The following is a 128,255-nucleotide window of genomic DNA, read 5'->3' as shown; positions in this document are numbered from 1 at the left end:
GCAACCTTTCTGCCTTGCCTTGGGTATCTTTTAATCTAGAGTGAATATTAACTTATGATAAGGTCATTATAGGGGCAAACGCACTAAAACACAGCTAGTAGAAACAAGAAGAAATATTTTTGCCCACAGGCTGTAAAAATACATGTGGATGACTCAGTCATTAATTTTCTGAACCTTAGTATCTTTACTGACAATAGATTCTAGTTGCTTACAATGGTATAGTTCTGAAATGCTTACAATTCCTGGAATAGCAAGCTTACAATTGCCTTTTAGCCTGTGCAAGGAGAAAAACCATGGGTTTACCGAAAAAATCAATATTTGTCACAGCAAAAGCCCAAATTCTAAGCATAAATCTAACAACCTAAAAAGCAGGAGCCTAAGTATGGGGAAAGCTTTCAGTATTAACCTCAAGGGAAAATAAAGTGAAAAAGAAACATACAAATTTCATAAAGGGCAGTAAATGTCAACTTTTCTGTCCCTCAGCAGAGCCTAGTGACTGCCAGAGCTCCAGTTCACATGGGGTTTCAGTGAATTTAAAGGGGCTATACTCTGGCTTGATAGTACCTCATACTGTGACGCTGTTAACATTGTAGAGCTATGAGGGGCAACTCAGTCCTAAGCTGTGCACAGCAAATCAGCATGACCCACACGACAGCCAAAGCAGCTCAGGAGGCAGCTGGAATGTCTCCTTGGGGCAAAAGGATATATTTCCCCTTATCCCAATTAAAGCCCCAGCTGTCCCTATACGGTTTCTCAGATATGTGCCTGCTATATCAATAGAACAAATCTGGGAAGGCCAGTAAAACACTGAGCCGACTGGGAAGGCGGTTAGGATATGGTGGAGGCCTGCTCTGCAAATCCTGTCCCCTCCTGGACCTGATCTGTCCCCTGTGCCACCTTCTCCCACCCACAAACGACCCCTCCCCACCTCCAACATGTCCTCCTACCAACCTCTCCCACCCACTCCCACACCGCCTGGTGAACCTTATGTGTGCTGGGATGGGATGCGGCTTGTTTGTGACACTCTAGTTGGTGCAGGTATGAATTGCACCATGAGACTGACAAACTGTACATTATTTCAATAAGATGTAGCTGTTGATACTAGCAAAAAGAAGAAAATGTGAGAGGCAAGGTACCCTATTCTTGGTGGTTGATTCCAATGCTAAAATCACTGGCACATCTCTAGTTGGCCACCATGGCTCTTTTAGCTGCTAGTTGATAAAATGTCACATTGATAATTCCTGTTTCCTGTCCACATCTCTGGTCTCAAGCAAAACCTGCCTGAACTGATGAACTATGATGTAGCATATTGTTAGACTAGTGATTGGGATAAAGAAATGCACCTTAACTAAAGGCCTGTGAGGCAACTGGTTGCCTATTACCCACCCTCCACAGACTTTTCTGCATCTGATTACAGCCAGAGTTGAATACATGCGTTGCCCTGCAGGAACACCACAATCATTCACTACTGGGAACATGTTGTACTAACTGGGATATGCTCCCTTCTTGAAAGTTTTAAGTTTCAATGAGAAAGGAAGTCAAACAAATTGTCTGGCCATCCAACAATATTTGTGTTTTGATGAAGTGCCAACACTGGGAATATCCTTGTTATTCTTCTGTTGTACCAAGGGGTAATTCACACAAACCAATTTGGGTTTGTTAGCTTGGCAGTATGGGAGCTCTGGCAGTGCTCCTTCCTTCAGTACTAGAGAACATGAGAAATCCCAGAACACATGACTGAAGCCCTTGCTGTAATTTCATCCCATGTCATGTTCAACCCTTGAGGAAGTTGGACTAACACTGGGAGTTGCAGTATGACAACCTTCTGCATGGTATGGGACACATAGAAGGTTCAAGCTGCCTCTAAAAGACTTAGATGTGCGGTAAAGTCCTTTTTAAGAAAAAAATGTGGAATAGAACTCAAACATCAGGCCACCTCATGATAGGTGGGTATGTCAGAGTTTCCATGAACAGGAGTTACTGGGATGGTTGCACCCCATGGAGTCCTTCAGAGTCTTCAGTCACCCTTCCTCCCTTAATGCTAGATGGGCTTAGAATTTGTTGGATATTGTGGTGATGTAGCAGCAGCTCCAGCAATACTTGGCTATTGTGCCATACAGTAAGTCATCCTTTCTGTGTAAGAAGCATCAATAGATCATAGTCTGATTCTTTGAAAGATAGCTACTAATGACATAATTAACTGGGAATCTCTTATCGCATAAAATTATATAGAAAACCTGCATGATTCCTTTTCAACCTGTTGGCTTTTGAAGATGGTTTTTTAAATCCTGAGACTTGCTCACTCATAGCTGGACAAGTAGAGGTGAATTTTTTGCACTTTGCTGGATTCCTACAGCTAAAAGCCAGACTTCAAGAACATCTTGAAACTTTCCTGCTGCAAGGGGAAGACCTGGCTCTCACCAGGGAACTTGCCTTGAGTTGAAATCAAGTGAACTATTCAATTTTTAAAAATTGATGTGATTCATGAGAAGGCTTTTGTTCCAGTTTCTGTTGCTCTGACCCGGAATTGAGTTCCGGAAACCATTATACTGTCATCTTTTCTTTTATTTTTACAAAAAAACCAAGGGAGAAAAATGGGAGAACAGAAACTCACAATGGTCACCCTAGGCAAGACGTAATTTATAAACTAGCTTTGGTGAAAAACTAATGAAAGCTGTCAGCTGAACTTTTGCACAGACAGAGCCAAAATGAGGCTGGGGCTTTGTTAAACAAGACATACCGTATATTACAGCATTTGGGAACTAGATTCTCTAACTGCTTTGCATCTGCAATTCTTTCTAACTGTTTTTTGGAACTCTGTTGTGGCTAAATGCCTAATGAGACTTGCAAATCATAGGGGTTGAGGTTGGATCACATTTTCAATCCTGAATTTTTTTTGACAGCTTAAAGTCTAACAAATTTACAATGATAAAAGTCTTCATAGACTAGAGCCCACTTTGTCATAGACATGATGCATCTAATACAAAGGCATTATTGTAGATATACATATATATCCATTTTTAAAACGGTAACATTTGGCATCCATAAATTAACATACCTGTCAATTTCATGAATATTTCATGCTTCTGGCAAGGTGAACTTTAGTCCATGAGACAGGCTTTGAATATAGCAGTATATGATTGAGCTTAAAGACAGTAAAATAAGACTGATTTTGTATACATACTTAAACGGAATGAAGAGAGTAAAGTGGGTCGCCAGTGCACCACTGCTTGGCAGTCATGCGGGCTGCTGGGCAGAACAGAGGTGAGTGGAGGGCATGGGAGAAGGCGAGGAGGCGGCATTCCAGGGGAGGGAGCTGGGTAGGTGGGAGGCATTACCTGCAAAGCTGAGCTCTGCCACATCCAGAGCCTCTGTGTTGGGCTAGCGCTAGTGCTGTGAGCTAGAGGCTCACAGAGGCTCTCAATTCTACGGCAGCCCAAGAGTTGCTGCAGAATCAAGTAGCCCCATTGTGGGGCTACTTGCCTTACCTGGGGGAAGGGGTTGAATGCTGCCAGTGCTGCCTAGTCAGTGTTTAGGATGCCATGGCAGCCATTTTTTGTGCCGCAGCAGTCCTGCGCTTCGGGCAGCATAGGATTGGGCTGCGAGTCATCCCTTGAGTGTGAACCAAGGCAATGAGTTACAGGATTGAAATGCACTGGGCCAAATGTAGAGTTCTCAATGCATCTCTGATGTCTCCTCTCTTAGTCTTTCTATGGGTGCCTTCCTTCTTTCCTGAAAAACATTTATAACCCTTCTCCAGCCGGCCAGTGACAGTAGGCTTGAGCTGGCTTCCCTTGAGGTCCATTGAACTCAGTGGAACTTACTTCAAAGTAAACACAGGTTTCAGGGCCAGTCCTCCAATGAGGCATGGCAAGGTAGTTACCTCAGGCAGCTGGCACTGAGGAACAGCAGATCCCACCTGTAAGATGACAAGCTGCACTTGCTGAAATTTCCTCTTCTACACAGTTAAAGGTCCAGGAGCCCTAAAGTTCAAAGTCTGGCCACCTCTGATTGAGACCTTTTCCTTCTGCCCCCTGGCTTCCTTTGGCTGGTGCTGCCCTTACCTGGCACTGTGCCAGTCAGGACCAGCCCTGTAAGTGCTTGTAAGTGCCTGGTGTTAGTTTTCATTGTTCAATGCCTCTATCCAGTTTGGCAAACAAACTAAGTCAGATATGTTACTGTATTAGCCAGGCACTTCTGCCACATATTGTGCATGATTTTTGTTGCAAGGGGGTGGGACCTGATATAAAACATTGTTGGTAAAAAAAAAAATCCTCCCTACTTGGAAAGTGAAGTCAGTATAACATATACTTTAATTTTGTGTGTGTGTGTTCTGTCTTATGTTCGGACACATACATATACATTTTCATTTAATGAAATACTTCTCCTGCTGGGAATATTGACTAAAAGCCCCCAAGTTGCACAAGGCGACAGGGTACCTTCTCCCATGATTTGGTGTTTTTCCCCTTTCATAAGCACCAGCCATATAATTAGTGTGTTTTATTATAAAGACACAGTAATTAAATCTATTCAGCAGGACAGCTTTTGTTCCCAGTGTGCTGCAGAAATCATTAATCTTGCTGAGCTGGTAACAGTGAGCAAGCTGTGTTAATATGGTGTAACCTGGCTTTGCCGTGGCAGACATAGAATTATTATGTTTCCAGCAAAAAGATTGTGTACATTTTGACAATGAGCAGTCCTACCTCCATTCATGTTCTCTGAGCTCAAAAAGATTCAACTCCCACAGAAGCAACTTGATTACATGTGAATTTTCTAGTTTTCTTACTAAGGTCTATAAAAACTTGTTCCTGTTATTGGAATACAAGGTTAATCCATTTCTGCCACCTTGTGGCAAAGCTATGGATAATACTTTAAGACTAAACCTTCCTTTATCTCTCTACCATGTCACTACTATGGTTCATTAAACATATGTTATGTTGGTTTAAGCCAGGGTGTCAAACTTGTTTCACATAGCAGGCCAAATAGCATTCGTGGAGCCTGCTAAAGGCTGGAAGTGATGTCATTAAGCAGGAACTGACATCATTAAGCTGATGGCCAGGAATAAGCACTTTTTTCTCAGGAACAGTGGCGTAGCTGGGGCTTGCCCTGCCCCAGGTCACAGCCCCAGGTGCCTTCCCCCCCCAGCTTCCCCAGAAGTAATTGCGGTGACATGATGATGTCACTGCAATTACTTCCACTCCCCCCCCCCCCAAGCTGAATGAAACTTTCATTCTACTTTTTTAAAAAGTGGACGCATGCCTGGAGCAGCACATGGCCGCTCCAGCCGCCTGGCTCACTTCTCCCCGCCCCCTTTTTAAAGAGGTCTATGAAGGCTGTGGGGGTGGGCAGAGCCCATCCACAGGGCCAATGGGCTGCACTAAGGAAGGCTCTGGGGCAGGCAGAAGCCAACCATGGAGCCTCTCTCAGCCATATAGTGCTGAAGGGCAGCAGCTTCTGCCTGCTCCTGGAGCCTTTTTCGGCGCAGTCTGAGCAGACCATGCTGGGAAGCATTGAGGGGGCAGTGGGCAGCCCCCAGGGAAGACCTGAGCCAGTACCATGTGGTACAGTGTGGACTGTAGGAGCTACACCACTGCTTAACTCATTAACTACAAATAAACAAACCTTGCCTTTCTGGCAAGAAACAAAATAAACAAACCTTGATTGTATTATCAAGGGTCAGGAGAGCCCAATTATTATGCAGGCTGCTCTTTTAGCAGTGCCACTTCTGCTGAGGCATCAGTTTACAATTCAACAGCTGTGAGGTGCTCTGCAAAGTGACACCTCAGCAGAAGCAGCACTGCTGAAAGGGCAGCCTGCATGATTAATAGGCTCTCTTAGCACATCCACAGCTTCTCCCTTTCTTGCTCCTCTTGGTCTGTCTCTTTCTCCATACCATTCCTTGCCTTCTGAGAGTTCCATCTTTCCCTTCAGGCACCTTGGCTAAAGCAGTGCTGCTGAAAGGGCAGAGAGCTAGGAGAGCCCAATTATCATATAGGCTACCCTTTCAGCAGTGATACCTCAGCATTGTTAAAAGGACGGCCCTCACATGATAATTGGGCTCTCACAGCAGCAGTACTGTGTCTGCCAATGCGTCACTTCACAGCCGCTGATAGTAATGCTGAGAGAGTCCAACTATTCAGAGGGTATTATTCAAATAAAGAGCTTCTGGGGGGCTGCATGCTACCCACAGGCCTTATGTTTGATACGCCTGGTTTAAGTTATCTTTTAGGGTTGAACAAGACATCGACCTAAACTGGTGTTGCATTTCTGTGTTTTTCTTAGGAATTTGCATGTGTGGATGGCAACAAAACAGTCTAAAAATATGATGGAGGTAGCGGGACTTTAGCACATTGCCTCTACTGTGGTTCTTCCCCAATTCTGCCCCCCCCCCATGTTTTTAATTTATTTATCTGATTTATATCCCACCTTTCATCCCACAAGAGGGCCCCTCAGGCTGCTCACAGCAATAAATACCTCACAAAAACTATAAATTTATAAAAGATAAACAGTACCATAAAATTATTAAACTATAAAATAGGTAGACTATGAAATGATAAAAGGTAAACCTTATTAAATTATACAATCTAAAATTAACCAGATTAAAAGAAGATTTAAAATACCAGATTAAAAATACACAGAACCAAAAAACACTCCCTGGCACACAGAAAATCAAGCATAAAATCAAACAACAAAAGGAGCAGCAGAAAAAAACATTGGTGAATACAGTGAAAGACACTGGTAAGAGACAGCAGCATAAAGCCATCATTACAGCACAATGTGTAGCATGCAGCAGAAGTAAAAATTTAAACCTCAACAATACGCCACCACCCACCTTAACTACAATAAAAAAGTTATGAAGAAAAGTTTTCACCCCATGCTGGTAAAACCTCTGGGGAGGGGACAGACTGGTGATCTCTTGTCAGCACCCACCAGACAGCACACATAGGAGGCCCTCTCAGAGGGTCTCACAGAATGGGCCAGAATACGTAGAAGGAGGTTGTCCTTCAGATGCCCTGATCCTAAGCCATAAAGGGCTTGAAGGGTTAAAACCCGCACCTTGCATTGTCCTCAGAAATACACCAGCAGCTGGAGCAGTAGCCTGATAAAAGTTGAACCGCTGAAATCCCTGTGATCGAAAATGGGAAAAAACGGAGGGAAGCCAATAGGAACCTTTTCACATTAAAAATAACTCAAGGTACTTCAGAACTGTGGTGGGGGCAACGTACTAAAGCCTCACTACTCTCACCTTGGTGTTGGGTTTTGGGCAGCTGAGCCTAATGTGCTGCATCCAATGCAGTTTAGGCTGTGGCTGAAGGTCTCCCCGGGGTAAGGGTATATTTTTCCCCCTTCCCCTGAGTAAAGCCCTGCCACCCCATGGGGTTTCTCTGATATGCCCCATCTGTATAGTTGGTTATATACTCCCCCATGCAGCCTGCTGTGAACTTAACTTGTGCTGACTGGCTGGCGCAGGGTCAGGATCTGGCATTGCCAAACCAGCATGGGCACCCACACCAGCCCAGCCAGCTCTTGAGCAGGCACTCTGGGCTAGTGTGGCACAGCCGCACTGGCCCAGTGTTAAGGTAGGATTGCTCCCCACACACGACAGCATAGCTTATGCATTTAGGATCCAATCTAGTTTAAGCGTTAGACTGGCATAAAGTAATTTGGGTGGGTGGTGGTTGGGGATTTTATATTTTGGCGGTTAAAGTTTCTGAGGTTTGACTCCAGGTTGGATGCCATAATCCCAGCTTGGGCCACTAGGAGATGGGGAAGAAGAAGCCCAAACAAATTATTTTTTTGTTTATTCCTATAGGCCAATTTGTTTATTCCATTTATATATTATTTCACATGAATACTTTAAATGTGCTGAAGTGCATAAGGCCTCATTAACAAATGATACTGAAAATAGTTTTGGTGGTACTCAAGAATAACCTCCCATTGAATGAAGGGAGCCAGCTTATCTATTCCTGGAGGGACATGCGAAAATCATTCATTGGACATGCAAGGATTGCTGCCCGTCACAGGGCAGAGTACCTGCTCCTTCATCTCGCGCTGCCCCTTCAGTGATATCCACAGCCACTCTTCCAGGACTTTTGCTCAATTTACAAATACACTTAATGTGGCTTGCAAGGGTAAAATTGAACTGAAACTCAGAGAAACCCATAGAAACCGGGCTTTTTTCCTCTGCGTTTCCTGCCATTGGGATGTGGTGTACTATCTTAAAAGATGTGGGTTAGCAATGGATGATGATCACATAGAGAGACACAGGAGTAAGCCATATCTGTAGGGCTATCTTATCTCTGCAACAGAAATTGGAAGTTGTAATACTGCATGTGGTGGCATGCTTCAGCTTATTTCAAGCTATAAGTCCTAGGTTTTCTGTACAAAAATAAAAGACCTGTATTCCTGCCCAGATAGTCATACACACGGTGTGTGACACCGTGAATATGCTGAGCATGTGGAAGGGAAGCACCTGCTGACCACACACTGGATACTCACTTGCTTTGCTGGCTCAAGCACCTGCTTGTAGATGTAGGCTCCTCCACACAACTGGAAGGGTTGACTATATGGGTGGGAACAAATGAACAGGTCTTTTTCTTACTGTTTAGAGAAGAGCCAACAGCCAGCCTGCACCTCTTCAGAATGCAACTTGTTTTGTTGTTGGCTCCTGACTGGCTGTTTTACCAGATTCCAAGGCCAAGCACCACCTAGAAAGAACCTATGCCCACCTTAAGCTAATTAGCTTCCCTGTGTTGCCTAACAATGGCCCTAGTTCTGCCCTGCAGCACTGCTGGAGCCCACCACCAGGGTAGCTCACCACCTGCATCAACCTACAGAGATCCTCCTTCCTCCCCTCTCCTGCCAGCAGCTCCTCCCACCACTACAGCAGCACCTTGGTCCTCAGCAGCTACACACCAATCTCCAGTGTCTCCATCCATCTGTCCTTTAGTCAGTTAGTCCATCAGCAGTTCCAGTAGTCCATCAGCCATTAGTTTCTCAGTCCATTAATCATTCAGTTCCCTTCCTCAAGCTTTCCTCCTTCTACCACCCACCAAACTCTCCCTTTATCAGGTGCTACTTTTATCCCTTAATAACCTGGTTGCCTCTAGTGGCTGCAGCTGTGCAGCATACCCACTGCTACTTAGAACCCTGGGATTAACCCTATGCTTGCCTGCCAGAGCAAGGGGTCACTGCTGACACGACACCCTATCTCCTTGAGAGATCTTGCGCATTTCCATTACACTGGCTCCAGTAAATCTTACAAGAGCTGGACAGCCCACATAGATATAGGGAAGTACATTTGCATAAACATGACAATCAACAATTTAGCCTGACAGCCCAATCCTGAGCTGCCCAGGGCACCCAGGCTTGGCGGCACCAAGAAGCACTGTCGCTGGATCCTGTGCTTCCCAAGCTTCCGGGGGGAGGGGGACCTCCAGAGAAGGGGACTTTTGTCCCCTTCCTCTGAGTAAGGTAAGCAGCCCTGCAATGGGGCTACTCACTTTACCACCAACCAAAGGGTTGATGGTAAGGTAAAGGCACTTGTGTAGGGCACGCAGCCCTACATGAGCGCCTTGGATCCTGTGGCAGAGCTCCGCAGACCCGCCTCCCTCCCTTCCCTAGCACACCTCCAGCCCACCCCCTGGCACGCCTTCCCCACCCTCTCTCCGCACCCCGCCCAGAACGCCTCCTCACCACCCTACCCCGCCCCCGCCTACTGTGTCGTAGCTCAGCGGTCCGGGAGATCACCGAGCCGCGGAAGCTGGGCAACCGCCCTGCGCTAGCCCACCACCGGCCAACGCTGGGCTAGCACCGGCGGGAGCCCGGTGATGCGGCTGGCAAACATGCCTTATGGCACATTTGTGACAGTGCTCGGCAGCACAGAGCCATGCCGCCAAGTACAGGATTGGGCTCTGAGTGTTCTCTTCATGATAAATGGGTTTTCAGGCTGGGCTTCTTGGACCTCCAGGTGCAGGTAGGGTGTCCTTTTCCCTATTATTGGGCACTGATTGTGTCTCCCCCCTGCCTGCAAGTTGTCTTTCTTTTCTAGCTAGAAAAGTTGGCATTGTGTCACCATCACAACCTCCCTGCAAAGAGCTGTCTGACAGAAAAGCCTTCTATCCTGAAGAATCAGCTCTCCAGCACTTTTATGGTCACAGTGCCCTCTGCTGCAAAAGGAAGGTCTGAGCAAAGAAGAGGGAGCATGATTCTGTGTTCCTGTGGTTTCTGTTTCACGCACAAATCGTTGCAAACAGTCTGCAGCTTAGCTGACTGCCTCCTTCAAACACTGCAGCCCACCTATTGCAGATTAAGAAACCTCACCATACTTGCATTTCTGAACTGTCCTCATAAACACCAGAGCAACCCCTTCACCATCATAACAAAGACCATTCCAGTTGGTCAACATTTACTCCCTTCCATCTTTTCCTCTCAGCTTCTGACCCATTTTTCTTCTACTTCCTGTAGTGTTTTGTCTTGTGAGGGTTCTCGTGTGTGTGTGTGTGTGTGTGTGTGTGTGTGTGTGTGTGTGTGTGTGTGTGTGTGTGTGTGTTTTGTCACCCTGCACATGCCTGATCTCGTCTGATCTCGGAAGCTAAGCACGGTCAGGCCTGGTTAGTACTTGGATGGGAGACTGCGTGGGAATACCGGGTGCTGTAGGCTTATACCATAGTCTTTAGAGACTGAAGGTTGCCAACCAGAGAGAAACTTATCAGTCAAAAGGTAATGCGTATCCTTGGACCTATGCTATTTAGCTGGCATAAGTCCAGGGAGACTTCTAGGAATGGGCCCAGGCGAGGGGGGGAAAGGTTCTTGGCATATACATCTGCCCTGAGATCCTCCCCGTCCCACCCCCTCCCGTCCCTAGCCCGGCCTGCTCCCCACTCAGATCCACCCACAATGCTCCCCAGATTGTTACTACCACTGACCAGTGATGACAGGAGACAGAGGAGGTTCAGTGGGCTGCCGCCAGCCAAACATGGCCTCCCACAATTTGCCCTGGTGGCCACAGGCTGCTAAGCAACAGAGTGGCTTTCCCAGTTGGTCTGGGACTTACAATGATGGAACAAAAGATCCATCACCATAAGCCTTGGATAGAACTGGGTTGTTAATTTCTAAGTGTCTGGAGGAACTGGGTGAATAATAAAAAGTCCTACAAATTCCAAAACAGTCCCACTCCCTCCCATCAGCAATGTGATCTCCTGAGATAGTGATATTCTAAGCAGGGCCCTACCTGCTGATTTTAACCTCTGTGGTGGAGTTCATATAGGGAGATGTGCTTTGTGAAATCACTGCCCATGATCTGACCCGATTGTCAAGACCGAGACCAACAATCAACAGGCAAAAGCTATTCAGAATGCTCTGGACACTCATTTAGCCTCATGAGCATTAGGTTAAATTCCAAAGTTTGCACCACTTTAAACTTCCTGTTGGTTCAGTAAAAATATTAACTCACCAATTCTTCAATTCTAGTCTAAAGACTGAAGTCATCAAACTTTCAGATATGAAAGCCAATGCCTGATTGCTAGAAAGCAGGTGTGCTTCTAAGCGCAAGACTCCTAACCCTTCAATTTCATTCGGGTCACCTAAGATCACTCACTGTCATAATTTTTTTCTAAGTAGCACCCCTGAATGATTATGCTGTGATGAATGAGACTAAGCATTTATTAAATCTCTGAGTGCATACGTTTCCCTTTGATGGGGCGCATCTGTGGAAGATTTCCCATAATGAATATCTGGAAATTAATTCTCCAGAGTGAAAGCCACAGAAATGGAAAATCTCTGCTTATTCAAAGTCATTTGTGGTGCCTGTTTTAATCCACCTCCAACCCCACATCTTTTCACTGGTAACCATAGCAACCGCTCTTTGTATTTCTTTACCACTGAACTTCTGCAAATAGTGTTAATTCAGTTCAACCAGAGGTGACTTCAAGACCCTCTTTCATTATAGTTTCAAATTAGTGGCATATATTAACTTTAATGATTAAAATGACCTTTTAGGAGAAAGGCTTCACCTTAATCAGTTAGACTGATGGGTGGCTCTTTTGTCTCGTTCTCTTTGTTCTCTGGAGATTTGCTGTTTAGACAGCAGCCTCTGTTGGGCGAGAGCCAAGATCCACAACAAGCAGTCCTTGTAGCCAGTACATGTTCTGTGCCTAGGATCAAGCCCTCTGTTTCTGAGTCCTCCCGGGATTTTAAGTGGAAGGGTTGTCAGTAAGGATTCTGCCATCCAGCTGACGGAAGAGGCAAGCAGTTCCTTCCGCCAAGCAGTTAGGTCAGCTAAAACTCATCAATAGGTTGATTATATAACACATTCAGTAAAAGTGACACCCCCCCCAAAAAAAACAGATGCCTCTCCTGTGTGCTCCAAACAATATTCACTGTGTAGGAGGGGGAGGGGAAAGAATGCATGCATGAATAAATAAAGGAAATATTTGTATGGTATGAAGTACTGCAACTGTGGGCTGCTGGTCGTGGTGGCACATAGCCCTGTGAACAATGCAGAATTGTGGATGGAAATCGAAACAGTATTATTGATAGGGCAGTCCGAGGCACTCCTGTGTTTTAACTATCAGACCTGTGACAGAGTTGGGGTTACCCTCTGTGCCCACTTGCTACCACAAGTGCATGAGGGTCTCTCGAGCTATTCCACTCCCACCCTGAGCACACACAACTCCAAGGTCAGAGTAAAGTCTTCATTAATAAACTGAAGTAAGTACATCAGAAGCTGCCACCCACACCATCGTGGGCTTCTCAAGGGCAACGTGAGGAAAAGTCAGTACACAACAAGCTATACAGAAAACAAGAAAGCTAGTCTAAGGGCCCTATCCTATCCAATTCTCTAGTGCCAGTGCTGCTGTGCCAATGGGGGTATGCACTGCTTCCTGTGGTGGGGAGGCAGTCACACAGGCCTTCTCAAGGGATGGGATTATTTGTTCCCTTACCTCAGGGCTGCATTAAGATTGCACCAGTGCTGGAAAGTTGGACAGGATTGGGCCCTCAGTCTACGCTACTCACAAAAGTATCTACATTCTAAAGTGGTTCCATTTTCGATGTCAGAGTGACAAAGCCTTTGGTGGCTACTGCCAACCCAAGATGGAACACTGCTCAAAGTCTGAGCTCATTTTTATAGAAAACTCTCCTGACCCCGTGAGGGTCTCATACCAATCATATTTCCCAAATTATGTTCAATCAGGCTTGGTCAACTCATCTTGATCAATCAGAAACCCTGCACATACCCCTCCTACTGGCAGTTTGGCACCTGTATGTTATCTCCTATCTCCCTTGTTCCCAAGGTCATTTGCTCTTCTCAGGCTCTTCTCAAATTCCATTTCAAAGTTAACCAGCTACTTGCCTTCCTGTTAGTTAACACTTCTAACACACCAGCATTCTGCATAGCTAGGTAGTTGGTACATCAAAGGGCATTCAAAAGCCTTTCACATCACTTACATGCTGATATCCATATAAAAGTACTCATCCCTCAGTTATATTGTCAGCTTGTACATTATTACATATTAACCTCTACATAGCTCCTTATAATTCTGTTACCCTCTAAAATATAGTTCACCCCCGTCACAAGCCCAGTCCTAATCTGCCCTGGAGCAGGCAGGCCACCAGGCCTGCCCTGCGTCCAGAGCAGGATTGGGGCCAGTTGCAGCTCAGCCCAGGGCAAAGGGAATACTTTCCCCTTACCCCGGGTAACATCGCAGCAGCCCCAATGGGGCTAGTCAGATCTGTGCCACCTAAAGAGGTGAAAAAGGAGAAGCCCTCAGAACAGCCAGGTAGCCAGCCAGAAGTGGTGCTCTCCTCCTGATTTCAGAGGAGGCGGGTGCCACTTCCAGCTGTGATGGAGCCTTTCGTGCTAGTGGTGCAAAAGGCTCCATAGGAGGTTTTACGTGCTGCCTGCCGTTTTATGTGCAGTGCCTGCCTCCTCCAATTTTGGAGAAGGTGAATGTTGCCGCTTCAAGCAGCACAAAACCAGCTTTTTCTCAGTGCTGGGAGCAGTACTCACTTCCTATGCACTGGGCCACCTCCTTTGTTTTAAAAGGGAGAAAAGAGGAGGTAGTGTGGAAGTAATTGCAGTGATGTGATGAAGTTGGGGTTGGGGATGGCAGACGGGGGGCAGTCCCTGGCGGTCATTGAGGTGGCAGGTAAAACTCTTTTTTATTTGCTTTCTTGTAGACTACATGGCCTCCAGTGGGTGCCCTCGAACCTACACCAGCTCTTGTGCTGGCATAAGTCCAAAGAGGTTCCTGTGGCAGGTTCAGCCCAGAAAGGGAGGATAGAATCTTGGTCACTGCCACCAAGATCCTCCTCAGTACTGGCCCAGAACTGACCCTGCCTAGTCCCACTCCCAGACAGAATCGAGCCATTTGAGATGCACACATGTACTGACACATTTGGTCTTCCTTTAGCAGGCACTGTTTGATAACACTTGTTCATTCCAATCCTTCCCCGCCTGCCCCGAAACAAAACCCCATCCTGTTTCTCAGCAGCCCATGTTGAAAGATTTATGGTCTGCTTCACAACAGCTTTGCAGCAAGTCTCACAGTGGCAAAACAGAGGAAGGAAATCAGTAGCTGCTTGCGTATGTTTCTGCTTTCACAGTTGCTGCTACATCATGATACATTTTGCGCTTTGCACTTGTTTACAGAAGATCTTTTTCCTTTACAAGAATCTATTTCTGTTTGTGACATGCTCCCCCTGGGAAAAGGAGCCCTCACATTTTCACCACTCTCCATGCACATTCTTTGGAAGCCTGGTGGCTGCTATCCAGTCACCATCATAGTGATTAGTGAACTCCTCAGAGATCTCATCATTCTCTAGTATTACTCCTTCCTTTTCTCCCCTTTTGGCTGTCAAGTAAAACATGAATTCCCAAGAGGGCCTTTAACCCAATGAAACTCATTAATTAATCTTGGCAGTTTAATTTGGCGGTGACAAGCTCATCAAGGTACTGTTGGGGATGCAGTGATTTAGGATGCCTGGTGTCAGGTCCACAGCAAGTGTGCTGTTTCTTCGCTTTGGTGGGCTTGTAAATAAAATGATATCTGGAATATTTTATATATTATTTTAACGAAAAAAAGATAAATTAATGTCTTGGATACCATCCTGAACACAGACAAAAACATGAGTAAGGAGCCAGGATGTATTAACAGTTCGTTATCTGTGATTCCAGCTCTGGCTCCCAAGCCTCCCCATTAGCCAGGTCTTCCTACAGGATGCTCAACTCAGTGGGGCATGGCGAGGGGGTGGGTGTCATGGTGAGCTCCTGCACTTTAAAATTTGCTATTACAGAAACTGCAGTCAGCTTGGCCTGCAGAGATGAGCAGTAACCCTGTCAAGCTCCAAGCTGCAGACCCTGCTCTTTCTCAGAATTGTCTCCCTTCTGCAGCTATCTGGGCTGACCCAATAATTTGCTCCTTGCAATGGATTATTTGGAAGCAGATTTTCCCGCTGCACTTATTCATAACCTCCTTGCTCTCTGCACCCAGAACGCCTGGGCCACTCCCCAGAACACCAACTCCTCTCATAAAAATAAACCTGTAGTCAACTATCTTAAAGGAATATACGTACAAATGAGCTTCATGTTCACAATTTGGCACTCTGCTACAGGCCAACATTCCATTTTTCAGCATCTCTGGGATGTGGGTGCTGCATAGCCCATTTTAAATTAGTTTGATTTATTTTTACTTCCATCTGTTTTATTTAACCTTAGTCACATCATAGAGAATTTATGTGCTTGCATTTAAATAGGATACCATCTGACTGGGGCACAGTTAATAGTGACCTCCCAGGAGGAGTCAGAATCTCCATCAGAAGCAGACAGGGGGATTCTTGCCTTTTGGGGTTTAGGTAACCTTTCCTGACAACAGTCTCAGTTCCATGAGCAATGTGGGTGTCTGTGTGTAAGAAACATTCAAGGAATTTCATTGTGCTTGTTAGGAGTCCTCTAACAACATGATGCAGTGCCACAGATATTCAGTAGGTTGAAGCACAAGATGTGCAACTCAACATGACAAATTGTTTGCTATTAAAATACGGATTTGTGACACAACAGCTTGAATCGCGCAAAACTGCTCAGATAGTGGGCTTGCGAAAGAGAGGCAAATAAAGGCACACCATCCAGTTAAGAATTCACACTTTTTCTTTTTTAACTTAAAATTGCTCTATGCTTCACTGGAACTCAAGCCCCACGTTTCAGGAGATCTATTCATGAAGAATACTCTCCCCAGTGCTACGAAACGAGTGGTTCTTTTACTCCTGAATTGTTGCCAGCTAGCTCCTCAATGCTACAGAGCACTAAGAAGAAGCAACTTTCACTTTTGATTGTGGGCAAGGGCTGCACAATTTCTGTTGCAATCCAATGCTACTTTGTGTCTGCAGCTGTTGCCTGTGCCGTGGCGTGCTGAAAAAAGAAGGCTTGCTGTTCTTTGTCATACTATTTTTGCAAATTCAGAAGTGTGAGAGTTCTAGTTTAAAGGGACTGCCCAAACAAAGAAGATCCACTTCATTTGCACAGTCCTTTTAAATCAAACTGGGAGTCTTGCACTTCTGGGTTTCCAAAAACCGAACAATGGAGCACAGTAAGGAAATGAATGGTCCCTACTTCCTGCTCAAGGGAGCAGAAAGCGGATCAATGTGGTTTGCGTCCATGGTGGGCTGGAGGAAGGTGGCAATGGACTTGGGGTGAAAGGCCTCTGCCTCTGCCATCTGCCCTCTTTCTCCCCCTGCCATCTGGTTCTGATGCAAGTCCAGCTCACCTCAGGTTACCTCATGACAGTGCCAGCCATGATTGCGGGACTAGATGAAGCACATCCCAATGCGACTTTCACCTTTGAGCTGGCAGTCCCTGCTCCTTTCTGTAGTTCCTGAGGGACCCTAAATAGAACATCTGTTTAACATGACTTGGATGGGAGACCGCCTGGGAATACCAGGTGCTGTAGGCTTATACCATAGTCTTTCGAGACTGAAGGTTGCCAACCATTAACATGACAAAATGATGTGGAGTGTGGGGTTGGAGCACTCTCTGTGATGATTTCTGAAAGATTAAAAAATGAAACTGACTTGCCAAAACACCTCTTAAGACGACTTCTCTGAGCAGTGCAGATACCCCACCCAACCTCCAAACACTGTGAGACATTTCTAGGCTAAGGAGTGGCCCAGGGTGGCCATGGCTACTGTACCATCACCAACAGGTAGCGACAACAGTGGCTGAGTTCCTGCTCTCGTTCATGACTGAAGTCTCACCCCCCCTCCCTGGGCAGTGCTGCTTTGATGGCCACATTGCCCATTTGGAAACAGAACTAGAATCTTAACAGGTGAACTGGGAGTGCCACTTACTGGTACACACCTGAAAGGTTATTCTGACCTGGCCTTCTCCCTGTGGCCCACAATGGGCAGAAACTGCAGGAACTGAGCCACTAACATAAGCCATTTCATGTTGCACACTTAAAACAACAATCACCACCAATTGCAACCCTTTCCCCTGGATTTGAAATACTATGTTGTCAATAAATGACAGATGAAACTATTTGAAAATCAGTACTCTCCTTGCAGACCTGAAAAATTCCTTTTAGTCTGGCTGTACCAGACTGTGTGGCAGGCTTCCAAGAAGAAGCCTAGATAAAACTCAGTCTTTTGTGGTGCTTAAAAGGAGAAGTGTTTGTATTTTAGAAGAAAGGCAGAATTTAGTTTTAAAAATTGGTTGATCATTCATAGTGTCATCATATCAGGCGTAAGTCAATCTTGTTTTACTAATTAAAAGCAGCAGACGGCAGAAGCAGAAACCTTCATCACAGCCACCTATAGCTGACAGTTACTGTTTCTGCTCAAAAACAAACAAACCTGCATTGTAAGAACATACGGCGCAGAATCATGCAGACACTTGAATACTTTGTTCTGCTCTGGGTTTTATTGCACCCCATAAACAGCATCTGTTAGCACATACTTATTAATGTTTGTTTAACTTACTAACCTCAGTTTTGAAGCAGGCTCACGTGTGACTTTTAACAACAGTGTCATGAAATCTCTTGTGCTTCTCTTTAAATGGCTCACATTAATTACTTTAGGTCTGGCAGACAAATGTGTACCATACCAGAAGACTATTGAAACAGAGAGAGAGACCAAGGAATCAATGTTTTCTAAAACCAACAAGACTGTGTTCTTATTGCCTAATGCTTGTAGAAACAGCCTTAATAAGACACTGAACAAAACGCCCCATTCAAGACACAAAATGCAAACAGGTCTAGTGGCTGTGACAGGAAGCTCCAAGTCTGCAATATTTGATTTCCTTAACAACTCAATTGGCTCTGGAGAGACTGTGCAATACATTTTTGGCCTCTAATGGTCACACTTTCCACTACAGCCATGAGGAAAGAGGCTCTGATCCCACAGGTGTGATACTCTATGAGACACAATTGGAATTGGGGGTTGGGGATGAGAAAGGGCAACTAGAATTGTTTTAGCTGGAGAAGCTGAGGGGGGCTTACCTAAGGCCACCTGCTAAGTTAATGGAAGAGGTGAGATTCAAGCTGGGGATTCAAACCATATTCCATTCAACCATGTAAGAGGTGAGATTCAAACTGATTCACTGCTCAATTCCTTTGCCACTAAGCTGAACCACATTAAAGTCTACACAGGGAGCTGGTTCAGATGACCCAGTAAGCCACGGCTTGTTGGGTTATGTATGTGATCGAAAGCCCAGGAATTTCCTTCTCCCTTAGCCCTGCACGTTGTCCAAACCTAAAGGTTCCTTAATGAACTCACCCCATAAAAATCCTGTGGGATCTTATGGGAGAAAAACATATCAAATGCTGGGTCACCAGATCCTCATGTCTTTCTTCCCAGGAAAGCAGATCCACTCTCTTCCCCACTTCCTTTCACCAACTAAGGCTACCACCTGGCTTGTGGGGTTGCTGCAGAGCCCCTTCCCATCTTTCAAGCCCTACTTGGAAACAGAAGAACTGCCCAGTCTTGGCACTTCACTTCATCACTCCTGCAACTCACTACAACCCATCCAGCAGAAATGGGTTAGTAACCTGGTCTTTGGCCCAGCCTTCTCACTGAGCCCCAAACTCCCCTATTTCTCCTTGCTCATTCATGTGCAGTGAAATTGATGACACGCTAAGCACGCAATCCTAATACTGCACCGGGCCTGTGCAAGTCCCTTGTGCTGGCCTGGGAGGGTTGCAAACTTGCCTTAAAGCAAATCTGCGCCTCCTTGAGTGTCAGCTGGGCTGGCACAAGGATGATGTGGGCCCGCGGAGGCTGCACCCAGTCTCTGCAATGATGGATGGAGGTAGGTCTTTACTGGTTGAGCTTGGCTGGTATGGGGGTCTGGGGATGCGTGGAGAGGGCAGGATGAGTGTTCCAGAGCAGGGGGACAGCTGGTGGCAGCAGAGTGGGGAGGTGGGGCCAGGACCTGACATTTATGCTGTATCCTGACCCCATTCCCGGGCAGCTCGGGGTTACTTGGATGACCGAGTAGACCCATTGGGGTTGCTGAGGCTCTTACCGGGGTAAGGGAAAGCAATTCCCCTTGCCCCTGGCTGAGCCACTTTCAGCCCCAATCTTGGGCTGGATACAGGGCACGCCTACCAGCCTCCCTGTTCCAACGCAAGTTAGGATTGCACTGTTAGTGTATCTGTTGTATTCCTCCTTTGTGTGAGTATATGGCAGGGGTGTCCAAAGTTTTTGGCAGGAGGGCCACATCATCTCTCTGACACTGTGTCAGGGGCCGGAGGAAAAAAGAATTAATTTACATTTAAAATTTGAATAAATTTACATAAATGAATTTATTAGAGATGGAACTTATATGAATGAATGAAGGTCTTGCAATAGCTCAAGGCCTATAAAAGGCCTTGCACAAAGCAAGGCTGGCCTTTCCTTTGCCGCTGCTACTGCATCACAGATGTGAAACAGCAAGCAGTGGAGGAAGCTCTCATCCCACAGCTCACGTGTGAGGTCAAACAGTCGCCCTCACACTGAAAGCAGCTGCGTCTGGCCAGTGCAGGCTCCAGCAAGTCTCCAGAGGGCCAGAGGCTCATTGGAGACTGGGGGCTCCCTGAGGGCCACATGTGGCCCCAGGGCCGGGGTTTGGGCACCCCTGGTATATGGTGTGTGTGTTTTTATTTTCAATCTATTTTTAAAATACTTCAGGTGGCTGAACCCTGAGATCCCCAGGACTGCATTAGGGACCTCTTTGACCACCGCAACAGTTGCTTGAATCCAGGTTGTTCCTTTGAGCGGAATGAGCCCTTTGAGCAACAGTGGTGCCAGTTCTGTGCCAGCCCCCTTCTTTCCCCCCTCCATGTTTGCACCATTACATGCCCCTTTCCCTTTTAAGGAGTTCTTCTTCCCACATTTGCCTTTCTTCCTGTGCACAGCAGCTGCTTATGTTAGCTGCAAACAAACACTGGATTGCTTTAGTTTGATTCGCCTTGTCTGTTATTTTTAGATTACCCCCACAATAAAAGTTGTTTATTGCCTCTTTGACCCTCACCTTCATTATCTTTCCCCACCAAACCATTGAGCGCTATGCCATTTATCATACAGGGCCCTGGCACATGAGATGGGGTTCCCCTGCATGCATGTGCTTAAAAGCGCATCCAGTCACATTTGCCACATGGCGGTAGTGGTCGCTTACACACATAAGGGAAAAGTTATACTCATCCAAATATGACTCATTTTCTCCCTTTGCTCAGCCCTGTCCCGTCCCTGCAATGGCTGTGACTAGAGGGGGAGGGGAGCAAGGTGCGGTCCTCAATATTTCCCTCCCTTTCCTCCACCATGTTGCTGTCCCCATTGCTTCTTGAATCTGGCTCCTTGTCTGGTGTCAGCAACCTCTTCCTCCTCTCTCTCATTCCTGCAGATGGGACCAGTGACCCAGTGAACAAGGGCGGTGAAGAGGCTTGATCAGTTTAAGGGCCCACGCACCTCCTTCCTCATTCTTGTCTCTGTCCCCACTCTTTGCTTCTGCAGCAGAGCAGGACAAAGGGGAACAGAATCTGCCTGGCAACAGCTCCTTCTACTGCAAGTGGGCAAGTGTGAGTTGGCACAAGCGTGCGCTACCTCCACCATCTGCCACCTAAGAAAATCACTTTACTGGGGCAAACTGGTGGGCCAGCCCTGTGCAAGCTGTGGGGCTGGCAGCCCTTCTTCAGACTGAAACACCAGACTCATGTTCACTCTTGTTCAATTTGTGAAGAAAATTACAATTAATCAATACTGCAGACTCTGTGGAAATAAAGGAGAACACTTCAAGGTTAGAAATGGACAAGAAGCCAAACCTTGGATGCAAAAGCCCTAGTGAGCAGCAAGAGACAGCTTCTCATTTTATTTACAATTCTGTGTGCAATTTAACTTCAGACAGTTGCTAGAATCCAAATCCCTATGCAGCAAGCTTTCTTCCAGCTTTATCCCCCTGAGCAGGAAGAGGAGTGAACAGGAACAAGAAGCAGCATGGTCTCATGAAGGAAAGTTACCACAAGGAAGTTTTTGCAAGACAGGTAATTAGATCAGGATTCTCTAGGTTTTGGCCAAAGGGCTGCATCAAATAGCAGGTACATTGTCGAGGGCCGGAAAAAAACAATTAAATAATAAAATTTAAATAAATACATTAGAGGTGGAACTAAGATGAATTAATAAATGAATGGGCCCAAATGCCCAGGATTTCTCCAAGCACCAACACAGCCCAAGAAATAAAGCACACACTTAAATGGCCCCCATTTCCCCACCGAGAAGCACAACTCCAGTTGTGTTTGGTCAACTAGGCCAGAGGTTCTCAGGGGATCAGAGGCTGGCCGCAGGCTGTATCTGGCCCCCGAGGCCAGGGTTTGGAGACCCCTGAACTAGATGATCTCTTACTGACTGTAAAATAGCAAGGCTAAGAGGAATGTATGTCATATACAAAATGAGAATTGCAGGTATGCCTCTTCCTACTACATTTGCATCTTCATTTCAAGCCAGGACACTCATCAGCATAGACAGAAGCCTAGATGGGAGGCTTGCATATTTACAAGGGTCAGAATATTTGAAAAGTGCATGTGAAGCTACAAGGATTTGTGTAGCATTTTGGTGCTACCTGAGGAGCAGCCTGAAATGCTGCTTTGATGTTGCAGAGAAGCCATAGCAAGAATTAGACAACAGACACAGGTTTCAGAGAGGTTGAAAGTGCTGGAAGCAGGAGTAAGAATGAAATCAAGGGAGAAGCGAAGTCTCCCAGCTCCTGACCCAGCTTTTTATTAAGTCTCAAAACACGTGATATAAGGTTACGTAGTAGGGAAATTTCCACAAGGATGCTACCTTGCTTCATACCAGCTGCCTACTAGCTAGTTCTAGCTTAACCACAAACACATTCCTAGATAAGATTCTCCTTCATAGCATTCTGCTGCTCACAGGCACAGAGTTATTATTATTATTATTATTAACAGTATTTATATACCGCTTTACAACAAAAAGTTCACAAAGCGGTTTACAGAGAAAAATCAAATAACTAATGTTCAATGACCCAACATACTTTCAAGGTTGGTTGAGTGTGCTCAACTGCGCAGGCGTGCCTGACTGTCCTTGATGCCAAATATGCTAAGACATCCTTAGTGCCTGTGCATATAAATACTACAGATACTACAGATTTGTATCTCCACAGCTGAGAAAGGGCAAGAGAAAAATAAATCAGAGCTTGATAGTTGATTCCTCCATTTCTTAACTTCTAGTGTACTGGTCTTCTCTTGCCCTGTTGCCGTGCTGGGGATTGGGAACAGGCACCAATACAGATTTGAGAATAGGACAAGAAATGGCAGATAGCGAAAGGCTCTTGTGGCCAGATGGAAGTCAACAGATTGCAGGCTTGAGGCATATTTGAGGAACCCAACTCTCACAAACATGCCAAGGCTTTCACAGCTGGAATCCATATTGAACTTAACAGTTTTTTAGGCTAGGTGCTGTGGTCTAGCTTTTTTGTCTAATGAGCCTAAACCAATCCTAAAAAGGGGGGGGGCTAACTATCACCAACACTAAAACTAAGTTAAAAACTGAAAACTAAAAACAACTAAAATTCAATCTAAAAAGCTAAAACTAAAACCAAGCTAAATCTCTGAAAACTAAAAACCAAAGGCACTTGAAGCTCAAATAACTAAGGATTAAAACTAAAAATCTAATAAAACTAGATACTAAAAACTAAAAAGACTAGAATAAGAAGCTAAAAGACCTAAAAACTGAAACCTGACATTTTGCCCACAGCTTTGGTGAGCTTCCTCAGAGGCCAGTTTTCCTCAGGCACTGGAACTTGGTGCTGTTCTTATACAGGTTGTAACTGCCTATTGAATTAGGGAACATTGTTGTCAGCTCTTAGCCCCACCTGGCTCCTTACTTTCTGAGTAACATTTTTCAGGGCTGGTAGCCATGCATTATTAACTTGCATTGTTTCTTCTTCCCTATTCCTTTCCCAACTATCACACCTTTGATTCTGTTTGAGACCTTACTGTACGCCCCATAGAAAGGATCACCTTGGCACCAATGCTGAAGTTAGCCAGAAGGGATACAGTTTCACCTAACTCCATTTGCGGAGAAAAAGGGAACTGATGCCTTGTCCTCCAGGGCTGCCCATTATCTTCTCATTGCAAGGTGTTTTCCATGTTAACAACCTCAAGAGAGATAGCTGTGTCTATCATTTTTGCAGCAAAAAAGTCAAGGATCTTGTAGCACCTAAAAGCCCTTGACCTACTGGGCCATTGGTTGTAGTTCCCCACTAGGGCTACAATCTTATACACATTGTATGGGGCGGTATTTTGTGAGGATTCCACAGCTCCTCTGGCTTGTTTCCATGGCACCTGGGGGGGCACTGCTCATAGTTTGGGATCCACTACCTTAGCACCTAACCAACATATTTCAGCATAAGCTTTCATGGACTAAAGTCCGTTTCATCAGATGTATGAAATGAAATCCTCATATAGCAGATACTGTTTTTACATGACAAGGGATTCTCTCTCCTCCAGAAGACAGATGTCATGCTTGAATGGCAGGGGGCCCAGACTCAATTTGTGATGGCCCCTTAGTTTTAGGATACAGGAATGGTTTTGACTAAAATTGGGGAGAGGAAAGATAGAGCTTATAGATTTCAACAATGGCTTTTCCTTCTCCCCCTCCCCCAGATTTTGAGTACCAAACTTGACACATGGTGTTTGTTGAAACTATACTGGAAACCAGTGAAGAAGGAATCTTGAAGCAGAGCCCAGTACTCATCAGTTATTTTGCCCCTCCCCCTTTTTGGTGAGTGAGCAAATTGTTGAGTTATACTCCAATTATACAGGCAACTGCTTAAAATTATGTGGCTATCACACACATCTGCACATTAAAGAAAAGAGAGTTTACACTACAAGGGAAATTATACACCAAAAATGATTTATTTTTGCAATGAGGTAGCATATTATTCTGTAAGGTAGCATGTGAAGGACGTAGCTCTTCCACATTTCCTGCATAGAACGCATGTTTGGAGGAAAACATACATATTTTATGAGCCAGTATCTGCAAAAGAATTATTTTATACTTTGTATTAAAATATGACTACCTGTAAAGAGATAGGTATCTTCTGAGTTAAAAAAAACTAAATGAATGGTTATATGCAAAAGTGATAACCAGTGTGGGAAACTGAGTGGAAGAATAACCTTTTTCATTTCTAAGATTTCTTGCTGTTCTTTAGTGTTCTTCTTGCCAATCCTTATATTATGCTCAGCTGTGGGTCTTCCACAGCAATAAAATATTAATAGCGCAGAATGATCAATATGGATAGTCTAATCTTGTTTCTCTTGCAGGTGTTCAGAATAACAGTTTGAGCTGGTTAGAACAATCTGAGGATAGGATGCTTGTGACAAAAATGACCCTCAGAAGAATAACCAGTTCTTGCAGACCCTTCTGTCCAAAGGCTGTGTTGGCTAAGAGCATCTGTTTGTGGTGCCTGGTAATGAAACTGCTGATGCTGGACTTGCAAATCACCTCTAGACATCTTCACTGAGGTTGCAGGTGTCATAATTCCCATTACTCCCTAGTCATAAGCTCCTGAGCAAGAAACTCCTCTGTTGCTCTGAACACATCAGTCACCTTTCTTTTCAAGGAAGACTCTGAGAGGCCACTGAAGTGTCTCTTTTTTGATATCTGGCCAAAATTCCAAGATAGGCAACAGGACTACTGTGAATATATATATATATATTAGGATGAGTCTCAGAGCCCAGGCCTATCTAACTTTCCAGTGCTGATGCAGCAAGGGTTTCACTGCATCCAGCAGTAAGGAGGCAGTCACAGAGGCTTCCTCAAGTAAGGGAACATTTGTCCCCTTATCTTGAGCCTGCAGTGTAGCTGCATTGGCACTGGAAACTTGGAGAGGATTGGGCCCTTAGATGCAGACAAGCTAGGATCATTTCTATGACCTTCACTGCAGTTGTGAGAAGGAATCTTTAACTTAGGTCATGGGTCCAGAACCTTATTCACATTAAGCCATTTTTTCCTTCCACTGTCAATATTTTCAGAGCTCCCTTGGAGGCTTTCCCTGTCATGAAGGAAGAAAGGAAGTCCTGCAGACCTGAAGAACTTAGAGCAGTGGTTCCCAAACTTTTCAGCACTGGGACCCACTTTTAAAAATGACACTCTATCAGGACCCACCTAGCTTAAGCTTAATAAGCCTAAAAAAAAGTTTTACCTTGTCAGCTGCTTAAGGCTCTGTTTTTATCCTTTTTACTATGGTTGGGGGCTGACCTTCTGGATTGTTTGTTGAGCTCCATGTTCATTCAAGTGGGACCATGCTGGTGGCCTTGTGTTTCCCTTGCCTTCAATAAGAGCCAAGGCATGCTTTCCTACTCATGAGTAAATGCACAGATATGGCTCAGTTTTGTTTTCCATATGGCTTAATACATTTTCCTTGTCAGTTTCACAACCCACCAACTATCCAGTCGCAAATCACTGGTGAGTCCTGATGCATAGTTTGAGAAACAATGACCTAGGTTTTGGATCAAAATGAAATGTTTCAGACCATCAAGCAATGAACCTCCACCTACTCTATTAAGGCAACCTCCCACAAGAGAAGGGGGACATAGTGAGCCACATGACACCCAAACTCACCCTCTATTGCTTTCTTGGTAAGGAAGGAGTATAGTCTAGAACTTGTCAGGGCCTCTAGAGATAGTTCTATTGAATCCTATTGGTAAGGAAAACCCTAAGTCTACCTCTTAAACATTTGATGTAATAAAATCTACTCTCCTCTGCATTATTCTGTGATCTACCCAGGGCTTTGTTTTTCACAGAGCCAAAAAAAGAATGGGAATGAGGGCTCAGAAGGGTTTATTATGAAAAAGTCACTTCTGTATTAAGACACTTTATCTGTCACAGTAACCAGTACAATGCTTTGTCTCCACAGATCTGCTGGAGATATGGCTGCTCATTACTGTGGTTCTTTTGGTGACCAAAGGTATTTCCAGTGCCATGTACTGGCCTGCTGCATGAGACCAACATATTTACATACAAAGATTCATAGTGCGAGGTTCTCTAGGGCAATAACTTGATTCTGATGCCACCCTTGCAGCAGGCCAGAAGGACTGCAGGAAGAACACTAAAGGAACTGAGGGCACAATCCTAACCAAGACTACTCAGAAGTAAGTACTATTTTGTTCAATGGGGCTTACTCTCAAGAAAGTGTGGTTAGGATTGCAGCCTGTGTTATAGCCAATGTGAAAAAAGCTCTTTCTGACTATAACTGCATTTGGATCACGGTGGACTCTCAGTGGGACCGAATACTTCTGGTGATAAATGATTGAACTTGTGCAGGTGCTATGTACAGCTGTCACCAGACACTTGTCAGATTTGGTGCATCTTTTGGGGATTCTGGAAATTCTGTGTTTTTCAATAAAATCTTACAAGATGGCTGGCAAGTCCCGCATCGTCTTTGCTTAGAAATACCAAAAATGTAGAAGTCAAAATACCTTTTATCGAAAGTACAAACATCAAGGGTATCCCTCCCAAAACTATACATTTATATATATTTTTATATATATATATATATATATATTTTTTACAAATACTTTAATATTTTATACAATCCAAAGGTGCACAGACTGGCATTCAAGCATTCAGCTTAGGCATATGTCCATATCAAAACAGCAAAGTGATGTACTTGGGATAATAGTACATTTGAAAATCCCATAAAATAAATAAGTTAGTTCACATTGTCTTCAGTGCTCATATGCACTTTTAATTTCTACTGTGCTCTTATAGCCTGTTTTAAAAGTTCCAAATCTTTCCGCCGGCTAGTATTCACTCCAGGACAACCGTACTCTTCCAGTTGTAAAGGGATATATTTTTCAATCTGACCTGAACCCTGTCCTGCAGGACTGTTAAACACCTTTATCCAAGATGGTTTAAAAGTTCCTTTGAATCCGAGAAAGCTTATGCTCCCTGTATCAAAATCAGAAGGAGATAAATAAGTAACTCTGTTTCAGAACAGAATTAAATAATAACTGAATAATTCACTTTCAGTTGCAATATGACACCACACTTGAAAATTCTACTGTCAATGAAATTTGCTTTCGAAGTGTCAAACTAGAATTAAACAGACTATAAAAAAAATATTCGCCCAGCATTCTCAGAATTCAATTTCTGGGAAAGGAAAAAGGGGATGCATGCATTACATAGAAAGAGGAACAAACCCATGTTCTGAAGATGTGCTGGTTTTGCTGCTCCCAAGGTCATTAAGGCTTGTGAAATGTTAAGATTTTTTATATCCCCTCTCGTGCTTAATAGAACTATTGACCTGAGAGAAAGAGAATGAAGATGTAATTGGAGGGTGGAGAAATACAGAGATTTAGTGCCATTAAAAGTATGCATTTTATATATTCTACACTGTACAATCTACATAGTAGATTTTTAAATCAGCAGTTAACACATTGTGAAGTAGCCTTTGTTATGATAAATTTGCTTTTCCTGAAAAGGAAGTAATTTAACTTAATATCCAAATAACAATGTCAAAATGCACAGTTCACTGTGCACCTGCAACTAATTGCTTCCTGGACAAAAAAAAGGAAAATGCATTATTTGAAACACGCTTTAAGGCAAAAGAAAAAATACATTGAAACATTATATGAAAATGTTAAAATACATTTATTCATGACAAACTAATCACTTTCAAAGTATCACAGCTATGTCTCTCTTAAACTTAACAAGAGTTAAGTTGGCAACCTTCAGTTAACTTAATTAGTTGGCAACCTTCAGTCTCGAAAGACTACGGTATCGCGCTCTGAAAGGTGGTTCTGGAACAGCGTCTAGTGTGGCTGAAAAGGCCAATTCGGGAGTGACAATCCCTTCCACACCGGGAGCAAGTGCAGTCTGTCCCTGGTCTGTCTCCCTGGCTATGGGCCTTCCTTCTTTGCCTCTTAGCCTCAGACTGTTGGCCAAGTGTCTCTTCAAACTGGGAAAGGCCATGTTGCACAGCCTGCCTCCAAGCGGGCCGCTCAGAGGCCAGGGTTTCCCACTTGTTGAGGTCCATTCCTAAGGCCTTCAGATCCCTCTTGCAGATGTCCTTGTATCGCAGCTGTGGTCTACCTGTAGGGCGCTTTCCTTGCACGAGTTCTCCATAGAGGAGATCCTTTGGGATCCGGCCATCATCCATTCTCACGACATGACCGAGCCAACGCAGGCGTCTCTGTTTCAGTAGTGCATATATGCTAGGGATTCCAGCACGTTCCAGGACTGTGTTGTTTGGAACTTTGTCCTGCCAGGTGATGCCGAGAATATGTTGGAGGTAGCGCATGTGGAAAGCATTCAGTTTCCTCTCCTGTTGTGAGCGAAGAGTCCATGACTCGCTGCAGTACAGAAGTGTACTCAGGACGCAAGCTCTGTAGACCTGGATCTTGGTATGTTCCGTCAGCTTCTTGTTGGACCAGACTCTCTTTGTGAGTCTGGAAAACGTGGTAGCTGCTTTACCGATGCGTTTGTTTAGCTCGGTATCGAGAGAAAGAGTGTCGGAGATCGTTGAGCCAAGGTACACAAAGTCATGGACAACCTCCAGTTCATGCGCAGAGATTGTAATGCAGGGAGGTAAGTCCACATCCTGAACCATGACCTGTGTTTTCTTCAGGCTGATTGTCAGTCCAAAATCTTGGCAGGCCTTGCTAAAACGATCCATGAGCTGCTGGAGATCTTTGGCAGAGTGGGTAGTGATAGCTGCATCATCGGCAAAGAGGAAGTCACGCAGACATTTCAGCTGGACTTTGGACTTTGCTCTCAGTCTGGAGAGGTTGAAGAGCTTTCCATCTGATCTGGTCCGGAGATAGATGCCTTCTGTTGTAGTTCCAAAGGCCTGCTTCAGCAGGACAGCGAAGAAGATCCCAAACAAGGTTGGTGCAAGAACACAGCCCTGCTTCACGCCTCTTCGGATGTCAAAGGGGTGTGATGTGGAGCCATCAAAGACAACAGTGCCCTTCATGTCCTTGTGGAAGGATCTGATGATGCTGAGGAGCCTGGGTGGACATCCAATCTTGGGGAGAATCTTGAAGAGGCCATCCCTGCTGACCAGGTCGAAAGCCTTCGTGAGACCTATGAAGGCTATAAAGAGTGGTTGTCGTTGTTCCCTGCATTTCTCCTGCAGTTGTCTAAGGGAGAATACCATATCAGTGGTGGACCTGTTGGCTCGGAATCCACACTGTGATTCTGGATAAACGCTCTCTGCAAGTACCTGGAGCCTCTTTAGTGCAACTCGGGCAAACAGCTTTCCTACAACGCTAAGGAGAGAGATGCCACGGTAGTTGTTGCAGTCACCCCTGTCGCCTTTGTTCTTTTACAGCGTGATGATGTTTGCATCCCTCATGTCTTGAGGTACTCCACCTTCAATCCAGCAGAGACAAAGGATTTCATGCAGCTCAGTGATGATGATCTCTTTGCAGCACTTTAGGACTTCAGCAGGGATGCTGTCTTTTCCAGGTGCCTTGCCAAAGGCAAGGGAGTCCAGGGCCACGTGAAGTTCTTCTAGGGTTGGTTCACTGTCAAGCTCCTCCAGCACAGGCAGGCACTCAATGTTGTTCAGCGCTTCTTCGGTGACTACATTTTCTCTGGAATATAGCTCAGAGTAGTGCTGCACCCAGCGTTCTATCTGCTGCGCCCGATCCTGGATGACCTCGCCTGCGGCAGACTTCAGAGGGGCAATTTTCTTCTGCGTTGGACCTAGGGCCTGCTTGATACCATCATACATCCCCTTGATATTGCCCATGTCAGCTGCTATCTGTATCTCGGAACAGAGCTGGAGCCAGTAGTCGTTAGCACATCTCCTGGCAGTCTGCTGGACTTTGCTGCGAGCACCTCGGAGGACCTGCAGGTTGCGCTCACTGGGACAGGCCTTGTATGCTGCTTGAGCTCTCCTCTTTTCCTCAATGACTGGTGTCAACTCCTCAGAGTGGGCTTCAAACCAGTCTGCTGTCTTGTTGGTCTTCTTGCCAAATATGGACAAGGCGGTGTTGTAAACGGCATTCTTGAAATGTTCCCATCTGTTGGATGTGTTTGCATCGACAGGGCCTGGAAGAGATTCCTCAAGCGCTCGTGCAAATTCCTCCACTTTTCTCTGATCCTGGGTCTTGCTTGTATCAATGCGAGGTCTTCCTTCCCTTTTTGTGTGATACAGTCGCTTTGTTTGCAGTTTCACTCTGCTGCACACCAGCGAGTGGTCGGTGTCACAGGCAGCACCCTGATAGCTGCGTGTGATCTTGATGCTGGGAAGGCTGGAGCATCTGGTGAGAATCAGGTCGAGCTGGTACCAGTGCTTTGATCTTGGGTGTCTCCAAGAGACTCTATGTTGGGGCTTCGTGTTGAAGAACGTGTTGCTGACACAGAGACTGTGATGACAGCAAAACTCTAGCAGGCGTTGGCCATTTTCGTTCATCTTCCCAGTGCCGAACTGACCTAAGCAAGTGGGTCACGAACTGTTATCAGCACCAACTCTAGCATTGAAGTCGCCGAGGATGAACAATGGCTCTTTTACGGGGATCTTCTTGATAGTGGTGGCCAGGTCATCATAAAATTTGTCTTTGGCTTCTGCTGGAGACGACAGAGTCGGTGCATAAGCACTGATGAGAGTGACAGGTCCTGCTGATGACTGGAGCTGCAGGGACAAAATTCTTTCACTTCCCACAGTAGGTGGGATGATGGATTTCAGCAGGGTATTTCTGACCGCAAAGCCAACACCATGTTCCCTGGTTTCGTTTGGTGGTTTTCCCTGCCAGAAGAATGAGAAATTTCGCTCCTTGACAGATCCGGAATCTGGCAGCCTTGTCTCTTGAAGGGTGACGATGTCCATCTGCAGTCTGCTCAGCTCCATGTCGATGACAGCTGTTTCGCGTGCATCGTCTATTGCTTGCAGGTCATCAGAGAAGCCAGGTGTCATTGTCCTTACATTCCAGGTGCCCAGCTTTAGGGCAGGAGTTTTCTGTTTTCTATTGCATGGTGCAGAGTTGTCGATCCGCTTGTCGGTTTTCACCCTAAACCCCACGCACCCCGTGAGGTTAACGGACCGTGGCGAGGCAACACCTTACTGGCTGGGGACTGCCCAGCTTAAGGCGGGCGGTAGCTGCCCAATGAGATGCAATGATCTCTCCCACCGTCGGAAGCAGCCCCTGGCGTCATGCCCTACGCCAATCGAGCAAAGACTTATAACCGGTAACTGCTGCTTCCCGTGTTGTGCCGACGCCGTATGGCGAAGTTGGAGTGTCCTCTCCAGTGCGCGAAGCCTGGGTAAAGAAGGTATGGAGGATAGGCTGTTACCCATGCAGCAAGTCCCCCCTCTCCACGTCGCTGAAATGGTCCAATGGAAAGGCAGAAACCAATACGGTTGGTTCCAGCGGCGTCGCAGGAGTTGCCAGAACATGACTGTGTGCAGCCACGAACTGCCTGAGGGACTCCGGCTCCTGATTTTGCCTCGAGGTTGACTCCTGAAGCCTTTTCCACAACTGGATGTAGCCACAAGGCAGTGGAGGTTTGGAATAAGAGTTTTCCTTCTCTTAGATGTCTCCCTATTCAACTTCCTGATAGCCACAAACCCCTCTCCTGCCCCTCCCCCTGCATCCCGTTTGCCTCACCACTGCTCCCCGTTCAACTTCCTGTTACATACAAACCCCTCTCCTGCCCCTCCCCCTGCATCCCGTCTGCCTCACCACTGCTCCCTATTCAACTTCCTGATACACACAAACCCCTCTCCTGCCCCTCCCCCTGCATCCTGTCTGCCTCACCACTGCTCCCCGTTCAACTTCCTGATACACACAAACCCCTCTCCTGCCCCTCCCCCTGCATCCTGTCTGCCTCACCACTGCTCCCCGTTCAACTTCCTGATACCCACTGAACAGCACAGGGGACCAAAAGCCCTGGAGCACCCCCGATGCAGAAAGCAGCCCGGTGAGGCCTCCGAGGGGAGCCACACCCGCGGTGCCCACTACCAGGAGAGCGCCCCAGCCGGCAGGTCCCTACCTGCCAGGTTGGTAGCGTCGCTGGAGGGGGGCGGCGCGCTCAAGCTGGCAGGGAGACTCAGCGAGGCGTGCAAGCGGCGCCTCCCCTCGGAGCCATTCCCGGCGGGAAGAATTTTGCTCCCCCCGCCGGGAATGGCTCCGCAGGGAGGCTCCCTGCCAGCCTGAGCGCGCCGCGCCGCCCCCTCCAGCGACGCCACCGCGCCAGGTGCCCCTACCTGATAATATCCTTATTATCCTTATAATATTCGTATAATGTTATTATCCTTATTACATCCTTATAATATCAACCTTACCTAAAAGTTTGTTTTCATTAAATTAGCTCTTGTTGTACACAAGATATAAACCTCTCAGAATCAACTGGTATGATTTATACTGAGTGATAATCTCTTGCTTTTGCTTTTGTGATGCAATAATAGCTAAAGCTACTTTAATATTCCTCATCCTGAAAGCTTCAATTAAAAGGAAAAGATTCCCCAAATTTTGTGTGTGTTCTGTGATACAGTTACATAATTAGCATCTCACTTACCCAGGCCTATTGCTTGACTTCCCTGCTTCCTATTGCATTTCTAGAGCATCTTTGGGTCAAGGACTGATGGCCCAATCCTAAGCACTTGTTACACTGCTGGAACACATGTTCCAGTGGTGTTACGTGCTTTCCAGCAGTCACAGATGTGACAAGCTGGAGATGGTAGCCTGGATGCCACTGGAAGCGATGAGAGGCTGGGTGCACACTGTGATGGATTAGGGATGCCTGCCGTCACAGTCAAGGCTGTGCAGGGGACTTGAAGAAAGTGGGGAGGGGGTTGGATGTAGTGCAAATTGGTGTAACAGGGAGGTGATGGGATGGGGAGGAGGGTGGATTGGATCCAGGAAGGGGTTGGGTTTGGCAGCAGCAATGCCAACTGAATCCCTAGCCCCTTCCTGGTCTTGATTCTCCTTCACATCGCATTTCCATACCACCAGAAGTTTGGTTGGGAGTAACATGGCATACAGGGCCTCTTTCAGTCATGAAAATGATCTGCCCTTGGAATTTAGTATGACATCCTGTCATTTCATTGCCTGACTAATGTTACTTTTCACCAGGCATTTCAGTATTCCTGTCTTACCCTATTAAGTTGAATGGGTTGACTGTCAGATTTGTAAACAAATTTGGTTAATTTAAACCTGTATGTTTTGATCTGGTGAGATTGATATAGGCTCACCTTACCTTGTTAACTTCGTTAACCTTTCAGTCAAATTATTAAAGAGTTGCACCATGCTTTGTGAAGTCATTAAAGAACAGGTAGTCAACAAGAGACCTTTCTCAGTAATCCAGGTGACTTTCTAAACCATGCGTTTTGCAGAATCTTATTCCTTTGTTGGCGGTGGCAGAATGCTACGTAGATTTATAGTATCTACCCAGACTGGATTTAGTTACGTGCGGATAATTATCCCTCTCTTCTTTCTAGTCCAATTTACTAGTCATTACTACTTTGTTGAGAACAAGTCAAATCCGAAGAAGGTACATAAAGATGAGGTTATCAGGAATCCATTTCTAACAGCAAGCACTAGGGCTTCCTATACTGGTGAACTTTGATATATATTCAAAGGACAACACTTAAAGCTATTCACATGTTATTGTTTAAATATTGGTATATTCTACTGATTCGGGAACATTGATAATGTTCCACTGATGATAATAAATACATTTATTTATTTCCTGCTTCAAAGGTAACTGTGTACAAGATTTTGTATTAAGTGCAACCTGAGAATGTTGCCTCTGTGCCCGCAGATGTGATTGAGAGTGTTTTTTGCCTGGTCTCTACTCGTACAAAGCAGGAGATGGGCTAGGAGCTGATCAGCTGAGGTACTGAGAGGGGGGCCAGAAACAGAGTTGTGGTACCAGGCAGGGCCTTTCTGAGGAGGCTAAGGGTGCAATTCTAACCAACCTTCCAGCTCCAAGGTAAGGGCAATGCAGCTCCGAGGTAAGGAAACAAACATTTCCTTATGTGACTGCCCCCCTACAGGATGCAGCACATGCCCCATCATTACAGCTATGTCATTGCTGGAAAATTGGTTAGGATTTGCCAGGGACTTATAAGCCACTTCATCGCATCAGGCTGATTGGTCCCACAAAGGAGGACCTGTGCATTTGTCTTTTTCGCAGGAATTTAATGGAGTGTCCTTTTTGGCATGCCCAAAACCCATTCCCCTGGAGCATTTAATGCAGTTCCTGGTTCACCTAGAAGTATCAGGTAGAGCAGTATGTACAATGTTAGGATATTTGGCTGGAGTGTGTGAATATGTGGAGGAGAGAAGGAAGACCCATGGGCTCTTCTTTGTGCATCATTATGATCGCTTCTTGAACCAGTTTTAGTTTTGCGCTGTGGCCTGGAAGGTATGGGCTGGTCCCCTCTGACTTTAGCCTCTATTACTTCGCCTGGGCAGCTGGACAGTTCAATGGACTTGAAGGAGGAAATCTGGGGCCTACAAGTATTATGTTTGCCCTGAGAAGGACTTGCCATTGGAATAGGTTTAAAGCTTTGATTCGTACTACTTGAAAAGCAGAACAAAATCAGTAGCAGCAGGTGGGAAAACACCACTAAGAGTGCTGATCTGTGGGCACTCCATTGCTTTCTGAGCCCACAAGAGAGCATGTTCCAGCAGTTTGGCACCCAGCTGGGACTTGGAGCTGCAGCCAGTATCAACTGGGCCGCAGAAGGGGGAGGCACTGAAACCAGTGGCTACTGACAGTCCAGGAGTCTATTCAACAGGCTCCCCTCTACCCAGGTCCTTGTTGTCCACCTTGGCAAGAATAATCTGTGGTGATTAGGGATGCAGTCTGGTGATCCTTTGGGGCTGAACTGCAATGTCTACCTCAAAGGCTGCCTGGCTTTGGGTAGGCAAAACAATTCAACGTCCTTGACTCTTTTTACAGGGGTTGGCATTGAAATGCTGATATTGCCAGGAGGTGACGCTAGGTTGCAATCAGGGTAGTTTTGTCCAAGTGTGTTTGGACAAATTAGTTGTCTCCTCCAGGGTAGATGCCCACTGGGGTGAGTGGGTGGAGTGTCCTTAACAGAACCAATACGCGTTATTAATTGATTCTAATCAATGTGTGGCCAAATTTTATTCCGAGTCACCTTGTCTTGTGTGTTTTCTGGTGGGGTACTTGGGGAATCTCATTTTTTTTTTTTTAAGTTTCCAGCTCTTGTGGTTCCAAAGGTAGACCTGAAAACTTGTGGACAGTTCTTGGTGAAGCCTCAGAAACCAGGTGGAGGCTGAGCAGATACTGGAGAAAGGCTTTCAGTACACACTCTACCTCAGCCATTTTCAACCTTTTTCAGCTCACAGCACACTGTCAAGGCACTAAAATTGTCAAGGCACACTCCCAGTTTTTTATTTACATTAAATTACTACATTACAATTAATTTTTAATTAATACAATTAAATCATTACATGACAAAGGGCACAATCCTAACCAGGTCTACTCAGAAGTAAGTCCTATTTTGTTCAATGGGGCTTACACTCAGGGAAGTGTGGTCAGGATTGCACCCAAAGACTGGGGGGGGGGGAATGTGCCTGTGGGACTTACCTCTAAGTAGACATGCCTAGGATTGGGCTTTTGGTTGCACTCTTTTCTCAAATACACGAGCAGGCAATTGGCACTTCTCTCTCCCCACCCCACTCCCTCCCACAGGCACATTCCCCCATCTCATAATTGCAGTTAGCACCTCTCCTACTGTCCCTCCCCTCACTTGTCTGCACCTTCCAAAGGTCCAGAATCACTTGCCTCACATTCTCCCCCCATTGCCTGCTCCTGTATTTCAGAAAAAATATGACCAAAAGCCCAATCATATGACTGTCTACTCAGAAGTAAGTCCCATTATAGTCAATGGGGCTTATTCCCAGGTAAGTGTGGATAGGATTGTGGCCCAGCACCCTTTCTCTGAAAGGCAAAGGTAAGGCAGGGAGGGTTGTGTTGGGGAGCTGCAGGCAACTGCAGCAAGGAGAAGGTACTTCGAAGGCCAGCCCATTCTTAGGCTGTTGGCCTCAGCAGACTCCATGGCTTCCTACCTGCTTGCCTGCCCCTGGTTCTCACTCACTCCACCCAGACCTCCTCCAGGCTTCTCTCAATGCCCAAACAATGGACTTGATACCCAATCCTAGGTGTGTCTACTCAGAAGTAAGCCCCATAATAGTCTACGGGGCTTACTCCCAGGTAAATTAGGATCGGGTTGCAGCCTTCCTCTTGCTCAGCCTCGGCTGCTCCTTTCTCGCCTGCTGCATGAGGGTCAAAGCAACCACTTCTCCACCGTCAGTTGCTGCCTGCCTGCTCTGGCCCCGCGGCACACCTGAGGCTGCCTTGTGGCACACTAGTGTGCTGCGGCACAGCGGTTGAAAAACGCTGCTCTACCTACTTCCTCATCCCTTATATCAGGGGTGTCCAAACTTTTTGGCAGGAGGGCCATATCATCTCTCTGACACTGTGTTGGGGGCTGGGGAAAAATTAATTTATATTTCAAATTTGAATAAATTGACATAAATGAATATATTAGAGATGGAACTTATATGAATGAATGAAGGTCTTGCAATAGCTCAAGGCCTATAAAAGGCCTTGCACAAAGCAAGGTCAGCCTTTCCTTTGCTGCTGCTGCATCACAGATGTGAAACAGCAAGCAGTGGAGGGAGCTCTCGTCCCACAGCTGATGCGAGAAGTTGGCCATCACGATGAGAGCAGTTGCATCAGGCCAGCACAGACTCCAGCAAGTCTCTGGAATACCAGAGGCTCACTGAAGACTGAGGGCTCCCTGAGGGCCAGATTGGGAGTCCTCAAGGGTCACAAGTGCCCCCAGGGCTGGGGTTTGGGCACACCTGCCTTATATAAAACAAATACTAAAATTATGTAAAACAAATGCCTGATTTGCAAAGCAACGCTAGACATGTCTACTCAAAAGTAAGTCCCATTTTGTTCAATTTGTCCCAGGTAAGTGTGTATAGGAATGCAGCCTGATTTCAATTACAAAATTCAACTTTTAATGGAACAGAACTTGGATCCCTTTCTAGTTTGGGTCAACCACATCCTTGAACATAAAAATTAGATGGTATATAACTTATAGTTCATATGAACATAAAAACTAGATGGCATATAACTTATAGTTCATATTTATATTTCATAAAATATAAAAAATATATTATGTTATATTTGGAGTATAACTGCAAATATAAAAGGGAAATGCTACATACCACTTACAGCAACAGTGACACCTTTAAGTAACATTCTGAGAAAAATGTCTAACTGTTATGACAAAGAACTATGCGTGTTAAAGTAAAGTGTGAAAAAGTCTAAATTCATTGCTCACAGAAAGTGCTATTAGCAAACTGATAGGCTGCTTTGTATCACGTACCTTTGGGGAATTCCAGTTTTTATATATTCTTCTAGCTGCTTGATTTTCGCTTCAGGGAAAAATGTTTCTTTTGTTACTCTGCCAGTACAGGCATCAATGACTAGGGTGAGTACACCCACACTTCTCAAAGGAAACTTAACACCATTGACCTAAAATGAAAGACATTCTATGTCACACTCCTCTTTCCCCACAATAGTGATTTGCAAATACAATCATCTACTGTAACTAGAGATTCTATCACACTGATTGTCATTCAGCTAACAGAATATAGTGGGTTTCTGGCACTAACTATTTTGTCAATTTATCAACTGTTATAAATTTGTCTTTTTCTTCAAAATCGTCTGTTGAGTTAGCCATACACACCATTAGACGTACACGCCAGTCTGGTATAATAATGGGTGCAGATCTAATCATTGTGTGGTTCCAGCCATTCTTTTAACTTGGCCTTATGAAGAAGGAAATCACAGTTCAGAGTGAAAGATTTGTTCAGTTTAATAAGTTCACAATGAAAATATTTATCAAAAACACAGACTAGAACTAGAAGCTTGAATTTGCCATGTTTATGCACACACATGTACAAACAGAACTAGTATTCCTGTCTCCATCCCAAAAGCCTTCAAGAGTTTTTATCCATCCATCAAGACAACACGTGCATTTAGGGATAAATACCAATTAAACTGTAACCTTCAGGCTTCCAAAGTTGCCTGTATACCTACATTTCCCAGACTCATATTTGGATCCAAAGTAGAAAAGTGGCAACAGACCAAGAACTGATATTACATCACCTCATTTAAGCCACAAGTGCTGAAATAAGCATCTACAACCACAATGTTGCTTCTCTTCGACTCAGAGCTTTAAGGGGCACTAACAAAAGATACGATTGTTGGAAGCCTGGTGTAAAATTACTGTGCATTTGTACAGAATGTATTTCTCCCATTTGGATTTTGCCATGAGTATTTCAATATTTGTCAGAAGATTCAACAACTTACAAGAGAGCTGAAGATGTCAGCTTATTTTGTTGCACCCCTTCTATCTTTATGCACCAGTCTTTAAAGCACATTGCTTATATGGCAAGCTCTAAGTTTCAGGTTACGATACAGGCCATGACAACACAGTGCCCCACATGAAAAAGGTCAACAGCTTTGCCTGAGTTTAGAGCTCACAAAAATTACAGTCACACTCACCAAGACAGAAGATTCTTGGTTCCCCTGTAATCCAACTGTACCCGGGGACTGAATTTGAACAAGGAGGTAGGTTCTATGAGGATCACTGGTAAATGCAATCTAAATATCAAGAATATAATTAAATGTATAAAACTGGTGTAATTTATAGTTGTATACCAGAACTCCTCTTAAAACAACCACATGGAATGATGTTATTGCACTGAAGCAATTCTACTGTGAACTAGAGAAAGCAAGTCTACACATATGTACAAAGTAGAATGAAAAGGGTTAAAGAATATACCACTGCCAATTAATCATCACTAAATTGCCTTCTTTCTTTATTACTTTGTTCACATCCATTTGCTGTCACAGATACTGATGCCATATGCAGTAGGCAGATTCTAAGTATAAATTTACCCTAAGACTTAAAACTTTCTCCAACTCTAGCCAGCTCTACTGAATACAATCTTGAAAAGTAATCCTTTAAAAAAAACAACAACAAATCAATGGGCCATAAGTGCGCAATTACATGCTCCAGGCCCCAGTCCTATCCCCTGCACCAGCACCAATGCAGCTGTGCCAAAAAGCCATGTGCTGCATTCAGTGTTGGGGGGGTGGCAACATCACATGGGAGGTAAGTAGAACTGATTTTTACTGATTTTCACATGAGCCCTGGGGCTGCCCACGGGTCTCCTCAGACATACACCACCTCTTTTAGTGGCATATGTCTAAGGAGATAAAAGGGGCGGGGCAATTTAAAATGGGCAGGATAAGATCCAGTGTGCTCCACTGCAACTGGATCCAGCCCCTCCCACCTCCTTCCTCCCATGGTTCCTCCCCCCTCTCCATCAGGCTACACTCCCAGTTTTCCTGCTCCCTCCCTTTCCTCACACACAGCCCACCCCCACTTCTGATTTATCAGCTCCAGGGTCTCCAGGCAGACCACTGCTGTGCCATGCTTACTATTTCTGGCAGTGGCCCAGCCATGTGCTATATTGCACTGCATTTTGCAACACCATAGGTTGTGCTGCAGCATACAGAAGGTGATCAGATACAATGGAGTTCCTGTGCCTTTAACCAACGTATAGAAGAGGGAATTTTGGCAAGTGCAGCTTTTTAAACCCCTCCATGTTGAACCGAACCTGTTAAAATTCCCTCCTTTATACAACTGTATACAATTTTTATACAATTATGCTTCTTTTATAAGTGTAGGAACTGTGTCCTCCATTGTGTCTGGTCACCATAAGAGTCTGACCATAGGAGTAGGCTGTAAACATCCCAGCAACACTGAAGTGTGCCTAATTGTTCTGGAATTTTGTCTATATTGTGTTCTACAGATACATATTCCCTCCCAACAAAGGTTCCTCCAGAAATGAACCCCTACAAGTTCTCAAGAAGGGCATTCTTTTTCTATAGAACTCAACGGTCCACCAAATAATCTATAGTTGTGTCACTCTGGTCAGGCAGCCTCTCCCCTCACCACTCTGTGCATATTTATCACACAGCTACGAAGGAGGAGACTGAACACTATGGAAGTACTCCTCTCTCTGAATTAAAATGTTGATTCCTTTAAAATGTATTCCATACCAATATTTTCATAATACTTCTGAATTTTGCTGAGATTTGCAGTGACTGTTGGTTTTAGTTTTTCTTCTCATCTTCACCTTTTTTCTTTTCTCCACTTCACTCCATACTTAGTACCTACCATGCATGAATTCAACTAATTTTTCTCCTTTAAATCCTACTACATTTACCCAGGCCTGCAGCTATCCTATAAATCAGTGGTAGCTGAACTATGGCCCGCGGGCTGCATCTGCTGCAACACTAAAGCCCTCCCCACTATGCGCAGTGCTTACTGTTTTGGTGCATCACTAACAAGAAGCCCACCTGATTGCTACAACACGAAGCTGTAGGCAGTCATGTCTGCCCGGAAATGTGGGCGCAAAGCCTGCTGGGGCATGGGCTACAGACAGGACTGACTAGAATCACATTGCAGCAATTGACTGGGCTTCTTGTGAGCGGGACCACTTTCTCCATGCACAGCGCTTGTGAGTTTGGCAACCGTTGCTAGTTGGTACTAGCAGTACTAATTCAATCACTCCCCAGTCTGCATTCTTTTCTCACCTGAGTTGCACCACAATTTTTACAGGAGGCTGTAGTTTTTGTGGGCATTTTCTTTGCAACAGCTGGCTCCTGGTACTTTGGATAAGTTTTTGTCAAGCAATTACTGATGGATGTTGACTGAAAGTTGGCCTGAATTTTAACTCTTTCACATCCCTGAGATGAACAGTAACTGTGGCCATTTCTGTGATATTTGGTTTGAAGAAACAAAAACAGGAGCCTACATAGGAATACACAAATGAAAAAGCACAAACACAAAACCAGATCACAAATTAGTGCAAGACCAGACATGGTGACACTATAGTTTATTTCTTGCATACCTTTATTTAAAAAAAAACATGAATTCAAACAGTAAAACACTCTGTCCCCTGGACAGTAGTAGCCTTCTGTGTTTCTATTGTGCAGACAGACAGAAAAAGCAGTGTAATACAGAACACAGAGACAACTTCTGTTCATTCTATGGACTGTAGAGATAGAATCACTTTAATTACAAAAGAGGTATGATGATAAACTCTACTGGTATCAGTAGACAGAGGTGGAAATAAAAAACAAAAATACTGCTTTAACACACCAATGTTGCAAATTAAAAGCTGCACACAAAACTTTATACAAGTAGGAATACAAGAGAGTAATCTTCTTTAGCTTGCATTAACTTTGGTACAGAGAGGCTCCCTATGCAAGAACATTCAACTTAAGAACTTGCAAGAACAAATCATGAAGCATACTGTCTTATACAGGGTGTGTCCCCCCCCCCCCCCCGTATCTGCGGATTCACTTATCTGCAGACCGGGTCCACAACCCCCTCCACACGCATCCCTCTGGAACTCCTAATGCCTTATAAGGCATTAAAAAGTCACTTCCAGTTTTTTGGAAAAAAGGGAAGTCATGTGTTTTTTACTCTAACAGTTAGTCTGAGTACAGCAGAGGCTGCAGAAGGACGTGTGCAGTTTCTGCTGGGCTCAGAAGATCCTCCAGAGGTGAAAGGAGCGGAGCCCCCGTCAGTTCCGGAGGGTAGGGGGAATTTGCCCATATTCACAGTTTCACTTCATCACAGGCAGTTCTGGAACAGAACCCCTGCAGATACAGGGATACAACTGTAATTGCATTCCCTCCCCTGCCAAAGAGCCAGACCAATCCATTCTTCCAAACTCATCTTTGCCATCCCAAGAAAACAGAACGTTTAACCGTATAGTGTTTATTATTATTATTGGGTATGCTAAATACCTACCCAGTGCTGTTATCAAAATAAAATGTTTTCTCAGTTCTCCTCTTCTGCAATTCTGCCATTGAAGATACAGCTACATAGTCTTCCACATTGGTGTTAGGAGATGCCTGCCTTTGCGAGTTTAACCTTACAAAGGTTACTTGAAAAGAGGTGTCTGGTGGGTAACAGAGACCTACTCGAATCCAGTCATTCCTAGCAACAGAAAGATACAAAAACCATTACTAGAATCCTTGGAAGCCTGAGGATGACCACATGCACTCTCTATCCTGGCTAGTAAAAGCAGCCAGAGGGGAAATGGCTCTAGGGAGAGTGATTAATACATCTCTCACAGAGCAGCATTATATCATCTTGACCGAAAATGTTAGCTGTGTACCTTCTGCTGAAGAATCCCACTCTAAGTCCGATCATAATGATTACTGTTTGTTTGGGGGCCATGTGCTCAAGTGAATGGAGGCAACCAAATTTCAGAGATATGTTAATATGATGAATTGATTTATTTCAGTTTGAATTCTGATCTCGTTTTGTGACTGAAACAACTTTGATTCCAAAGCCACCTTACCTGCACCAGCACTGTCCACATTCAGCAGCTGCTGCCATTTGTGGGGGAGGTGGGACATTTGTACCTGTGTCCCTGAAGTGCATTGAATTGTGTCTAGCAGCAGACTGGCATCCAATGAAGATGGACCAAAAAAGGAGTCACATGCTCCAGATGTTCTATACCTGCAAGTAATATTCTGAGCCAACTAAAGCTTCCAAAATGTCTTCAAAGACAGGTCCCAAGTGAAAAACATTGCAATGGTTCAATGTGGATTAAACTACGAATCCTGAAGAAAGATGTATGCAGTTTGGGGGCTATTCCTAGGTCCAGAATTGTCATTGGGTATTTAGTTTTCAAGTATGGCCTTTTATTAGTTTTAGTCAGTTTGGCACCTGGTGCACAATTTGGAGAATGCAGATTTAAAATCACTGAGCTCTCATTTCTGTCCAAATAATGCTTATGAGCTATATTACAAGCCCTGCACTTCTCCATTCTTGCTTTGGTGCTTAGCAATGGTAATCAGAACTTTTTGTTTGCTCCACAAGCAGTTATTGACACTTACTTGTATGGCAAAAAGTACTGAAGAAACAAAAATGTTATTGCTTTTGTCTTTGTTCAGGGACTCATGTAGACACCATGCATGCAAAAAACGTTACTGCAGATTTAAAATCCTACCAATATGCTCAAGGAACCAAAACAGACCATTAAAAATGGAAACATACTTGTTGAAGTTAATGAGGTAAAGGTATGTTGTTGGTGGGGCTTGTCCGTTCCAATGTACTGTGTAGCCCTTTTCAAGCATCACAACTGGCTGGTATTGCTGAAAAGCAGCTCTCTGATTAATACCTCTCAGCACCAGAGGGTTGGAAGGGTATTCATCCCGCAACATAGTCATGTTAGGGTTCTGTTGGTTCCATGTCTGGATGTATACCTAGAAGGAAAAAATACAAACCCTCAATGCTAGAAAAGGTGGCAACTACTTCAACAGGAAAAAAAGCAAAATGAAAAGAGAGATATTCCACCCTCATGCGGCCTGGAGGACATCCAAAGGTCAGATAATATACAAGTGTTAGATAACGTGATGTCTTGAAATGAGAGTTTTGATAAATAGAGTACAAAGTAATAGTACAAGTCAATGCATGATCTGAATTGGAGATTAAGAAATGGACTGTGGGCTTGGATGCTTCCCTCCTCCTTTCTTTACTTGGCTTCCTTCTCCATTTCTTGTATAGTAGTAACCACTGCTTGCCACGACACCTGAACTGGACATCATAAGGAGAAATCATACTCTGAAGTGAACTTATGACTCTGGTTCAAAAGGCAAGCATTAACCAAAGCTTTCCAATTTGGATGTCATGGCAAATTGTCACCCTATTCCAGTGAAAGACTTCTCCTTCCCAGCTTCTGGGACAGTGAAGTCACTCCCCTGCAAGATGCCACACCCATCCCTAACTCCAAAGTGCGACAGAGCCTCACACAACTATAGGACATTAGAATGCTTCTCCACAGTCTTAAACCGCATTTCCAAATAATTGGCACTCACTGGTACTGGGCCCATGGTAAGGGCTCGCAAGTGTGCATTATGGCATGTTTGCAACAGTGCGTGCTGGCAAGAAGCTGGTGTGCACAGGTCTGGATGGTGCCCTCAGTCTTTCTCCTTCTGCTCCCAAGTCCTTCACACAAATTATTTTAAAAGAGGCAAGTCCTTTGGTGACCAGTGTGCCACTTTCAAAACAAAAACACTGACAGTATCCTTTGCCCACTGGATAGGCTGAGTTTTTAGTATAAATAGGAATAAAAATAATTGGATATAATTTTTGTAAATATTAGAAGAAACGCAAAGCACTTTTGATCAAGTTTTACACATATTAATTACAGAACACATATATAATGGCATATACTCTAACCTGGGCATAGGTCCCACTGCAGACCACACCATTCCACTTGGAAACACTAATGCAGTTTGGATGTTGAATTAGGTAGTTATCCATTCTACCAACATAGGTGTCCTTGTATTCAGTCACAGATCCATCCAAATCATGGAATATTGAGGTTTTGTCACCATCCAGATCGCACTCTTCAAACCAAGGACCAGGTTTACCAAAAAAGACTTTGAGAGAAACCTGACCCCCCCAAAGATAAGAACATTAGTCTTGCTTGCAAAAGCAAATTGTGCTTGTTTGTTTAAGAAAACAACCAGTAAATTTGGGAACTGGACTGCATTGTTCTATGCGTAAGCCTTTTGCTGTGTGTCAAATGTGTTAACTAGAACTTATACCTTGGTAGCCAAGTAGTGACTTGTGAACCACATGCATCTCTTAGACATATACTGTGCGGCTCACAGAAATATGTTGGCTGAACTTCTTTTTGCCTCACAATTAATATAAAAGGTAAATAAAAAATTTTCAAGAATTATATTTACCAGGTATAAACTAAGAGTCAACTGGATTAAAATGCAAGTTTAATGTTCATGATGAATATTAAATTAAAAAATTTAAATTCTTCAATATTGCTGTCAGATATCTCTTGCGGTTCTCAAACATCTGAAAGTTTATTGTATGTGGCACTTACATTAAGCTAGTTTGGAATTATTTACTTCAAACATTAAACTCAGTATTGAAATGTTGAAGAAAAAAAAAGTTTAGCATTTTTTTCTGCAGGATTAAGACAGTTGCCCAATTAATAATAATAATAATAATAATAATAATAATAATAATAATAATAATAATAATAATAATAATACAGGTATTTCTATACCGCCTTTCTTGGTCCTCAGATTTCTCCTTAGACTTTATTCAAGGCGGTTTACATAGGCAGGCAATTTTTAAATTCCAGTAGGGATTTTTACAATTTGAAAGAAGGTTTCTATCTTTCAAGAAACCACAACATTCAGGTGTTTCTTTCTTGGTCTGGCCGCACATTCTGGCCTCCATCCTGCCACGCTCAGTGCAGATGGAATAGCTCGGCTCAGCTTGTCAGCTGCTTCAAGGTCTCGCCATTCATGGTGCTGGTGGCCTCGAACTGGCGACCTTCGGATGTTATCTTCAGGCAAATGGAGGCTCAACCCTCTAGACCAGACCTCCTGCCCTGTGCAATCCTGCCCTGTGCAATTAACTTACAGTGCAATCCTATGCGTATCTACTCAGGTCCTATTGTGTTCAGTCAGACTTACTCATAGGAAAGTGTTTATATGATTGCAATTCTGAAACGGAGATGGGCCAGCACAAGTTTCTTGCGCCAGCCCAGGAGTGTCATGAATGTGTTGTAAAGCACATTCTTAACCACTGGCTTAGGAAGGCTGAATCCAGCCTCTGTGTCATTAAGAAAAGAAAAACGTGCACCAGCCGAGAGCAGCCAGTGGCAGGAGGGCAAAGTCACCATTTTTGGGTGGGGGGAAGATGGGCATGGGAGGGGTTGGGACCGGCCTGAGCGACTTAGGCCCGATCCTAACTCCCCTCCCAGTCAGCCTGACATTACACTGGGCTACTCAGATTTGCACCAGTGATTTCACTATGATTGCTGAGTAGCTCCATGGGGGTAACTGCCGCACTACATGGGATAAAAAGAAATAAATCTCCTTACTCCAACTTGAACAGCAGCCACCTCCCACCCTGTACTGATATGGCACAGACCAGTTGGTCTGCCTGTTCCAGCACAGGATAGGATTGGCTGCCTGCCATATACAAGCCAACCTTGCGGAGGCTCTGATTCACAGCAACAATGCATCAACATGAGCCCAGAAAAAGTCTACAAGCTTCCAGGGTAATTTCATGGGGAATGCCTCACATGTTCTCATTCAGATTTTGCATAGGAGATTTTGGGGGGGGGGGGATGAAAGACATTGTATACAAGAAATTTCTCTTTTCAAAAATCACACAACTATTGATCACCAAACTATAAGGATGTAATTATGATGATTATGTTTACTGGTGGTATTAATTTTTAAGAAGAGGGGTGGATTTACAGGTTTCATTACACCAGATCACTAAGGGTTAGCAAGAGTGGTTGGAGGAATAAGTAAGCATGCATAAAGCTTGTGGGGGAAACTGAAACCACTGTTATCTTCAACCCATCATCCCTTCCCATCTGGTGAGAGCAACTTCAATTTAAAAAAAGAAACACTTACATTTTCCCCAAACTTCACTAGTGAAATATTGTTTTTTGGTGTCATTTGCCAGGTGTTTTTCATTAGGAATCCAATTGCACTGGTGAATCTATCTGAAGTTGGCACAAAATTGTTGAATGTGCATTTTGTGAGATGAATAGGTCCATCATAAATCTGAAAACCTCTGATTGGAAAAGTCCTGTAAAAGCATATACAGTATTCAGAGACACCATTTTTTATCCTCACATGCTTGCTCATACAGATACTTACAGATTAAAGCTGCAAACTTTTATACTTCTGAACAAACATGCATGGGATCATATGAACTTCTCTAAGTTGCTGTATGAGAATTGGCTCCTTGAAGCAGAGTTCCCCACCCAAGAACCCCCAGATTTTTGCACAAACTTCTTCTGTTGTCTTTCCAAGGTTTATAAAAGGAAGGGAGAGAACACTTTCTAAGACCCAAGCTGATCTGAAGGGCTGGGTTGGCACAAAAGCCTGAAGTGGACTTTTTTGTGGTGGCTGTGCTCACTAGCCTCTTATCCCTGCTGATGAGAAACAGATCCTTGTTGGAGTGCCATATTCAAGGGTGGAAGGGGGTGGATCTCAGTTGCAATTATGCATGCAAGGATACTATTCCCCTTATCATAGTTTGACATGTCCCCCAAGGCTCCTTGGACTTATGCCAGCTAAATGCCTAAGTAGCTGGCATAGACTTGAGGAGAAACATTGGTGGCCAAGCACCTAATGGGGAGGCAAGTCAAAAATATATTTAATTATCTCTCCTGGGCCATGTGGTCCCCCCCCCCCATGCAGCATCAACTTTTCTGGCACTGCTATATCCCATAGGATGGTGTGGGATAAGATTGGGACATAAATTTTATTGTGCCTGCACTCAGGCTTGTGGAAGAGCATTGCAACATGTTCTCTAAGCCCTTCTTCCTTAACTTGGTGTGAAAGGTGCAAGGCTGAACAAATGTCACTCTTTGCATACTCAAGACAATTTTAGTAAACTCTCACTAGGATGGGGATTCTGGCACTGAGAGGGAGGGAGTGAGTGAGTTGGAAACAAGTTTTGGAGACACTACGGAGTACATTTGTGTGTTAGTTTAGAGTGGTTACGTATATTTGGGGAACACACATGACTTGTGCTTGGCTAGTAAGCATACATATTGATTCTTGCTGATTCTGCAATGCCCTTCTTAAACAGGGTTGCTGACTTATAGAGAACTATTCTTAAACAACTGGTTTCAAGTACCCAGATCTACCTGTTTCTCGATTTGAGGTAATTGGGGGGGGGGGAGGAACAGGACTTTTTAGATGTTTAGGTATTTTCTTAAAGGTCCGCAGGAGATTCAGAATGTCTTCCCAAGAAAAATGTGAAACTGACACTGAGTGGAACTGGCTATATTTAGAACTTCCAGATTTGAACACAGATTTCCCTAAAAAGTCACTGAAGAGGTTTTGTCCCCTTTAAGAAAAATATAAATATTTAAAAAGAAAAATAGTAGCTACTACCATTTTTTTCATTGCTATGAAAAAAGAAAATACTTTATAAACTAAATGAATTGCGCACATCTATGCATATTTAAAAGGTACGAGTGGATGCGTGTTTTAACCTAGTGAGTTTCAGTAGCAAAGTGACAGAGAGACATTTTTCTGTATCTTGATCAAGGCAAAAATAAGCCTGGTCACACTGAACTATAGATCTGCATTCTCAGAATACAAATGTAGCTTGCATATGCAAGCATCTAAATACAGTATTTGTGTTATTGCTTTAAATATTGTAATTGGGGGAAAAATACTCTAGGAATGCTTCAGTTCAAGATGGTGAGGAAAAGAGCTGGAGGAACCAAGATTTACCATAAATATTAAGCCTGGGATTTATTGTGTTTTTCATGTGGAGAAAAAAAGAGTTATGCTTCTGGTAGGACGACTCTGTCCCAGGCACTGTATGCTTACCGGTTTCTTGGCAGTGTGCGATTTTTATTGTATATTCCTCCAGCTCCCCAGTATTTGTTTTGGCCACCAGAAAAGCCATAATTCTTACTTTCACCAACAAACAGAGATTCTGAAACTTTCTGGCTGGAGCCCTCGTCACTTGGGAAACTTCCGTCACTATCAAAAATAAACACAAAGATCATTTTCAATAATGGTTCTTCAGCATAAGGTTTTTTATTTCTTTCTAAGAGGTAAGCAACATTTTTGCTTCATTTGCATCAACAAAGCAAAAAGGCACCAGGCTTCTTCTAAATTGCAGGATTCCACAGGGACGTCAGTTAAAGGCTAGAACCTCCTATCGAATCTATGACTTTGCTGGCACTGGAACGCACATCTACGACCTTATAGCTGTCAAGACATACTTCCATAGATTTGATTGCTTTGTGACAACCCATTAGAATTGCACCAAAGTACACAGAAAATGTGGTATCAGAGCATAAATAAGAAACACTGGTGCCAGAAAGGAGAAATTAAGCAAAAGTTAACACTAACCTGGCAAAGGTTAAACCTATTCCATTGTCTGCAAACCTAAAAGAAGAAAAAAAGATTACTATTTCAGATTCAAAAATGCACTTTAAGGTTGCAATCCTAACTGAAAATAAGTCTCATTGAACACAATGTGACTTACTTTTGAGTAAATGTGTTGGAGTGTGCAGTTAATGATCTAAAACACAGGAAATGGGAAACCAAATGGCAAACGTAGTTCAGGATAAATAAGTGTAAATTGATCAAGTTCACACAAATACTGATGGGTGTGACCTATCAGTGACGAACCAGGGAAAGAGAACCAGGAAAGAGATCCTGGGATCATGATGACCCACACTCAATGACAACAGTGTATGGCAGCTATGAAGAAGGCAAATTCCATGCAATGGGGCATAAAAGAAAGGGACTGAGAACAAGGCTATTAATATTACAATACCCTTATGCAAATCTATAGGGCAACACACTTGGAACACTGTATACAATTCAGGTGACCACACCACAAGAAGGATACTGTAGAATTGGAGATATAAAAGAGGGCAACCAAAATGATCACAGGACTGGATCATATATCACTACAAGGAAAGGCGACAACATTTGGGGTTTTCTAACTTGGAAAAAAAAAAAGCAGAACACGACTGAAAACCCAATTCTGGACTAGATATGCCTTTAAGCAGGGTTTTTCTTAGGTTCTGAAATATGCAAAAGTTTTGCTAGTACACTGTATAGTTCTTAGAAGTGGTTGTGTAATGCAACTCTAGGGGAAAAAACATAATTAACTTGTTTCATGTCTGTCCTGTGTTTAGCCCCAAATCAATACAAAATTCTCACCTAAACTTGTAGGCATTTGAAACTATTGAGCAAAGCAATACAGCTTGATATTCAGTTATCTTCACAACTCCAGCAGTTAACAGTACAATGCTCTACTGGTCCAGTTAGTGCTTGCACATCTTTTCAACTGTTTAGCAATAGCGTATATATAATATTTGCCCTTGGATACCTACCCAGAGTTCTGAATGATGATATCCCCCCCTCTGATCCAAGCCCCATGGTCATTGTTTTTATAAGCTATTAGCCCATCTATCAGAGCAGCAACTCGTGGCTTTTCAGGATCTGCATCTTGATGCGGTCGAAACCTTGTAAAAAGAAGGAAAAGAAGATCAGAAATGGCTCAATATGTCATTCTAACTACCATTCAGCACACGGATAAAAGTAATTAGCTACTGCACCAAGAAAGACACAGACTATTCGAAGCGCCATGAAGCTAAAGAGGGTTGATTTCCATACCACAAAGGGGTCCCTAGGAATTTCAAACTGGAAAGGGCAAATGTGCTGATGCAGGCAATTTAGGGATTTAACATTGTTTTAGTTCTGGAAAGAGTTTCATCATTGCTGAATGCTGTGATTGTGCAGACCTGTAGATGGGAAGGGGGTAGAAGAGTTTAGTTATCTTGGTTTAGCATCAAAATTGAAGCAATAATGCAGTTTTGCACATTTGTGGCGAGTTCCACATAAAACAGGATTATCTGAGGAGATCCAATGTGCACTGAGCTCAGATGTTAACATTCTGAACGAAGAAGAGTTTCCTGAAATGTAATACTTGATCATGTCTTTGACAGAATATATTATACCTTGGACTGTTGTCCAAACACAGATACTCCCTTGGATCTTCACGGCTTGCGTTGTTGGTTTTGACACCTTTATCAATGAACAATCCACCCTACAATATAGGAAGAAAATGCTAATTACCCCTCTCTCATCTTCAGTTATAAAAAGCAATATAAAAATCAGTGTGTTTCAGTACTACACAGACTCTCTTGCAACTCTTAACTACATTAATCTAATACAGTGGTTCCTAACCTGTGGTCCATAGGTGGTCCACAAGACCCTGAGTAGTGGTTTACAAGGCCTCAGGAAAAAGAGATAGCCTTTGATCACTTCCAGTGTCTTGCCAAGTGAGCGCTCCCCCACAGACCACTGACTATCAGCTGCAGCTGGGGGTGGACTGTTCTACGCCCTCTCCAGTGGTACATGGGGGAGTGTTTGCTCAGCAAAAAGCTTACCCATGGACCACCAGAGAGGGCAGACAGACTGCCCATAGCCAGCACTTCCAGTGTTTCACTGAGCGTTCCCCCATGAGTCCCATTTTTTAAACCAAATTTAATTGCATTTTTTGGGGGTGGGGGTTCCAAATTTTGCTTCAGTAGTCTGCAGGCTCCTAAAAGTTGGGAACTACTGATCTAATACAAGGAAGTAAAAAAACAAAGCACATGAAAACATGTATTTGAAGCTTTCAGATATAAAAATAAGTCAGGAAAGTACAGTAGAAATTAAGCTAGTCTCCTCCTTCACTTTCTTAATAAGGTTCCCTCTGCCACTCCCTTCCTTCTTCACAAAGGCCTCCCAGGAACACAGCTATTCCTTCTGCCCTAATGGGAGACCATCTTGGAAAGGAAGTGGATGTCTCTATTCTTAGAGGACCCCGGTAGAGACGGAAGGAGAGTGGAGTGGCATCACAAAAGGAACCCTGTCAGGAAAGTGAGGGAGCAGAGGGAGTCCTTTCAGGGTGGGGGTGCTTGTAAATCTTGTGAAAGCTTTGTTAACTAGCATTTTTAGTAACCAGCAATCTTCATTCCTCATGCATGCCAGACAACAAAATTTTTACTGTACTATGTTCTACAACAGCAACTGAATATTTCAGAATATCCCACTCTCAAGACAGCAATGGCAGATGTATTGATATAAATAGATACTAGTACAAATTTGGAAGCTATGTGAACAGCAGACAAAGAGACCATTTAGAGATTTGAGGGCTCACTTGTCTTTGGGACAAAATCCAGCTCACTGACATCATTCAAAGGATGGTTTCTGCTCATTAATCCAATACTTTTTTTTTTTGTTAAGAAACAAATGGAATCACAGCCACAAACTAAAAGATTCATTCATTTGATGTTAAATCAGTCTCCTTATGAAGTCAAGGGTCCATCTAATGCCCATTAGAGAAATTAAAACTCCTTCCAAGATACTCCTTGCAATGGTGTTTTGCCTTCAGAAGCCTGATGATGTCTACAGCAATTGTAGGACAAAACATTGCTTTTAATTCAACAAATAAAACTAGTTGTTTTAGAATTTTATGGCCGGTATACCCAGATATTTTAACTATGAGTGCTCCTTCCAGGAGTTTCAGAGTTATAAGTATTTATAAAGCACTATCAGGATGAATGATGCCTAACAGCTGCGGTTTTCAAACTCTCAGGGAGTTTGAAACCCGCAGTAAGTCTTTGCAGGGGTGGGGGGGAGGCAGCAGCATGATCCCCAGGATCACGTCGCTCAGTGGGCTGTAGGGATGATTGCCCCACTCTCCCTTTCCCTGACCTGGGGAGCCCTGCAGGCGCTCGCACAGGGCTCCCCGCACACAGGGACGGCTGCTGCAGGGACTGTAGTGTGCACCCCAATCCCTGCAGCCCCGTTAGAAGGGAAAGCGGAGTGATCGTGCTCTGCTTCCAGTTTTGCGGAGCAGGGCACGATTGCTCCACTTTCACTTTTCCTGACCTGGGGAGCTCTGCCGAAGGTTGCGCAGGGCTCCCCGCAGCCCCAGGAGGCTGCAGGAGGCTTGGGCAAGTGCACCCAAGCCCCTGCAGCTCCCCTGAGCTGCCATCCTCCTGTCTCCTGGCTGTCCCCGCTCCTTAAGGGGGCAGAGACCAGGACCCACAGGCTGGGGCGTTGCGATGCCCCAGTTTGAATACCACTGCCTTACAGGGAAATATAGGCAAAAACAGACAGAAGTCTGAGCCCAAGGAGCTTATTATCTACATCAGTGGTTCTCAAACTTAGGGAAAGTTTTACTCCCTAAGTAAGTCCTTCCGGGGAGGAACTAGGGTAGTGATGCGAACCCCAGGATCCTGTCACTAACAGGGGTGAAGGAAGGCTATTTTTACTTACTGAGGGCTGCTGGCAGCTGCAGGAGTTGCAGGGGGCCCTGAGTTTCCCTCCATAGGGCTCCCCAATGCTTAAAACATGGACTTAGAATGTTGTCACAAGCAACCAGGAAGTGCTTAGTGACCAGTTTTTCTCAACATTCTAAGCCAACATTCTAAGCGTTGGGGAGCCATGCGGAAGGCTGCTACAGGCTCCCCGCAACTCCTACAGATGCCAGTAAGTAAAAATATCCCCCTTATAGCCCCGTTAGCAATACAATCCTGGGGATCGTGTCATTACCTCCCCCCTTCCCCCGCCCCTTAAAGGGACAGGGGAAGGTTTACACAAGCTGGTGGGTCACAACCCACCAGTTTGAGAACCACTGATCTACATTAAAGCACAAAAAGGTGCACCATAAATAGAGGTGTTAAATAATGTTATTTATTTCACTCCGAAGTAAGCCCGTTGTGTTCAGTAAGACTTCAGCTGTAATTGGATCTAACTCACCAGAAACCTCTAACATCACTCTTTTTAGAAGTCAATGCAATCGCCCATGTTCAGGATTATCAAATTATTTGGCCTTACTGTACTTTCACGACAGAAGGTAGAGAGGGTAATGGAAAGGTGTTCTAGTCATTTTTGAGAAACCTCCATAAACGATTTATCCTTTATTTTCAAGAAACCTCCATAAACGATCCATAAAAGAAAGAGTCTCATGCATCTACCTTGTGATGCAGCAAGAAGATGGAGAAAAGAATGTGCTGAGGGGTATACCAAGGACATATATATGTCTGCCTTGATTCCTACCACAGATTTATACTAGAAGGTCATATAAATGGTTAAAAAATTCTACTTCTCAAAGGTTTAGCCACACAAGTTATCTACATGTATGACAGCCCAATCCTATTCTTGCAGAAGAGTTTATGATAGCGGAACAGAGTTGTGGTGCCGCAAACACGCCAACGGATTCCAGTGGTCCGGGAAAGGTAGTGGGGAAAGGTAGGGGGCATGACAGAAGCAGGAGGGGGAGTGTACTGGCACATGCAACCTTCACCAGTATTTTATCCCCCTTCTCTCCTCAGACTTGTGCCACCTCTCCCAAGCCTCCCAATCTGCTCCCTTCGGCTAGATGCATGTGTGTGTTTTTTCGGTGTGGCTGCAGGTGGGGGGGAAAGAAAGGATGGGGTTGGGCTCTGGGTGTATTGCAGAGTGGTTTGAGAAGCAGGGCGATATTATAGTATGACTGGTCCTGGACAAGTGGCTACTCACAAGTCTGCTTTATATACGTATATATTTCAGATTGCAAACCACACTTAATTCTGCAACTTGTCAGTTTGATCATTACCTTAAAATTGGAATGAACCTTGTTGTTATAGAAAATTCCTAGTGGTGTGAGTTCAGCTTTGGTTTCAGGAAACAATCCATGAGATTCTCCAGTAGGCACCTTATGAAATATATACCATATTCCAGCATCCTTGAAATAAAAAGGGATTTAAAAAATCCAACCTTAGTCACAGATTGTTTTGGATGACAACACAGTGGCAGCATAATGTGTTTTCACAGACAAAAGAAAACCCTTCTTCATATATTAGATTAGCACATATCATAATTAATGTATTGAATTTGCTACCACAGGATGGGGTGAAGGGTACTAGCTTTAGAAGGGGATTGAACAATTTTACAGAGGACAAGTATCAGTGGCTACTAGTCATAATTTACTATATGGCTATCTTTGGTAAAAAAAAAATCAAGGATGCCTCTGAATACCAAGTGAATACCAAGGTGGGAGAGAAGAATGCCTACTTGTAGGCTTCCTATCTCTTGCCCTTGGGCTTCCCAGAGGCATTTGATTGGTTACTGTGGGAAACAGGACTTTTGGCTGTTATGATCCTTATAATATAACACTGGAAAGAAGTTAAAGATAGCTTTTTTCCCCAACGAAATCATTTCCTATTGTTCTGCCCTTAGCAGTCAAGGAAAACAATGTTCTTTGCAACTTTTTGACTATTATAGAATTGTTAATACGCATGCATTGGTTTTCAAAAGAGAATAATCTGCTTCCAAAATCTGCTTCCTTTTCTGGCATAATGCAGAAAGAAATTGGCCCTGGGGAGATATAAGAGTGCTTGCTGACAAACAGAAAGGGGTTGGAGGAAAATGGGCAGAGGCAGATAGAAGCAGAATCGAGACTTTGTACAGTGCAAGAATCACCCTAAAGTCCCTTTTTCCTGCTCCATTGTGGGGCTTCATCTGCCCTCTTTCTTCAGGTATGGAGAAGAAAGGAGAGGGAGTCACAGGCTTTAACCAGGTTGTCCTCTTTACCTCAGGAATTGCTTCTTTGGGTTTATGATGTCCAACAGAATCCTCAGTTATTTGCCTGCCAGTACTCTTTATTGGTGCTTTCAGTTGGCCATTTAATAAACAGTGCGTAGCAAGCTATACAGGTTCTATCACTCATGCCCCCTGTCCTGGGAAGCCCTGGGTCTGGCATTTCCATTAGTGGCAATGAAACCATCAGAACAGTAAGTCTTGTGAGATGCAAGGCTTTCAGTGGGTGTCAGAGCCTTCATCCATCAGCAGCTTTTTCCCCACTTCAGCCTTGATTGCCACCCTTGAGAGAAGGTGACTTCTAGACCAGGGCCAGCCCTATCTAAAATCTCTCCTACTGACTGGAGATCTCCACTTACAGTTCAGTCTGAATGGTTCAAATTTTAATTCCAAACTTTAGCAGGGAAAAAGTGGCATGATTTGTATTTTCCATTTAATATTCAGGCAGTGAACTCCTTCTCCATATTACCAAACACTGTGATACAGTTAGAGTAAAATACTTAAATGTTACTGTTTAATACCTCAGAGTAGATTGGGCAGCACTTTAACCATGTGAGTAAATAAAGGTTCGAAAAAACTTTCAAATGAAATCTAGACAATTTAGATCCAGCTAAAATTTACCCAACCAGTTTAATACAAATAATTGTTTGCTTTGAAAAAAAATGGTTTTTTCACAACATTTGACCCAACATAATTTTAATGACTTGTAAAAGATACCGAGATGCATTTCTAAAATATATTTCAATGAATTGTTGACAAAGTACAATTAGATCATGCTCTGACAAAATGCATTCCATATCTTTGATGCATATCTGGGATGCTGCTCTGGCAATTTAAATATAAGAAAAAAGCTTGCATTCCCACATGACAAAGTATATTTTATAGAACTGACTGGTTAGCCACAATGGCTAGTAGCTTTACCTGTGAGCCTGCAGCAACATTATTGATAAGGTGGTTGTTGGGATGAGCAATCCAAAATGTTGAAACAGCCCTGCAGAACACAATAAAAATTATAAGCTGCAAGTTCTACAGGAAACTTAGATGTGATAAGCAATAGTTTTATTCATGCAATATTCCTTGCCATGTTTAAAAAAATATTTTTCCTGTATTCAGTTGCACTGATTTCCTCAATACAGGAATTAAGAAACTTACTGTCCAACCTTAACTAAAAAGCTCCTGTTTGAGCAGCTGCGCCAGCAAGGATCATGCTGCACCTTGTGGGGAGGGAGGGGCAGCCATAGAGGTCTCCTCCAGATAAGGGAATATTTGTTCCCTTACACAAGGTAAGCTTACATTACCCCAATGGGTCTCCTCAGATCTGAGGAGAATGAGAGGGAATGAGGGGAAAAAACTCCCCTCCCTTCTACAGGAAGCCAGAGCAAGTCACTGCCGATATCATTCCTGTTCCTCCCTTGTTGGAGTTAGCTGGCTGTGGGAGCGGGTCGCTTGTGTTGTCGCCATTTGTGTTGGCACACTGCCCTAATGGCTACCACAGGGATGCTCAGCACATCACCAGAAGCCATTTTACAACAGTGGAACAGTGTTGTGCTGTAGCAAATGGGTGTATAGCCCCAGTTAGGATCACACTGTCTATTCAGATTGCCACTTATCTCTGGAACTTACTTATCTCTGGAAAAAAGGATGTGAATAACCTGAACCTTGTGTACGAAAACACTTCTGTTCACATTCATCAAATCTGCTATTATTAATTTTTAGTCAGAACACTGATCATTTTGTTTCCTAATATAGGAACATTGTGAGTGTCATAAAGCATCACAACACAGCAGAGTTATGTGCTGAATGTTATCTAATTTTAATGCCTTTCCTGCCCAAATAATCCAAATACTCAAGGCAAATTACAACACACACTCAGCTAATTTGTATACAAGCCTGCGAGATTCACAAATCAGAATCTCTTTGGCTAGCCTAAGGTTAGGAGATCTTAGTTTGAAGACTCAAGAGATTTGAAGCTGGGTCTCCCATGTCCTAATTAGACCAATGTAGACCTCAGCAGAACCAAAACCAATAAAAAATTAATGCATATAATTTAACCAATTGTCCTTGAACTTATCAGCACATAAGCCCATGTAACCGTGCATATTGTGGGTAGTTCATTTTTTTTGAAACAAATGATCTTGGGATAATTGCCACGATAATAAACAAAGTATTTGTCAATTGCTTCCTTCACCCTGCTCTCCCTCCCCCCAATTTAGCCAACTACTCACATGCAGTCTGTGGCTGGCACTGGTGTGTAGTTTCCATACACTCGATCCTTGATGGCTGAGCACATGGCACTATTCCTGTCTGTGGGAAGAAGCATGCCTGGTTTGGTGACTAACCCTAGATTATGAAAAAGTGTATTCCTCTGCTCAATGCCGTCCTCCATGAAAAAACAATGGCCGAGTGTGTCATAACCAATGGTGTCTTTTATCTGCAGAAACAAAAGTTTGTTATATCAGTTCCAGTTGCCTACATTGAGACTTCAGAAGTGTATCAGATTTTTATTATCTTGGCACAGCTGCAATATGAAAGATACCAAAAGTGTTGGCAATAAAGTCAAATAAAGTTCTTCATCATTTGTGAGGGGGTCATTAAAATGGGTTTAAGTTTCAAATTCCTGCCAAATAGATTTACACACATGAACAGAGTGCCTCATGCATAACTGAGGCTATAGGTAGGTGGCAGAATACTGAGTCTCAGAAGTTAACCACAGATTCAAATACAGATACAAAACATTTTTCTTGATTTTAGATATAAAACTAAAACTGAAGAAAAAAAAACCCAGGCTTTACCCAGCTTAAGCCTGTTATCATATGTACTCCAGAAGACTCAAACTGGACCCAAAACAAACCAAAGGAAGACAGGGACATCGCTCAGTGCAAGGGTAGGTGCCTTGCAAATAAAATGTCTCAGGTTTAATTCCCTGCATCTCTAGGTACTGTTGGGAAAGACTGCTGTCTGAAACCCAGGAGAACCACTGCCAGTCAGATTAAACAATGTTTGTTAGATGGACCATTCATGCTTCTGCATTCATGCATCTTTCCAATTATCCACATAAATCAATATACAGTTTTATGGATTTGAACTGTGCAAGAGAAACCTTGCACCCACCTCACCCCAGTTGTTTCCCCAAGGTGTTTCTGCTTGCTTGAAATTCCCAGGTCCTATTTCATGCTGGCAGTAATAGAACGGCTTGACTAGAGTCGAGTCATGAGTCTCCGCCCCCTGCAACTTGACTTGAAAACAAGTCATAACTGGGACAGGGACTTTCGAAGCCGCCCAGAGCGCTTTGGCCACTCGAAAAGACTCAAGCCAAAAAGCCAGCCACAGCTCCATTGAAAAAAACAGAGCTGCTGCTGGGAGTGAGTGAGTGTGAGTGTCAAAGTTATCTTTAACCACTCCCCTGATGTCCCAACCCATCTGTAAACAAGGCGGGAGGGGGTGGGATGGACTGGAAGAGAGCAGAACCAGCAAGAGGGAGAAGGGTCATGCACAGCAGCTGGGTTACTTACCAGTATGACCCAATCTTTTGCAGCTAGTAGTCCCACTGTAGACAATCATTCAATAAGACTTCCAAGTAACAATGGAGCCATGAGGAGCCATGTGGTTGGAAAGTGCAATTGCTATGAACCCACCTCCCCCTCCCTAGGCTTCTCCAACCAATTCTAAGGCAAAAACCCCCTTGGGCTCCTTCTCCTGCCCTCCCTCATCCAAAGAAACAAATCAATTGCCCATCCTTCGTCCAATGACCATTGGTTCCTTCAGAGATGGGCAAGAGAGCCCACTCCTGCCTCCCCCCCCTCCAGCTTGATGCAAAAGCCAAACATTAACCCTTCCCTGGCTAGAATTTCCCTGCTGCTCACCCAGTCTGAATGATGGCCCCACAAGTTCTTTCACGCTGCAAAAAAAGTAAGCTGAGACACACAGACTTGAGTCTCCATGCATGGGGACAGTGTCGAGTCAGTGGCCTCAGAATTGAGTCATCGACACAGGTGACTCAAGTGCAAATGAGTCAGCAAAAAACACATGTTTCTGCAACTCGGACTTGAGTCACCCAACTTGAGTTCCCATCCCTGGTAACATGTGGGGAGATACTTCATGCATTAGATTCCTTGTATGTCAGGGAAACATAGAAGATGGGCCTTAGTGTGATCCACCAAAAACCCACCTGAAACAAATTTTATAATGTTCCAAAGTTTGCTACAGCTTTGGTAAATGAAAACCACGCACCCTCTATGATGAGAAATGGAAGCATGAATTGCTGTCCTTCAAATGCCTATCAGGCTTTAAGTTGAACCTAACAACAATCTTTCATGAGAAACAATATCAAAGGTGAGTAAAAGATGCAGAGTATTAATTTCCAGTCCTCCTATCCACTTCTAGGGATCTGCGCAGCTAAACAGATTCTCAGTCTCTTAGTTTTAAGGAACATTCAACAGATTTTCCCTGCTCATGCACACACTTCTCTTCTCTTCCCAGAGCTAACCAAAACCAGTGTTAAACCTGCCATAGTGGTTTAACCACAGTTAATTCAAATTACAGACTGCAAATCTATTTCCAAAATCATAGGTGCAACCTGTGGTTTGGAGTTCATCATGCTTACTGAAGGTATTGATATAAACATAATGCTACTTCAAATGATTTACTCAAAAAGGAAGGAATAAGAAGGAAGGTGGGAGGAAATAGGGTAAAGAGCACTGAAGGATGCCCGGTGCTCCTCTTTCTCTAACTATGGTTGGCAGACTATGCCACATTAGGTCCACGCTGGGCAAAGTTGCAAGCATAATCTTAGCAATGTGCTTTGATCAAAGCATAAGTCTGTGAAGGCTCAAGAAAGCCCATCTTTTTCTACAATTAAAAAACAAGGTATGTTCCTCCTAGCCCTCATTTCTGAGAAACAATTTTATATGTTGCATTGTTTACTGCTCTTACCAGCAAGCCATTAGTTGCATGAATAGTTACACATCTGGAGAAACAATGATGAATTGAGAGGCCTTCTAGATAAGTCTTGTAACTGTACCCTCCTTTCTCATCCACATCTCCACACAGATGGAAGTGAACAGGGTATGTTCCAAGTGACTGGTGACCCATTTGTTTGAGTTCCACATAGGAGAGATGAAGGGACGTGAAATTCTTCACAATCTGGAAGATCACAAAGGAATAATCCAACTGGTTATTCATTCATTCAGTACATACACCCCGCCCCCTGAGATCAACAACCTTTATACTGAGTTACATTATTTCATCCAGACCAACGATTTTTCAACCAGTGTACCATAGCACATTGGGGTACCACAAATGGTCTGCAAGTGTTCTGTAGGAGTTTGGAGGAGGGTAATTAGCAGGGCCTTTGGGGATGTGAACCCTCCACCAGCAGCATGGTGTACCTTGTCAATTGTAAAAAGCTGGTGGTGTGCCCTGAAAGTTTTAGCACCTTGTCAGTGTGCTGTGAGATGAAAAAGATTGAAAATAGCTGGTTTAGATAATTGACTTAACTCAAGGTGTTAGCAGGGACAAAACCAACTGAAGCCATTAATTACTACAACAATTCTGTGGCCCTTTCCATGTACTTTCTTGTAGTTCCTCAGTTTTAGGTTGTTGCGTGGAATTTAGACATTGATAAAACACTTGACACAGTCATGAGAAGGGTTTAAAACAGGGAATGAGGGAGAGAGAATAGCTTTTTGGAGAGATTCAAGGTTGAATCAGACTTGGTAAATAGAAAACTAGTTATTTATTGCTTATTTGTATACAGTACTTACAATCAGCAATTGGAGACCACTAGATAACCCAATTGGTTAACCAAGGAAAAAACATTCTCTGCTCATCATTTATCCAGCTATGATAGGTGCACCTCCTAAACATCTCAGTGTTAGCAGAAAAGAAGAAAATGTCTAAACTCCAGGTAGGCAGTTACCTGAATCTACACCTTTTACAGCACAATCCTAACCAACTTTCCAGTGCTGATGCAGCTGTGCCAAAGGGGTGAGCACTGCAACCTCTGGTGGTGTGGCAGCCACAGAGGTCTCCACAAAGAAAGGAAAAGTTTGTTCACTTACCTTGGGGCTGAAGTGTGGCTGCATTGGTGCTGGAAAGTTGGTTAGGATTGGGCTGTTATAAGCACACACCTCATTATAAATCTTGCAGAAGAATTGGCTCATAAACATAGTATTCAGAGTTAGACTGGACCAATTGAACTCCCAATTTTTCCTCCTATGCTCTTACATACCTTGGTGCATGCACTCCTTGTTCTATTTCTCTATATTTTAATGCTATAACACAAATCTTGTGCATTTGATCAGATAAGACTACAAAATAAAGGCACCAGATTTCATAAACATGCATATGTCCATGACAATTTTGAACATTTTATTTGAACAGTTCAGTACAATAGGAGAAAATTGTGATAATTTGCCCCATAATAATAAGCACCCTTCCATATATACTATATCTTCTTTTTAAGGTTAATTAATCTAAGATTTGGATAAATATTTTAGGCAAGAAAAGTTTCATGAAACAACCATAGGAAAAGTTAAGATTCTCCAAAAACAGAATTAACACTAACATTTAGGGAGGGGCCTCTTTGATACAACATTCAGTTGACAGGAAGCAAATTAACATCCCTCCCCTCCAGCCGTACCTTGATTTGTCCACCAAAAGTATCATAATTGAAGAATTTGCAGTCTTTGCCACTGTAGCAGGAATCTTCCATCTCCCCTTTAATTAAAATGTTCCTGGTAAGAACCCCAACCTCTGCCCTCATGTCCACTCCATTGATGATTTCTCCTATATGCAGGAACTGAGGAGTCTCTGTTGGAAAGAGAAGTTCATGTAGAAAGAGGAAACAAGTTAGTAAAAGAAGAGAAATGTTGCTTCTTATCTATTACGATTGTGTGTGTGTGTGTAAGCAGCTAGCATATTGTACTCAATTAAGCTTCATCCAAGACTTTACCCTTGACTGCAAAACACAAAAACTTCTTATAGTTGAACCTAAATCCTTTAGTCTTTTGCTTGAGCTGAGGAGTGTGTGGGGGGAGGGAATCTTTGCAGACAAATTATAAATATAAACATTGACACTTCATACAAGAGAAGTTAGAGTTCATAACCTGGCTAGCTGATTATGCTGCTGAGTATGAGAATTGGCAACACTGCAAGAAGCTATAGTCAAGCTACGTAAATTATGATATCTCAGATGTACATAATCATGCAGTATTGATTAGAGCAGGGGTGTCAAACTTGTTTCAAACAGAGGGCCAAAGTTAGCATTCAGGGTGCCTGCTGAGGGCCGGAAGTGATGTCATTAAGCGGAAAGTTACATCATTAAGCAGCTGATGGCCAGAAATCAGCACCTTGCTCTCATACAGAAGTTCATTAACTGCAAATGACAGAAGAGAAAATACGCAAATCTTGATCATATTTCAAGATATGGGAAAGCCCAATTTTCATGTGGGCCACTATGTCAGTGGTAACACCTTAGCACTGCTCAGCAGCTGAGAGCCTGAGGGCCAGATAAAAAGCTTCCGGGGGGCCGCAAATAAATATTCCACAAATAAAGATTCTCTTTATATTAACTAGTGGATTGGCCTCATGATCTATAGGAAAACTATCAGAGCATCAAGAACACCCCAAGTTGTACTATTTTTGAACTTTGGTCTTGCTTATATAAGATCTTATAAGTTCCGAATTACTCTGACTGAATGTTTGCAACTAAAACTATGACCTGTTATATAAATCCCATAAAACTTTTACTGACCACCTGTGGAATAGTTTTTTCCTACTGAATCATGCATGAAATGTTTCTCCCCCCCTCCCCATATAAGAAATACTACATACAAGTTGTTTCAAAGTAGTGGAATTCAGAATGATGTCAAATCTGCATATAAACAGTAAAAGGTAAAAAGAGAGAGAAAAAAATGTAATGCACAAGGAAGCTACTTCTGGTGTAGAGTGAAGTGAATTTGGTTACTTGCACCAAAACCCTGCAAGACTGTAAATGGCCGAGAAGAAAGTAGAAGGGGATGAGGCTCTTGACACATTTTTGGAACACTAGAAGAAACTGGATATTAAATGAATAGAAAGCTGAGGAACTACCTCCGTATGGGAATAATTTGTTTGCTTTTCCTTGCATGTGTGAGAGAGTTGGCACAAGCTTTCTGCAGATGCTGAAGTCTGAGAACTAGGAGAAGCAGAGAATAAAATTTCATAAGACCATGAGATCTGTATTTCAAGCAGAAGGGGCAGCATACTACACTGAAAAAGTTTGCCTCAGAGAATACTCAGGATTAATATGAAATTAGAAAGACACAGACTGCAAAGAGATATAAATTCCAATGCTGGCAGTTCTCAGAACCTGAGGCTATGTACTCCTTGCATACAGCTGGGTCTGTACAAGGCGGCTTGTAAATAAAAGATGAGCGATGGCAAGATTTTGCAAATAACCCCTGATGAGTCTTTGAACATTCCTAATGGTTCTAGTACCATAGTAAGGAAGTCATTTGTCCATAAAAAGAACAGTTTTCTACTTTAACTGAATATGATGATTCGTATCCTAAATTCTGAATAAGAGAAATATATGAAATTCACACCAAAGAAGATGGAAGTGTTCTCCCAACAAACTCATTTGCAATTAACTTGTACTGAACATGCTGCAGAATATGCTGCAGTTACTTTGTCAACACTCGTTCTCAAAGGAAGTTGAAAGAGGGATGATCCAAACTCCTGAGGCAATCAGTGTACAACAAGACAAAACACACATGTAGAACATAAATGCAAATGGATGTGTTTGATTTCAAAAGTGATGTGGTCTGACCTCAAAGTTAGTGACTGTATGTACAGCTGAAACATCAGTGAAGAGGGAATGCAATTGACAGTACCTGACAAGCTACTGGAAAAGGCAGGAGCGAAAAGAAGAAAGAATATAGAACTGGTCTCACAAGTCACTCTTCCTACCTCCCTTGAGGGTCATATCCATTGTTATGTTACATGACCCATGGAGTTGTTTTCAGTCACACAACTCACCCACACACTGATACAGTGACTAACAAAACATGATAGAGAACTTCCTCATTGGCTATGGTTCCAGTTTCATGATTTTTTGATCCTTTAGCAAAGATAGCAAGACAGACACCCCAAAACCATAATTACTAACCTGGAAATAAATATGCAAAAGGTACCCAGGTTTTCCTCTTAACCAGGGTATTGTCTGCTTCAAACCCTAATCAGTCTTAACTGCTAATATAACTTAATAATTGTAAAGGATGGTGGGAGAAGGGTGAAAGGAAATTTGTTCTTACAAAACAAGATGAGAGGGGCTGCTGCCAATCTCTTAACTACAGCGAAGAGATTCAAGCATTACATTAGCACCACACAAGATTAAATGTTTGCACAATGCCTACCACATGCTTATGCTGCAGAAAAGACAGCTACAGAACAAAGAACGATGAATATCTGCGTAGCTACAAAGACAGCCTTAAAGAATGAAGTGCAAAGAAAGTGCACAGGAAATTAAATCAGTAAAAAGGAAATTGTTATAACTCATCCACTTGTGGATTTTTTAATCACACCCAGAACCAGAGATTTCAAACAATGGCGTATGCTGCACATGAGATTTGAAACTTTCCTTGCTGATAAGACAACCTTGCAAACACACTTAGGGTCAAATGAGGATTCAAAGCATAGCGGATATTAAGCAGCTGGAAAAAGTTATCAAAGCCATAACAGCAACATGACTGCATTAATTTTAGTATGATCACAAATCACAAGAAAAATAAGCATGTTGAAAACTCTGCACGGTGGTTTATTTTTTCAGCTCATACCTCTAACTTTGATTTGATATCTGTTGCATTCTGGACAAGGAAGAAGAGTAAATTCTTCTGTCTGGTACATAGAATAGTCAGTGCTTGCAATAACAATCTGGTCTTCAGGCTTCCAAGTACTAACATCTTCCAGAACATCCAAAATCACTCCATCTACTACTTCAACCTGGAAACCTGACTTTGGAATACCTTATACCAGATAGAGAAAGAGGCAAATAAATGAGCAGGTAAAAACAAAAACCTAACAGAATCTCTTCACATAATGCTATTTCATTAGTAGGTCCCGGAATTTGAAGGGGGATAAAAATTCCAATTACCACCATTTACTATTTTTATTGTTTATTATTCCTACTTGGAAAAGTGGTTCTAAAAATATGAGCAGGGGAGGCACTGCTTCGATTACACTCCCAGCAGCTTACAGCATCCTGGAATGGGGGAAGAATTAGAGTTGGCTCTAAACCTTCCTGCACAGCAGGGGTTCTAAACTATGAGCCATGGAGCCATGGCTCCCCAGGGAGCCATAGAAATCAGCCAGGGGAACCACAGAATCTTTGCAAAAAACCCATACAATCCATACTATGTATAGGATTGTAACCAGGGATGGGCGACTTGACTTGCCAAACACGCATTTCCTGGACTTGTGCAGACTCAAGGCACACGTGTTTTGAAACTGGAAGTGAATCAGAAGTTTTTCTTGGGGACAAGTGGAGACAAGTGAATGGGGGTGTGTGTGTCACTGGGTTCATAAGGAACCTACTGACACTTTCTGCACTGCTGTACTCACTCGAAGAACAGTATAACTTTTGTTTACAGATGGGATGGGGACATCAGGGGAGTGTTAAATGAGAATTCTCTCTCTCTCTCTCTCTCTCTCTCTCTCTCACACACACACACACACACACACACACACACACACACACACACACACACACCCCATCCCACCAGCAGCTCTGTTTTTTCAGCAGAGCTGCACCCAACTCATTTATGAAAAAGAGTGATTCGAATCAGAGCCCCCAAAAGGCTCTGACTGAGTCCTGAAGGCGGCCCATTAAGTCTTGGGCACAAGTCAAAGGGGGAGAGAATTCATCTTGAGTTTTTCATGGTGGTTTGGCACATCTGATTGTAGCCCTAATGTGAAGCTGCGCAAATGGTCCAGTAAGTCAAGGGAGCTGCCAGTCAAAAAACGTTTGAGAACCACTGCAATACAACATAGAAAATGTAAACATACCAATCTTCCATACTGTGCAGATCCAGTGCCATGCAAGGAAAGCACCTCCCCCAACCCAGAACATAACATTAGAAACCATTAAACGCCCCAGTAATGATGAAAGCAAGGCCAGGGAAGTAGGAAGAACAAAAACAGCCTAATTAGAGCTGCCCGTCATCCATCTTCCAGGGATCCCAGCTGAATCACCATTTTCCCACCCCACCTGACACTATGCCCAGGGGGATGAGTAGGAGAAAACAGAACAGGCTGCCAGACAGCCAGATCAATGGAAGCAACAGGAAAAGAACAAGTCAGAGCATATATTTTTAGATATTTGATTTTCTCTGTAAACTGCTTTGTGAACTTTCTGTTGAAAAGCGGTATATAAATACTGTTAATCAATAATAATAATAATAATATACTTGGCTATCAATTTAGCCTCTAGGGATGTACATAAGCTCCCTGAGAAATTTCACGTCTCCCAGATACTTTGAAAATTCTCAGATATTTCACCTTAGGAGGAACCCCAAAATTTGCTCCAGACTGATATGAAATTTCAGCACAACTCTACCTCTGAAACAGAGTCCCCTTCCAACTGTGGCACTTTTCCAAGTAGCAGTTCTCTTAATAATGAACAGAAAGAAAGCAACTGCCTCTATTCATCCCAGCACAACACCTTTTCCGGTGGCTGTTTGCTGGTGTTCCTACTGCACCTTTTTCCCCCACTGTGAATCTTTTTGGGACAAGAAGCAATGTATTTAATTATTGTGCTGTATGAATTGCTTTGGGAACTTTTTGTTGAAAAGTGGTATATAAGTATTCTTAATAATAATTACGCTAAAAACAGGGCAAGGAGGTTTAAATCCCTTCCCATGCTATGCACGTAACCCTGAAACCTCTCCCTCCCATGATGCTATAGAACTTAGGCTTAATGCTGGCAATACTGCATGGGAGGGGAACTGTCAACTCTATTCCTCACATGTTCTGCTCACAATGGGGGCACCCCCACCATCCTTCCACTATTCCCCTTTTCTCTCCAAAATGCATTAGTTTGGAGGAGAAGGGAGGCTTACCTCTTTCCCTACATAGTACTGAGACACCCCAAACTTATTTATTAGTATTATGCAGGTGGGAAGAGGGTAAAGCTTGCGTAACATTGTGGGAATTTAGGAAGAGACCCACCAAGATAAACAGTTACTGAGGATTGCACAACTGAGAGCTCGATCTTATGCATATCTGCTCAGAAGTAAGTCCCATTATAGTCTTACTCCTGGCTTACTCCCAGGTGTGGATAGGATCGCAGCCTGAATCACCATGCAGTGCAATAGGAATAAATGCTATTTATTAATACAGGTCTTGGTGAAGACTTTTAAATCAAATCTAGAATCTGGTCAGCTAGGAGATATCATACTTCTGTGATATCTGTGCTTCTAAATTCTGATTACAGGAATATACATCTTCCTTTATTTGGATGGCTGTCACCAGACATGAATCTCACCAGACATGCATTTAAACATAGCTGGAAGAGGAAGTGAACCACTCTATTTTTTAACCACCTTCAGTTGCTGGGAGTAGTAAGCAGATTGACATAATTTTTTAAAAATTCTATCAGAGTTGCCAGGACTTCTGGTTTGCAATGGCTGCATGTTATATTGCAGAAAAATAAATAATGCAAAAATAAGACATGTGCAAGGTGGTGAAGCAGATTCACCTGTATCAGGTTGGTATACTCTTCTCAGTCTTGTTACATTGTATTATTTTTGTTTATATGTGCAGGAATGAAATAGCATAAACTACACTCCCAGTAGATTAGACACTCCCAAACAAGTTGGATTTAATTTGGAACCAACACAAAATTCTGATTTTCAGATCACTACATGCCATAAAGAGAGCTCAGGTACAAAGGAAACAAGTGCTTTCACAGTTAAGCAACTCTTGCTGCAGAAAGTAGTCAAAAACAATTTCACTTCCTTTTTTTAAATCTTAGGTAACAGTTGTGTTCCTACCTTCAAGCCATTCACTAAAAGCTCTCACAACAAACTTCTGACCATCCAGTGTGAAAAATTCTCTTTGTGCAAGAGCTTTCCCTCCTGTGCTGTGGTTTTCATAGTCTCTCACAGACTCATTACAAGAGGAGTATCCTTCACCAATTACACCAACTAATGCCCAGGCCTGCCTGTAAAAAAAGAAAAGAAAAAAAAAGAACACAATCAAATGCAAAGCCTTCCTAAACTTACCTCCTTAAAAGCAGCAATGTATGCAGTATGTCAGAAAAATAAGCAAAAGGGGAAGCTCTTTCCTCAGAATGGCTGACTTGCATTTGAAGAACTAATGTCATGACTTTGGTATACCCTAGCATAGGTGGTTGCTCTTATTCATAAATCTACAAATGCTAGTCCTATGATCCCACTTGACACAAGTTACAAAAATGAGGCGGTAGTCATACTTAAAGTTTTTCCCAGGAGTACGGAGAAAGGACACAATACCAGGAGACTCCTCAAGGTATGTATGTTAGTTTTAGAAGTTTTTGTACTTGTACCTGCAGGTGAAAACGAAAGCACTGAAAGCTCAAGAACTGGATCTTTAGACCTCAATTAAACTTCAAATTTAGAAAACAGTAATTCTTCCTTCTTTAGACTGAAGCCAAATGTGTTTTTGTGTGTGTGTGTGTGTGTGTGTGTGTGTGTTAGCAATTCAGAAAAAGGAAAACTGAAGAACCAAATTTCTGTTTTCAAAGTTGTATCCACAGCAGAAGGAATTTACAGCACAATCCTGAGTCTACTCTGAAGTACATTCTATTACATTAAGGCTGCAATCTCATATGCACTTTCATGGAAGTAAGTCTCATTGAGCACAATAAGACTTACTTCTGAGTAGACATGAATAGGATTGCACTGTTAGAGGGATTTGCCCTCAAATAAGCAAGAGCAAGATTGCAACTGGGCCCAATCCTAACCTGCCCTGGAATAGGCAGGCTGGCCTGTGCTGTATCCAGCGCAGGTTTAGGGCTGGCTGCGGCACAACTCAGTAAGAGGAATCACTTCCCTTTACACCATGTTGTGTGGCAGCTGCCCCAATGGAGCTACTCAGATCTGTGTCACCTAAATCGGTGGTGCAGATCTGAGCAGGTCTGCAAGACTGGGCTGCTTGGGAGGGGGTTTAGGATCCAGCCTAAGTGCCAGATTCTGGCACCACACCCTCCAGGGGTACCATCTGCCCATGGCCCCCCCACCCTGGAACACCCCCCCTAGCCTCTGCAGACCCCCGTGCCAGGATCCCCTGCTGCTGCAGCAAACGTACCTGCCTCTGGAGGCTGGCACACATTCATGTGTCAGCCCGCTGACTCTTAAGTCATTGCAGATATGCCGTACAGCACTTTGCAACAGCCCCAGGCTGGCGCAAATCTCTTGCACCGGACTAAACAGGGGTTAGGATTGTACCCTAAGTTACATTTTCTGTTCTGTTGAAAGGTTTGGTGGGTGTGGGCCATCATTTTGTAAACTGGAAGCAATGACTGCGCATAGAACATTACTTAATATATTATGTGACAAAGCATCAGAAGATACAACATTCATATGCTGTTGAAACTGAGACTGCATAAACTGTATTAGATGTTCAACACTCGAAGTTTTGCAAAAATAAAGTTAAAATAAATTATTTCAATTAGTATAACACAAGGAAGGACCATGTATTTTGTTTTTCAACAGGCAAACTTTGTGGGAGTTTCCCACCAAGGTTTAACTAAACGCGTGTCTTGGCAGTCTTTAAGCAATTTTTTTTAAGTTGGCATCAATAACTGAAGGGGGAAAAAAGTTGCAATGCCTAGTTACCAGGAACCTTGATGATAATAGGCTGCTGGAGCTGCAGCTGGACACTTTAGTAGGCTGGCATAAAGCCCTCATTGTGGATGGCCCATAAATTACTTGCCTAAGGTCACAAAGCAAGCCAAGATCCTCTTTACCCTCCTCCCCAACTCCTGCTCAGAAAAACTATACTGCCTTGACATTGCATTCATGCCTTTATAGTTACTCCTGATTTTCCTCCTATTAGCTCTAATCTAAGCCAGCTTTGACTTGACAGCACTGAAACCAAGGGATTTATTTGCTCTCTACCATCCCTCCTTCCCCCTTCAAGTTGCATGCCAACGGGTATCAATGTTTCCAGCAATTATTTCATTTAAAAACTTCCAAAACAGGAGAGCTAAATTTAAGCAGTACAGGCTGATTCAAGCAAGCAGTTGCTTGATGCTTTTAGTAAATATTCTGTTCCATGCACTTAAAACAAAACTTGTAGTCACCAATCTACTTTAAATAAAACAGTCCTATTGCAATTCAAATTACTCCAGATGTGGTTGTAACACACAGAGACCAATCCTATCCACTCTCAGAGGATGTTTTAACTGGTTAGGAGGCTGGTTAAGTGGCCTTGAATGATTGCAGCCACAGAGCCCAAACCCTGCCCTGGATTTTAAGTGGGTGGTGATGGGGGATTTTGTGTGGGAAGTAGACGGAAGTGGCAATGCTAGTCTGCTTCCCAAGCCAAAAGACGCTTGTTCTGGCTGTGCAAATATGTATTCCCTCAAATGCCAAGAACACAAAAATCAAACACATATACAAGACACAGCCTACAAACAGCATGCACAATCTTTGCTCCATCCTTTACCCTGTGTACTCTCCCAGTCCTGAGAAACAGAATCACAAGGGATAAAAAATTGGTAAACAGGCCACAGGTTCAGTAGCACCATCACTAAAGGACCAGACACAGATTAAAAGGCTAGGGATGGCAACTATGTGGATTGGGAATGCTGATTAGTATACAAGAATGGCAGGAGGAATGCAGTAACAGAGACTTTAGGGAGGAGACAGACATCTGAAATGAGCTAAAAATGGTTTAAACACACATTCTCTGCCGTGAAAACAAATAACTAGGAATGCAGTGAATTTGCACATGGACGTACCTATTCCACCATAACTACAGTGCCTACCTTCACCTTTAGTTGGAGCAAGATCAGACTGTCAATTAGTTACTTTTAGTGCGAGGGCCAAACTACATGTTACATTAAACTCAGGACCCTGAAGTGCTGAAGCACTTTCACCCCTTAAATAGCAGCTGTGCAGGAGGTGAAAAATCACAACTGGGATTTCGCCCATGACAGCCACGATCCATATTGTCCCTCATAGTTACTGCTTGCCCTAGTAGGAATATAGCTTGCCTCCTTTAACAAGATTAGATGCCTCTTCTAAAAAGGACACCTCTACCTATTGACTTCTAAGTACCTACCATTAAAATAAATAAAGAAATAAATCAGTTGCCTGATAAATCAAGGGCACTGTTCAAATCACTCTCACTGATCAATACCCTGAGCACTACATCCCTACTTTTAAGGATTCTAGTTCATTAAAGTGAAAAGTGTGTATGTGGGGGAGGATTAACCAGAAGAAAAGCTACTCCAGCGAAAAGTTACCCCTACATTCTTCTAATCCTAATCAATTTCCATGTGTGAAGCGTCTCTAAACTGCAAAGGAGCAGAGATCTTAAACAGTGGCATTCCCGGGGGGGGGGGGGAGGCAAAATAATAAGTTTTGAAGGTGCCTCAATGCACTGTATAAGTGCCTCGCAGGCCTCTCCCTCGCCTCTGAAGCCATTCCAGTTGGTGAGAGTAACGTGGAAGAGATGCCTCCATGTTGCTCTTGCTGCCAGAATAACTCCGAAGGCAAGGGACCGCTTCCACGGAATGTAGAGGTGCCTTCAAAACTCATCAATTTGCCCTCCCTCTGGGAATGCCACTGATCTTAAAACATATAGCATCCTAGGTCAAGAGAGAGAAATGAGGGTTACAGGGATGTCATGAAGCACAACCTCTCTGGTTCCAGTCTCTCCAGTAATTCACCCATACAGAATGGGATGTAAAATACCTTGCTCTATAGTGTGCTTTAGGAGAAGAGAGGTGATTGCACAGTCAGCCTTCAACCACAACAGTGTTGTATTATGTTGCTTAGGATTGGATAAGCAACTTGTAGTGCAAAGTTCAGGAAAACATGCTGCACATTTTTGTTTCAAGTCCTCACTTACACAATGTGCCTCACCTCTGCAGCTCTGCAATCACATTGACCCAACCAAGTTGCCAGGCTCAAAACCAGTTAGGCCCAGACCAGACATGCAGAAATGAACATTTTCCACAGAACAACTGCGCATTCGGAAGCAATACCCACATGATTTTCCTTATGAGTGAATGTTTACCCACAGAATAAGCCAAGTATCTTTTTAGTTTTTATTCTGAGCTGCAAATCTTCCATGTGGCTTTTGAACATACAGGTCCAGCCTATTTATACACAGGTTTTTTATACATGGATTTGACTCAACACGAATGGCCACTGCAAATGAGAAGGAATGTGCTGATCCCTGGAGGAGGGGAAAAATGCATCCCTTTAAAATCAGTTTAAAAAACTGAACAGTCCTTTAACAATAGTCTCCTTAATATGAGAGGGGGGGCAGCTAGCTGACAATCCACCAATCCTTCTCTCTCCAGCGGCCCCTCCCTTCCCCCTGAGCACATGAAAGAAAGGTGATCACTTTCCATTGGTGAAGGGAAGGGCTGAGTGAAGTGCCTTTGTAAGGCTTGGAGGAGGACTGATTGATGGCTTGTCTTCTTAATGATCTTATATCACAAAGGTCAGCAAGGCCTTTGCTGTTTTTAAATCACCAGAGCAAAGAAACTTTTTTTAAATTGATTTGCTATGGTGTGTTTTTTTCCCCATCCACAGAGAGTGCTTGGAACGGAACCTACGCAAATAATTAGTCTCAACCTGTATTGTGAAAATCTCACACAGCTGTCAATATCCGTGAGTCCCGAGTCCTCAGAGGAGGCGACATGGCACCCTAACCTTAGCTGCCAGTGGAGCCCTCCTTTGTCACAACTCTTCTTAGTTTCAGCTATAAAAAGCAGCCATCTCCTCCCCCTTGTTGTGGTGAGGAGAGATGGGTTAGAAAACAGCATGTTTTGACTGTGGCTGATTCTTTTGCTAATTGGGTAAGAGGCACTTTTTCATGTGGGTGCTCCTTTTTTTTTTTAGCAGGGGGAGAGTAACTGGCCCACCTCACCCCAGCACTGTCTGTCCTAGTAGCTGTCTGCTGGTATTCATTTGCATTTTTTTTAGATTGTGAAGCCTTTTGGGACAGGGAGCCATTTAATTATTTGATTTTTCTCTATAAACCGCTCTGTGAACTTTTAGTTGAAAAGCGGTATATAAATACTATTAATAATAATAATTTTGATTGAAAAAAGCAGAATTTCAGCTGTTCCAGGGCTTCCTGGCAGTAAGGAGGGGATTCCTCACCATCTGAAACTCCTTCATGGAGCAAGGATGAGTTGAGAGCCTTCATCAATATTTGGTTGGAAGGCACAGCGTGAAGCAACTGCATTACAACTTCTTGGAAATGTCTTCATGACTGGCTCACTCGGGGTGGTGCAGCAAAAGAGGTGTGCCACCGTGCCAAGGGATGCAGAAGGAGCAGGCAGCAAGGGTGAAGTGGTCTTGAGCCTAGTTCTCATCAACCAGAGGAATCTTCCTCTTTACAGATATTAGCTTCTGCACCACATGAGTTGTCCCAAACCATGGGTGATGCAAACTGCCCACTGCTGTTTGAACCATTGCAACAGATGTCTTCTGAACCACGCAATTCTTCTCTATCTCTTGTGGAGAACATGTTGAAAGTGGGGGGGGGAGGAGTCAGTGGGAGTGGGAAGAGCGGGGAGGGGGGGTGATGTCTTCCATGTCTTTGGCACTGACTGCAGCAAGGATTGGACAGATAGTGTATTAGTTAAAATTGTGTTCTCATTTCCCGAAATCAAGCCATGGAGATCTAAGGTGCTCAGGATGGGCAGCATGCAGCATCTGAGGGACAGGCAGAAATAGCAGCAGCTTAAAGTTCTCCAGTGAGCTGTTGCAGGTAAACTAGATAGGCTGAAAGCTCACAAAGATCACCAGCTGCTTCCAGAAAACAGACATGCATGGGACACATGCATAGAGAGGGTAGCTGCCAGAGCAAACCTTGGGCAAACCTCCATCTTGAGGTCTGGTGCAGCAAAGGTTCCAAGACATACTTGGCTGGGGCTGCTGAGAATACTCAGCATATGATGGATATCTTTATAGAGAGGCAGACCACCGTGATGGAGGCTCACCTGTCCAGGCATGAACCTCCTCAAGGTGAAAGTAGAAGCTCTAAGACAGGGGTGGTGAAACTCAACTCATCCCAGGAGCCACATTGGATTCATGGCACCTACTGAGGGTCAATGGTCCAAGGTTTGGAGTTCCAGGACCGGCCCCCCTGCCCTCTAACAACGTGACCGAGCTGCACTTCAGTTACATCCGGAGGATGCTCTGAGGGCTAAGGAGGCCAGGCACCATCTCCCTGACCCTCAGAATGAAGTTCGGAGGCATTGGAAGGTCTTAAACATTACTTCGTTTTTCAAAAAAGACCCATGAAGAAGTTCTGCAGACCATATGTTTGACACCCTTGCTTAAGGACATCATGCTGCTGAGGGGCCACACAGCCCCCCTCCTATAAACACATTTGCTAGTACTTTTTTCTGTGCATTTGTAAATAGCCGTTGTTGTACAGGAACATTGTTCTTGTTTTGTGTTGGTGGTGATTGGCAACCTTCAGTCTCGAAAGACTATGGTATAAGCCTACAGCACCCGGTATTCCCAGGCGGTCTCCCATCCAAGTACTAACCAGGCCTGACCCTGCTTAGCTTCCGAGATAAGACGAGATTGGACATGTGCAGGATAACAGTTGTTTTGTGTGTACTTATAATAACCTGTTGCTAAGCTGGAACATGGTGACCAAATGGTTCCCGATTTATTTCAACATGTATATTAACAAGTCACATGGCAGTGAAATGTCAGTGCTTCCTGGATGACCTTGGGCCAGTTATCTCTCAGTCTCACCTATCATCACAGGGTTGTTGTGAGGAAAAAGGACGGAAGGAATCCTCACCCTCTTTCTCCTTGGCAGAAGGGTGGCATAAAAATATTTAAAAACTTGAATAAATGAAATAAATAAAAAGAAATCCTTGCTTGCTTCAAAACAAAACCCAGCTCTGTCTTTATTTGAACTACGAATGAATCCAGACCCTCACTGCAGAAGTAGCTACCGAGAGGATGTGTGACTATTTTTGGCAGAAATCATATGAATCCAGCAGCACTGCCCATCCAGTCTATCAACCTACCAGCTCCCTGCCTTGGGTCCACCTGCATATATCATCCTGGGTGACCCACAATCAAACTGGCTTTAGGAGAACCCTGCCTTCATCAGAGAACAAAACATGGGAAAAGGATTGCCCTAATAAAGCTGGGCCAGTCAAACTTTTGCCAAACTGATGGCAGAAAATAGTAAGAATTTTCTACCCCCACTGACAGACTGGGGAGAACATTTACCATCCAGGTGTTAATTGGCCACCCAGAGTATTTTCAGGTGTTTTATTTACGTAAATATTTGGAACAGAACATCTAGGGACAGCTTTTATTTCTAATAATTTTTTAAAATCTCAAACATGTGGAACATGCCGTTCCCCCCTTCCTTCCCCCTTTGCCCATGTTCCCAGTTCCCCCTTGAAAAATGACTTTAGACTTGTCACAATCCCCAAAACTTAAACCATTTCTGCCCAGCCCACACATGTACACATTTGATCCCTGTTGCATATATACAACGTTGGGCAGAAATGGCTTAATACATTGCAAAAGACACAGGGGTACACTAAAATGGATTGAGCAGTTGCTGTAACCCCAGTGAATCACAGCAGTACAGTACAGCAGCTCCCTTCACTGGTTCCAACAGAAGTAAATCATCCTGAATGACCAGACATCAAAGAGCAGTCAGCTGCTGCTAACCAGTTTATGGGGAACCTCCCAGCTTAGAAGCAGGGAAGGGAACTGAATTTTTGGACAAGGGTTCCCCAGCGGGTTCCCCATGCTTTCCCTATTGAAGAACAGAACTGAAGATTGGGGGGGGGGATTCACTGTGAAAGTAGAAGCAAATCACATAGTATGCCTGAATCAGAAAGTTTTCTGCCCTCAGAAGGGCAAGCCCCCTCAAAGGGAAACTCCTGCTGTTTCTATCAGGCAAATGCTGCTAAGATACAAGCAGACATAGGAAGTCTACCAGAGGATGACTGACAGAGCCAGAGAAGGGATGAGTATGGTTTTTGCCATGAAGAACTCCCCCACATTGTAGTGAATGCATGCAATGCCCATGTGAGTTGATGTTTACAGACGCAACTCACTGATGCATTTTGTCATAGAACAACTGCATGTCTGGGATGGGCCTTAGAGGAAAAAGGACTGCGCTGATGGAAAGAACAAAGAACAGAAAGCAAGGGAGGGCGATTGCAAGAGCAGTAGAGACAGTGCACACAGCCTCCAAGACCTGCGCTCTCAAGGCCAGCTGACCAAGGAAGAGGAAGCCTGGCACACTCATGAATTCCCCAATATCCCACAGTTGCAGAAAAACAGTAACCTAACTAAAAGGCAAGATAAAGACACATACCCCCATCTTAAAGTGCAAAGATTTTCCAGGAACAGATTACAGTTATTTTGGCTCCTGAATTGTTTAAGTCACCATTTAGTAGGTAAAAGGTCAACATTATAACCTCCTACACTTGTAGTAACAATATAAAAAAAACTGCCTCTTGATTTATATTCCATCGCTGCAACAGGTTAAAATTATCAATAAAATACACTCTGAGAGGAACACTGAAAACAAGCCTCCTTTTTAAATCATTCAACCTCTCAAGGCAATGAAAGTGTGCAATGGGAAAGCTGTCACTTGAAGTTATGAATGTGCAATTCTGGCTGACACAAGAGCATCATGATTTCATGTATAGCTCTACTGTGCGCATTATCGAGCTGTCTCCCAATACTTAAAAAAAATGAGTTGTATGTTATACAATAATACTTTAAAACAAATATACTTTTAAAACTTCCTTTGACTTCCTTCCTATAAAACAAATATACTTCCTTTGACTCCATGGAGAGTCAAAGGAAGGTGACATAAGGATTAACTAAAGGAACCTCACTGCTTTAGAAACAAACATTTTTCTTTTACCAATTTTGAGACTATAAAAACTAAATGTTAACCAAGCAGAGCACATTCCATCATTGTGCTTGGATTTCTTTCCTCTCTCCTCATCACTTTTAGTACCATTCCAGAGCAGAATAAAAGCTCTTCAGGGAGTCTGAACAGGAGAGGCAGGGTTCAAAATCTTCATGGAAGAAATACCATTCCAAATAGATCTTATGACTGTTTCCCAGAAAATTATTTTTCTACACACACATTACTTTTACTGCACAAGCATAGTGGTAACCTATTAACAATTATAGCATTTATAGTTGTGCAGCATTCTAAGCAGGGGAAAGAACTGGCTTTCATTGTGTATGTTGATAGTGATGCAAATCAGAGAATTAAGTTTGCAAAATAATTTGTGTTTTTAGAAAGACTGGGAGAAATTGCCCTTGGTAACAATTGCAGTTTCAATCACTGAATGCAAAGCAGAAATATGCAAATTGGAGGTGTGTGCTGGCTTGGACTTATAATACAGAAGCATGGCCTATTGTTACAGCTGAATAGCCCTTGTATCATCAATCTGTGTGCTTGGGTTCTGTGGATTTATCTGCTGATGCTGGGCCTGCAGCTGGAAAGACTCAGAACATCTCCTAGATAGTGACTTGTGGTTGCATCTGGGAGGCATTCGAACTAGAAAGGATTTCCAGTCATGACCAGGAAGCTTCTGAGGAGAAACCATGTGCAACCTCCGGAAGCCAGGTGCAGCCCACAGGTAAGTAACTGCGGTGCCATGCTGGTCCCTCTCTGTATTTCATTATCCTTGTAATTCAGAATCCATGGGGGGGGGGGGTGTCCTAGAATGGATCCCCTATGGATATCAAGAGTCCACTGCATTATTAGTGTCCTTCACTCCCTTCCTCAATATTTTGGACAAAAATATGTCTATTACACAGACATACAAAAAGGTACAACAAGAATCAGTGGTATGGTACTCTGCTTCAGTATTTTCTAACACTTGGTATAAAATTCCTGAAGTAAAAAACTAAAATGTTAAGAAAAAATATTGAGTGGAAGGAATTTACACATTTGGATCCCTGGCACTTTTGAAGAATACATTAAAAAAATGGAAGATGTGCCTTTGACAATACATAACTATCTGATGTGTTGGACTTCCATACAATTTATTGTAATATCCTTGCTCGAGTTTTGCTGGTGGAGTGTATATAATTGTGTGGATAAGGTCAGGATTATGTGTTTGGAGTGATTTTTATAAGAATATCAGATTTATACTACAGGAAGTGTAGCTATAATTCAGAGGCTTAGATCTTCAAAGCATTAAACTAAAAACCCTCCCTGTGACATGTCCTTGCTTATTCCAAAACAAAACGCTTAATCTAAAAGTCATATTTTTGACTAAGTGCAGAATAACCAATATTACAAGATGACTCTCAGATAAGAAATTTGGGTTTTCAGAAAAGACATGGTATTGAATGTGGTTTTTTCCCTTTACCTATAAGCCAATCCCTTGATGAGCGTACTTCCTAGAAGATTCTGTATGGTGGTTCTGGTTTCATCAAGCAGGTTTTTAACAGCTGAATCTCCCACAGCAATAGCAACAATGGATCCAACAGGTTGGCTTTTTAGAAATTCCTGGAGTTTCCTGCTGTCATTTTGATAATCATGAGTATCAAATCTATCAGTCAACAAAACTTGTGCAGTGTCTTGGTCAATAACTCTCACATTCAGACCTCGAGAAAACTCCTTTTCAAAGGTATATGATCCAGAGGCAAGTCCTGAAGAAGGCAGAGTCTTTGACAGGGAAGTCCATGATAACTTCTGAGTTCCATGCAATTCCAGTGTTCCACCAGGGCCCACACCCACAAACTTTTTGCCAAATGTTGGCACATAATCACCTTCATTTAATTTGCCATACAAGATTATAGTTGCTTTGGATTTATACCGACATTTCTCTGCTCCAATATGAAGCGCTCCACCATCCTTTATCAGGATGAAACGTGTCCGCAGCGTAATATTTATGGATCCTTGTGCATCATCACCAAACACAAGTAAGCCTGCAGGAGACAATAAGCAACCTGTTAAGTAAATAGCAGCCAACTATGTTTTGAGCAATAACATGTTTGCTTTGTTGCAAGAATAATACACTAATTTTTGCACTAAAAAAAGCTATTTAAATATTAGTGAACATTAAATCTCAGTACACAAGCAAATTTTCAAAGAGAAACTGGGTATTACAAAGCATGTTGTGGAATACCAGTGCAGACAAATACAGAGCACAAAGAATGGATCTAAGAAGCTGAACAAGAGCTGCACCTCTTGCTACAAGTCAGAGCATATCCTTGCAAAGTCACTTTGCAAACCTTTCCCTGTAGGACACCTAAAAGTTAACAACTGAATCTGTTTCTATTTGATGCACATTGAACAGCAGCAAGAAATGTACCCAAAACTCGGAGCAACTCATGTGGTAACAGGTCATGCCAACAGAATAATCAGAGAAACTAGCAAGAAAGCTGTTTTAACAAGGATCTTTTTAAGGAGGAGGAAGCAGTAGTCCCCAAAGTCATATTTTTTGCCTTCCGAGGATCAGCAGACATCATAAGGATGGCAGAGTGTAAGAGAGACAGCTAGTAATATGGTGCCACTACAGTAGGATCGAAGATACAGCTAAAAACAGCAGTTGCAAAGACAAACTGATCGTTGAATGGGAAATTCCAAAGCACCCCCATAGATTATCAGCAAAACTTCCAAGAGCAAAAATATGGGAGGGTAAAGGCACAAGTAAATAATCTGGGGGGGGGGGGGGGAATTCTGTCCAGAATTGCCAATTCTTTTTCTTAGCTTTTTGATAGTAGTGTCTGTGGCCATAGCTCAGTGTGTACACTCTCACTTTGCTGACCCCTATTTACAGTGTAGATTAAATCCTATGAAAAGAACTGCGATATTTTGCCTTTACTGCACAGGAAGTAAACTGGGAGGAAGCTTCCTGTTGGAAGAGTTGACTTCAACTCTCTTCAAAAGCTGCATTGTTATTCAATGCTCTGTTTGTTCCCTTGTTTGTTCCATTATCATTTACATTCAAGATAATTAACTACCAAGATAAGCAGTAATCTTTACAATGCAAATTTCCATCACTCACAGGAAAACAAGAGCAATTTCTTGAAACTCATTTAATGCCCACAACTACAAAAATACATTTTAAGGAAATAGTTTTACCCAATGTGTCAAACAGCATTTACAGTAAGAGAAATTGTGAGAACACGATTATACAATAATATGTTTGAACTGGGTCAATCCACAATGCTACTTCATTTATTTTAAAAAATTTATACCCTGACCTCCTCACTTTAGGTGACTCAAAGTGATTAACAGTCAAAATAAAAGTGAATCATGTAAAACAATCAATGATTAAACTAGTTCAGAAGGCAGCAAAAAAATCAATTTATAATCCACAAGTGAACCCATCCCCCAACAATATCACCACCAGCCAAGCAACACCTACCCTCAAAATTATGAACTTTATTCAAGTTTAATTCAATTAACCATTTTCTGCATCATGGCACAATCATTCAATCCATGTGCAATTCCAAAATGAACAGAGAAATTGTTCAGTTTTTTGTTTTTTTTAAAGATGCATAGTATCACAGGCAATAAGTATTTAAAAAATCACAATTTGTTCACACCATTATTAATGTGCTTTGGTAGAAGTTACCTTAGGTGGATAGGAAGAAACTATGAAATTTATTTATTAAGTTTTGCTCATGTTCCTTACTCATGTTGTCCTCTCAGTTAGTATACATGCAGCTTTTCATAACTATTAATGGTAAGGTCAGGATGATGTTTTATAGGGGGAATTAGACATGATCGGCCAGACACACTGTATCTGCCCCATTCATATATGGCAGGGGCGCCCAAACCCTGGCCCAGGGTTCATTTGCGGTCCTTGGGGACTCCCAATCAGGCCCGCGGGGAGCCCCCAGTTTCCAAAGAGCCTCTGGTCCTCCGGAGACTTGCTGGAGCCCATGCTGGCCTGACACAACTGCTCTCACTGTGAGGGTGACTGTTCAACCTCTTGTGTGAGCTGTGGGCTTCCACTACTGCTTGCTGTTTCACATCTGTGATGCAGCAGCAGTATCAGAAGAAAGGCCAGCCTTGCAAGGCCTTTTATAGGTCTTGAAGACCTTCATTCATTCATATAAGTTCCATCTCTAATATATTTATGTAAATTTATTCAAATTTGAAATGTAAATTATTTTTTTCTGGCCCCGACACAGTGTCAGAGAGATGATGTGGCCCTCCTGCCAAAAAGTTTGGACGCCCCTGATATATGGGAATGAAGAATCTGATATTTACAACAGAAGGCTTGTGTATATGAAGGAAGTTAAACTCTCCACACTTTCCTGTGCTCATCAGCTCAGCTCACTTCTGATATCAGAACTGGAAGAGGACAAGATAGAAGTTAGAAGAGATAATGGGATAGAATAGGGGTGTCAAACATAAGGCCCAGTGGTCAGTTGCAGCCTGCGGAAACTTTTTATCCAGCCCTCAGGCACTCATTTGCTGAGCAGTACTATGGTGTTACTGCTGAAAGGGCAGACCACATGAAAACTGGGCACTCTCATATCTTGAAATATGATCAAGATTTGTGTATTTTCTCTTTTGTTGTTTGCAGCTAATGAGTTCCTAAGTAAGAAAGAAGTGCTTATTTTTTATTATGACCTGTTTAATGACATCACTTCCGGCCCTCAGCAGACATCATGAATGCTATTCGGCCCTTGGTATGAAAAAAGTTTGACACCCCTGGGATAGAAGTTAGGAAGGCAGGGGAGAATTCAGTTGGGTTCACCAGTTGGGTTACGCACCAAGGAATGATCTGTAACTCTGTGGCAGATTACACAAACTGAATGGAAAAGGTCCCAGATTTAATCGCTGGCACATCCAGGTGGATCAGAGAACAGACCCCTAGCTGAAACTCCAGAGAGCCTTGCCAGTCAGTATACTGACTAGATATGAATTGGTATAAAACAGCTTGCATTACTATTAAAATAAAAAAGACCCTACACATTCTTTGCTTTATACTTGAACAGGATGAAGACATTAACAAGAGTGGAGACACCATAATATGCTGTATGAATCAAGATACACTGAATCTGTGATAGTGATTTACATACCCCCATTCTGTATGACTATAGAGTGTACTGTAGCATCCATATTCAGACGAAACAAATCTCCCTGTTTGAGTACAACTTTCTTTTCTCTGTCATGCCCAGGATTCCAGTTTGTAAGACGAGGATTCTGATCTGGACAGTTCTCTGCAACATAATGGAAAACAAAACTGAAGCACGTAGTCAAGAAAGCCTTTAGAATAGAGATAGAAAACTTGTGACTCACTGGCCAGTTTTAGGCTCTGAACCAATTTTATCCAACCCCTTTGACTTCACAGTTTGTTTTTTTTAAGATATCCCACTTAAAGTTAACGGGGCATAAAGTTCTCCATTTCACATAACACAAAAACACATTCATGGTATTTTTTAAAAATTAAGTAATATTTCTTGCATACATATATGTATAGTATTTATGTATGGTATTGTGTGTATTGCGCACATTTTGAATGTAATTTCTAAACTACACTTGAGCAGGTGACACTGACAAACACACTTCTAGCCCACTGCCTGGAGAATAGAACATTCCCAAAAATTAAAACAAACAAAAAAACTCCATCTCTGGCATGGTCCCCTACAAGTACAGTATTCTTCAAATAGGAGGACTTCTCAAAACCTGCTTTTCAAGAACGTTAAGAAACCAATTTTCTATCCAATTCACACAAATTTAATAGGAAAACTAAACTATCACCTCCTTTCAATCTGCATCAGGACTTTTGCTATAAGATGATTCATATTCTCTCACTAGGAAATCAATAGACACTGTTTCCCTTCTTAACCAATTCATTTTCAGACAACAACGTCTCCAGTTATTTCAAGAGTCAGCAAAAACCAATTTCCCATCTGGCAAGGTCATAAGACTTTTCTGACTTATTACTGCAAGACTTTTTAAAGCCATAGAATATTTCACTATCCTAGTGTTGCAGCACAACTTATATCTTCTGTATCAATTCCCAAATTTCCATACTAAAATACCCATCTTTCCTGTTACAAACTGAGAAACTGGAATTACATTTTTTTTATTTTGTCAGTAAAAACCAACAAAACTACAACTCTTAGCTTATTCCAGTGACCAATGAGAATGACTCAAGGCATTATCATAAAGTTCCTGACTCATTAGGATATCCTGCCCATTCCCCTTCACCCCTCTTCCCCAGTGATTCACAATGTTTCCCGCTAATGCTTTGCTTTGATTCAATACAATTACAAATACCAAACTCTCTCTCTTTCTCTAGGGACATACTACAATCTGATCCAGCTGACTATTACAAATCGCTTCCTGTTATTAAACCTATTTGGTTGGTGCTGATAGAACTCATTCCTCATTACTTGGGTTTACCTTTTTGCTTATAAATATTTATAAATGCCAGTTTTCCTTCGCTGTAACACATAATTGTATAAAATCTATGATAAATGTTTATACCCCACCCTTCCGTTACTTTAATAATGATCAAGACCACTTACCAAAAATAAACTAAACACTATCAATAAGAACAATCTAAAACAAACAGTTTAACTACAGCTGTTAAACATAATCTAAAACAAAACATTTTTTAAAAAGCATTTTAGATACAAATCTACTTGGATTAAATTATGTGCACTACCATACAATGTATAGTTTACCCTTGACTCCTATATGCTTAGTTTGTAGGGAAATAAGCCAACTACGTTAGATAGGACACAGCACCACTCACAAGTAGCTGGCCACTATTGGAAACAATGTTACAACAGATGAATTTTTAGACCAGGACTCTTCTTCTACTACAATTCCTAAACTGGAAAATGCAATGTAAATTACTCACTCCCTAATCCTAGTGGTTTCCAACAACATGGTAACTTTCACTTGCATTCCATTCTCCTATTTCCTTTTTTTTACTTATTTGAGGAGATGAATTTCTCTGTCTTCAAATTTAAATCAGTGCTACAAGAATCACTGTTGGTACTTGGTCTTGTGGATCATTCTAAATACAAGTGTGAGGTACTACTGTTGCCAGGGGAGGCCCGTTTGCCAAGTCCAACTGCACTGGAAGTGGAGATGGCTGGGGTGCCAAAAAGGAGCGACTGTGTGGCAGCCTAGGTCTTTCCTATGGAAGTACAGTTTGGGGAGGGAGGAGGGAGGCTGTAAAGAGCAGTAACTGGAACAACAACTCAGGACTTTGTAGTGAGGTGCCATGTGCCACATAAATGAGTCCTCCACAGAGAGGGCAATACTAGTCAAAAATGGTACAGTAAAAGTCATCTGGCACACACAGGGGATGCCAGATAACCCAATGTTAACATAGCTTTCATCACTCAGAGGGCTCCCTGTGCTCCCACCATACCTGACAGGGCTCCCTCTGCGATACCTCTCCACCCTCCTCCTTCCCTACACAAAGGACCCTTTAAGAGCAGAGAAATTCTTTTAAATGGTCCTTGTGTGGCGGACCTGGAACACCTCCAGTCCTAAAGGAAGGGAGGGCAGAGAGGCACCACAGAGGGAGCCCTGTCAGGTAAGTGACGGAGGGAGCCTGGAGGTGGGTGCACAGCTTCTTTAACCAGTTAACTGGCTTCTCTGCCTACTTCTGGAGATGTCAGTTAATTGAGTATGCCACTTGGTTAAGCACTAGATAACACAGCTTTATGTACAGAATTGGAACTTGTAAAACTAAAGTCTCAAACCCCTACTCTTTGGTGTGAGCAAACGAGCATCTTGGCTACCCTTCAAGTGAGAGATGAAGGAGCTGCTTGTCAGCCAGCGTGGGAGGCAACTGGGGGTCAGAAGTGAGACCAGACCATGAAAGATCTATCTGAAATGTTGTGCAGTTCTTTAAACATAGAATGTTTCTGATATTGTTAGAACCTTTCTGATAATGTAAAAATGCCCTCGGGGATTTAGAGATAGCCTGCTTATGTGAACCTCCTTGAATAAAGTAAGAGGAGTAATCCAATGACCAGAAAGGCGGTATATAAATATCTGTAATAATAATAATAATAATAATAATAATAATATATTAAAACAAGGCAACAAACCAGCTGTGAAGTTAATCATACATATATATCAGTAGTTCTCACACATTTAGCACCAATACCCACTTTTTTGAATGAGAATCTGTCAGGACCCACCAGAAGTGATGTCATGACCGGAAGTGACATCATCAAGCAGGAAAATTTTTAACAATCCTAGGCTCCAATCCTACCCACACTTACCCAGGAGTAAGTCCCATTGAATTGACTATCATTGTTAAAAGAATATACATAGTAGCTTGTTAAAAGCACAGGTCTGTAACTTTTCCCCAAATCCAGTCACATACCATGGTAGAACAAGTCTAATATATGAAAAATAAGATACTGAACTGAATGGGGACCTACCTGAAATTGGCTTGCGACCCACCCAGTGTCCCAACCCACAGTTTGAGAAATACTGGTATATATGATTAATGTATGTGTGTATGTGTACACACACACACACACACTTTTAAATGATAGCAGCAGCCATGGAAGGCCCAATACAGACTGAGAACCTGGCAGAAGATTTAAACCTCCCCTCTACTCTGCATGGCTGCTATTTGCTTTAGAAGGGAAGCTGCCAATGACACCAATGAACTGCTGAGTTTTATAAAGTCTACAATTTCTGGTAACTTTTGAAGTCATCAGATACAGCTTGGTAATGATAGATTCAGTTTTAAATGGAAATGCTTTAAAAAAAACCCAGATTTTTCTACAAAAGACACATTTATTTAGAATTCTAATGCACTCCTTTCCCTCAGTGCCAATTCCATCACTCCATCGTAAACATGTCAAAAGTTATTCTCACAGTTTGATACTGACCATGCTGACTCAGAAATAAAGCCCACCAATTCCAATGGGCTTTACTTCCAAGTGAGTTTACTTAGGAGTGCAGCCCAGAACTGATAAGGACAGAATGTGTTTTTATTATTACCTGCAATCACTAAATGCCAAATCAAATAAGTAGGTTTTATGTCTAGAAGAAGCCCATGCTTGGACTGCGGCAGACTTGTCTGTAAGAAGTTCCAAGGCTACTGAGCAGCTGCCAAATACATGCTGCTGTTATTCTTACTCATAACACAGACAGCATTATCAACTCTCAGGGAGCTGATAGAGCAAGCACAGTGGGAAGACAATGCAACCAAAGATACTGAGCCCCAAAGAGACTGATCCCTGACATAATTCAAAACTATGCATAATGAGCAGTGCCTTTATAAAGCAATAAAAAGGCAGCACAGATCAGTACCTTGGTGAAAAGCATTTCCTCCCTTTCAACAATCAGGAGACAGGCAGAATATAATAGGCATTGTTGAAACCACTAAATCAGTGGCTCCCAAAGTGGGCAGTACCACCCCTTGGGCAGGGGGAGTGACTGAATACATGGAGGGGTACTGAGGAAAGGGGCAGCATGAGGATGCTGGAGGTGGTAAGAATGTTTCGCAGTGTTTCATGACAAGACACTGATGGTGTGAGTGCATCATACAACACTTCATTGTTGATTGCAAAGCTGACTGCCGCCTCCTGCAGCAGCACTCAAAATGACAGTAATGCTCCGCTTCCTGCAATTTGCGACCACCAGCGAAGTGCACCACCTGTAAATCGGTAGGGCCACCAGTAAGTCAGTAGGGTGGGCAGAACTGAGAGAGGGATGGGAAGAGTGGAGGAGAATGGAGGGAGGGCCAGGGGCATATCAGAAGCAGGAGGGGCTGACTACCCAGCATAGACAAATTGTGCCAGATGCTAACCCCTCCAGAGTGAACCAACATGCTCCATCTCCTTGGACTTCCACCAGCTAAAGAGCTGATGCAGTATGAGAAGACCAACTGACAGTCAAGGAGCTTACAGAGGGTTAAGGGAAAATACTTTTCCTTACCTTTCCACATTGAACCATAGCATTCAGTGCAACCTGTTTTGTGTAGCTGCATGCTATGGCAGGGGAAATGATAGGATTGGGCTGCTAGTCTGATATCCTAACTTCAAACTAAAGTTGGGTACTTTCTATGAGCCATAGTGCCCAACAGGAAGTTCACTGGTTTGACAGATGATTTGTAATTAAGGAAGGGAGCCAAGTCATGAACAATTGATGCAAAACAGATCACTTATCAAAGTAGCCAAGCATTTTTTAAAAACAAAACATCAACAGAACTCTAAATCTGGCCTGGATGCCTTTAAAAGGGGATTGGACAAGTTTCTGGAGGAAAAATCCATTATGGGTTACAAGCCATGATGTGTATGTGCAACCTCCTGATTTTAGAAATGGGCTATGTCAGAATGCCAGATGCAAGGGAGGGCACCAGGTCTCTTGTTATCTGGTGTGCTCCCTGGGGCATTTGGTGGGCCGCTGTGAGATACAGGAAGATGGACTAGATGGGTCTATGGCCTGAACCAGCGGGGCTGCTCTTATGTTCTTAAATCTACACAAAGCAAATTACATGAACAGCTGAGCCTCCCACAATACAGTGGTTGAAACCCAGGCAAACAATTCAGAAAACATATCACAGTACCACTCTCACTCATTCTTCAAACAACCCAAATTTTTTTAAGGGGTTTCTGTACATTTTATACAACTATGTGGCAGGTAGAAAAAAATATTTCACCATTTATATGCCCATAACGTTCTATCAGTCACAAAAATCTAAGTCCACCAAGGAGGACAGTGCAAGCTTCAGGTTACAACCTGAAGAACCACCCCATGGGTTAGTCTAGTGGTTCCAAACTTTTTCCACTCATGGCTCCCTTGACCCATGGCTCTCAGGAATCAAGCAAAGGAGCTGAAAACGGGTGGTGCACTTAAGAGACAGGCACAAACTGACAAAATTGTCAAGGCACATCATCAGTATTTTGACCACTGACAGGGCACACCATACTGCTGATAGGAGGCTCAAATTCCTCAATTGCCCTACTAATAAATGACCCTCTCCAGACTCCCACAGCACACCTGCATACCATCCGTGGCACACCAGTGTGCCACATCACAGTGGTTGAAAATTGCTGCTTTACACACTCAGAAGCACCTTTTCTTACGGGTTTGTGCATACAATAGTTGTATGTGTATACAAAATTCTCCCATGGCACAGTAAAATGGGAAATGGAGTCTGGGCCTCCCGTACTCCTCAGAAAATACAGGGAAGGAAAGTAATCCCCCATCACACAAAAGACTTACTCTGTTTAAAGCTCTCCTGTCATTGTCTCCTGTGCTGTCTGCTTCCTATTAATATCACATTGATTGCAGCTCTCCAACCCACTTCCTGCAGGACTGTGTAATGCTAACAGGAAGCAGAGTAGAGAGCAGCAATCAGTGTGGTGCTAACAGGAAGTGGACAGCGCAGGAGACAGCCAGACTCAAACAGTGACATCAATGAGTGACATTTGTGCAATGGAGGGATCTGTAAGTTGCTTTTTGTTAGAGCTGCACTGACTGCAGCCCTCCACCCACTTCTAGTGTCACTCAATGCTAACAAGAATTGGTTCACAAAGGAAAGAAAGGATGCTGTGGTGCCTCTGGCTGCTTTCTGCAGCATACCAAAGCATCGCGGCACACACTTTATATAGGCTTAGGAGTGCCTACATTATTCAGGCACTCCTGAATTCAGGCACACCTTATTCAGGTGGACAAAAGTCAACAGAAAACTAAAAACAACAACTCACCATCAGGAGCATATCTTGATGCTATCCCCAAAATAATAGCAAGTGCAATAAAAAATGAAAAGCTTGACATGGCAAAGCAAATGAGTGTATTTTTGTGCCTTTTCTTTCTGCTTGCTTCTGCTCGATAGCGATACTCATCTGCTGAGGAGGTTACTGTTGCATGAGCTTCCTGCCTTGCAGAGGTAAATTTGGCTGAAGCATAGTTCTTTGGAGGGGGTGGAGGACGAAAGGGGGCAATTCTTCCTGGGACATATCCAGAAGATTTATGGTTGCTTCCGTTCTGAGGTTGAAGGAAGGCAGGAGAACTCCCCCGGGGATCAATGGCTTGCATGTTACACAGTCACTAAAACAAGAACAAAAGAGATACAATTTAAAATGCAAGTTGTGAGGCAAGTCACTTTAATTGTACACTGTTTGACTTCTTTATTTGGGGGTATGTATCCCACCAGCTGGATTTAAAGAGTCCTCTAAGCAACTGATGTTGAGAGAAAATGTTTCCAGATATTTTTAGACCAAAAAGTACTTCAAATTTTACAACAAAAAGCAACTATTTAAAAAGTGGAAGCATATGTCCAAGTTAGAAAATTCAAAATAAATACTTACAAACTTCCAAAGTTAGTGCTATTTCAATAAATATAAATTTTGGAGAGGCCGTTTCAGAAACTGGAGAACATTGTTCCAATGTTTCCAGTACATACTCAGCAACTGCTTGGAAGAGTAAAACAAAATACTAACAGTAATACTGCACACTGAAACGCTGTTAGAAAATGCATCCATAAATAACATTGCCTGCATCCTGTTCAGAGAAACCACATGATGCTTTTCTTTGCCAAGCTTAATGGGTGTATGCAACAGGGCACAAGATCTACATGACCTTTTTAGACCCGGGCACTTGTCATCTTTTGCATCTGTTGGGGAAAAGTCTGCATCTCTATTACTACAGCAGGTGACTAAAGAAAACAGTTGCAAAGGTCTTAAGGTGCGTCACAGACCAAGTTACTTTTGAGTAACTTTAGGCAATTCACATTTTAATTTCAAGTAAGAGTGGCCAAGCTAATCTGCTGCATCAAAATACGTTGCTGGACCGTAGAGCTTTAATAGATCAGTGAATATCAGTGTGGGACCCTGGGTTGCGGGGGGGGGACCCTCCTGAGTTGTGAGTGATGGGACACCAGGAGTTCCAACTCCAACAATGAACCAGCCGCTGGGGCCTCAGAAAGAAATGTGGGGTAAAGGGGTTGTGCCACCCTGGTCCTTCTCCCCATCTGCTGGGGCTTCTGGGCTCCCAGGCAGGTCGGTTTCTGCTCCAGCCAGCTGCCTAGCCCAGACACCCTGGGCCGGCTGGGTTTTATGCTGGTGACTGCCCCCACCAGGCCCCACCCCTTCCTCCCTGGGATGGTTAAAAGATTGGGGCCTCATGCACTTTCCCCCTCCTCCCTTTCCTGACTTTCCAGGCCAATATTCCTCCTGCAGCTGACCTCGGGGTCTGCCTCCTCCTCACCTCAAGCACCCCTCTCACCCTGTTCCACCTGGGTCTCCCCCAGGTAACTCAGGGGGGTTTTGACAATCAGTGTTGGTGAAGATGATAACCTGACAAAAAACCCACAACTCTTTAGTGTCTTTGGAGTGTTCTTAACACCCCAATAAATGTGTTTCCATAAGAAAGGTGGATTTTTATGCGCCCGCGCCAAATTTATTAATTTGGTTAAGAGGATGACTCTGAGAAGAACTTTTCATGCAAAATAAATTTAGAAAAAAATTTCACTTGTTTCTTGAACAAAGTAGGCACCCATAGTCACAAATGAGATTGTTTGTTCACAACTTTTTTTAAAAATATTGTTTACCTACGTAATATTGCTATACAGTAAACATGAATGCATAAGTTTTATGCAGAGACAATGTTAATCCTGAAACACAAACTAAACACTCACCTTTTTTGTACACTTCTCAAGTAGAAAATTCCCTGCTACTAAGGAGACCAGACACTGACCTCATAAGAATGCATAGAGCAAGCTTGCAAATGCTAGTCTTTTTCCTGGTCCTGCAGATACTTTGCTTCCTTGGTTTATTCAAAATTTGATGCTGTCTTTTTAGCAAGGCTGGCTGCTAGCTTCCTGGCCTCTGAAAATGTGAATCTGAGTCACCAAAAATTCTAAAAGCAGTGATTAGGTGTCTGCGAATTGTTCCTGGGGCTTAAGAAAGCAGATTACTACTGGCTTGGAAATGCTGACTAACTCTTGTGGTTAATCACTTATTGGAAGGCCAGGTAACACCTCTTAGAATCAGTAGGGCTAACAAAAAGTTGGGTAGAATCCTCAGTACATGAGAAACTGATGGCACACTGGTGTGAAAATTCTACCATGGGTATATTGTTATTCAAATAAAATAAAAGATACACAGTATATGGCTAAATTTTTTGTATGTGTTGGTAACTAAGTTGTTAAACATTCTAAATAGCACAAAGTTTCAGCACCACTAACTTAGCATATTTTACAACATATATGCTACCGGACTACACTTCATGAGAAGATTGAAAACTATAGCAAAGAAGAAAGTTCCCCAAAGAACCAGTAATTCCTGGGAGGTCTCAACTGTGGAGGCACCAACAAAGCAACCAAGTTTGCCAACAGAGAAGAGATCTGCAAATTTATTAAGTAAAGCATAACTAAGCAGTGAGCAAATCAAGTTCAATCAACTTCCCTCAAAAACTACATTCTTCTTCAATTGAATGCTTTTGCCCTGGTTTGATTATGTAATGCAGTATGTTTCCCAACAATGATGTACAATAAAGTAGAGGAGTCTGCTTAAGTTTCCTTGCAAAGTGGTCAGTACAACTACCAGAGAAATTCTATACAGGTTTACTCAGAAGTTAGTCCCATTGTGTCAATGGAATTTACACCCAGGAAGCTGTGAGTATAGGATCTGTGCCTACCACAGATACTCACCCATAAGACTAGAAATTTCTGCCAATAATCAACTGTAAATAATCTCTTATCTTCTTATAAGGAATATTCAGGAAGAGGGAGAGCAAGAGGACAATGCAGAGATAATTAGAGAGCTATATGTCTCCAGGGCAATGAGGCTGAAAGCTGCAGCCAAAGTTAACACTTTCAGTCCTGAGTCAAAAGTTAGCCAGGGCTCAAGGCTTCCGTTTAAATCAAGCAAGCCTTGTTCTCTTTGGCAGGATCACACCAAACCCTTGTGCACAATTTTTCAAATGTTCTACAAACATTTTGCACCATTTTGCAAATGTTGGGCAGAGATCTGGTTTTTAAAACACCAGTAAATGTAATCCTCATTTCCATCAGAAACAAAGTCCAAGGCTACAATTCAGTGCACCACAACTTAAGAATAACACCCATGGAAAGCAATGGGTCTACTTCTGAGTAAATCAAGTTGCAACTATGTGTAGCTGTGCTTGCTCACACTCAGTCCTTGTTGCTTTCTCTCTGCTGTGAACTGAATTGCACACTCCCAGTTATGTGTTACAAGTTGCATGTTAGATGTTGAGCCTCTGCCTTAAAACACCAGACACCTAAGAGGATTTGATTAATGGTTCTACTGGCATGTTGTTTACAGTGCACTCACTCAGAAATTGTGAAAAACAGAATTTAAAAAGTTAATGAATAAAAACATTTCTTATGATCTTTTACTATATTTTTAATAAATTAGAAACTATACAATTCCTTAGGTAACAATTACTGTTATTTTTCAGGATCTGGCCTTGGGTAAAATCAGACAAAATTATAGTCAGGCACTCCCCTAAGTTTAAACCCCTCCTCCCACCCAACTTATCTGAGGGTCAAAAAATATTCCATGAATTTTTTTTAAATCAAAACCTGCCCTTGACTTATCTATCAGATAGACTTATAGCTGAGTATCTGCAGCAAGTACTTCTTACTCTTTTTTAGTTTCCTATCCAGTAGCAATTCCCTCTGACCCCCCAAAAAGTGGTACAGCTGTAGCCTGGAAAATCTGGGCAAGACAATTATTTTGTCACTGGAAAGCTGGAGTGCGTTTCACTTATTCAAGACTCATTTGTTCTACGTCAGCCTTCTCCAATCAGGGTAAGATGTGCTCTGAAATACTGCAAACTTTTAACAGTCTATGTAAGTGGAGATAAAATGTAGTGTACATTTTATTAGCCAGAATGCTGATGTCTGTAATTTTTTGACCTTCCATAATTAATTTTAAACACAGAAACACTTATATAGAGATTTAAATCATGTCAAAAAAAGTTCAGGTTTAAGATCAGATGAACAAATAAACCAATGAAATGCCCAAGGCTGCAATCTTATACACTTACCTGGGAGTAAGTCCCACTGAACTCAAGAGCATGTATGCTGAGTAGACATGCATAGGATTGCACTGTAACTGCCCATTCTATCCACGGCTGGGATGTTGGGAACAGGGTTTTATGACAGCAGAAGAAGCTACTGCTCTTGTAAAATAACTGCCAAAGGAACACAAAGCAGCTACTATGCAAGCACTGCCACAAGAAACAGCAATGATTCAACTTCACCACCAGAACCCATCATGCCTGTCAGTCCAGGTATGTCAACCATGGGGGCAGATCTGGCAACAATGGTGCATGCTGGATCCTATCACCTATTTTTCCAAGCCTTCCCAACCTTTATTTCTCCTTGAACTTCCACCAGCTACAGAGATGGAACAGGTCCAAGAAGACCCACTGCAGAGCTGGAGGCTTATGGAGGGGTAAGGTGAAACAATCCCCTTTCCCCTCTGAAGCTTCCTGATTCCCCCTGCACACTGGATACAGTGTGTGCCTTTTAGGCGTGGCTGCACTGGTAGAGGGCAAACAGATAGGATTGGTCTCTTAAGACTGGCAAAGCTCTACTACACCAATACTTAAACTGAAACTTGGTGCAATCTTGGTACAGCACGCTTAGCAGAACTAAAGCAGGCCAACCTGAGCAATGAAAAAGGACAAAGGGAATCTAATTCCCCAGCTCATTTAAACCTCATGCAGAAATGCAGCAAGAATATTTTTGTATTGTTTCAAAAGTGGTCACTTCACTGTTTCAGAAGATCATTATCTCTCAACCCTTTCTGAGGAAATAACAGGCTGCCTGATTTACAGCTAATAACAGCAAATAGAACTGAAACATTAAAAAGAGAACAGGGTGCCCAGTATCTTCTGTTCTTCACACCTGTTTCAGGTGTCAAGTCAAGCTTCACAGACACAAAGATAGCTCACAGTCAAACTCACACCATGTCCATGTAATATTCAACCATGTTCCCCCAAAACAAAGCAGACACAAATAGAGAGGAACAGAACAGAATTACACTTTAGGAAGGTTAAGAAATAGCACAGACCTCAGTCTTTGGCAGACAGCCTTCCAAATGCAGTAACTGCTGATAACAGAACAATGTATGCCAGTGTATGCCAGTGTATACATGTCAGCGTATGCCAGGATAGTTTTTGAAAAGTACTAGTGCCGGTGCTCTTCAAGACATTGAAAGAACATTGTATATAGCCAAATTCCCAACCCAGGCCTCTAATTTAAAACAGTAACAAAATAATATTTTTGTATAGCTACATCCGTTTGAGATTATGCATTCTTGTTTCCTTCTGCTATTCTAATTTTGAGTCTTATGGTAGAAGCTGTTCAATATTTACTTCCTGTTCCAAACAAATGCTGAACTAAAAATTACATTTCTAAGAAGATTGCAAGTATTTGGGAAGAGATGGGTGAATATTGGCCATTGGTCTACAGAAGACGTTGGCCATTGGTGTACAGTAGCCAATTGCTTTCAAAACTTTGCTTTTCTTATTTAATGTAGGCCATTTATGAATATTTTGCATAGTTACTAAAAAATTCTTTTGTTTTATTCAAACAACAAAATGAAATGCATTGAGTATATGATCCTACAACCCAAGCCTATTAAAAGTGCTTCACTGGTGGAATAAGGGTTCTGCCATAGGAGACAGCAGAAATGCTTGGATCCTGATGCACGATGCATGATGTAGTTGCGCTTGCCAGCAGCAAAGACACCATCCGCCAGTGTAAGGCAGCAGTGGGTACAGGCGATGGGACAGGGAAGAATATGGGAGTTTCTGGGCAGGGAGGCAGGCAAAAGGTGGGTGCAATCAGTGGCACTCATGAGCAGCCAGATCCTACCTCACTCCACCACCATTACACTCATCAAGTCCTGCACTGGTAAAAAAAAATCACTGGTGCAGAACCAAGGAGACCCATGGGGGGAGTGTAGGTTTTCAGGAGACCTCTGTTTCCCCCCCCCCCCAATAGGATGAAGGGTGCACTTCCTTGGTGCACATGTATCAACGGGGAAGATTTAGTCAGGATGGGGACTTCAATGTGCTTTCTCCCATACTGTCTGCAGAAACAGGTCAGCCAGTTAGAGTGAACTCTGGTAAACTACAGAACCTCAGTGGAACATCTCACATTAAGGGTGCAATCTTGACCTGAGGTTAGGTCGGCCCAAGTCCCCTGGGAGGGTCACAAACGTGCATAAAGCACTTTTGCGCCTCCGTGGGAGGAAGCCAGGCTGGTGCTCCGAGAAGCGCCGGCCTGTGGAGGAGGCCCCCACACCAGCTTCCTCCCGGTTCCTTGTGTCGGCCCAGATGAGCCGACACAAGGGTGACAGGTAGGCGTGAGGGAGGCAGGCGTTCCTAGGCAGGGGGAGGGAGGTCGATGGGCAGCCCCGGGGGCAGGCAGCAGGGAACCAGAGGCAGGGCTGGGATGCGGCAGTTATTCCCAGGGAGAATGGAGCGGCTTCAAGCTGCTCCGCTCTCCTCTGACTTGTGCCACCTCAAGTCCTCAAGTCCGAGGAGGCACACTGGGGCCAGCAGCCCTTACCCGGAGGTAAGGGGAAATGTTTCCCCTTGCCTCTGGCTAAGCCGCTGCTGGCCACTGCCTCCTGGCTTGCCTGTTCCAGCGCAAGTTTGGATTGCGCCCCAAGTCAAATGGATATGGACCATATTTTCTGTTTGGTTTTCCCTGAAGACAAATATCAGTTTCCAACACCTGTAGAGGGAAGTGCCTTTGTTTGACTAAATAATGCCAGGTCCAGCTTCCAAGGTCAAAATTCACTTAGCAAAACAAATGTGACCAGGGAATGGCAGGCAAGGACCCAAAGAGAATGTGTTTTAATTTCTCTAGCTTGAAAAATTCCCTAATGGCTACTTGTATTATACCATAGAGTCATAGGTATACCTGCATTTTCTATTTCCTTTCTTAATGTCCTTATCTTTCTATCATCTAGCTGTAGCTCAAGACTGTTTTCATGCCAATCAATGCTGTACCACATTTCTATATAAACAGAAGTACTGAGTCATCGTCAGTAACAATGCTCGGTGTCCTTGTGGAGCTGCTTTGACAGCATATTTCAATTCTGGCTACTAGTACATTTACACCAAGGCATTTTTCTGCCAGTTACCATTAATCTCAATGTGACTAAGTACTTTAAATTAAAAAAATAAATAAATCATTTGACATTTCAATCAAAATGCTGAAATTATAATTTTGCTGGTTCCCAGGGACAAAGGACAACAATGGCTGGGCCACTGATATAAATATAATATAAATAATATAAGAAATTCATTTCACAATCTCACATGTAGCAGCAAGGATGGAGTATTGGTACGTTGTTGTCAGAAAGAAACAGCCCTGTGATTTTTCAAACCAGCTTGCTCTCAAAATGATGCATCTCACCCTACAAGTTTATTACATAGGCTATTGAAAGGGTAGACAGATAGGTATTACGCTTCTCCCAAGATTTGGGCACACCATCTTGAATATCTTAAGATTTTGTGAGATCCAAGATGATGGAGCCTTAAGTCTGTGAATTGCCTTAGAGGAAAGGAGATATACAGATGCCTCTGCATGGTACAGCCTCCCTTTCCCTTAATGGTCCTTGATTAGGATGATCTCTCCTAAGAATTTGGCATTATCTCAGCCCCTCTAAGGCAAAATCCTTCTAAAAATGTAAGTTAGAAACCAAAATGGAGTTAGGCGAAACTGCACAAGTTTTTGGAAACAGAGGCCGTCAGCAACACTGGTCTAATCTATTGGCATTAAATGTCATACAACTCTGTTCCTCATTATTAAGATGTGTAAGAATTATTTTAAAATCACTGCTCTCTGAAGATAGTGGTTATCCTTATCGCTCATCTTTTATGATTAACTTTGTCACCCTTTCATTCATTTACAGATAATGGAGGCCAATAGGTCCAAGGTCACACAATGCATTTCCGGCCAAAGGGAGATTTGAACAGGTCAATTAAAAGTCATGTTGCACATTTTATATTGGCATGGTAGTACACTACTAGGCACAGTTGATCTTACAATTTGAGAAAGATACACAATATAGTAGCAGTAAGGCACATGCTTTGCAAGAAGAAAGTTGAATACCTTGGCAGCATCACCAGGCAAAGCTAGGAAAGACCCTTTATCTGAAACTTGGGGAGCTGCTATCAGGCAGTTCAAACAATAGTGAGAAAGATGGACCAATCATTTGAATCTGCAAAAGCCAGATTTTGCACATACTTGAACATATGGTTGCATACAGAAACACTTAAGGATGATGTAAAATAACTGAATAGCTAAGTTTTTCATGCCTCAGCAAGCTACTGCACCCCAAGGTGAACTTCCTTAATTCAAATATTGTATTTCATGTGTTTTATGGCTATTACTCATTCCAGCCAAAGATATTCTGTGCACCTGCACACACATATACCTCCTTGCCTTGGAGAAGTTGGATAGGTCACTTGGCATTTGTCTCCTGCTCTTGCCAGAACAAAAATACTAGCTTTAAAGAAACAAACTTCTGCACACCATATTTTCTGAAGACCATCCCTCAAAACGATTACAGAAAGTGCTTTCACCGTCAGCAAAAATGTGCTAAACTGCTCTGATGTTCTGCCTCAGAAGCTGAGCAAGTCTGGGCTTGGCTGCAGCCTGGTTAGGAAGTCCTCCGAGAAGCTCAGGAATCCTGCTCTTTCTCCAAGGATCTCAGAGCCATAGGAAAAAATGAAATAGAACTAAAACTGCTCAGAAAATGAAAAGTTCATCTAAAAAACACTCCAACACCATACACAAAGGATCCTACATTATACTTTAAGATGCAATTTTGCAGAAAAGCGTTTTCACAATGTTCCCATGCATACATTAGTTTCAACACAGTGGTTACAACCCAACAAAGAATGAAATATATTCAACTCATTGCTGGATTGTGGCTGATGACTATCATCCTGGATTCAAGTCCTGTTGACACTAAGAGCATTTGCACATGTAAACCTGATCACACAGGACTGCAGCCAGTAGCTTTATGCTATCATTCTATGCACACTTTTAAGTAAGCCCCCTGAACACAGTCGGATGGACTTTTGAGTAAATATGCAGAAGATCACACTATCAACTTTTTCATTACAGTACCTTATAGTATAATGAAGTACTACAGATGAACAGAAACTACTTAAACTACAGCACTGAGGATTTCAGAAGAGCTTCCCATTTTAAATCAGAAGTATGAATAAGTATGTTTGAAGTGCCTGTGAAGTAGTTTTTTCTATGTGGATATCTACCGTACATAGCACTGTTTCTCAAACTGTGGGTCAGGACCCACTAAGTGGGTTGCGAGCCAATTTCCGGTGGGTCCCCATTCATTTCAATATTTTGTTTTTAATATATTAGATTTGTATCTGATTGCATTTGAAGAAATGTTACAGATCTGTACTTTTAACAGACTACTATAAATACGTTTTTAACAATGATAGTCACTCCCGTGTAAGTGTGGGTAGGATTGCAGCCTAGGATTGTTAAAAAATTTCCTGCTTGATAATGTCACTTCTGGCCATGATGTCACTTCCAGTGGGTCCTGACAGATTCTCATTCTAAAAAGTGGGTCCCTGTGCTAAATGAATGAGAACCACTGGTATATAGTATGCAGAAGGTAGAATCCACTTAATTTCATATCTCTTGTCCAAGACAGAAAACCATAATTTATCCATGGTTGCTTTACGGAAGGTAATGCACCGTGTATTTCATAAAGGTGAAAATCTATACACAGTTTTATATGGAATCCTTGAACTCTAAGGTGGCTCTAGCAACTTGAGCCAGGGGTTCTCAAACTGGTGGGTCAAACGAGCCCGAGCCCAAGAAGCCCTGCTTGGAATGATTATGCCGCTGCAGGGAGCTTTTTTTTTTTTTTTAACTTACCCATCTGCAGCAGCCTCTGGGGGATGTGGGGAGCTTCAAAACATTTTAAAAAATATGATTGCAACCCACTTCCAGGTTGCAAACACAAAACCATAAGTGGGTTGTTATCATATTTTTTTTTTAATGTTTTGAGGTGTGGGGAGCTCTGCAGAGGCAATCCTAGAAGCTGTTGCAGACAAGGGTATGTAAAAAAACTGTTGCAGCTGCAAAGCTGTTGCAGACAAGGGTATGTAAAAAAAATGACAGCAACTGTTACCCTGCACATGCCCGATCTTGTCTGATCTTGGAAGCTAAGCAGGGTCAGGCCTGGTTAGTTCTTGGATGGGAAACCGCTTGGGAATGCCGGGTGCTGTAGGCTTATACCATAGTCTTTCGAGACTGAAGGTTGCCAACCATGTAAAAAAAACAAAAACAAAAAAACAAACCATGTCCAGCTTGTGCCTCATCTTTTTTAAAGAGGCAGTAATCCTTTTCTGGATGCCAGGGATTTCTCAAGGCAATTAAGGACTGTTTCTAAAAAGACCTCCTATGCTTGGATATAGATACCCAAGAACAAAATATGTTCACAATGTTAGCTAAGGCCAGATGCATATATAAGCCATCACTTTCCCCACTAATACCACAGAGATAGGAAACAGATCCTTTGACTGCTACTTAAAAATTTAAAGGGGAAAGTCACAATTTATACAAGTGACCACTTTCAGAACAGATGCAATGGAAATGTATTTTGTGCTTAAGTGTCTGAATATAAGCAAAAACTCTTCCAAAAATGGGCTGAAACAACTGTCCTCAAATCCACACTGAAACATATTTTAAAAAATAAGCAAACCTACTACAGGTCCTGCCTCGTTTTCCACTGATTTGACTCACCACTGATGATGGGGTCCACCTTTAAATGCCTTGTAATAAGGGGGAAAGTACCAAAATCCCATTTCCTACCTTTGCACTGTTAAACTGCACTGGTTACAAGCTTCTCCGGCTTAAAGATAGCTTAAAAGATCCACTTCCAGGTTTCTTGCTCCTTCATTGTAGCATAAGAATGTATTGGCATAGGTGCTATACCACATTCAGTCACTAGTATTCCAGCCCCTGCATCAGCTGGAAGGAGTACATTTGAATCAGGCAGCACAGAGGGTGGTGGGAGAGTGTTCTTGGGGTATAGAGGGTGCATTTTTGGGTGGGGGGAGAGCTGAACAGGAGAGCACCAGGCCCAGGAAGGGGTGAGATTGGCAATGGCAGCACATGCCGTATACTAACGCCTGAGCAGCCTTACATGGGTTGCTCAGATTTGTGCCAGCTAAATAGCTGGCACAGATCTAAGTAGCCCCAAAGGGCAGGCTGGGGCTTAGCACAGGGTAAGGGGAAGTATTCTCTTACCCTGAGGTGACCTCCAGCAGCCTCCTAACCTGCATTGGATACAGTGCAGCCTGGCTGTACCAATGCAGATTAGGACTGCACCCTGAATGTTGCAATCTTAAATAAAACCAATTCATACAACTCAATTCCATGCAGCATACACCACTTCCGGAGTGCAAGTTACCCCACAATGTGAAAGGGAAAAAATCATCTGAATATCTTTAAGAACCAATTCCACCAGTCTCTGAGATCCCCCAACAAATAACCAGATGAAGGCACTTATGACTGCAAGCCAGACACGCTTACCTAGGAGTAAGCCCAACTGAACACTTACTTCAAGTAGGCTTGTATATTATGGTGCTGCATGACTGCAGCCTAATGCTATTTTTAAATTATAGGTTTGCAGATTTCACTCACTGCTTTCCCACCAACTTGCTTTATGCTGGCTGGTTTAAGATAAACATATTACCCTAACACAGTGAAACTGCTTTCCACATTTCTACCACCAATATTATTCTTCACAGTAGATAGAGCAGAATAAACATCATGATTAAATCAAGCCTAGTAGAGTTCCTTGTGAATCATTTTAAGTTCAAAAAACTAAAAAATGTGTTGTTTGACTTTTAGTAGGTTAGGCCTGAATCTTATTGAGACCATTCATGTTCTGGCAGCACAGGGGCCTTTATGGCAGTGTGAAAGCTGGGCCACTGCTGCAAATAACACCAGCATGAGGCACAGCAATGACTCCAGGAGGTTCTGTAAGTGCTGGAAAGTTGGTGGCAGGATGGACTGTGGGCAGGGAGAGGGGAATAATGGGGTGTTTGGAGGGAGGAACCAGGGATGTTTTGGGGAGGGAGGGGCTGGATCCTGCAGCAGTTCCATATTATCTTCCATTTTTCTGCCTGGCCCACCCCCAGCTCTTCTCAGATTTGTGCCAGCAAAACGACTAGCGTTAATCCAATGAGACCTATTATATGATTGGGTAGCCTACTGAAGGGCAAGTAACAAAATGTTTTTTTTAATGCCTAAAAAATATTTTTACTCACCTCCAACAAACTGTTCAATTGTTCCCTCGCCACAGCATGCAGTGCATGCTCTGTTGGTGCAGCTGCATGCTATAATGTAGCAGCAAATAGGATTAGGTAGTCTGGTTTCTTTTCTTATTCTTGGAAGACTTTAGAACATAAGAAGAGCCCTGCTGGATCAGGCCAAAAGCCCATCTAGCCCAGCTTCCTGTATGTCACAGAGACCCACCAGATGTCTCAGGGAACACCAAGTGACCTGTGTCCTGGTGCCCTTCCCTTGCATCAGGCAGTCTGAGGTAGCCTACTTCTAAAATCAGCAGGTTGTATATACTCTGATGGCTTATAACCTGTGATAAACTTTTCCTCCAGAAATTCTGTCCAATCCCCCCCTTTTTTATAAAAAAGAAGAAGTCAGAATTCAATCTCTTTACCAGGAACTTGCAAATGAATATGTACTATTTAGTTTCATGAAGAATCCACATTGCAAAAATAAGTATGCAGCCATGGCACAGATTCAGAATAAGGAATGTGGTGTTTGCAGAAATTTAAATCTTACCAAGGTTTTTTTTTTTTTAAAAACTAGATTTTTCATCATTATGAAATACATTGAGCATCACGAAGTTGTTCATGTATTTGTTAACCTTCCCTTCAAAAGAATGTACAGGCACTCCCAGTCTTATATAAGGGTTCCATTCTGGGCACCCTTAAGTGAAGTTTATGTAAGTCAGAACCAGGTTGTGCCAGAGGAACCACTCTTTGCCAAGCTTGCCACTCACTTTTCTCTGTAACTTGGGATCATTTCCAGTGCTCCTCCTTCATTTAGAGAGCCCACCTAGAGAAATGTGCTAAGATTGCTGCATTCTGGAGCACAGTAGTCTTGCCCCTTCCTCCCTGTAAGCTTTGTAAACAAAAGAGGAAACATGGGCTGTGTTGGGAATGATCCTAGCTTATAGAGGAAAGTGATAAGCTTTACAGAGGGTTGAGTGGTGAGCTTTGGTGACTCTTCCTGCACAGCCCAGACTTTACGTAAATACAAAATTATGCAAAACACAAGATTACATTAAGTTGAGGATTACATGTCAGTGAGTGCCTATAGTTCCAATTCTATGCTTCTCTTGCACAGCCTGGTTATTCGTGCTGCTTTGTAGTCAAGCAGTGTAGAATGGTGGTAAAGCTCACAACTTGCATTACTCACAAGGAGGAAAGAAGAGGATCACTGCATTTAGTGGGCCTTACTCCTAAGAAAATGTGTACCGGATTACAGCCTTATTTTGTCAGCATTTGTTGCTGTTACATTAGAGAACTAACTAAAAGGCAAAAACAAGCACTCCTTTTAGAGGTCATAGCCAGTGATCAAGACATATAAAGCTGCCTGAGCAGACAGCACTGTGACATGCGGTGTCCTAAGGTCCAAGGTAGAGACCTTTCCTGCTACCCAAGTTCCATTTAACTGGGAATGATACCACGGCTGACCCACTTATGAGGTCGGATGAAATAGGCACCTCAAGTGATGAAGAAGGTGGCAGAATGGTGGAGGGGGATGCCCCTTGCATGTATGCCTACAGACCACCTTCAGCTGCTTCCACTGGCTTCAGCCCTGCTTGCCACCTGGCTTCACCACTGCTTGGCTCTCCACATGTGCGCCCTTACCTGGCACTGCATTCGCACGGCTGCCACCAATGCTGCTTCCTCCTCACTCCTGCTGAGGCCACCCCATCTTTTCTTTCACTGTCTGCTGTCATTTAAAGAAGGCAGGAGGTACTGGAAGAGGCAGCACATATAGAAAAGGGAAGGGATGGCCCAGAACTTTTCCTAGAAAATAGTCTAGGCCAGCACTTCTCAAAGTGTGGTCCATGGACTGGTTGCCAGTTCACAAGACATCAGCTGCTGGTTCATGGTGCATCTCCTGGTGCTTCCTTCTTCCAGTTTTTCAGTCTCCTGAAGTCACAGCAGACCCTTTTGTGTAGCACTGGTTTAGGCCACTATCAGTTTTCCTTCACAGATTTTCTCCTCCCTCCCTCTTTCAAATGGTAGCAGGAGCTGCAAGAGGAGATGGGGTGGCCACAGCAATGCTAATACACTGTCACATAAGGGAGAACCTGCTGAGAGGTCAAGCAAGGGGGGCAGCAGCCATGATGTACTGCCTCACATGCAAGGCACGCTCGGGCTGGCCCTATCAGGGCCTGATTCTTGGACATTCTGCATGCAAAGTTTGTCTACCTATAATGTCAACAGAATGGATAGAATCTTGAACAATAGGTAAGAGGATCTGGTGGCCTCTAGGCAAGTACATGGCCTTTTGCATGCTTATATTTGCATTCAAGAACAGACTTGCTAGCCCAGTACTCATTTTGCTACCTTCTGGGAAAGGTCAGGCAACATGTATCATGGATGAGAAGCATGCAGGATAACTCATGAAGTCTCCTCATCCCTAGTGTCACAATCACAGGGGTGCATGATGCATTTCCTCATCTTGCAGTAATAAGAGCAAAATTGCAGGGAAAACACTTCAGACCCACTTGGGCCAGGGGAGGGGGGCTTCTCTGTTGTGATACCACAGGAGAAGTGAAGCAGAAAAGGCTACATTTTGCAAGACAGCAGAGGAAGCCCTGCAGAACTTTAAATTAAGTTGGGTGAGGGGGCACTGCTGCCCAATGTACCACTCCAAAGCACTGGCTTGTGGTGAAGCATCTGTGGCACCGCTGTATAGAAAATAAGACAAGGTGCAAGAGCGAACTAAGGTTTTAATGCATCCTCTCCTCTTCCTGCCTCAGTTCAAAGACTGAGAACTATACCTTCATCTGGCAACAATGATACTAGTAAGTCATACTGCTTGTAAGAAATAGCATTTTAAAAATACCAAGATAAGTTGGAGAAAAGAGGAAAGTTAAGAGGGGGGGCGAGAGGGAAGCAGAGGGCAAAAGTTAAGAGGGGGGCCAGAGAGAGGGAAGCAGGGAAGGGTAAGAAAGAGAGAGGGAAGCGAGGGGGGGAAGCAAAAGTTAAGAGGGGGGCCAAAGAAAGGGAAGCAGGGGAGAAAGTTAGGGGGGCCAGAGGGAAGCGGGGGGAACGAGAGAGAGAGGGAAGCAGGGGGCAAAAGTTAAGAAGGGGGCCAGAGAGAGAGAAAGAGAGAAGCAAAAGTCAAAAGGGAGCGCCGGAGTGAGCCAAAGACTACAGGAGAAGCCAAGCATTGGCCATTCACATTTCGCCCCCCCCCCCGCAAAGGGGCTTGCAAGCCTCTCACAACCGCGGGTTAGCGGGCCCTGGTGCGGACCCCACGGGTTCTCTGCCTTGCGCGCAAGGGAGGATGTTCCCACAGAGCGCTGTGGGTTGGAGAGTCCGGTCCCGTCCGCCTTCAGTGCGGAGGCTGGAGAGCGGGAGGGGAGGGCAGGCAGAAGACGGGCAACAATGAGAGGAGCGGGCGAAGAGCGAAAACAAAAAGGCGCGGCGCGAACAGGGAGAGGGTCTGGGGCGAAGAGGCTGGTGGGGAATGCGGGGCGCGGGAGGCGGCGGGGAAGGCAGGCGGCGCGCGCTCTCTCACTCACCGTGGCCTCGGAGCGGGCTGTGCGGAGCGGCGGGAGGCGCGGTCAGGGCGGAGGAGGCTGAGGCATGGTGCCGTCCCCGCTCCTCTTCGCACCTAATGTAGCCGGCGGCTCGCCCCGACTCGGCTGGAAGCGCCGCTGGCAGCCCTCGGCCCCCTCCCGCCTGCCCGACGCGACGCGGCGCTGCTCCGCCCAGGCTGCTCCGGCACCGCCTCCTCTCCCCCAAGCGGCGCTGCTTGGCCAGGTCCTGTTGCGCCCGGGGAGGGAGGAGCCTGCCAGGTCCTGCTACTGCAAGAGGGGCAGAGCAGAAGGCCGCCGCCGCCGCCCCGTCCCCAGCAGGGCCTGGAAGGAAGCCCTCCCCAGGCTCCGCTCCCTGCACCAACCCGCAAAGAAGTCACCTCAGCGCTTCCTCCTGCCGCGCTGTCTGGTGGGCGCTGGAAACAGTTGGCGAGAGACCAGCCTCTGCACGCACGCGTTGCTTTGGCAGCACCAGCCCGTGCGTGTCTACTGAGAAGTAAGTTCCAGTGAGCTCAATGCGGCTTACTCCCAGGAAAGGACTATAGGATTGCAGCCTTGGAGCCCAATCCTAAGCATGTCTACTCAGAAGTAAGTTCCATTGAGTTCACTGTGGCTTACTCCCAGGAAAGTACTATAGGATTGCAGCCTTGGAGCCCCTTCTTAAGCATGTCTACTCAGAAGTAAGTCTCATTATAGTCAACGGAGCTTACTCCTAAGGCTGCAATCATATGCACACTCTCCTGGGAGTAAAACCGATTGGATATAATGGGATTTACTTCTGAGTAGACATGCATAGGATTGCGCTTGGTCCGCTGCCACCTCTGATGGGGCCCCGAAACAATATAAGGAAAACCTGCGCAGACTCTTCCACCAGAGGCAAAAGTGGACCAGCGTACAGGCTTCGCCGCAAACCTTCCAAACTTTCTTCAACTGTCGGGAGGGGGACGCCAGTGGCGTAGCCAGAGGGGGTACAAAACTCTAAGGCAGCATTTGCTCTAGCGTTCTGGAATGGTTCCGAAGCAGAGGGGGAAGGACCGCTTGCACGCCGGTGCAAAACTTATCGGCCCCCCTCTAGCTACGCCACTGCTTGTCGCATTTGGCCCAGCAGCAACCCACACGCAACGCGTCTTCCGCACTGCTCGCCCTCGACCTTCACCATCTCCTTGTGCAGTCAGCCCTCTCCGTCTGCAATCGATCCTTATGTACAGTGCACTAATAGGGCAGAAAATGCTGCTGAAGTAGATCGCTGCTGGTGGTACCTGGAAAAAGCTGGTGGCAAGATGCATCCGCTGCAGACCCGTCTTTATGCGGGTCGCTCAGAGAGAAGTTGTCTAACAGCACAATCCTAAACATGTCTACTCAGAAGTAAGCCCCAATGTGTTCAAGGAGGCTTAATCCCAGGAAAGTGTGTGTAGGATTGGAGATTTACAGCCCAATCCTATCCACAGTTTCCTGGGAGTAAGCCCCATTGACTCTAATGGGACTTACTTCTGAGTAGACATGCATAGGATTGGGCTGTTAGAGCGCAATGCTGTGCATGTCTACTCAGAAGTAAGCCCCACTGAGTTCAGTAGTCTCAGGAAAGAGTGCATAGGATTGGAGACAGTCCAATCCTATACATGTCTACTCAGAAGTAAGCCCCACTGTGTTCAAGGGGACTTACTCCCAGGAAAGAGTGTATAGGATTGGAGACTTACCGTCCAATCCTACACATGTCTACTCAGAAGTAAGCTGCATTAAGTTCAATGAGGCTTACTCCCATGAAAGTGTGCATAGCATTGCGGTCCTAGGCTGCAATCCCATCCACACTTATCTGGGAGTAAGCCCCATTGAACTCAATGGGAGTAGAAATGTATAGGATTGGGCTGTTACTACTGGGGTCAATGAGCCTGACTGCCAGGTACGTGTGCCTGGTTCGCAGCTCCTGTCTTTCGGGTCCGGCAGCACTCTTGGCCTGAGCCAAGTGTTTCGAGGGGAGCACTGAGCTTCTTTGCACCATTGCAAAAGATTTCTCATCTTAACTCCCACTAGTAAAGGCTGGTGCGTGCTTCCCACCCGACCTGCCACTCATTCTGCTTCCTTTGCACCTTCTGATGAAAGTGGGTGCTGGAAATATGAATGCTCAAACTACAAAATTACGCTTACTCTGGAAAAGATCACTGAGCCATTGATGTCGCCTTTGCTGCCACGGAATGACACAGTTGCACCTGCTGTTTGATGGAACTTGGAGGCACCTACAGTCAGCCTACAATGGTGGGCTTTGATCAGAGCTCTCCCCTCTCCAGTGCCCACCTCCACGAAATCTTTCCGTCTGGGGTTGATGCTGCTGCTGACCCAGGCTGCCCCCCTGCAGTACAAGCAGAACAGTGACCTCTAGTGATCAAATGAGGAAATTGCCGTCAAGCCGCCTCCCATTCTTTTGACTGGCTACCTATGCGCAGAGGCTGGGTTGTGCTGGCTCTGGAAATTTGGACATGAGCCACTGTGTCTGTATCCTAAGGAGAGGAATATCTTAAACCATTTCTGCCCAATGTTGCATATGCGCTACAGGGATCAAATGTGTACACCTGAGGGCTGGGCAAACATGAGTTTAAAGGGAAAAGTAAAAAAAGAACAATTGTTCCTTCCCAAGTAGCATACACCAAGGATGTCCAAAGTTTTTGGCAGGAGGGCCACATCATCTCTCTGACACTGGGGCTGGGGGAAATTTACATTTCAAATTTGAATAAATTTACATAAATTAATATATTAGAGACAGAACTTATATGAATGAATGAATTTTACTGAGCTTTTTTGTAATACACATGAGATCCAGAAAAGGAAGGTTGTTAAAATAATTCCTGACACATATAACACACCTCTTCCTAGGGAAAAGTAGAGAACAAACTTAAGAGGAGTCAGAGTGGGCTCCTTCCCCCCCCCCCATACAGGAGCATGTTTTTACTCTCACTCTCCCCAATCCTGGCAACAAGCAGCAGCAGAGGAACACAGTCAGGGAGCTGGTGGGCTCCTGCCCCCTCAGGACAGGAGTTTGTTTCTCCTTGTTCACACAGAGAAGGGAGCTGCCTGTCTCCCTCTCGCAGTCCCTCCCCCAGCCTGCACCCAGCACCAAACAAACTTAGAAGCAGGCAGAGAGCTATGTGTATTTCCCCATTCACCCCCTCACCTTCCTCCCTCTCTGCCAGCAACCCCAACAAGCAAAAGCAGTAGGTTTCCTCCCCATTCAGACATCCCATGAGTTCTTCCCTGCAGTGCCTGCCTCCAACACAGAGCACTCACAGCCCAATCCGATCCACACTTTCCTGGGAGAAGCCCCACTGACTCTGTGGGACTTACTACTGAGTGGACATGCTTTCCAGCTGCATTCAAACATCCCTGGGACTTCTTCCCTGCAGTGCCAGCCCCCCAGCACAGTAACACAGCAAGCAGCACAAATAGACTCACCAGGACAAACAGACCCAAGACTTTTCACCCCCATCTGATGCCTGCACTCAGCTGCAGCCTCCCCAACCTAATGGGTGGGTTGCATTTGGGCAGGGCTCCTGCTCTCCTCTGAGTGCTTAGCCTTTTCCTTGCTGTTGAAGAGGGGTAGCAAGGGCTCCAGCTGGTCTCCAGCAGGCCAAGTGCCCATTGGAGATGGGGGGGCTCCCTGGGGGGCCAGATTGGGGCCCTCCGCAGGCCGCAAGTGGCCCGGGGGCAGGGGTTTGGGCAGCCCTGGCATACACTGATCTGCCTTTACTGCACAGTCCATTAATTCTCAAGAAGCTTCCCTGCAGTTGCTCCAGCCGATGCAGTGAAAGTGCCTTGTCATACTTTAGGGTTGTGATGTTAGTCCATTTGGTTGCATTAAGCATTAATCATTATGATTAAGCATTAATCATTGCATTAATCAATTAAAAAAACACCTTTTGATTATTGAATCAAATTTCCCCAAATTATCATGCAGGGATTTTTTTAAAATGTCAACTATTTTAAAAATTGCAAGTGCTTACAAAAACTTCACACAAATCTACATAATTTAAAAACAGAGTATACTTTTTCTTCAAAACTACTCTTTTATTCTTATACCAGAGATTTCATAAATCAGCTGGTTGATTCACAGGTTAAGGACTGAATCCTATCCAAGTTTCCAGCACCAGTGCAGATACAGTGCAGCCCCAGGGTAAGGGAACAACTGCTCCCATACCTTGAGGAGGCCTCTGTTACTGTCAGGATACAGTGCACACCCCATTGGCACAGCTGCATAGGCACTGAAAAACTGGATAGGATTGGGCTGTAAGGCTGCAATCTAACCACACTTACTGGGAGTAAGCCCTGTTGATTTATAGTATTTACTTCTGAATAGACATGCATAGACTTGAGCTCTAAAACTCCATTTTAAAGATTTATTCCCTTAGGTGACTATCCTTCATATTTTGCAGTTAGGTGGTTTTCTAGCAGTCTGCTATTCTTCCTACAGCCTTTCACCATTAGGAAGTGATCAGAGTTCTTTTGCCCCACAGCAGAGAGTTAGCATGGAAGCCATAAAAAGAAATTATCTTCTGGATACAACAAATAAGAGCAGAGTTTCTTCAAATGCTGAGCTCTTTCTAACGTGAATACAAGAAGCTACAGTGATTCCACTCAATATGAGTTAGCAAAGTAAGCATTCTATAGTTTTTGTTGTTGTTTCAACTACAACTACAGTGATAACTACAAGGTTTAAGAACAGTTATAATGTTCTTATAATATCATATAATTAATATGATAAAGCAAACAACTCTGGAATGGTGTCAGTCTTCTTTTCTAAGTTTGGGGAATCTGAATTATGCAACAAATATAGGGTTCAATCTTATACCCACTTACCTGAGAATATTTTACTAAACATGCATAAGATTGCTCTTAGACAATGTTGTTTGTTCCACAGGAAATGTAGATGATACATTGGTGGTTGCATAGAAAACAAAGTGCTGAAGGCATGTACCCAAACTTGGAAATCAAACGTTACAAATATGAACATGAACTAGAATCAGAGACTCTAAGACAAACTGACTTCTCACCCCAAAGCAAAGTGCAACTTGCTCAGTCTTTCTGTTGTCACTCTCCCGTATGTTCTATTCTAATAGTTGTCAGTATATTTCAAATTTGATCTGAATGGAATGTAACAATAATTTAAAAGTACACTGAAGAATAAAATACATTGGCAATTACCTCGCTTTGGCAGGAGTATCCAAAAAATGGAACACTGAAGCTACTTTCTTCCCTTAACGGCTCCAGTTTTCTGCTGATATGGAGAGTCAACAATGAGCTGATAATCTTTTATGCTTTTATAAAGGGCTGAACACTGCTGCAGGAAGAGCATGATCTGTCACAGTCTTCAGGATGTCATGTCAGACTCTTTTTTTCTGACTTAACAAAAACAGGAATTGTCTCATGTGACACATGTTTGTGAGCCAAATATCCCTAGTGCTGTGGATTATCCAGCTGTCTTGAAATTGCAAACTTTACTACTTGCATGGGTGATGCCTTTCACAGTCTCAGGACTTGAGTGTACAGACCTAAATCATTTTGAGTTAAAATAAATTGAGAGTTGCTGATCATCAGTGGTTCCAACTCTTCTTGGAGAACTGCAGATGCTCAGCACTAGCAGCATGAATAGATATTGATCCAGTGAATGGCATGTTGACCACTGTTCATAGTTCAAATCCAACTCAAAATATATATCAGGGTTTGCTGAGTATGATGATTAAACTTCCTTTGCTCTCTTCTTTCCCCCCGTTTATTTCTCCTAAGGAAAACCTCAGTGCAAAGGTCAATACGAAAGAGGTTTCAGTGAAACACTTGGAAATCAGCACCATTACAGAAAGATTCTGTGGCCAAACAGACAGGTTCTTATCCCCTTTGTTTGAGTCCAGCCACATGCTGGAATTGGCATGCTGGGATTGGCATGCACCAATAACCAATTGGGCATCCAAGCCCACCTGACCAGGTCAGAGGGCGGGTAGAGATGCTTAGATGTTCACAAACTATCCAGTCGATGATCTCTTACATCATTAACTTTAGGTTTCCTGGACAGTTAGTATGTTCAAGCTTTGTTCCCTCAGAAATTGCATCTGCATGTGACCAAACTTGTCTCCTGTAGCTCATAGAATTGCAGTGGATTCCTGATGCAAGGGAGAGCACCAGGATGCAGGTGTCTTGTTGCCTTGTGTGCTCCCTGAGGCATCTGCTGGGCCACTGTGAGATACAGGAAGCTGGACTAGATGGGCCTATGACCTGATCCAGCAAGGCTCTTCTTATGTTCTTATGTCCTTAAGCTGAACTTGGAGTAAATACCGAATAGGCAACAGTAAGATTTAGAGCTCAATCCTATACCTGGGCAGTGCCAGTGGCTGTTGTGCTGCCCAGGCAACAGCCGTCGCAAAAATGCTTAGGGCATTTTTTGCGCCTGTGGTGAGGACATGGCACTGGCACCATGCCAGTCAGCACTGGGCCTCCGCGCCAAGTGGATGTCTTCATGGAGCAGCTGGTGGTAAGTTTCTCTGCTGGCTGGCAAAGCAACTTTTCGGGGGGGAGGGGAGGATTGGGCCCAGGAGGCCCAGACTCTTCTGCCAAATTCCTTGCCCACTCCCAGCCTACTGAGCCCTCCACAGGCCTCCTTGGTTCTGCACCAGCAAAATAGCTGGCGCAGCTCCAAGGAGACCCATTGGGGCCACAGCGGCTTTACCTGGAGTAAAGGAACAAACATTCCCTTACTCAGAGGAAACTCTGGCGCCTCCTCAACCCCATAGGATGCAGTAGTGGCCATTTTAGTGCCACTGTTTCTCTGGGTGCTGCCAGGGGATAGGATTGGGCTGCCCAACATTTTAGGCAATTATTTTGCTTTTAAATTTACATGTAAGTGCCTGAATGTAATTTTGTTAAGATCCACTCTGGGGCATTGCCATTGCCCAAGTCATTTCCCCATCCTACTCGTGTTTCCCACCTTTCATTATTCAAGTCCACTCCCACTTCTATTTTTTATAAACTTGTTTCACATTTTAGGGGCCGATCCTATCCAATTTTCCAGTGCCGGTGCAACCGTACCAATGGGGCATGCACTGCATCCTGTGGTGGGAAGACTGTCATAGTAGACTCCTTAAGTATGGGAACATTTGTTCTCTTATTTCAGGGCTGCATTGCAGTTGCACCGGTGCTGGAAAGTTGGATAGGATTGGGCCCTAAACCCTTTATCTGCTTGTGGTTGGTTGAACTCAATGAAAGCATTACCCTAGTCCTCCTAGACCTTCACTATACAGTACAGCCTAGATTTGTGGGAAATTAGTCACAAAACTGGGTAATACACACCTCACTTTTTTCCCTGGTGTCTTTTAGGTTACTGGACAAGACTGCTGTTCATAGTATGTTGTCATAAAATGATTTTCGGCAGTGCACAAAGCATGCTGCTGATAGTCATTTTAGGAGGCACTACTGCAAATGGCAACAGCATGGGAGGACCAACACTGAATCCAACAAGGTAAGTCTGATGGCTGCGGAAGCTGGAAGTGGCTGGAACAGGGAGGAGAGAGGGTGAAATGGGGAGGAGATGGAGGCAGGAAGAAGGGTGATTGAGGCTGGGAAGGGGGTGGTGCCACTAACATCCTATCTCCTTTCCTGGCCTCGATCCGCCTTCCTGGGTCCACTCAGATTTGCTCCAGCAAAGCAGCCAATGCAGATCTGCATAGATTCATGCAAGTGGCGGCTTATTCCCAGGCAAGGGAACAAATGTTCCCTTATGCAAAGAAGACCTCCAGGGCCTGAAATTCCCCTGTGGGGTGGAGCTGCATTGGCATAGGAGAAGCTAGGTAGGATTGGCCTATAAGTGCCCAGTAGCTTCCTGATATATCCATTATGTGCTTTTGTCATTGGCAACTATGCCAGTTATTACCGAGAAGCTAAAATGCCTGTAATCCAGTTTTATTGATGACTCCCTAGAGAACCTCTCTGCATACAATCCATTGACATGCCCAGTGATTTTTTAAAAAGGAAAAATGAAATGACAACAACTTTTAGAATACACAAACCCTTTTAATGGGACATGACATGAGATCAGCCTTTCACTCTTGAAGGAGCAGTAAAAGCCAAGAGGAAAAATAAAACTCAGGAAGGATGCTTCATAAAATGTATGACGTGTGATAAATTCAAGGAACATGCCATAATATGTAATAAGTATTTATTTTTCAGTTCATGTAACATTGACATTCAGCAAAATGAGATATAAAGAAACAAAATGATTAATTTGTCTGCCTACAAAACCAGAAGTTGCTTGAAAAAGTCTTTGGATGGCTTTCTCTGAGGCTCAGAAAACCTCCCAGATGCTACCAAAATGAGTCTGGGAGGTCTTCAGTGGGGTAATCCAGGGTTTCAGCATCCGCAGTGAGGCAAACCTGTAAATGCTGTATCCACAGATAAAGAGGCCCCACCTGTAATATGAGAGGGTGGAAGGAACATTATGCCCTGGCCTAAGCTCCATGGGCAGCGGCAGGAATAGAAATGTATGTAATTATAATATTTTTTAGCTATTTTAATGCTACAATAACATACTCACTAAACAAGTGGAGCAGACCAGCTTCAAATGATTAAACTTAACCCTTGCATCTGTAATATGTCTTGGTTTTGCTGCTGCTGCTGCTCTTATTGCTGCTAATGCATCTCACACAAGCTCATACAAACATCTCTAAGCAAGGATTCTTCAGCAACGTCATAATGTGGGCAAGTCAAAGACATTTACTTCTCCTTTCCTTTAAAAGGCTGTTATCACGTGAAAATAAGTTACGTGGCCATGATTAAAACCAACCTGTTATTGGTTTTAATCGCCGATACCTGGCATGTATCACATGCCGGCTGGCATGTATCACATTGCAGAAGCTCATCATAAAGAAATGTGCACAGTGGTGGCAGCTGACAGTGGAGAATACATGTTCCTTCCTTGGCTCTGCTCATCCCACTATCCTTTCATCAGTGAAGACCAGCTTTAGTGTGATTTTCCACAGCACAGTTTGTGACAGTCCTTGAGTCTTTGGAAAGCACACATCTTTCTGCTCAAAAATGTAACAGGTTTCTTGTTGATTACGATCTTCCTAACTCTTGCCTTAACAGAACTAGGTACTTAACAGAACTAACTAGTGGAGTGTCACACATACCACCAACCATTGTGTGTGCAGAGTGCTACAGCACACCTATTCAACATGTCAGTTCCTTGTGAAGTGGTTTGAAGCCATTCTGTTTTGGCAACACTCAGAATAGATTGGAATGGGACAAATCCTCCTGCTGCTGCATGCATGGCCTGTGGGTGACTAAACTTTGTGATTCAGAATGCTTATCACCCACAAACCTGTTTGTGTGGAAACACTGTAAGGCACACACTTGAATATTTAATGAATGGTTTTGGCAGCTGTCAAGGAAATCCTGTGCTAATCCGGATCATTGGTGTTGAATATAGAAGCCAAAGTACCATGAATACTGTCCCATGGCACTCCCTTGCTGGGTCATAGCCACTGGCTAGAACTGAGTCCCATTCTAGTTTAGCTCATTTCTTACCAACACTTTTTAAATCAAGGCTCAAGTCCCAGTGTCTTTTAATGTTCATAAAGGGGGCTACTGGCCCTCAGCTGTGGCAGAATTTGATAGGAAATGTGTTTTGTTTTTAAGTTCAGTTTCAATTCAAATCAAATCAAAACCTTTATTGGTATTAACAATAAAACCAGGATGTTAAAACAGAGAATTTACCATGTGGATTAGACTCAACTTCTTGAGACAATTCTTGAATATATACAATAAAATTACTTTGCCATGATAGTCGTTAAACTCTCGTTTCTGCCAGTTAGTAAATGTCTAACCACGTCATTTTCAGATCCACTAAAAGACTTTAAAAAAGGGTATAAATACTGGCTCCATACATCAGAATAGTAATCACAGTTTAATAAAATATGAGGGATTGTCTCAATAGAACCTGAACCACAATGACATACTTTGGATTGTTGAGCATTGAACCTGGCTTTCATCTCATTTGAGGGGAAAGCGTTGAATCTGGCTAGGGAAAACACTCTGTACTCCTGTGGTTTTGTTAGAAAATTTAAATAATTGCTGCCCAAATCAGCTGCCCAGGATAAGCCGAAGTGAAGTGGGGAGCAGGTTTTTTTGGCCACAGCATCGTGCCCAGCAAATCCAGGGAAAGCCCTAAAGATTGGACTTTTTTTACTAAGTAAAGCAAGTCCTGGGGAACAGAAAGAGTCTTCTAAAATACTTTTCAGTAGGGGGTCCTTGGTTGCAGCAGAGCCAATTCTAAACCAGTGTTTATGGCTTCCAGACATAAAAGAGCATAAGATACACATCGAGGTACTGCAAAGATCTTGTATAGGAAGAGAGACTGAATCCTCTCAACCATGATACAAAAAGCAGAAATCCAGATGGGGATGCCATATAAGAGCTGTGCTGTTACCTTAGTATTAAAGGTCTGGAGTGCTGCAGGTATGAAGGAATTCCCCAAGCATTAAAAAAAGACTGATTGCTTGAGCTGTTATACTGCTTTTATGGATTGCTGATTGGCAATGCGCAGTCCACGAATGCCTAAAATCGAATAGGACTCCTAGGTATTTGAACATTTTCACTTGTTGAATGGAATGCTCCATGTTGTTAAAGATCCATGTTGTTGGTTTCCAGGAATGGCTGAATATCATTATTTTTGATTTATTAAAGTTAAGGATCAGTTTATTTTGTTCAAAATATTTTAGGCATTCCAAGATTAGCTGCTTTAGACCAATTTTTGTGAGTGCTAACAGAAGCATGTCATCTGCTGGTAGAACTAATTGACCAATTTTAGAAGGGTGGGCATCTACTAAGTGTAATAAAGGGACCAAGTCATTGAAAAACAGATTTAAAAGGGTCAGGGCCAACACACAGCCTTGCTTGACACCTTTGTTTACAAATACTACGTCTGTCAAATCGCCACTGGGTCCAAGCCTGATTTGACAGGAGGTGTCTTAGTAGAGGCTCCTGATTAAGAAGAGCAGTCTTATGTCTATTCCCAAGGCTTCCAATTTGGACCAAAGAATATCTCTATTAATTGAATAAAATGCTCCCTTTAAGTCCAAGAAAGCAGCATATAGGGCACAATTGCTTTGAGTTGTGTACTTTGCTATTAAGTGTGAAAGGACAGTGCAGTTATCAAGAGTGGATCGCCGGGTCCTAAAGCCAGATTGTTCAAGCCCAATATATCGTTGTCAGTTAGCCAAGAAAGCAATTTCTGGTGGAGATGCATGGCGTACATTTTCCCTGGGATCGAAAGTAGGCTGATTGGCCGATAACAATTTGGGATATTTGTATGACCTTTTTTAAAGATAGGGATTATTATAGATTTCTTCCAGGCATTAGGTATTTTGCCAGTAGTGTCAACCGCAGTAAAAAGGTTGGCAAGAGCAGGGGCCCACCAATCTGGATCTCTTTTAAGAAATTCAGGAAAAATGGAATCAGGGCCTGCTGCCTTCCCAGATTTAAGTTGGGCTATTAACTCTAGAATTTCATTAGGAGAGACTGGAGGCCAGTCCTGTTCATTATTAGAGGAGTTCTGAATTCTATACTGCAAATCTTGTTGCTCTTTGAAGTATAATGACCTATAATAATTAGCCCATGTTAATGGTGAAATAGAAGAAATATTTTGGGCATACTGGTAGAAAAAGCCCCCAACTAAATCCCAAAATTTTTTGTTGTTATGCTTGTTAATAGCTCTGCGCATGGCATCCCAACTAGCTAAATTTAGTTTCTGTTGTGCTTGAGCAACCATTGTGCACAGCTGACGTTGTAGCTCGAAATGACTTACTAATAAGTTCTTTTCCCGTTTCCCTAAATTTTCGGTAGACTTTACGAACCTCCGCTGTCAGGAGGTAGACTGAGTTATCTGAAGAGTTTCGACCAGTACAGGTTAGTTTGGTGTTCATGGTTAATTGTTATGGTCCGTAAAGAAGTTAGCAGCTCTTCTATTAAATGTTCGTAATTATAAACCAAGGCATTTGTGGATGAGGAAAGCTGTAATTTGGACCTTTTAAAAGGCAAATACTCTGATCTTAGAAGGGATGACAATTGACCTATAACACCTTCATTGCGGGTTAATAAAGGTTGATGAACCACAGAGGTCTGGATGGAATTCAAAGGCTGATTCTGCTGGCCAGGGGGGTAAGAAGTGGAGATGGCAGAATAAAGGTAGGTGATCACTTAGGCCTGGTTGACCAACAGCAAATTTTTAACTAGTGATAATAATGGCCCAGGCATTAATACATAGTCAATCACACTACATCCTTGGGGTGAAATGAAAGTAAAATCCCCTGAGCCTTTAAATTCTGGCAAACCATTTAGCCAGGTTAGACCCCAGGCACATACAAAATTGGACCAAGAGGAGACCAGACTCATTGCATAACATGTCCCTAGAACACTGGATATTTTTATTGAGATAGGGAAAGTCTGAATCAAAAGCAGAGTCAAAAGCATGAGAAATACTTTGAGGTCCTTGTCCAATCCTTGCATTCATATCGCCTGTCACCAAAAGCTGGGTGCTAGGAAATTTTAGAGCTACAATTTCAGTGACCTGATTCAAAAAATCCCATCGTTCTTCCCTTACACACTTGGTTTGGGAAGGAGAAATGTAAACGTTAATGAGAATAATATCTTGTCTAGTGAAGGATAACTTAATTGCTAATACATTACAAGGGCTGTTTGCTAGAAATACCTGTTGAGTTTAAAAAGCCAATCGAATTAGTACGCCAAGACCACCAACCTGTCTTCCTTTAGTGTGAAATTTCGACACCATAAGTTCAAAAACCATATAGCCCTCAAATGTGATAGGAGAGGATGTCCACGTTTCCTGTAGGCAAATTATGTCATTTTCCTTGAGAGTTTTGAGGAAATCACCGTCCTTTAACTTGGTTATCCATCCTGCTACATTCCAAGATAGTAACTTAACTGGCCTGTTGGTACATGAGTGGTCAGTTGTAATTTGGCGTCAATTAGGGCCAGTGTCTAAGACAGAAGTTTCCATCTCTGAATGCAAAAGATCCTGGTGGTTGTTATAGATAGGAGCTTAGAGGTCAGCTTTAACATCAGCCAGACAGTCAGTAATTTTATTCCGTACTTCCTGGGGTAGGTCCTTGATGGTTTGCACTGCCTTTCGGTCAATCACGAGCCCGTCAGACTCTAATTGATCCAGTAATGCACTGATGGGTAATTCTACATTTGTTGTTTCCTTATCAGTAGAATTATTACTTGATGCAGTGATGATAGCCTCAGCTTCTCCTTCTGACATAATGGCAGGTCTGGAGTGTAACAGTTGTTGTTTTAGCACCTCCTTCAGAGTGTAATTTGATTGCAAGGGATCCATGGGGACTGTAAAGTCCATCATATCGGTTAGGGGATCATGCAGGCAAGGGATTTCCTTGGACCATCCTTCCTCTGCTGATCTCATCTCATCTCATCAATGTTCTTAAGTAATTCTTCTCTGACCTTCTCCAGCACATTTACAACTCTCTGTTGTTCAGAATGGGGAAGTTTTTTTTGTGGCATTCACCACTCCCGTTGATTATTTCCTCCTCCTCTGGGTCAAGGTTTAACAAGAAGGCTTCAATAGTGTCTCTAGGAGCTGGTCCACACTCAGAAAAACAATCAGAGGCTGATTGTTGAGGTTAGTTCTGTTTGGTGTCCCGTTGCCTGTCGGCCTCACTGGAGGGTTGTTTTGTGATGACACATCTTGCCAAAATGTTTGAAGTGGAAGTAGAGTAGTTCCTTGCTTCCTTAGTTGTTTATGCAGAAACACTGTAAGGCACACACTTGAATATTTAATAAATGGTTTTGGCGGCTGTCAAGGAAATCCTGTGCTAATCCAGATCATTGGTGTTGAATATAGAAGCCAAAGTACCATGAATGGTACTCCCTTTGCTGGGTCATAGCCACTGGCTAGAACTGAGTCCCATTCTAGGTTAGCTCATTTCTTACCAACACTTTTTAAATCAAGGCTCAAGTCCCAATGTCTTCTAATGTTCATAAAGGGGGCTACTGGCCCTCAGCTGTGGCAGAATTTGACAGGAAATGGGTTTAGTTTTTAAGTTCAGTTTCAATTCATCAGTGTCAATGGTTTTACATCAGTACTAACATACTGTAATGTCCTTAACTGTTTTTGCACAGGTTACCTTAAGAGCAGTAATAAAAACAGAAAGCAAGGGACAGAAATTATTTGAGACCACATTTGTGGTCTTTGAGAGCGGTTGTCAAAATACTTCTCTCTGTTCTAATTCAATGGCTAGCATATTCTTTGATAAATCTTATCACAGATGTCTGTTTTGACTCTGTTGGTCCAACCTCCAGTTTCCAAAGTTGCCTTTTATTTTATGCCATTTGCCCTTACTTAGGGAACCCAAATGTAGGTAATCTGTTGGCTATTAAATAAATAACATGGGCAGAACAATTCTATCTGGGGCATAGGCTGACAGATCTCGATTGGTCAGTGTAAACCCTGGATCAGCTGCAGGAATCCCTCTACCATTTGGTGGGTTGCAGCCACCAGGGCAAATGGCTGGAGACCACGCACAGGTGACAGCAGCCCACTGAACCTCCTCTGTCCCCCATTGTCACCAATAATTCAGTGGGGCAGTGCTTCAGGCGTAGATTATGGGCAGATCGGGGTGGGGAGTGGGGAGCAGGCCGGATAGGACATGGTTTGGGGGAAGGAGGGGGTTCACAGTAGCAACCATTAGGGATGGGCACTTGAGTTATGATAACTTGACTGGAATCATGAAAACACTGGTTTTTTGCAACTCATTTTAAGTCACAGACATCACTGACTGGGACTCGACTCACTCGGGGCCAGTAACTCAGAAATCCGTCATGACTTGAACTGATTTGAGTAACTCTTGCCTGCTTAGAAGTTGCTGTTTGTGCGTGTTGGTCACTTTTTCGCTGCTGCTTCCATGTTGCGCCAAAGATCTCATGGCTGATCCGGAAGACAGCATTCAGAAGGACAGCAGCAGCAGACATGGTGGGAGGAGGGTTGGTTTGTTCCAGGAGGTGGGGGCTGGGGAGTGAAGGGGAGGAGGGAGGCTTAAGTTTTTCTTGGCTGCACAAGTCTGGGGGGAGGAACTAGAACAAGGCAGAGGCAGAGAACAAGAACAAGGCAGAGGCAGAGGCAGCCAGGACACAAGGGAGAGGCCTCTCTTGACCATCTAGGAATGGACAATTGGATGGCCTGAATTTTTTTTTTCTGGACAAGGGAGGGGAGAAAGAGTCATCATCATGTGAACCGGAGGGGGGGTGTTGTCACTGGGGTTCATATGGAACCAATCATTTTTCTGCACTGCTACACTCACTCAAATAACAGCACAGCTTTTGTTTACATAAGTAAAATGAAAATGGTGGTTGAAGTGAAGGACTTCAAACCATTGCTGACTACAGATGGAATGGGAGTTGAGTCAGGGAGTTGGCGACTTGCAGCTCTGGCTCAGTTACTGGAGCACATGCCTGGCAGCCATACATACTGAGAATCTATCCACCTTTCCTGGCTGAGGCTCACAGGAGTTTCATGCAAAAGAGCTGGCATAGATTCAAAGAGAGCCATTGGAGACCAGGTTGTCTACAGAGAGGTAAGGAAAAAATATTTTTACTTGTCTCTCCTGGGCCATCTCGTTGCCCCCGCCCCATAGCATGCAGTACATACTTTGTTGGTGGTGTTGCATGGTCTAGGCTGGGACTGAATTTACTTAGGATTGGACCCTAAGTAAATAATGGCTAGCCTAAACAACTTAAAACTTCTTTAAAAAGCAACAAATAATTGTTTAAAAGGCAAGAATGAGAGTTTGTTCTCTTGCTACTTTTGTGAACAACTGTGTAGTTGACCACAACAACCCCATTAAAAGCAAATGGATACAAGCCAAAAAACTTTAGGAATGCCTAGTTCTTAAAATGAATGTGCCTTGAATGCTTATCTAATCATCACATCAATATACTGCTTTTCTTCCAACATGGAAAGTAGTTCACATGGTCCCTTCGGGTGGTTACCCATCCATGTCGTGAGCTGACCAGACCTAGAGCAGCTCATCTTCAGGAAAGTGGTTGTATCATATGCCTTCAGACCATGCCCTGGATATGCATTGGTCAATGTCCATGTACTACGCATGGCCACTTTTTGTATCAAAACACTCATCTTTCTACAGATTCTAGAACGGAAGAGCTGAAATGTCATATGCATACTTGCATTGCATACAAGAATTTTCAAAGTTGTTAAGCCGAAGAGATGCCCAGTATGCAAAGTGTTTGACTTTGAGTTTTATAGAGGGTTCTGTGTCAAGGATTCTGCAAGGCTGACACCAAAATTTTTCATTATGATCTTGGCCTTGTGGGGATATGAAGTAATTGAAGAAGATATCCATTGTTTATTTTATATCACCTTCACCTCTTACCCAGTAAAGCCAATAAGTCTCTGAAGCCAGTTAATCAAATCTTGCTTTTTCCAAAATCATTACTGCATGTGGCATACATTTCTGAAATCTCATTTGGTAGTGGAAATATGGTGGGACTCCAAGCAATGGCAACTTCTGCTGTTGTAGTACATGATAATCAGCATATATTATATAGGCACTCAGACATGTTTCAATAAAAGAAATATGAGAAGTTGTGTCTTAGTCAATGAAACCAGCTTTCCATTGTAATTGTTTAAGTGTCTCATTCTCCCAAGTGTTAACATGCCGCTTGTATGTCTTGAGTTACTTTTCTCAAGTTATTTTTGTACGAGGTGTAAAGGGCTACAGTTTACCACAAATCAAACACTTCTGAGAAAGTTAACTATTATTCATCATCCCAGCAATACAGGTATGTATCAGCAGAGGGCATACAATCATTCTGAAAGAATGACTAGCAATTTGTTTTAAGCTATTTCTGCCCAGTGTTGCATGTACACAATAGGGACCAAATTGTACACCTGTGGTACAGGCAGAAATGGGTTAAAATATAATTCAAAAACCCTGTAAGAAACCTGTACCACTTCAGACTGCAAAGAGGGGCTCACATGACTGAATTGCTTGTGCAGGATTCCCACCCCCCTCAAATATGCTACCATTCAAGTGGTTCATTCAAAACAGGTTTACCACCTCAGTGAGAACTAGGACTACAGCTAACCATACCGAAAGGGGGACGACCCCCCTATACTTTTGTCCTAAAATGTGCAAAGGCTTATCCTGATTATTATAACTTCCATAGCTCTAGGAAACCCTTAGGAGATCAAACACAGGGGGTAGGTGATGGGCAGGGGCTGTCTTGCTGGGACAGAGTCTGCTTTATACAGGTGCTAGAAATCTGGCACCCACTGCCTGTCAGTGTAGTGATTCATAGTACCACGCTGAAACCCTGCTGCAATCCTACACATTTGTTTGGCAGCAAGTTTTGGTCACACCTTACTCACTGCTTGATCTCTCTCATTTATCACTACAGTGAGCTAGAGGTGTTAACAGACTTACCTGAAAAACACCCATGTGGTTTCTGGCTGCCATGTCATAGCCCTTTCACAAATGCAAGCAAGGCCTTTTTAGCTCACCAGATGAGTAACCTTTATTTTATATAGTGATGCCTTCCTTTTAAGAATCATTCTCACAAGGTTAATGCTCTAAAATTAAAGCAAACTAATTTGCACAACACATACCACTAAAACAGTAAAAGCAAGAAAACGGCACCTACGGATTCACATGGCCAGGGTCAGGCAATGTATATTTGATCATTTTAGCCTTGGTATAACCTCCCTTTGTGCCCTATGGGTGATGGGAACAGAGGCATGAAGGCAACTGACAGCATGGCAGATACACCACAGCTGGCTGCTTGACTGCAACTGAGTGGTTACTAGCCAAGCAGCACATTGGGGATGGATATCAGCCCATAAAATCCACTCCCAAAGGATGTCAGATAAAGCGAAGAAGGCAGGACTGCAGAAAGACAGGCAGGAAGGTAAGGAACAGAAGAGGAACAGACGGGACAGGAGCAGGAAGGAGGAGCTGGAGAGGGCAGTACAAATGAGAGACAGAAAGCAAACGAGTTGGCTGGCCAAAGAAGGAAGGGCAAGATGTCCAAAGAGAGGAGGAGGAAAGGAACCAAGGGTCAATCATCCCATGATGAGTGGCTGAAAGTGGGAGTCACTGATCAACCTGCTTCCCTCTGGAACAACCAGGAGGTAACTAGGGTCCACTGTCTGGACCAGTGATTTTCAACCTTCATCTTGTGGCACACTGACAAGGCACTAAAATTGTCAAGGCACACCATTAGGTTTTTGACAATTGACAAGGCACACCATGCTGCCAGTGGGGGGCTCCCATCCCCATTGGACCTACTAATAAATGATCTTCCCCCAAATTCCTGTGGCACACCTGTAGACCACTCACAGCACACTAGTGTGCCACAGCACAGTGGTTGAAAATGGCTGGTCTGGGCTGTGGACAAAAGGGGCCAAGCTTAGAAGGGTTGCACCCCACTGATCCAGGTTCGGTACCTGGTGAGGAGCACGCTGCATTAAGTCCCACTGTTTGGGGTTGGATATGCTGGGCCTCTGCAGGAGAAAGTAGAGCAGGGGTCATAGTGACATCACCCCTGCCTCCTCCCACTGGACTATTTGACAGCAGCAGACTTCCCCACGTGACAGAACTGAACCCACTGTCCTATCAAGATACAGGAAGCAGGACGGGGGCACAAAGCCAGTTACTAATGTAAAATAAATGGCAAAGTGAGCTATTGCCTCTTTGGTGCTGGAGGAGGAGATGTCAGCCCTAAGATGTTGACCTTCTCCCCCTCCCCCCCAAGATGAGGAAGAAGTAGGGGCAGAAGTTACACAAGGTTAAAGGTCATGAACAAGGCTCATCTGCATCAGGCACAATTTGAGCAGCAGTGAGAGCAAGGTTGAATTTTGCCAGTGCTGAACTGACATCTGCATCATGAATTCCTTACTCACCCTGCATAGAAGGTTGCTCATCGGCCCAAGGGCAGTGCAAATCAGGGCTTAGGTTTAGAAAGCATGTGATCTAGAGATTCAGAGTACAGGCTTTATAAATTCATCTTTAATTGCAGTATGGGGTGAGATAATTTGAGAGGGCAGCATAGGTGGATACCTAATTTTTGTATTTCCTGGACAAAATCAAAGGATGTAACTTCTGCAGAAACCTCTATCTTGTAGAGGTTGTAGGTCAGTGATCTTTCAACCTTTGTCTGATGACCCCAGTTTACAAATAAATTATGGTAGTCGGTACCTATGTGTCAAGTAGAGCTAACCTGGCAAAGGTGACTCTTAACCAGATGTATGGTTAAGAAAAACAGCTGTGTGTCTGGGCACACTGTCAGGGCACCACTGCTTTATACACACATTCAACAGAGTGTAACTGGCTTTGATTTTGTGTACTTAGTGTTGACTAACTGGCTCAGATCAGAATTTGTACCAGATGCCTTGATAATAGGCAGTTGATGATCTGGAGGGGCTCCACTTATATTTTTTATTTTAGTGCCTTTTAGCATCCCTAAAAAAGTTTCTATTTCTTAATTTACCTTCTTTGTCACAACAAAACTCTTTCATTTTGCTATCGTGTACTTGTTAGAATGCAATACAGCCATTATGAGCTGTAATTTTATATTCGGAATTCTTACAGCAATTGCATAGCATAACTAAATTCCAAAGACATTTTCATCAAATCAATTTTAATAGGAAACATAATTATGCTCTTATTTATATATGTTTCACACCAACTGGTCTACACAGTAAATGTTCAATCTTATAAAATAATGCTCTTATTTATACATGTTTCACACCAACTAGTCTACACAGTAAATGTTCAATCTTATAAAATAATGAGATCATAAACTGATATACTCTAATTACTTCCCTCCTACACTACAATGTGTAGTCCAAGAGGGACTACACATTACAGTGTGGTGGTGAGGGGTGCAGTCTCAAAATGTACTCAGAAACTTCAGTTGGTACAAAATGCAAAAGCCAAACTAATGGGGGCTACTCAGTACCTTCTCCCATGCGTGCTTCGTAAGACTCAACTGCCATGTACAAAAGCCCTTGCTTTCCAAAGCATGGTGGGCATTGATTACGAGCCGGGCATTCTTGGTGGTGATGTGAACCTTGTCGAATGCCCTCCCTGTGGCAGTTCAGTTGGTCCTACTCCTGTGCAAAGACTCTAATCCTTTGCCAAGTTTTTGGTTCATTTGTGGCATTTTATTCTATTTTTCTGGGGTTTTTTTTAGTAAGCCATCTTGGGCTGCCTAACAGCAGAAAAGAGCAGAAAATTTGGTTTTCCTTTACATATAGAGTAGACAGCTAGGAAGATAACACCTCACTCCATATTGGTACAGCATTCGTGCACAAGTGTAACTCACTTTCCATTCATGAAGGGAAAATGTGGCCATGGAGTGTCTCCACATGCACAGTGAGGCTGCATTCAACTCTTGTAGACATCCATATAAGTTCAGCCATGTATGAACTATCAATCAGATTTCCAAAACAAAAATAATGAAATTCTGCATAGCTGTAAATTGTTACTGTTGCTGAAAGCAGCACCTCACAGTTCTGTATAATGCACATCTATGTATCATCACCATTCTTAATACGCACAGAATCAAAATTCTGACAGTCTTGTTCCAGAAGAGAAGACACCCCACACATGAGACAGAACTATAGTCAAATGCTGGAATTATTTGAATTGTCTTAATGTACAATTTATCAGCAGACTTTTTTTTGCATGGAGTTAACAATGTATAAAGCTTAGACCTGACTTCCAAGACTTATCCAAATTTTAACAAAAGAGAAAGATTATAAAGTTAGCAACTATTTTCACTGAACTGAAGCTAAAAATATTAAAGTATTCATCAGCTGTTAGCTATTTTCAGAGAATTCTTTGCATTGCTCATGGAAACATTGTGGTTTTAGGAACTGTAGTAATGCAACACATCCATAACCATCTCACACAATGCTGGGACCTTAGATATTCCAAAGTAACCAGAGCAATTTGAGGTAGTGCTCAGCCTGCAACTAGACAGTGTCCATTTTGATCTCGGATAGCAAAATCCAAATGGACAGCCTGCTGTTTCCCCAAAGACATGAAATATTTGCATTGTTCAACATAATGCACTGAAATGAGGCAAAGCTCAGTTTGTTGTTCATGATGCCCTCTCATTGTCCTCTTTACCATGCTTTTTAGCATCTGTTCAAAATGATGGTTTCTCACTTGACTCAATGATAATTTGCACACATCCAGATTGCACATCAGTGCTCTAAAAGGTCTTAATGGAGAACTAGCATTTGTTCATATTTTGAACTGTGGAGATTATACTGGATATTAACAAAGCTTGGTTCAGTGCCCATGCGAGAACACACATTAGAAGCCATACTTAGCTCTGGGAAGAAGAAAAAGGCTCTTTTCTTCCCATATCCTTCATGTGCAAAACAGATTTGAGTAACACAATTTGATTCAAACTAAAAGCCAATTTGACCTTGCATTTTCTATAGGTATGATATTCTGATAACCTGTGTCTCAATTACAAGGCAGTCATGTTCTTCCCAAATCACAGCAGCCAATATGAGAGCCAGGTTAGTCAAAAGTGGTTAGAAACTAGTTCACACAAAACACATTTTGCCGTATTTCATTACATATAAGGAAAATCTGTACGCCATTAAACACCTTTACTAGTAATCGAATCTATTGGTGTCCCACATCCACAGGCTACAGCCTGCCTTTTTACTGACTAATAAACAAATGAACCATTATATCCACAAAATCCTCCAGCGTAGATACTGGTAGCTAAGCCACACAGTAGCCAATTGAAAACTTACTGCAAGATAAGCTTCAACTATGAAGAAAGCTAGTTATCTGTGGAACCAAGCCATATAGCAAGGCAAAAATTTGTATGTTCCTTACAGCCAAAGTTGGACATGTCAGGTAGCATGGGCATGGTAACATTCACACAGATGGAAGCTATTGATGAACCATACTATTGCAGCAGAATTAATTTACAAGCAGTCAGTACATATCCTTCTGTCTTCACCCAAACACAAAATGAAATTTCACATATGGAATACAGAGGGACAGCACAACTACTAACCCCAACTCAGCTCTTGCAGTAGGTATAAAACCACCTTAATTATTGTGGCCTAATTATTTTACTGTTTTTACTTTTAATCCTTTAAACAGTAAAAAGTTCTAGATAATTTTGATGTATGTCCCTGTTGTCTCTCACAGAAGATGGGACTTTTTTTTAGTGAAAAACTAATAGTACATAAAAAGAAACAGTAAGTAGAAACTTAACACTGCTATGTGTCTTAGAATCATTTTTGTTGAAAGTCAACAGTTAAGGTTTCAATGGTCCCCAGCAATTTAATTCAGCCAGTTTCCCCTTATTGTTGCAACATGACATCTGGTTCAAAAGAAGCTGGGC

The 128,255-nt window shown here is 43.3% G+C and overlaps 1 protein-coding gene across 3 annotated transcripts; it reads right to left on the bottom strand.

Annotated features, from left to right (window-relative positions):
• Positions 1-25,261: 25,261 nt before the first annotated feature.
• On the bottom strand, positions 25,262-111,074 carry CEMIP2 (cell migration inducing hyaluronidase 2). 3 transcript variants are annotated; one of them, XM_066614097.1, is made up of 24 exons: positions 110,985-111,074; positions 89,655-89,997; positions 83,031-83,171; positions 79,355-79,916; positions 68,787-68,956; positions 65,574-65,762; positions 62,399-62,568; positions 60,691-60,900; positions 57,984-58,189; positions 56,680-56,749; positions 54,776-54,904; positions 51,144-51,232; positions 50,517-50,648; positions 49,522-49,557; positions 48,991-49,146; positions 47,050-47,227; positions 44,831-45,046; positions 43,646-43,854; positions 42,389-42,577; positions 41,164-41,380; positions 39,061-39,159; positions 37,877-38,025; positions 27,693-27,796; positions 25,262-27,441 (listed from the first exon to the last, which is right to left on the bottom strand). In XM_066614097.1, exons 2-24 carry the CDS (start codon positions 89,983-89,985, stop codon positions 27,245-27,247), a joined length of 4,149 nt encoding a protein of 1,382 aa, XP_066470194.1. In that variant the 5' UTR covers positions 89,986-89,997; positions 110,985-111,074; the 3' UTR covers positions 25,262-27,244. The 3 variants fall into 3 exon arrangements, with proteins under 3 accessions (XP_066470194.1, XP_066470195.1, XP_066470196.1); XM_066614098.1 differs by lacking the exon at positions 110,985-111,074 and adding an exon at positions 105,780-105,913; XM_066614099.1 differs by lacking the exon at positions 110,985-111,074 and adding an exon at positions 90,258-90,366.
• Between the last annotated feature and the right edge of the window lie 17,181 nt (positions 111,075-128,255).

This window comes from Tiliqua scincoides, chromosome 2, assembly GCF_035046505.1.
Source record: "Tiliqua scincoides isolate rTilSci1 chromosome 2, rTilSci1.hap2, whole genome shotgun sequence".
NCBI lineage: Eukaryota > Metazoa > Chordata > Lepidosauria > Squamata > Scincidae > Tiliqua > Tiliqua scincoides.
This window is presented reverse-complemented; position numbering and strand designations above follow the sequence as displayed.

Bases quoted from the DNA above. Each gene is read 5' to 3' on its own strand.
- CEMIP2 (XM_066614097.1), bottom strand. From the start codon at position 89,985: ATGCAAGCCATTGATCCCCGGGGGAGTTCTCCTGCCTTCCTTCAACCT. The intron at 39,160-41,163 runs GTGAGAAAAGAA...CTTGATATTTAG, and splicing joins AAAATTGTGGTGCAACTCAG to ATTGCATTTACCAGTGATCC. The intron at 38,026-39,060 runs GTGAGTGTGACT...CTTTCATTTTAG, and splicing joins ACCAAGAATCTTCTGTCTTG to GTCAATGGTGTTAAGTTTCC.